Here is a 137,502-nt window from a genome sequence, read left to right as displayed (position 1 = left end):
TAAACTCATGTGCAAGCTTACCTTAGAAGAGACTCAGGCTCAATAGGATTGTTATTCATATCAAATTGATTGAACATTAATGTCAATATTAGCATCGTACCGGTTTGCTCTGATCACCCATACGTGGCACCTGGCATTGTGTATCGGCATCTATTGCCCTGTGTCTTTTTTTTTTTTTTGAATTTCTTAAATAAATATTTAAAATAGCTTCTCAACAAAGAACCTATATTGGCAAGGCGCAAAGGGCCTGAAGAGGTATCATATGGGAAGATATTAATAATACTAGTTTGTCGAGATTGTGACGTCGAATGCGGAATCTGACGTGCAAAATGCAAACTAATTTGACATTTGTGTATGTGATGAGGCATCCATCTCCTTCCTTAAGAAAATCCTTATCTAACAAAGTCGGGTTCCATTTTGTTGATTTGGTTCCACATTTTCTTATTGAATTCGAGAAATTGGATTTGAATTTGCACACACAAGCACCACACTTGATCTTAGTCCAAAGGCCGAGAAAGCTCAGATCTATGGTCTTGGAGCAATCTGATTTGGAATTGGATGTCGAACAACATTAGATCGATCGGCACCCCGATATCTTACACCAACTTTGCCCGTCTAATTTGCTTGAAAAAACAAAAAAAGAAGAGAGAGTTTCCTAATAATCGATTTCCAAGCACCGTATTAATTTATTCCGTGCGCTCTTGTGTCATGCGTCTTTGTTTTTGGTTACTGATGTCACAAGAATCGGCGCCCATCGTTTATGGGTGGATGGATCCACAAGGATTGCGTAGGCCTTAGTCGTGAGTTCCATCCTCCCCAAGAAAGGAATGAACAGCACTATGGGTTAATCTAGGTGCTAAAACTAAAAGCATGCGCCGGGGCAGAAACGAGTTCCTACTCTCTAGCTTCGGGACATCACGTATTTGATTGAAAAGCAAAAGGTTAGAAATTTCCTTTTTTTTTGGAGAAATTTTTCCTCATTTCCTCTAAATCTTGTTTAGAATGAGCTCTAAGTTAGGGATGTCGATAATGAGATCAGGACGACATATCCGACTGAACTATTCGGAAAAGCCATATGGGGAAATCAATTTGACATCTAATTAAGAAATCCCGATCAGATTAGTTTTGAGGAGGATGTTGAAAGGGCGAATGAAGTCAGGAACACAACGGGGACGATGCAAACACGAAGGGAGAGGATGATGTGCCCAAATAATAAAAGCCCTTTTTGCCTAAAGTGGGTGACGAGACGAGACGAGACGAGATGTGGTGTGAAAAGTGTTCCAACCTGCAGGTATACATCCCCACCTGCGGCCGATGGTTTTAGTTTGGTGTTTGACACTTGGCAGAGAGACCAAAGCCCAGCCACTAGTTCAATTCGTGGCAGTTCACTGTGCCACGTGTTTGGGTTGGAAATACTTAACAATGAATTGAATTTCGGATCTAATACCATTCAAAGAGATGCTTCACCACAAACTCTTTCTCCTCTCGGGAGATCCTCAACTTGTTCCAACTTTAAGCACAGCCTTCCATCATCCATTGCAAAAGTATGTGTGGCTATATATATATATATAGTAAAAGAGCTGGAATGAAGTCCTCCGGCCATCAGTCAGTCTCTCATACTCGCAATCCAATGCAATGATTAATTAACTCAAGTATTGTAATTATACACCAATTAATGAAAGCAAAGAAAACCATAAATTTGGCTTCCGAGACGAATCGGTGCTAAACAATACTTGCGAATCTAAATCGAAGATTCAGAGCTTTGCCAGTGCAACACTGGCTGGTGTCTCTGTCATTGAATAGCTGCACTCCAACATCCACTTCGAACACAAGGAACGAGCCTCTCAATGAAAGATAATGTATGAATCCAACGCGACGCTACGCTCTGAAACTCTGGTTATAAAAATTGGATCCCGACTTAATAAAATTGAACTCTATAGTATATCATCGAACCCATTAATTTGCAAACCTAGCTAGCTAGGATGATACCATACCACATAAGGTGTAAGGCCAAAATAGCTCGGCAGTCTCTCAAGAGAAAACGTATATAGTGCTCCGATCTAATACTAACAATTCATCCAACTTCATCGCTCACATCCTTTTCCTAAGCAATATTAAATAATAATGGTCTTCTGGTCTTCCTCTCACAAGTGTCGCATCTGTGGAAAAGAAACACGCTTCTGTTGCTTCACTCTTCACAATTATTAAGTACAAAACAAAAGGGATGAAGGTTATCAAACTGCGCCGACAGATATCCTGTGAAACGCCATATCTGAGGCAATCCATGCTGCAGCACCCTTCCATCATCAGAAGACAAGGCTCCTCCCAATGGAAAATGTCTCTCTCATACTAATCGGTGTGAGAAAGTTTGGTGGGAAGGATGAGTTGATTCTCGCGTCAGGCTTTTCATCAAAAGCTTCGATCGCGGAAAAGGTTTGGGGAAAGAGAAGAAGAAACGCGATTTGCATTCGGCGTACTTAATTTTGACAACGATGGTTGATCAGAGAAAGCTTGTGATTGCGAAAGAAACGTATAGCTGTAAAACAACAATCTTTAATTTCTGATAATACTCGGCAACTTCTGTCACGAAAGCATGGACACAACCATGATTTGGGGAGGGGACGATCATCTGGATATGGTTTCAATTATATGGACAAGCTGGCATAGGTACATGATTTCATTTATTATTTTCTCAACAACCATGTTTTAAAAGATTAACTAGTATAAAAGTCTTTAGCATAATATCAGTTAGTGAATGATTATTCTAACTACCTAGAGTACCCAAATCATTCATAAGGACCCTTTGATCCATCGTGATAGGTAGTTAAAAGAAAAATATAAAACTAGTAAAAAAACGAATGATCATTCTGTGATAAAAAAATCGAGTCTGCAAGCACAATTGCTTTTCGGATCATATTGCCATGTAAGGAAGGAAGGTCGTCGTGCTTCAAGTCGAAAACAAGTAAGGTTTGCTTTTTCATCCAAAGTTTACCAACTCAGACGGAAATGACAATTAAGGCCTAAGCGAAGAGAAAAATAAATCTACAACAGGAGACCATACTTTGACTATAATTTCAGATGTAAGCTTCTCACAAACTTTTCATTTGAATTGAGGTCTCTAAAAGTATCCCTCCTGTCAAAGTATCAATTGCAATAAAAGCAATCGCGAGCATGTCTTTCTCCTTTCTACAAAGGGCCACCGACTATTTTTAATTGAAAAATAGTAGCGACCCATCTGGATTTTTTTTTTTCTTTTGGTCCAGCCCCACAAATATTTCCTTATTTTCATATTAATTTGGCTGAACTATTTGCGATTTACATATGGAGTTGCATCTACGTATCCAGCCCCCCACCTTTTTTTTTTTTAAGTTGGTAAACATTTTCATTTCAAAGTCAGGTATCAGTTCAGACCCAGAACCGTTTTTTTTATGAGACATTAAATATACAAATAAAAAAATTTTCAATTGATCTTGGACAACGATCCCATCTTGTGGGGGTGCAAAGGCCGAGTGTCCACCTCGAAAGAGATGCAGCTCGATTCAATTTCAGAAGATAAAGTTGGCTTCCTCTAATTACTTAAGGAATGAGGGACTGTAGGCGAAAATTTCAATAAAAAACACGTGACAGAATAGGCGTCACCAGGGCATCCTTCACCTTCGACCAGCAGACTCCTCTACTTGTGTTGTGTGGGTCTTTCTTCCCGAACGTAATTACGGAACTGCCTTCGCTAAATATCTGAACTCTTCTTCTCACAGTTGGTATTTATCGTCATAAATTGAAAGTGAGTGATATTTTAGAGAATTGACGCTTCCGTCTTTGACCAGTAAGGCCGACGCAGACCTTTGGCTTCTACCGGACTTAGAAAGGTCGGAAGGACGCCGGACAATTTTTGTATCCTTCTCCATCTTCCCCAGCTTGTGTCTACAGGAGAGGCTCCGGGAGTTTTAGTCATCGCCGGCGGAAGCAAAGTTACTGCGACAATGGATGATAGTTCATCCTCCCTCTCACTTTCTAGTGGAGCTTCAGGCCAGGAGCAGCATCACCAACATCAGCTTGGGGTGAGCAAACTCTCGCATAAGATCGGGAAGACGACGACGCCATCATCAGCGAACTATCATCATCAGGGAAAGAGCCATGATGACCATCACCATCGTCCTCCCGTCTACACCATTGACAAGAGCGATTTCCGGAGCGTCGTGCAGAGGCTGACCGGCTCGCCTACTTCCGAGCGGTTTTCCGACCCTCCCCCAATCCGTCCACAGAAACCACCAAGCTCTCGTCTTCAGAGGATGAAACCTCCACCATTGACGCCCTTCCCAAGGGGCCAACCGGAGATCTCACAGAACCCACTGGCATTCACCACTGGCCCTCTTCCGGTAGCGCCGAACCCTCCCGAGCCGACAGGAGAGGATCTTCTTGTGAGGCCAGCTGCCAGCTCGGCCCCTCTGAACCCCGCCTCCCTCCCACCAGTGTCTCCGTCGCAGTTCCTGCTTCTGTCGCCCATCTGTTTGGCGCAGACGAGATCGCCGAAGCCGCCTCTGGCCTCGAAATTGCCGAGCCCGAGTTCGAACCCGAGTTTGGCTGATGCCGGGTTGCCCTTTTCTCCCTCTTCGCCGTGGGGGGGACTTCTACCTCCGTCTTCGCCAGGGTTCCTTCGGTTACCGATCCCGAGCTCAAAGTCATGACAACTCTGTTAATGGTTAGTTCTCATGCAGTTTGGTTGATGCCTATCTTTGTTTTTCTGTCCAAGCGTTTTTCTCTGTGCTTCAATTTCAAAGTTTGGGGAGCCTCCGTTTGCTGGTATGAAACAATTAAAACCGTAGAACTTTCAGATTGGATTATGTACCATTTCTTATACGTGATGGCAGTTAAAACCCATTAAGTGAATTTGCAAACTGGGGTTGGTGATTAAAAGTTAAAGCTCATATTGACAAGTCTCAAATTGGAGATTTCCCTTTTTTTATCATCCATCTTCAGAGAAACCGCTTCATCTCCTTGACCATTCTCCGAGTCGGAATCCATCATTGGCAGAATATTTATCTGATATCTTGAGTTTGCTTCATTTAAACGAGGCTGTATTTTTTTTGTTGCATGTTTGGGTGTCACGTGGAGTACAATAGCCAGTTCTGCTGCTTAACAACACTGTTTAAAGGTTAGGCAGGTGTTGCCAAGCACTTAGAAGGGCGTCCCAATGGCAATTAGGCATGTTAATTGTACACCTTTAAAGTTTTGAATCAGATGAACTAATATTGTTTTAGGTGTCATGCAGAAATGCCATACTCTTTTTGGTTAGTCTTAACAATGTATTCAGAAGTAACAACGACATGAATAACAGCGTTAGTTGTTCTCCTTTTGGGATGTAAAATTAGCAATAGTTGAAATCCCTGAGGGTTCCCTGAACTCTAAAGGGGAATCATGATCTATGAAGTTCGTGCCTGATGGTTGCCGTACTTTGCCCCCAGAAGAAAAAATCATCTGGAAGCTAATGTAAGAATTTCCCAGACCTTGGGCGCCTGATTGCTGGGCATCCAAATAAACTGTCAGGCGATTCAAAAACTTTATGTTAAGGAATAGTTGGCATGCTTAACCTTTTCCTTCATGATCATTGTATGATGACCTTAATCTCCTCCAGTTACTACCTTTATTATAGTGAGTTCGATTTAGCGATAAAGTAAGTTGCTTGCCAAGTACACAACTGGTACTTAATGGAGTTCTTTGTCTGCTTAAATGTTCTCAAGATTCAAAAATTAGCCTGGGCTGGTGATACAAAGAAAATGCTTCTTTGTACAGTTTATGGTAAAGGAACACGAAAGTTCCTACTTCCCCATCCACCCTGCCTCTTCTCTGCGATTCCTGCAACTCTTGCTTGTTCTGACACAATTTGGTTAGATTAATGTTCTTTTCAAAATTAAACTCATCAGCTGTCTGACCTCGTAAATAATAATCTGGTCACTGTATCAAGTCTTCAGATTAGTTAGCTTGTTAATTCTTGGACCAGTTGGTTCATTCCTGCCTCTTCACTATAGTAATTGTTGCTTCTCCTTTTTGTGCTTCCTTACAAGTGGAATCCAAATGTTTGAGATTCAGTGTATTCATCTGCAAGACTGCAACAAACATGAAATTTAAAGGATGCATTTTGATGGTTGGAGCATTAACTTTTATCGCAACATGCATCTGAAATCCTTGTTCCCTGATATATCTCCATTCACATCCGTGATTTGTGCTCTGCCTGTGGTGAATGTTCTGAAACTTGTAGTCTGCTAAATGTTATTAAGCTACAAATTAAGAATGGTGAAGAAGCATGTGGTCAGGGGTGTTGATCTTAGAAAGTCTTGTTGTGAACAACATATTTGTTCCTCTCTCTGTATATTAGAGGTGTGCCAACTTCTTCTATGTGTTTGGTCATTAGATTTCTGATAACCTTTATGAGCTTCAGGATGATGAAGAATCAATTCCTTATATGTTGACAACAGTTTCCTTTGGTCAGCAATGTCCATCTTTAGAACGTCTGGGACCTGTTTTTTTTACATACCTGCAAACTGTTCTCTTTTTGGGAGTGCCTATCCTGCTAAGCCAGATTCGTGGGTTATCTGTACTGTTTCGGCTTAATCTTGTATGATACTTCATTTTCAAAAATGTAACCTGCTTATAGGGTTGACTTTGTTTTTCTTGTAAAACTGCAAAAGTAATTTTTGAACATCTAAATACCAATTACCAAAAGAAAGAAACAAAAATAGTTTGTGTCCAGGTATAGCAGGTTGTTTGAGTCTGGACACAAGCTGCTTCGGCCACATAGCAGCATATGCGCACACATTGCTAGCAGACAGACACCAAATACCAGGTGGAATTTTTCGCAGAATTCAGCTACAGAGAATATCTAGTTGGACCACATATGTGCAACTTCTATCTGATCCGAACTTGATACCTTTCTGGGTCCTAGTTGTTTTTGATACTTATATAGTAATAGGATACAACTGGATTATGTGGTCCTTGCGCTGTGTTGCTCTCTGTGTGTCTTTTTGATGTATGTTTTTTAATGGTTTGAGTTTACTCGCAGCTTCTGTAGTGCTGATTCAACATCGGTGCCGAGGAAAAACAAGGTGAAAAGCAAAAAGGAAAAAGAGAAAGGAAATGAAAGACGATTGATTTCTTAAGAAGAATACACACTTGTAGGTTGTGATTTATTTGTAAAAATCCAGCTGTCATTATGAATTCTATAGTTAGATTAGCTCCTTTCACAAGGGTCTACAAGACACGGAAGTGGTTTTATTTTCGTTTCCTGGTTAGTACGAGGGATAAAATTGTTCAACACTTTTATATGTTATGTGTAGGTGATTTAACTGTATGTATGATTTTGCGTCATTATCCATGGTTCAGCAATGAAGAATTGCAATAAGATCTTTCTTCCTTCCCAATCAAATGGGGTTGTCTTAGTCTTTTTCGTTCTACCGTCTCACGTGGTATCTGCTAATCTGCCTAGTCGTGCATCCTGTTGAGGCAACATGCCTAAGTAATTGTTTTCAATATTATTATTAGTTTTACATCTCAATAGAACCAACATGGTGGACTAACCTAAGTTGGTGCACAGTTTCACTTTGAACAAACTTTTCAGTGTCAGAGAAAAGTTTTTATATGAAAAGTCAGGCTTGCATTTGCTAAGAACACGGGAAACCTTCCCTTGGAGCTCATCCAGTCAGCAACAATTTTCAATTTTTTCTTCCCTGGTTCTCTTGAAGTATTCTCATCTTTGTTGAAATGCGATTTCGAATTGAACCCTGTCCGGGGACTGATTTTTGTTTTATGAATTTTTGGAAAGTATTGATCGGCCATCCCATAATTTGCAGGCACTTTCAGAAGTTATGAGTCATGTTCTGTTTCATCCTTCCAGGCGCTTGTGCTTGCGATCTTCAGTATCTTTCGCGAGTGTTTCTGTTTAGAACAAATTATTTCTTTAACCGATTTCTTTTCCTATTTGAGGAAGCAAATCCTCTTCTTTTCGAATTTATTTCCTCGAACTATGAATATCAATTTATTACACTTGCAATCATGTGAGAAAATGATCCTTCATAGGAATATTTTAGAACACTAAAAAAAAAGTGAACCTCACAAAGCGTGCGTGCAACTTAAACACCAATGATACCTGCAACCTTCTTATGTTGCATTTCTCTGAGCAGTTGATTATATGCAGAAGCTGCAATTCTGCAACTCTTCATAGATGTAGATGGTAGACGCGCCGTGGTTGGGGGTTCTTGGAAGAATGTTTCTTTCTTCGCTAGATAACTAACTTGCACCTTTGATGAAACACCAAGAATTTTATCTGTTATATGTAACAGCTACAGGGGATGGCACTTCAGAACAAAAATTTTACAGATACCGCTGACATTTTGGTAGCACAAAAACATGCTCAGATTTGAATTTATTTCATTGAACATCGTTAAACAAGTTCAGGTTGGAAGTTGTTTCATTCAACCACCAATTCAATTAAGAGATTCCAACCTGAGCATGAATGTGCTACCCATTCAATAGTCAAGGCGGTTTCATAAATTTCTTATTTCAGAATGAAACTAATCTTTTCATGGTTCGAAATTGGTTATTCTTCAAGTCCAGCCTCCCTCCCTGTCTCTCTCAATTGAAAACATGAAAGAAAAAAAATTCCTTCAGTTACACATTGTTGAGTGATTATTTTACCACTGAAATCAAATGGCCAGTATAGACATCATCTCGGGCTTTCCGGTAGATCCTCAGATGGGATTTCCATGGGGGAAATAAAAAAACAAGGTAACGACCTTTGAGACACCAAACAAAGGGAAGAAAAGAAAACTGAAAATTGAGGGGGAGGAGGGTGGCATAAGAAAAATAAACTATGAGGTTAACTGGCAAGCAAGGAAAAGGAAGAATACAAAAGAAAGAAACGGCAATCACAGAGCAACTATTCTTCATCGGGCACCCTTCCATCTTCGTCGTCATCCTAACAGCACAATAAAATAATTTATTGCGATGAAAAAAGCTAGCAAATATGTGTGAAATATAAAATTAAAATCCCCACAAAGTCATATCGAATGTACATGGAGAAAACTATTCCAACTTTAAGAGGAATATTCGGAGCAGTTACTCTTGGCAGAACCGTAAAGAAAGAATGTCTTAGTTTTGATGCAACTCTCAGCTCTAATATCAGAAATGGACAGAAATTTCTGTAGTTTGTAGATTGTCTCAAATGATTTCCTAATTTCTTTGTGATGGAAAACATGTCTCATTTTATGTTTATGTTTTTGGTTTCACATCTTACATCTAGAAGCTGAAACGTTTTTCTTTTTTCAATCATTCAAGGGACAGAGAGAAGGGGATTATCATCAGTTCCTCTTTTCCCAAAATAACCCAGTACAAAGAAAAAGAAAATATGTCCTCTCTCTCTTTTAAACTGCATTTATCGCGTCTATTGAGAAATATCAATGAAATATCAGTTTTTCGCAAAAGCTCATCAACCAGGAGTTCATCATAAAATATTGGTAAAAATTCATGTCAATCAGTCAGTTCTGTAAATTGTAAATTGTCTAATTCTGCCGAGACACTGCTGAAAAAAAGAAGTATATTAATTCATTTTCATGAAGAACTTGCCATTGTAACAACTGAACGGATGTCATTGTGTTCCACATATTGTCTTTTAGTCGATACATAAAAAATGAAATACCCAGGTCGGTAACCGCAATTAGATTGATAAAAAGATATTACATTCAGACAAAAGCAGAGCACATTAATAACTTTCCGATTCCGACTATGATTTTTTTTTTTTTTCCGTGAACAGGGTATAGGGACAATTTTCTGGAGTTGATTAATGTCTCAGAAAGTAAAAACTTCCACAAGGAAAGTTAAATCACCTCATACTATTGGCGAATACCGAACAGAAATTTTTCGAGTTATACTGGCGTTTATCAAGAAGCACCTTAGAAAAGAATAACGCTCCCGCGAAAAAATTCATGAGAGAGTCCCGTTTCTGACATTCAGGGAAAAATACCGGGCAGGTTATGAAAGTTTCAGAGGAGAGGGAAAGCCAAATTCTGACCTGCAACTCAGTTGCCCAAACGGCCAAATTATGACGAAGTAGCTGCATGACGACCGAGCTCTCCTTTGGCTGTCCGTGGTCGGGCCTCTCTGTCCCGGTCATGTTCGCCTCACTCAACGCCTGAAAATTAAGGGACAAATTATCTAGAAAACCGCGGGGAAAGTTTTTCCTGTTCGGTGAACCGGAGCGAGAGCTACGTCTTCGTTGCTAAATAGGTCGGTTTCCGGCGGTGGAGCTCACCTGATTAGCTAAGGCGCAGGCCTGGTCTGGCGAGCCCATGATCTCGTAATAGAAGACGCAGAAGTTGAGCGCAAGACCCAGACGGATCGGATGGGTCGTAGGTAATTTGGCGACGGCAATCTCCTGAGGAAGACGAAGGACGTAAAAGAGATCAGGACGAAGACCGAGAGAGAGAGAATGGGAGGGAGGGAGAGGGAGACCTGGGCAGACTTGTAGGCGGAGAGAGTGTTCTCGACGACTTCCTTGCGATCGGTGCCGGTCTTGAACTCCGCGAGGTAGCGGAGATGGTCACCCTTCATCTTGAGGAAGCAGACCTTGGACTCGGGGGATGGGGCCGATGGGATGAGGTGAGAGTCGAGGAAGCGAAGGATGCGGCCGCAGACGGAGGAGAGATCGGACTCAATCCTAGTGCGGTAGTCCTGGATGGTTCCGGCGCGGTGGCTGTTGCAGCGTTTCTCCTCGCTCCGCTCGATCGACATGAGGATGCGCCAGGCCGCCCGACGGGAACCGACGACGTTCTTGTAGGCGACGGAGAGGAGGTGGCGTTCCTCCGCCGTCAGGTCCCTTCCATCAGAGCTCGCCGCCGTCGCCCCCTTCTCAACGAACTCCAACATCTCCTCGAACCGCTCCGCCCGTTCGGCCACCTTCGCCAAGTACATGTTCTCCGCACGAGCATCGGACGACGCCATCTTTCTCTCGCTCTCTCACTCGGCAGAAGAAGAAGAAGGAAACTCAGAAGACTCAAAAACTCGGAGAAGAAGAAGAAGAAGAAGCCCGTCGGGGTTGACCAAGGGGCCAAAGAATGGACCCGGTTATCGGACAACTGATGTCGATCTTGATCTATTTACGACACGGATCTCGTTTGGAAGTCTCAGATCCGGTTAAAGTAAGAAGCCAAATGTAAAACTCGTCATCTCCAACCAGGGAAACATACATTATCCTCTCAAAAGGGTAGAACTGATGGAAATCGGACCCCGGACATGGTCCTAGAACGAATTCGATTTGTTTATCCAATCATTATTGATTCTATTATAAATCTAATATGGAATAAATGTTTTCCCCATTCCCATCCTCAACATGTTATCTGGTGCGGAAGAATTGGTTTGGCCCGAAATTTGTTTTCGGAGATCATTTTGGATCCACTAAAACCAGTTGTCTAGATTGCACTGCAGCACTTGTTGCCGATAACATGGAAAATGGAATTGATTCCAGTTGCCATTTTCAATCATATCCAAGTTCACGGGTCGTTAATTATTGTTCACTTTTCAATCCCCGGAAGCAAATTCCAGTAAAGTTTTGATGATAGTTCTCATAAGATGGTAAAGAAAAATCTATCAAACAAAAAGCCATGCATTCGAATCCAAAGAAATCTTTTGATGGGGTAGATCGAGCTCAAAATAAAGTTCCACCAAAAGGGTATAGCTGTCTCAAAATATTCAAATCGTAATGTTCAACAAAGAGTATAAATTATTAACACTAGCGCCGCTGAGCCAACCTAACCTTATTTATGACTTAAAAAAGTTGCGGACTAAAGAATCAAAAGAGCTCGACTAAAAAAAGGATTTTGCATTTGCTTATCTTGAATTCAATAGCGTTTGGCACCAAATTGAATATAAATATCTTCAAAATTATTCCTCGTCTTTTAATGTAAGTGACCCACTTGCCTCTCCGCGATTGAAAAATTCGAACCCGGATCACAAAGAGTGGAGTGCAATGAAAAGGCATTGGTCACCACCCCCTTGATCTGCTACTGCCTCCCACAACTTCACAGTCTTGTGGCGCATACAGGTGAACACGATACCAGTATATAATAAAAGTATACAGAAAATTCAGAAAGTTATGTTGTTTATACGTAAAAGGGGGAAAAGCGAAGAGAATCAACGTAGAAGATAAAGAATGGGAACGAGGGTGCTGGGCTGGTTGCTTTTAACTTCATTTCGAACGAGCATCGTTGACTAAATCCAGTTACGTCACCTGGGCGGCTGGGCCCAGTTCTCTAGCGGCACCACCGACCCGAAAAAAGGAAAGAAAATCAGCAAACCAATCGCAGACACGAACAGGCTGGTCGGAACTCACGAACGGTGGTGACACATGGACCGGCCTGCTCCGGCCCACACCTTGTACCCAGCAGACAACTAGAGGAGGGAGTTTCACACCGTCATCGCCTACCCGCGTATGGGCGTCTGGCGAACATGGTCATTCATAGCCCGGCCATGGTGGGTCTTAAGGGCTCCGATGTCGCCGGCAACGACCGGCGGCGATCTGCAAGAGAAGGGCACGGGACGAGGCGCGGGAGAGCTTGTGTCATCGACCCCACACCCCAAGGCAACCCCAAGGCATTAGTCAGAGCCCACAACCCAGAACCCAACAACGAAGCACGTGGTGGACCCCTGGTCATAGGTAGACGGCCATGAATGGAGACCACGGCTGCAGAGCCACGGCCATCACCTCGACAATAGACAACGCCTGCCTGACCACCGAATCCATCACAGACAAAATTCGTAAAGCCTGAGAATATTTGCGGTTCTCGATCGCGCCAAGAGGGAGGGCAGCACAGATGGACGGAAAATGAAGACAATAAAAATCAAAATGGAGGATTATCTAGAAAAATCACATACATTAAGATAGGATCTCTGCCGTCCAGCTCTGCAGAAGCAGTTACAGATCATGTTTACCAATCATGGCTTCCCCATTCAGAAACCGAAAGCCCTCGTTCAAATTCAAATTTCAAAAGATGGCGAGAGAAACAAGGGAAAAAGGTAAACAGGCCACCCTTAGACAACAAGGTGAAAGAGAAAGGGAGGAAACTGAAAGGAGAAGAGGAAAAAGAAAGGAAGAAAAGCCCGACACGCCCACAGACTCCCCCCAGCAGAAGAAAGGAAAAATAGAGGAAAAGAAAAAGGATGAAAGAGAAAAGGAAGGGGGAGGGAGAAAGCCAGAAGATTATTATTCTTCGTCGAGTTTGTTGGCTTCCTTGATCTCATCAACTCCATCATCCTAATAGAACAAATTCACAAGAGAAAATTAGAATGAAGGCAAGAGGTAGCTGCTCAAACAGATTCGCCGAAAAATTAAAAGAATTTAAGAAAAAGGCGAAAAAGAATACCTGCATATCAGAAGTCCAGAGAGTGAGATTGTCGCGCAAGAGTTGCATAATGAGGGTGCTGTCTTTGTAAGATTCCTCCCCCAAAGTGTCCAACTCGGCGATGGCCTCATCGAACGCCTGACGAACACACACACACACACACAAGGAACTTAACAGAGAATGAAGAGGAGAAGCCAAAGAAGAGACACACATTGAAACTGATTTGGGGAAATGAGGATGTGAAAGGGGGATTAGGGTTACTCCGCGAGCGATCGGAAGATCGGACGGATCCGGGGACTCGACTCACCTGTTTCGCAAGGGAACAAGCGCGATCCGGCGAGTTCAGGATCTCGTAGTAGAAGACGGAGAAGTTGAGGGCGAGGCCGAGGCGGATCGGGTGCGTCGGAGCCAAATCAGCGGAAGCAATATCCTGAAAACGAAGAAAAGTCGCAGAGTAAAGACCTAATCACTAATCAGGTGGTCAAAGAGAAAGACAGAGTGTGTGTGTGTGTGTGAGAGAGAGAGAGAGAGAGAGAGAGAGAGAGAGAGAGACCTGCGCGGATTTGTAAGCGGTGAGGGTGCTCTCGGCGGCCTCCTTCCTCTCGGCGCCGGTCTTGAACTCGGCAAGGTACCGGTGGTAGTCGCCCTTCATCTTGAGGTAAAAGACCTTAGAGTCAGGAGAGGTAGCGGAGGGGACGAGGCGGGAGTCGAGGAGGCGGAGGATTCCGCCGCAGATGTTGGAGAGCTCCGACTCGACCCTGGCGCGGTAACCCTTGATAGCGGCAACGTGGTCTTCATTCCCGCGGCTCTCCTCCTTCTGCTCGATGGAAGAGATAATGCGCCAGGAAGCCCGGCGGGCGCCGATGATGTTCTTGTAAGCGACGGAGAGAAGGTTTCGCTCCTCCACCGTGAGCTCCTCCCCGTCGGCGCCCGCCGCCACCTTCTCCATGAACTCTACCATCTCATCGTAACGCTCCGCCTGCTCGGCCAGTTTCGCCATGTACACATACTCCTCACGGCCCATCTCTCTCTCTCTCTCTCTCTCTCTCTGCAAGAAGTGGTAAGGAGGAAGGAGAAGGACGATGAAGACGCAGGGAGGGAGGGTCGTCTTCTCCACAGTGGTCTTTTCTGTTGTTTTTATTTATTTTATTTGTTTGTTATCGTCATTTTGCTTAACCAGAGTCCTTTTCGGCGTAACCGTGGTTAGGTGCGGTTGGCGACAGAAGGGATTCGAGGGGGAAGGAGTTGTCGGATGGTTGAACAAGGTGGAAGAAAGACTGTAGCTTCTCAACGGATCGGATACGAAAAATTAGGCCCGAAACGAATTCCTTTCCACCAACTGGCTCTAAAAAGAATATTTATTCCATCACCAAACACATGTTCATCTTTTGCAGAGGATGCTCGTAAATAGTTCAAAACGGGAGAGATGAATACGAAGAATAGCTGATAAACCAAGAACCAGAATCTAAACAAGTCTAACGCGTTAGTATTAATTGACCACTTAGCAAAAGTAAATTGACAGTAGATTAGGTAATATCGGCCATTTACTCAACTTGTTTTTTTTCTCAAGTAGGTTGTAGTTGTTTGAATATATAAATAGCGCAAGCACATGATCTATAGTATACCTGTTATTGAAGGAGTAAATTATTTAAGGGGCCCTAACTTTAGGGACTATTTATCCAAACCAAATATTAAAACAATATAGGGGCAGAATAGGTATATTTAAAATATTAAAACAACCTAAAACTACATTATTATAAAGTGTTTCATGAATCTACATCAATTCTGAGAACAATAGTAACAATTTTTTATTATTGATAAATGACACCAATCTCTTATTATGTCACGAATTATTCTCAAAACGTATTCTCAAAATACCTTAAAGTAGTAGTTTACAAATTTGCTTTAATTCTTTTTGGTAGAACAAATTGTTTTTACTACTAAACAACCCCTTGATGATTATATATATATATATATATTATGTGTTGTGCTGGTTGTGCCTTGGGCCCCCAAAAGCTGAAATGTTTAAAAGCAAAACATACACACTTTATTGAAAAAGGTACCCTGTAGTTCGTATATTTATGCAAACTATGATCCCAACAGCACACGATGGGTGAAAATTGAACATTGGCATCCATAGTTTCCAATCTTGTACAAATTTAGCCAATCCAGGTCCTTCAACTTTTACATCACAATTGATCGCTGCAGACTAAACCGAAAACCGGTAACCATAGTTGGCAAACCCAATAATTCGATTCGGGGATTGCTTGAGTCAGATCGGGATCCTTTTTTTACCGCGTCGTGGGTTAGGACTCAAGCTAACTTGATTGCATGTCATAGTCCTTTTTAATATTTAATTTGATAGGGTCAAGAGTCAACTCGTGCCAACTATAATGGTAAGATCTTATGAGACAGCTTTGTACGATTCTATAATCCAACCCGAATGTTTTTATCTAATTTTATTTGAAGCTAGTAGATCGAGCCAAGGGATCCACATCCAAGTCAGTCCCATCAGTCTACATGTTGTTGGTTTGAATGAAAAGTCGGAGCAGGACTCCGTTCCTTGAGGTGAAGTCATGCGGAGAAAATAAGCAAGTCCACAAGACTTCACACAAGTTCTATAATGGCGGGCGCTTCCACTGTAGCAAAAGGTTGAATTTGAGTTGCAATTTTTCATATATTGCAACAAGACCGTCCAGCTCCGTTGAGTTGAGCCCTCTGTTTGGCCCGTTGAAGGCCCCAATTAACTAGAATCTCCTTAACTGAATAAAGATTGCTTTCGGCAGGGTACTAAAAAATTGCAGGAAGACACTTACAAGTATTGGTTCTTGAGATTATGATAGGTGTTTTCAAGTATACATCGAACAACTGGTCAAATTTCAACTAGGTTTGTACATTCTTACGACTATCCTAATCGAAGAAGGCATTTTTTCTTCTACTTCTTCTTTTTCTTCTTCTACTTCTTCTTCTTCTTCTTCTCTCTCTCTCTCTCTCTCTCTGTGTGTGTGTGTGTGTGTGTGTGTTATTGGTGGGGCAAGGATGCATTTCTTAAGCTTCTCCTTCTACTAGTCAAGCTGATAATTCGGCAGCTTTATCATGCCTTGTCGCCATTGATGAAAAAGCAAGCTAGCAATTTCTGGTTATTGGCTGTTGGACGGTCGATTTCCGGCATTCACCACGGACGTTGACGGCAAAGCATATAACGATATCTTCTGACAAGTTCTACACTCCATAGATATATATAGATACCCAAACTTAATATGGTCGAGGTTTATTTCGATTGCCTCTGGATCACATGCTAATGGATAGGATGTTATAATACCAGTCACGTCGTTTGGACAACTTCTCGGATTAGTACAAATTCTTTGTGTAGTCATCTGCTTTGTTCTTCTAAGTTGGCTCCTGGATATAAACTTTTTAAGGCGAAGATAGATTTGAAATTTCTGTTCTATCTAAACCAAAATTTTTGCCTGAGCATCTAACATGAACCACGTGTAATTTTGTCTCTTATGGCATTCAATGGTTCACAGATTTGCAGACATCTTAGTCAAGGTCGTATATCTGAACTACAAGTTCTGATATTGTAGTTCCAACTGTTAAAAGAGAAATTCAAATAGATACTGTCATCTTGAAACAGATGATAATTTTTAATGTAAACGCATTGTTCGCTCTTGCACGCGCACACGTATCTTTGCTTGACTGACATTAATCGGATATAGAAAATATGGCAAAGCTAAGTCCTGTTTAGGTATTGGCAACAAAAAGGACCAGAAGGCGAGAGGACCAATGACGTCAGGACACAAATTAAAGCTGGAGCTGCCAAAGAAAAGGGAGAACGGTTTCCCGGCAGCAGAGTGAGAACCACGGCATTTCTCTATATTTACAGCTTCGATCGCCCGGCAAATTTTGCGAAGCCCCAGTTATCCGAATCCCATCACATCTGCCTTCTTCTTTCCTCCTGCCACAAACAATGGCTACCAAAGGAAAGACCATCCGGTGCAAAGGTATGAACAATATAGCAGTAGCACCTCTCTGATCTCTCGCTCTATCTCACCGTCTCTCAATCAGGGGCCGTCTGCTGGAAGCAAGGGGAGCCGCTGGTGATAGAGGAGGTGGACGTAGCACCCCCTCAACCATCGGAGGTCAGAATCAAGATCATCTGTGCCTCCCTCTGCCACACCGACGTCACCTTCTGGACTCTCCCTGTAACAATCTTCACCTACCCCCCTCCCCATCTCTCTGATTTTTGACTATTTGATTCTCTTGTTATATATGGAACTGCTAGGAAAAACAGAGATGAGCAAAAAACAAAAAAAAATGAAAAACAGAGAGATGAACAAACAATGAAGAGATATCCTCTACCCTTCTTCTCTAATAAACTCAAACGTTCTCTTTCCTCTCAGGAACCACATGGAATCTTCCCCAGAATTCTCGGTCACGAGGCTGCTGGGTAAATCACGAAACCTTATTTATGGAACCGAAAAGGAAAATAAAGCATGAACAGTAAGAATCGGCTCTGTATCTTTGTTTATTTTTTAGGATTGTGGAGAGTGTGGGGAAAGGGGTGATGGAATTCAAAGAAGGAGACATGGTGGTGCCTTTCCACATGCCCGACTGCGAGGAGTGTGCGGATTGCAAGTCGGAGAAGAGCAACCTGTGTAGCACGCTCCCCTTCTCGCATTGGCAGACGGGGATGCCCAGAGACGGCATCAGCCGGCTGTCCACCGCCGCCGGCGAGCGGCTTCATCACTTCTTCCATATTTCAAGCTTCGTAGAATACACCGTCGTGGACGTCACTAATCTTGTGAAGGTCGACCCCGCGGACATCCCTCCCGAGAAGGCTTGCCTGCTCAGCTGCGGGGTTTCCTCTGGTACACGTCTCTCTCTCAATTGCGCTACCCTCAAACTCTTGCTCGTTACAAAGTCACCCCGCAGATGGCCGATCCGTTTCTCATGTCCTGAACTTCTTGTGATCAATTAATGACAGGATTAGGAGCGGCTTGGAGAGTTGCAGGGGTGGAGAAGGGATCCAAAGTTGCAGTTTTCGGCCTTGGATCCATTGGCTTGGCTGTAAGCAGTGCATTTTAATTTCTTCTCTGAGATCTTGCTGTGGTCCATTTGGAATCCAAACCAAGTTTTTTTTTTTCTTTTCTTTGTTTGGAACGATAGAGAGAAGAAACATAGTTTTGGATGCACTAAAACAAAACCGTGTATCGCAACCTGAGTAAGAAATAGTTACAGGAGTCAGGGCTTGGTGTTGTTGGCCATCCCTCTAACTCTAAACATGGACGCCTGAACGGTGGAGGAGAGCAAGCTCCAGGCTGAGTAAGAAGAAGACTCTCGGATGCTAATTTGTCTCTTAATTTATCACGTGATCTTGACCGTAGAGTGCAAAGACTCTGGAATATTGTTGGCGGGCGACTTCGTCTGCATTTTCTAAACTGACGCCTGCGTGGTCAGTTCAATTTCCATAAGACCACAAATGGTGTGATCTTGATACGTAGTGTACTCCACTAAAGTTCTTAACGCAACCCAAGATCCATCTTGAAAGCAAGGGAACAGAGGGAGCCGTTGGCCCTTTCTTTTTATGAGCTTCTGCTCAACTAAAACTAAGAGTCCAATCCAAACCGGTTTGCTTCAATCCCTAGTTAGTCTGATCCAATCACTATTGCTAATTAACGCCTCAATATTTTATTACTTGTTATCAGGGCTGAGTTAGTTGCTCTAGCTTGAGTCTCAAAAGGTGCAACTTGAGCTTGAGTTGATTAAGCTCTGCTCGAACTCGGCTCGGTTAAGCTCGAACCAAGCTTTGGTTTTGAGCTCGGCCAAAGAAAATCATTTTTAAACATCAATCAATGGAGAAGACCAGATTTGTAAGCTTGACCCTTGTTAAACAACCCGTTGAGAATATTCACTTTTTTTTGTAATTAATAGTATTGTGAAACGTCTTGTATTATTTATTCTTGCCCCGAGCTCGATCAAATTTTTGAACGAGTCGAACCTGCTTAGGTCGAACCCGATCCGTTTACCTTAAACTCGATCTCGACTCCGTTAATAAACGAGTCTGAACTTGAGACAATCTAATCTCGAGTTGCTTGACTCGTTAAACAGCAGTTGGGGCAATCTCATAATGATCTTAATTAATAAAATCCCTGATACTGCTGGCAGTTGGGCGAATTGGTACATGAATGAATAAAGATTAATCGAACCACCACTTAGGAAAATGAAAAATTACTGCGCGCCCAAGTTGTCGAAAATTATTTGAACAGGCTAGTCCGGGCAATTAAGCACCCATAATTATAAAATATTTCAGCAAGGTGGCTAACTTTGTTTAATGTGTAGGTTGCGGAAGGAGCTCGACTCAGAGGCGCAGCACAAATAATTGGTGTGGATGTCAACCCGGACAAGCTTGAGATCGGTGAGCTTCATCTTCCGCTTTGTCTCTCTTATTATGGTGTCACGAATTCAATGCCCAAACTAATAAAATTGTCGCTGACATCGTTATTGTGGATATGAAAATGCAGGAAAAAAATTTGGAGTTACGGATTTCATCAATCCAAAAGAGTGCGGCGAAAAGTCCGTGAGCCAGGTTTGGATCGACTTGCTTCTGCTTCTTTTCTTATGTTTTTTTTTTTTTTTTGGTTTTATTCCCTAGGGAGAGTCAGTATGGATCCTGATCGAACCAAGATTACCCCAAACTTAGGAAAAGTGATATTCTCTAAAAGGAGTCTAAAATTTCTGAACAGTTGTACCATGCATCCATCCAGACGAAGTTATCTCAGAGCCACAAGCTCGTTTGATTAATCCGGATTTGATTATATGAATCTGAGAAAAGATCCATTGTAAAGTCTATAGTTTACCAACAACTTTGGATCTTACATCAGACCTAAGGTCCACGCTTAGAATCCTCATTTTACCTCTTTGCTCTCAAAATAGGTAGGGTCGGATCTTAAATCAACAGTTCTCAAATCCGAGTTTATCAAACGCCCTTTAAAATCTTTGATTTAGACTGCAATTCCGAGTCTGCAACTCATGGTCCTCAGTTCGGATCACCAGATGCCCACCGAATTACCAATCTGAGTGCAATCTAACCGTTGATTTTTCACCACATCCTGGAATTGTTACTTGTTGGCATAGGAAAGATATAATTAAATATATGTTTTTTAATAAATAATCAGCCAATTTAGAGAGAAAAAAAAACTGTTGCCCCCTAACCAAATAGATCAATCCATGAGAACAATCTAATTAATGAACAACTAACCATACATACTCTAGTTTGAAGTCATCAAAAAACCGCTTGCTGCCTATATAAAACTCTCGAGAGACAGGTAAACTAAAAGAAATTGTTTAGATACCATAAACCCTCACTAACGCTAATATAGCAACTGTTCTGTAGAGATAAATTTTAAAATTTTTGCAATGAGACATGAGTGTGTGTGTGTGTGTGTGTATATATATAAACTGCTCGGGAGCATTTGAGTATGAAGGGAGAAATAAAATTCCTTCTCTAGTTTGGCAAGAGATGTAGTTCTTTTTATATATTTTGAAAATATGAGCATCGGGTGGATTATTGATATAGGCAAGGTGCAGGTGGTGACGGAGTTGACGGGAGGGGGTGCAGACTATTGCTTCGAGTGTGTGGGCGTTGCCTCCCTCATGTCCGATGCCTTCAAAAGTTGTCGTCCGGTACTCATACTCATACTCATCTCTCTCTCTGCCCACTGTAAATTCATTCATGCCATGTTTTGCTTTAAATTTCATTGGAGTGCAGGGTTGGGGGAAGACTGTGATTTTGGGGGTGGAGACGAGCGGTGCGCCATTCTGCCTTGGCTCGAATGAGGTGCTGCGGGGTCGGACGGTAGTCGGCGCCATGCTCGGCGGCGCCAAGCCCAAGATTGACATTCCAAATTTTGTAGGGCTGTATAAGCGCAAGGTTCTCTCTCTCTCTCTTTCTCTCTCACACACACACACACACACGAGCTACAGAATAATACGTTCTAAATGTGTAGATGGTGTCATAAGATCTTTAACATGGTCAATTGGCTCAATGTTTTTGAGTTTTAGTACTCGTCTTGCAGGCCAATTTAGCCAGAATTAGTTTGTAAGAGCATGATCTTCATGTTGATTCATGTCTTTTTAAACAGGCCGCTGAACATGTTGCATACTTGAAAAAAAAATACGTATAAAAATCGAAGGTGTGGTAATAACAAAATCGGACTAGTTTAATGCATTCCATTTAACTTTATGCATATATAGTAAATCAATCCAAGCTGTGCAAACGATTTGAAGGACAAAACTTGTCACCTCAAACATTACACATAAATATGCTCTGGATGTCATTAGTCAAAACAGCATTTAATTCGTTTTTTTTTGTTTAAACAAGCTTTTATTTTTTGTAAGTCATTGTTTGATATTCTAAGTCGTACTTAATTGTTATTGCAATTACAATCGCTAACAACTCAAGTTATGGGAGCTAATTGGTTGGGTTTGAGGCCATAAGATTAATGCTTCCGCTATGTACAAGCAGGAACTCAGATTGGACGAATTCATCACACATGAAGTGAGCCTCGACGAGATCAACCGAGCTTTTGAGCTGATGATGAAAGGCAAGAGTCTGAGATGCATAATTTGGATGGACAAACCAACGAACTGAATCAATTTGTTGGGTTTGCTCCCAAAACGAGCGACACGGTCGTTATACTAAAGAAGAAGACCAAAAGATGACTGAGATATTGTAAGAGACAACTAAGCTCCATTTGGTGTTGTATTAGATTTGCTATTTGATAGGAAGGGTGAGTCTGTTTGCATGGTGACCAACGTTTTCCTTTTTGCAATCCTAATTCACAAGCCTATGCGCCGCAATACTTGAAGTTGATTGTTCAAATTCAACGGGCATAGATTTGATCCACATTGTTAATTAAATCTTGTTTTCCTTGTTGTAATAAACAAATGCGCTCCTAAGCCAAACATTCAAGAAGAAGAACAAAAAGTGCTCAATGGTTATCTTGTATTAGCATTACTATGTGTAAGAGATTCACGCCAGAATTGTTTTTCACACTAATGGGTCGTCGTTTAGCAACGAAAACAGTAAGAAGCTCTACCAATAATCTACCTTAAAGATTGGGACACTGTATGAAAGGCGTAAAGATGAGTCTGTAGTTGAAACTTTCACTTCAAACATGGAGATATTAAGCTTTGAGTACTCCAAAAGTGAGGGCAAATGAAATGTTCGAAACTGCTATCCTGTTAAGATGAGGATTCAATCGATCAATATCTTCTCTTTTACCATTTTGGACAGTGAGACCTAAATTAACCTTTCTCAGTTTGTTATTTGAAGAATCATTTGACTCAGCTTATTGCTTGATAAGTAATAATTTAGAATATTTTACATTTGATTTTTGTTTTTTAAACTTTAAATGTCAAAATTAGGGAATAAGATTTTGCCATTTACAAAATATGTAGGCTTGTATCGACAATCGCCCACACTAGCCTACATAGACTACTTTTGTTTACATATTATTGCCCCATAACTATCTGCTTAGCAATTTGCTGATTTAGATATAGGTACCGCGAAGCGATTGATTCTTGAAGGGCTTGCCTTTTAGTCCGAAACTTTTAGGTTTACGAATAGTTTTTTAAGAAATAGTAGTCTACGGATGAATGACTTTTCAAGTGTCAATGAAGAGAAAGATATATTGCTAAAAGTTTCACGAATAGTTTTTTAAGAAATAGTAGTCTATGGATGAATGACTTTTCAAGTGTCAATGAAGAGAAAGATATATTGCTCAAGCAGGGGCCCACATTGGAGGTGCCGAATTGTTGTTTTAAAATTTCAATAGGGGCTGAAATATAATTTTTCAAAATTTTTATCCAGGCTAACTGAAAATTTTAAAAAATTAAACAGACATGGCCTAAAACTAGAGGTCTAAATGCTGCATTTACCAATTTCAACTTAATCTGATTGTGGGTAGTCTCAATTACAATTGGGCTTTCTTTTCTTTCAAATTAAATTCCACTCTGAGTCTCTGACTAACAAATGTTGGTAGATGATAAAATATTTAAAAGTTATTGCTAAAAACATAACGCTATGAAAGCAGCAGCAACAATTTATAATAGCATAGCTACTACTGAACTTTTATGACTATATCTGACCTGGCCATGGCATAGCAAAGTTTTGGCCGTCGGCGGTTCCGGAGTTGCGACGGTTGACCTGCCGTCGAGAAAATTATCGTTGACACTACATAGCGTTGGGAAATCATGGCGTCTTTCCCGACGCCGTACACCATCGAGATCGCTTTTGCATCCCAAAGGTTCGAACCGTTCGGACTTGCGATTACATCCGGACAGCCCAAAACGTTTGGATGCGAATGTCTTCTCAGTGGTAGGGGTTTCTTTTAATTTTAAACAGTTTAGAAATTTAGCTGCGGCTTTTGGACTTTTAATTATTGGGCAACATCGATATAATGCATATATATTAAAAAATTATAAAGTGTCAAATGAGTAATCGACGTCACCGTTTCTTCAGAGACAAGAGACAACAGACAGGCGCTCAACTTTTCCGGCCTGATCTCTTAAACGACCACTTTTCAAAGCCCCAGTTATTGGAATCCTCGCATCCGCCTTCTTCCTTCTCTCGAAAACAATGGCTACCAAAGGAAAAACCATCCGATGCAAAGGTGTGAACTACATGGATCTCTCTCTCCCTCTCTCTCTCAAGAATCAATCTCAACACAGTAGCTACTGAAACTGAATGCAGGGGCCGTGTGCTGGAAGCGAGGGGAGCCCCTGGTGATAGAAGAGGTGGACGTAGCGCCCCCTCAGCCATCGGAGGTCAGAATCAAGATCATCTGCACCTCCCTCTGCCACAGCGACGTCACCTTCTGGACTCTCCCTGTAACAATCTTCACCTACCCCTTCCCCATTTCTCTGATATATGTTTTTTTTTTTGTTATAGAACTGCTTACAAAACAATGGAAGAAGAAACAGTATCCTTCTGCCCTTCTTCTCTGACCCACTCAAACGTTCTGTTTGCTCTCAGGAACCATTTGGATTCTTCCCCACAATTTTCGGTCATGAGGCAGTTGGGTAAAGCACCAAACCTTATTTATGCAGCCAAAAATGATTCAAATCGTGAATTGGAAGAATTAATGGCGCCGTTGCATTGTTTGTTGTGAAGGATTGTGGAGAGTGTGGGAGAAGGGGTGAGGGAATTCAAAGAAGGAGACATGGTGGTGCCCTCCTTCCTGGCCGACTGCGAAGAGTGTGTGGATTGCAAGTCCGAGAAGAGCAACATGTGTGCCACCTTCCCCTTCTCGCCGTTGAGGACGGGGATGCCCAGAGACGGCAGCAGCCGGCTGTCGACCGCTAGTGGCCAACGGCTTCACCACTTCCTCAACGTTTCAAGCTTCGTAGAGTACACGGTCTTGGACGTCACCCATCTCGTGAAGGTCGATCCGGCGGACGTCCCCCCGGAGAAGGCTTGCCTGCTCGGCTGTGGCGTTTCCACTGGTACAAATCATATCCATCCGTCCGTTGCCCTGTTCGCCGTCGTCAGACTGGCTAATCTTATCTTTCTACTGTTTTATCTTTTTTTTTTTTTTAAAAAAAAAAAATCTAATAGTTTTGAAACCTTTCGGCTACTCAATGCCACTATTCTCTTTTCAAGATAAAAACCACGAATTTTGAATAAAATTGCTCGGCAAAGAACATTTCCGTTGCCGGAGAAGTATTCTACCGAGAAGTCCTGGACTTTCACTAAATATATTATGAAGTTCTGACCATCCGAGTAATCAGAGCAGCATGGAGCACTTTTCTAATATGTTGTGGGATTGGTGCAACTAGATTCATCGACTTGTCTCTTACTCTCTGTGGTACGTAAGGGAGAGGGACCATTAAGTGTCAGAAATGTTTCAAAAAGTTTCATGATATTCAATGCATGCCAGCTTAGAGCAGCTGTGATGCTTGAAATAACCTCGTTGACATCCCTCACCCATAAAGATCTATCAAACATGGGAGAAAGAAGGAGTGGGACGACTTGTCCCTTTGAATGATTGGTAGATTTGTATGCAGACCTGTAGGTCAATTGAAATTGTAGGGGTCGGTGAAAGTTTTCTTCAAGATTACACCACACCACGATGCTGGTCTTGTTTAATTTTATTTTTTATTTTTATTTTTTGTTAATTTAGTTTTAAAGAAATAGTTCGCTTGTCGATTCCTGAAGCAGGACCAGGAATGAATTTCATATAAATAAATAAATAAAACAAGATATGATAAACATTATCTACTGAACTGCAGGTCAACAAGTCTCAAATTTTAAAAAAAGGAAAAAAATTGAAGCTTGGTGGTGTCGCTTGTCCTTAATTAGAAATATCAACTTCTTAGCGATGGCCCAGCCTCTTCAATGTACACAAGTTGTACGTGAAAGCAACGAATTTTCTATAACACAAACTGACTGTGCAGATCCGGTCCACGGCGACCCGATCCATTTTTCTTCCCCTGAAGTTCTTGTGGTCAATAATGGCAGGTGTAGGCGCGGCTTGGAGAGCTGCCGGGGTGGAGAAGGGATCCAAAGTTGCGATTTTGGTCTTGGATCCATTGGCTTAGCGGTAAGCAGTGACTTTTTCTTCTCCAACATCTTGTTTGCTCCGTTGTGTCCAGCCTCATTTCACGAGAAGATCAATACTATAGTCTTTGAATGTATGTTTCAAAAATACAATGCTATTCATTCAACAGCAACAGAGAAAAAAAAATGTGATTATGCGAACCATTTTATTGTTAAATCCTTCTTAAACACACACACACACACACACACATAGATAGATAGATAGATAGAGAGAGAGAGAGAGAGAGAGAGAGAGAGAGAGAGAAAGAGATTTCCCCAATTGTATGTTCCCTTAAATTTTGCAAGGTAAAATGAAAAGCTCTAGTATAAAGCAACTGACTTTTATGAAGATAATTTAGCCGCATATTTCATGCAATTAAATAGCCTTAATTTTAAAATATTTCACTACAGGGGCCAACTCTTTTTTTTTTTTTTGGCTGTATAGGTTGCGGAAGGAGCTCGACTGAGAGGAGCATCCCAGATAATTGGTGTGGATTTGAACCCTGACAAGCATGAGATCGGTGAGGGGTTTACCTTTAATTTTTGCCTCTTTTATTACAGTTACATCTCTGAATTCAATGTCCAAATGTGTTGAGAAAATAAAATTTTGCTCATTAATTGTGCTGAACACTATTGGGTTCCTCTAGATCAGTGGGGCATTGGTTGGATTCAGATTTGATCATTACTAACCTCTAACTGAAGTACTCTCTGCAAAAGCAAAACAATCTCAATCGAGCCAGCCTGAAACTGGGTGCTCGAGCTCGGCTTGTGCATTCTGGATCTGACTCGAGTCGTCAATTTCATCTGGATTATGGATTTGAAATGGTGTGATCTGACTTGGATTATGGATATGAAATTGCAGGAAAGAAATTTGGAGTTACGGATTTCATCAATCCAAAAGAGTGTGGTGATAAATCCTTGAGCCAGGTTTGGATAAACTTGCTTTCATGACTCAAAAACTAATTTAGGAAGTTGCTACGGGTCCACATTATTTGGATATGTAATGTTCTTGTTTAAATTGTAAAAGTTAAAAGAAAGAGAATGGTGCAGGTGGTGATGGAGTTAACAGGAGGGGCGCAGACTATTGCTTCGAGTGCGTGGGCCTTGCCTCCCTCATGTCAGAAGCCTACAGCAGTAGTCGTCCGGTACTCCTTCTCCCTCCCCATCTTTGAATTCATGCGACTTTTGGTTCAAACGTTTTGCTGAATATATATATTGGATTCGTGTAGGGACGGGGAAAGACGGTCATATTGGGGGTGGAGATGAACGGTGCACCCTTCTGCATTGGCTCTGGAGAGTTGCTGCAAGGTCGGACCGTTGTTGGCTCATTGTTCGGAGGTGTCAAGCCCAAGACTGACATCCCAAATTTTGCACGCCTCTACAAGCGCAAGGTTCTCTCTCTCTCTCTCTCTCTCATACACGCACCTTTGCAAACCTTTTTTAAAAATATAGTTCTCTACTGATAGAACGCATAGTATTTAATGCTCATCCCGCATTCTCAATCAAAAACATGATCCTTACATTGATTCATATACTTGCAGAACAGATCTGCATACTTTTAACGCATTTCGCTTGTGTGTGTATAGTGTATCTTCCTTCAAACAACACTCATCCAACCTCTCATAGTACGCTTAAATATGTTATGGAGGGACACGTTTATCTTTTTATCACAAGAAAGTGCATTTAAACGAGAAGCTGTGTAGTTTAATGTAATTGCCTTGTTAAATCAATAGCATGATCGCATCTAAAACGTATCAAAATAAAAGAATACATCTGGTTTTGTTCTTGAACATGTAAAGTTGTCCGCTAAATCCTAGTTAATTGGTATTGCAATTACGATCATCACCAATGCTTCTGCGATGCTCGAGCAGGAACTTCAATTGGATGATTTCATCACACACGAAGTGAGCCTCCACGAGATCAACCAAGCTTTTGAGCTGCTGACGCAAGGCAAGAGTCTGAGATGCATAATTTGGATGGACAAACCGACGAACCGAATCAATTAGGTGGGTTCGCTCTGAAAAATGAGCGACATGCTCGTTGTATTGAAGAAGAATAATTAACAGACCGCTTGCATTTCCGTTGGATCAGATAATTTCCTTTTCGACGATAAGGCAAGTTTGATCGCTTGGATAAGAGACGCCTACAGTATATCTATCAATCAAAGTTATTGCAGTAATAAGGCCAAATTCTCAACACCAAATTCTCAACGCCGTGAACTCATGAAGGTGACATTTTCAATTAGCTTTCTTCCGAAAGTGAATCCAGAGGGTCATCGGTTTCACGTCATACGTCCTTCACGTCTGAGTGGGTGACCTGACATCCGCCATTGAACGACTTAAAAAGAATGAATCACATTGTCGACAACTATGACCACAGTACTTTCTCGGTAAGCCTAATATACAGCAAGCTGATAAGTTGATTTAGACTTTTAAATTAAATTTTTGTTATTCAAAACTCTTTTTTCACCCCCGATGGCTCGGCCCTCCTGTTGCAGGAGCCCTGTGGCTCCAACAAGAGACGGAGTAGCCACCGGGCCTTCTCTTCCATCTGGCGAAGTTCCGGCAGGCTGCTGGTGGTAGTGGAAAAGGAGCAAGACTTAAAAAAAAAAACCTAAATTAAATTAAATTATAAGGGTTGTTTGAATGGATGGCCCTGGTTTGTTGTATGGTGATTTTAAAGTCACCATTTAGAAAGTGTATATATATATATATATATATATATATACCGAATGTTGGTAGATGATAAAATATTTAAAAGTAATTGCTAAAAACATAATGCTATGAAAGCACCAGCAACAATTTATAATAGCATAACTACCACTGAATATTCATGACTATATCTGACTTGGCCATGGCACAGCAAAGTTTTGGCCGTCGGCGGTTCTGGAGTTGCGACGGTCGACCAGCCGTCGAGAAAATTCTCGTTGACATTAAATAGCGTTGGGAAATCATCGCGTCTTGCCCGACGCTGTACATCATCGATATTTCTTTCGTATCCCAACGGTTCGAACCGTTCGGACTTGCAATTACCTACGGACCGCCTAAACCGTTGGGACGCGAATGTCTTCTCTGAATGGTATAGATTGTAAGGATTTCTTTTAATTTTAAACAGTTTAGAAATTTAGCGGCGACTTTAGCAACATCGATATAATGCTCATACATATATATATAAACTGTCGAATGGGCAGTCAACGTCAGCGTTTCTTCCGAAACAACATGCAGGCGCTCAACTTTTCCGGCCTGATCTCCTCAACAACTACTTTTCATAAAAAATATTAAAATTATAATGAAATTGACAAAATTAACCCTTTAATCATATAGTAAAAATGGCCCTCATGTCACCGGCGGCAACTACTGACTATCATCGATCGCGACACCGCGAGTGTCGAGTCTGTGTCATCCCTATCCTTGTTTCGAAAGATAAGGCCTCTAAATAAAACTTTAAACCAAGTTCAACATTCATCAATAAATACCACTCTTCAATAATTGAATTGAGAACACGGCTATAATACACCCCTCAAAATCCAACGGGTTGTGCTACTCATCAATTGGTGAGAGAGAGAGAGAGAAACAAATTGGGTAAGGAAAGACTAAGTTGCATAAGTGATTTTCATAGTGTCTTGGTATATGGATCAAAGATCCATATTTGACCCTGCTCAAGTATCTTAACCAAGCAAGTTCATGTCCAGCCGACTTGTTGAACATCCCTAATTAAAATCTGCCACGTTATGATATCCTGATCCAATTAGTATACATTGAACAACTGTTGTTAACTTGCAACTAGGACTAAGCCAATCCAAGAAGGCACTGTATTTTTTGGTAAGGATGAGTTTGTTAATTAAGCAACAACTCATAGTCAAGCGATTCTTCCATATCGGATCTGGTTGAACTTGCTCAACATCCCTGATTAGAATCTGCTACATTGTGATTTCCCAATCCAATTTGTATATATTGGACAAGTGTGGCCTACTTACAACTAGGATTATGTCAATCCAATAAAGCACTGTATTTTTAGGTACGCATGACCATGTTAATTAACAAACAACCGACAGTCACTTTATTCTTCCACATGCATACACCCACTTCTGTTATTTAAGAAAGGAAAATTCAGTAAGAAACAGTCGCTAACTTGCATGGTCAATTAAATGATGGGAAAAACAACACGTTAGGACTCTAATTGTTTAAGCCACATACCCCTTTGGCTCGGACATGTCCAATCCTACCCATGCCCATCTGCCGCAATTAGCTGCACAGACAAGCGTCTCATTGAAGGGCCTGTCGCCATTGATGAAAAGGTCAGATGGCATTTTCTGGTTATTGGTTGCTTCCCTCTATTTATGGCAGCCAATTCAGTGGCTTTAATGTGGTAGTGGACAGAATCGAGGAGCTTGAAACGGCTCCTAACAAGTTGTAAGCTCCCCAGATCTATAGATGCCCAAATGTGGATCAGCTGAAGGCTTATTTGCATATCAATTTGGATCACGTACCATACTAATGGATACCATGTTATAAGACCTGGTGTGGTGTTCTCTTCTGCTCCTGCCACTCCGTGCACTTGTTGATTCTTTCTGCAGTTTATTTGCTTTACTCGTCTCAGCAGCTTCGTCTATTTCTCTTGATTTAAAGCTTCAGACGAAAGTTTAATTTTGCAAAGCCCCAGTTATCCGAATCCTCGCATCTGCCTTCTTCCTCCCTCGGAAACAATGGCTACCAAAGGAAAAACCATCCGATGCAAAGGTGTGAACCACATGGATCTCTGTCCCTCTCTCTCTCTCTCTCTCTCTCTCTCTCAAGAATCAATATCAACACAGTAGCTACTGAAACTGAATGCAGGGGCCGTGTGCTGGAAGCGAGGGGAGCCGCTGGTGATAGAGGAGGTGGACGTAGCGCCCCCGCAGCCATCGGAGGTCAGAATCAAGATCATCTGCACCTCCCTCTGCCACAGCGACGTCACCTTCTGGACTCTCCCTGTAACAATCTTCACCTACCCCCTCCCCATTTCTCTGATATATGTTTTTTTTTGTTATAGAACTGCTTACAAAACAAAGGAAGAAGAAACAGTATCCTTCTACCCGTCTTCTCTGACCCACTGAATCGTTTTGTTTGCTCTCAGGAACCAGCTGGAGTCTTCCCCAGAATTCTCGGCCATGAGGCCGTTGGGTAAAGCACCAAACCTTATTTATGCATTCGAAAATGATTGAACTCGTGAACTGAAAGACTTAATGGCACCGTTGCATTGTTTGTTGTGAAGGATTGTGGAGAGTGTGGGAGAAGGGGTGAGGGAATTCAAAGAAGGTGACATGGTGGTGCCCTCCTTACTGGCCGACTGCGAGGAGTGTGTGGGTTGCAAGTCCGAGAAGAGCAACATCTGTGCCACCTTCCCCTTCTCGCCGTTGAGGACGGGGATGCCCAGAGACGGCAGCAGCCGGCTGTCGACTGCTAGCGGCCAACGGCTTCACCACTTCCTCAACGTTTCAAGCTTCGTAGAGTACACGGTCTTGGACGTCACCCATCTCGTGAAGGTCGACCCGGCGGACGTCCCTCCGGAGAAGGCTTGCCTGCTCGGCTGTGGCGTTTCCACTGGTACAAATCATATCCATCCGTCCTTTGCCCTGTTTGCCCTCGTCATTCTCTATCTAGTCTTATCTTTCTACTCTTTTATTTTTTCTATTTAGAAAAAAAAATCTAGTAGTTTTCTCGGCCACTCAGTGCCTCTCTTTTCAAGATAAAAACCACGAATTTTGAACAAAATTGCTCGGCAAAGAACATTTCCATTGCCGGAGAAGTATTCTACCGAGAAGTCCTGGACTTTCACTAAATATAAAGTTCTGACCATCCGAGTAATCAGAGCAGCGGCATGGAGTATTTTTCTAATATGTTGTAGGATTGGTGACCATTAAGTGTAGAAATGTTTCAAAAAGTTTCACATGCCAGCTTAGAGCGGTTGTGATACTTGGAATAACCTCGTTGACATCGCTCACCCACAAAAATGTATCAAACATGGGAGAAAGGAGGTGTGGGACGACTTGTCCCTTTGAATGGTTGGTAGATTTGTAGGCAGACCTGTAGGTCAATTGGACCCGTAGAGGTCGGTGAAAGTTTTCTTCAAGATTACAAATGCGGTTGAAAAATAAAAAAGTTCAAGACAAGAAGCACGCCCTTAATCTTTACCCACGCTCAAATTCCTTCTTGCCGTGCGCCAGCTCTCAATCCCTAAACATGTGGACTTATAGCTGGTCTTGTTTAATTTTATTTTTGTTTAATTTCGTTTTAAAGAAATAGTTCGCTTGTCTATTCATGTTGCAGGACCGGGAATGAATTTTGTATAGACAAATAAATAAAACAAGATATGATAAACATTGTCTATTGAACTGCAGGTCAACAAGTCTCAAATTACAAAAAAAGGAAAAAATTAAAGCTTGGTGACAGCAACGAATTTTCTATAACACAAGTTGTCCCGCCTCTTCAATGTACACAAGCTGTACGTGAAAGCAACGAATTTTCTATAACACAAACTGACTGTGCAGATCCGGTCCACGGCGACCCGATCCATTTTTCATCCCCTGAAAGTTCTTGTGATCAATGGCAGGTGTAGGCGCCGCTTGGAGAGCTGCCGGGGTGGAGATGGGATCCAAAGTTGCGATTTTTGGACTTGGATCCGTTGGCTTAGCGGTAAGCAGTGACTTTTTCTTCTCCAACATCTTGTTTTCCCTGTCGTGTCCAGCCTCATTTCACGAGAAGATCAAGACTATATTCTTAGAATGTATGTTTCTAAAGCCTATGATTCAAAAATACAATGCTATTCTTTCGACAACAACAGGAAATAAAAATAATGTGATTATGCCTAGCATTTGATTGTTAAATCCTTCTTAAGTCAGTTGCTTTATACTAAGTTTTTCATTTTATCTTGCAAAATTTAAGGGAACATACAATTGGGGAAATCTCTCTTTTTCTCTCTCTCTCTCTCTCTCTCTATCTATCTATATATATATATATATATATATATATATATATATATATATATATATATATATATATATATAGAGAGAGAGAGAGAGAGAAAGAGAGTGAGAGAGTGAGAAAGAGAGAGAGCCGATAAAATGAGAAATATATAACAAAATTTGAGGACAAGAAATCCCCTACATACAAAAGCAATTTGCAAAAACAAAAGTAAAAAGACGAAATATACAATACAAAGCACAACGAAATAAGAAAGGTGTGAATAGAGAGGAAAGAATGAGCGGCACCGTCACCCAGTCGCAGATGGACCACAACGCCTTAGCCGAATGACAAACTGGACATCCCCCTGCACAAGCCGAATGAGCGGCATCGTCATCCCCTGTTGTTGCGCTCCTCCCAAATGCACCACCAAGATGAAATGAGCCACGACCTCTAAACACGACCCCAGGAAGCAGACAGGTGGGGGGAAGGACAAAAGAGGAACAGAAGATGAATGGATAGTGGGTTTGGAAGACTATTAATAAGGCCAACTAGAAGCTAGGACACAAAAGAAAAACAGGCAAGAGGTGAAAAGGTGGACCCGAGACTCAACCGCGACAAGACAGAGGGGACACTAGTTAGCCAAACTGATGCCCAGGCGCTGTAAGTGGGCAAAAGTTTTGATGTGGCCAGTAAGAAGAAGTCAAACGAAAGCAATGACACGAGTAGATGGGCTAGGAGACCAAAGGGATCGGGGTGGGCGCGACGCAACTGAAGGACCAAAGGAGGCCAGGTAGCAAGAAGAAAAAGTGAACTCACGGGCAGGTGAAAGAAGTCAGGATGGAGATGTGGACGATGAGAGGTCAGCAAGGCAGACGAAAAGAGAAAGGGCAGAAACCATATCTTTCAAAAAGTGAGAGGGAGAGAGGTGAGAGATGAAACAATTCCAAACACTAGGAGAAGGCAGGTCGAATTTGGAACAAATGAATTGGGTGATGGGAGAATACTCAGTTGCCAGACGCCACCACCAAGAACACAGAGAAGACTCGCATGCCCGACTAAGGTTGGTAACCCCAACATTCCCAAGAAGACGCGGAAAGACAACTACATCCCAATGCGCAAGGCGATCCGAAGGCCGATCCCCATTCCAAATAAACTTACGGATAATCTTATCAAACCTACTTAGGACAGGCCTAGAAGGGCCAATAGACAGCCAGAGCATGGAGAAGAACAGACGCGAGACGGTGTCTCGCAAGAGTAATACGGCCTGGGAAAGAAAGCAGTTTTTCCTACCAACATTGAAGGCGATCAATAAGTTTCTGCTCCACTCCATTCCAAAAGGAGGGTGCAGGAGGCGACAACGTAATCTGAAGCCCTAAGTAGTCCATGGGCAGGCCAGTAGCCTTACACCCAAAGCATGCTTCAGCGAGAAGTACCGTGGTCGTATCCGCGTGAATGACGGAAAGTTGAATTTTAAGGGAATTGATAGAAAGACCCGAGATAAGCTCAAAAACCCGAAGGATGAGCCAAGTTCTCACAATCTCTTGGCGGGAAGCATTGCCAAACAAGAGAAAGTCATCATCATACTGAAGTATGGAGAAGGTCTGTAGGTGGGGGAGCAAGTGCGGTGTGAGGATGCCAACGACCTTTGCGTGATGAAATAGAGCAGAAAAACGCTCAGCGATCAAGTTGAAAAGCAAGAGCGGTAACAGACAACCCTGACGGAGGCTACGCCCGAGACAGAAGAAATCGCCACACTTCCCATTGAAGGAGACCGCAAGCTAGGCCCCAGTGACAAGCGAAAGGATCCACTCTCTGAACGAATGACCAAAAGCAAGACGGGTGAGGAGGTCAGAAAGGAACTTCCAACTAACCATGTCAAAGGCCTTAGATAGATCCAATTTAAGGATGAAGGAAGGAAGCCGTAGATAGTAAAGGGAGTGAACAACCTCATTAGCCAGGACAACAGCGTCCTGCAAATGCTGATCCTTGATGAAAGCAACCTGGAAGGCGTTAAAAATAGAAGGCTTGACCGGTGCAAGCCGCAAAGAGAGCAACTTAGCAATAATCTTGTAAGGTGTGCCTAAAATGAAGATCGGGCGGAAGTGGGTGAGATCCGTAGGGTTAGGGCGCTTAGGCACTAAGACACAAGTAGCTTGATTAAACTCCTTAAGGAATATAGAACTGGAGGCAAACTCATCACAAAAAACAAACACATCAGTGCTACAAGCATCCCAAAAAGTACGAAAAAACACGATAGGAAAACCATCGATGCTGAGTGCCTTACCAGAGCCAAGGGCCCAAACAGTGTTTTTGGCCTCTTGGTGTAGGAAGGGCCGCTCCAGAGAGATCGCACACGAGACAGAGAGGGAGGAGAGGTGAAAATCCGGCAGCGGGGCACAGAAGCGAAGAGGCTTAGAGTAGAAATCTCGAAAATGAGTGGTCAAAGCCGGGAGAATGTCATTACCAAAAAAAACTCCGTGCCCAATAACCATGGACTGGAGCAACGTCTGACGGCGCCTTTAAGAGGCAGCCAAGTAAAAGAATCTAGAATTCTGGTATCCGTACGCAAGCCAACCCAGCTTAAAACACTGCAACCGGTGGATGGACTCCCTAATCCGCCACTCCTGGGCAAGACACTGAAGACAAAGGAGACGAGAAGATTGGCCTGCAGAAATATTGTCGGAAGACTGGAGGGACAGGATCTCCTCATCCCAAACGGACACCTCAGAAAATTTGCCGCTCCAGAAAATACGCTTCCCAGCGAAGACCTCCTTCCTGATGGAGTGCAACTTCCGCGAGAGCCTGAAAGCGGCCCACCTACCATTGACGATGCGAGCCCACCAATTAGAGACGGTAGCCACAAAAGATTCATCTCGGAGCCACCAAAGCTCAAAACGGAACTTGGCACTCCCGGTACCAGCCCTACCCCGAAGAAGGGAAAGGAGCAACGAAGCATGGTCAGACAAGTATCTCGGTCCAAGAACCAAGGAGGACGAAGGAAAAGCAGAGAACAACTCAGGCGAGAGAAAGATACGGTCCAACCTACGAAGAATAGGAGGGTTCATATTGTTGGACCAAGTAAACTTACCATTATTCAGAAGCACGTCAAAATGACTGAACTCATCAACAAACGATCGAAAAGGAGACATAGAGGGACCTGAAGTGATAGGGGAGGACGAGTCAGCAGGGCTAAGTAAACAATTGAAGTCTCCTGCCAACAACCAAGGCGAGGCAGCAAGCTGACGAACATGATGCAGTTCAGCCAACAACTGGCCATGCAAAGCCCCAACGCAAGGACCATAGATCGCCGTAATTAAGACCGGGCCCTTGGGCCAAAGGCCATTCAGAGAAGTCGAGATAGAGTATCTACCAACATGCACAACAACCCCCGTAAGAGGTGGAGACCAAGCCAGTAGGATGCCGCCAGCGACACCATTAGCCGGCAGGAACCTGAAGGACGGTTGACGCAACAAAGTATAAACACAAGCATGAGAGATGACAGACAACTTGGTCTCAACCACGATAAGCACTGAAGGTTCATGCTGATGGACCCAAGAAGAGAGATATCTACGTCGATAACGAGCACTCATGCCCCGCACATTCCAACAAGCTACCCTCATAGGGAAACCATGTGATGCGATGCACGCCTGGCCGTCCTAGCAGTATCGGGAGGAAGGAGAGAGGCTGCCGATGCTCCAATCCTACGCAAAATCCCGCCGCAACCTGGCAAGGCTGGGGTGAGAGACCTGTGCGACAACGGCAACAAAAGAAGAGCGCAACGACTCAAGTTGCTCCAGCGGAAGAGGGACCTGAAGAGCGGCAAGTGCATCCGGATGGGAGATGCCAAGCTCAGCGTCCAACAAGGGGGCAACAGGTGGCAACCTATCAGGCAGGGAGGGACAAACAACAGGTCTAGAGGTGGTACCAGGCAACTGAGCAGGAGAGAGAGGGGAGGTCAGGGGGGCAGTGGTGGATGCAGAATCAGACCGCAAGGCGGGAGAAAAAGTGTCAACAGAAGGGATGTGGGGGAGGGCAGGGCTAATAGGTGGGAGGGGTAGGTAGGCGGGGTTGCGAGGAGAGCCGCGACTGAGCCGAGGGAGCAATAACTGCAGGGAAGACAAGTCGGTGGTAATGCTACTGTCGAAAGAAACATAAGAAATACAGAGCAGATGGGCCAAGGTGGAGGTCCTGAGTGGTAGAGGGAGCAGAGGGGGGCCAGTAACAAATGTAAGAATCAAGGAACAGGCAACAGAGGGAGGTGGGCTGACTGGGGGTGACGAGACGACAGAGGTGGCCTCAGTCGAACAAGAGCAAGCAATAACAGCGACCTCAAGGGGGCGATCCCCTGCTAACGGGTGGGCTGCCGATAGTGACAATGCAGAGGACCAAATGTCGCCAAGGTCAGACTGAGCAGCAGACAACACCAAGTCGGGGCATCCCAAGGTGGACGCGCGTGAGACCCCAATTGGCGAAGCTGAAAAAGGAAGGGGCAAGCAAGGTACCTCAGGGGAGCGCAGCAAAGAACAGGCGGGACTCCATCTCGAAGGTGAGGCTGGCTTCCGCGGTGAGGGAAGCAAGGGTGGGAGCTGTGAAGGCAGGAGCATGGCCATCAAAGAGCATTGATGTGGCAGACCACCTGGGCTGAGGATCTGTGGGACCTTTACTGAGAAAGGCGGACCCCGTGTACTAGGACAAACAGGCCCAGGCCAATGAAGTCTGATAGAGCCAAAGAAAATAGCGCTAGCATCCGAAGAAGGCGACCGAGGTATAGCTGGCAGAGAAACCTGGACCCAGAAGGAAGAAGCAACTGCTGCAAAACCATGCCGCCGACCAAAAAGACGACGATCATTCTGACAAGCAGGAAAACGACAACGGGAACACGTGACGGCTCGACAACCGTTCAAGGAAGCACACCTCTGACACCACCACAAGCCCCATCTGACGTGTATAGAAGCGACAGACCGAAGAAGATGATGAAGCCTGGAAGCACGCCGAGAGGAGGGGACACACAAAGGCGAGGGGGCCGGCCTACCAACAGAGACCACCTTGGGGAGCCTCGATCGCAAGGAACAATCACCCATCTACAAAAGGAGAAAGCAGCACCGACCGACAGGATAGGAGAGGGAGTGCAGCCTGCCACAAGGGGCACCCCATGCCACACCACAGCAATCTAAGGGAGTGAGCGGATGGATGGGCGAGCGAGAGAGACAGAGACGGGGCAGGCAGGGAGTGATCGAACGGGCAGGCGAGGCAGACTGCAATAGACGGGCAGACAGAGAGGGGGGGGGGATGAGAAGGGAGAGGGAGACGGGCGGTGGGAGCAGACGGGTGGTGGGAGAGAGGGAGACGGGCGGTGGGAGAGAGGGAGACGGGCGGTGGGAGAGAGGGAGAACCAATAAAGTGGGAATATATAACAAAATTTGGGGACAAGAGGCCCCCAGGTATAAAAAAAAACAATCCGCAAAAAATAAATCGCAAAAACAGAAGCAGGAAGAAGAAATATACAATACAATGCACAAAAAAATAAGAGAGTCGGGGTGAGAGAGGAAAAACGGAGCGGCACAATCACCCAGCCGCAGACGGGCAGCGGCGCTTCAACCGAATGACAAAGTAGACATCCCGTTGCACAAGACGAGCCATAGAATCTGGCGAAGAGAAGGTGCCCCTGAAGACCCTGTTGTTGCGCTCCTCCCAAATGCGCCACCAAGCTGAAATGAGCCACGGCCTCCAGACATGACCCCAGAAAACAGACAGGTGGGGGGAAGGACAAAAGAGGAAAAGAAGACGAATGTATGGTAGGTTTGAAAGACTACTAACAAGGGAAGGCCACGTATAAGCAATGATACTAGAGAAGAAATGACAAGAAGTAAAAAGGTGGGCCCGAGACTCAGTCGCGACAAGACATAGGGGACACTGGTTAGCCAAACTGTTGCCAAGGCGCTGTAGATGGTCAAAAGTGTTGATATGGCCAAAAAGGAGAAACCAGACAAAGGCAATGGCACGAGAAGAGGGGCCAGGAGACCAAAGAGAACGGGGTGGGAGCGACGTGACAGACGGACCAAAGGAGGCCAGGTAGCAAGAAGAAAAAGTGAACTCACGCGTAGGCGAAAAATGTCAGGATGGGGACAGGGACGATGAGAGGTCAGCAAGGCGGAGGAAAAGAAGGAGGACAGAAAGCATGTCGCACCAAGTGAGAGGGGGAGGTGTGAGAGATAGAACTATTTCAGACGCTAGGGGAAGGCAGGTCAAATTTGGAACTAATGAATTGGGTGATGAGAAAATGCTCAGTTGCTAACCACCACCACCAACAACACAGAGAAGACTCGCAAGCCCGACTAAGGTTGGTAACCCCAGCACCCCCAAGAAGACGCGGAAAGGCAACCACATCCCAATGCGCTAGGCGATCCGAAGGTCGATCACCATTCCAAATAAACTTACAAATGAGCTTATAAAACCTACTCAAAACAGCGAAAGACAGCCAGAGCATGGAGGGGGACAGATGCAAGGCAGTGCTTAGCTAGAGTAATACGACCTGGTAGAGAAATTAGCTTTCCCTGCCAACACTAAAGGCAATTATTAAGCTTCTGCTCCATTCCATTCCAAAAGGAGGGTGCAGGAGGCGACAACGTAATCTGAAGCCCCAAGTATTCCCTGAGCAGGCTAGTAGCCTTACACCCAAAGCAAGCTTCCACGAGAAGTACCGTGGCTGGATCCGCGTGAATAAGGGAAAAATGACATTTGGCGGAATTGATAGAAAGACCCAAGATAAGCTCGAAAACCCGAAGGATGAGCCACGTTCTCACAATCTGTTGGCGGAAAGCATTGCCGAACAGGAGAAAGTCGTCAGCATACTGAAGGGTGGAGAAGGTGAGTATGTGGGAGAGCGAATGAGGTGTGAGGAAGCCAATGACCGTTGTGTGATAAAAAAGCGCAGAAAAACTCTCGGCAACCAAGTTGAAAAGCAAGGGCGATAACGGGCAACCTTGACGGAGGCCACGCCCGAGACAGAAGAAATCGCCATACTTCCCATTAAAGGAAACCGCAAGCTGGGCCCTAGTGACAAGTGACAGGATCCACTGTCTAAACGATGGACCAAAAGCATGACGAGTGAGGAGGTCAGAAAGGAACTCCCAACTAACCGAGTCAAAGGCTTTATAGATGTCCAACTTAAGGATGAATGAAGGAAGCCGTAGACAGTAAAAGGAGTGAACAACCTCATTGGCCAGGACAACTTGCGTCCTGCAGACGCCGACCCTTGACAAAAGTAACCTGGAAGGGGTTAATGATAGAAGCCATGATAGGCGCAAGCCGCAAAGAGAGCAACTTGGCAATAATCTTGTAAGGTGTGCCTAGGATGGAGATCGGACGAAAGTGGGTCACGTCCATAGGGTTAGGGCGCTTAAGCACCAAGACGCAGGTAGCTTGATTGAATTCCTTCAGGAAAATGGAATTGGAGGCGAACTCATCACAAAACGCAAACACATTAGCGCTACAAACCTCTCGAAAGGTACAAAAAAATTCGACAGGGAAACCATCAATGCCGAGCGCCTTGCCCAGACTGTGTTCTTGTTCTCTTGGTGCAGAAAGGGCCGCTCAAGAGAGATTGCACGAGAGACAGAGAGAGAGGAGAGGTGAAAATCTGGTTGCGGGGCATGGAAGCGAAGAGGTTTAGAGTAGAAATCCCGAAAATGAGTGCTCAGAGCCGGGAGGATGTCATCGCCAAGAAAAACCCTACCCCCGATAACCATGGACTGGAGCAACATCTGACGGTGCCTTTGAGAGGCGGCCAAGTGGAAGAATCTAGAGTTCTGGTCTCCATGCGCAAGCCAACCCATCCTAGAACGCTGCTGCCAGTGGATGGACTCCCTTATCCGCCATTCCTAGGCAAGACACTGTAGACAAAGGAGACGAGAAGATTGATCCGCAGAAATATTGTCAGAAGTTTGAAGAGATATGATCTCCTCATCCCAATCGGCCACCTCAGAGAAAACTATCTTCGCCAACTCGAGAGAGAGAGAGAGAGAGAGAGATTTCCCCAATTGTATGTTCCCTTAAATTTTGCAAGATAAAATGAAAAGCTCTAGTATAAAGCAACTGACTTTTAGGAAGATAATTTAGCCGCATATTTCATGCAACTAAATAGCCTTAGTTTTAAAATATTTCACTACAGGGGCCAACTCTTTTTTTTGCTGTATAGGTTGCGGAAGGAGCTCGACTGAGAGGTGCATCCCAGATAATTGGTGTGGATTTGAACCCTGACAAGCATGAGATCGGTGAGGGGTTTACCTTTAATTTTTGCCTCTTTTATTACAGTTACATCTCTGAATTCAATGTCCAAATGTGTTGAGAAAATAAAATTTTGCTCATTAATTATGCTGAACACTAGTGGGTTCCTCTAGATCAGTGGGGCATGGGTTGGATTCAGATTTGATCATTACTAACCTCTAACTGAAGTACTCTCTGCAAAAGCAAAACAATCTCAATCGAGCCAGCCTAAAACTGGGTGCTCGAGCTCGGCTTGTGCATTCTGGATCTAACTCGAGTCGTCAATTTGATCTGGATTATGGATTTGAAATGGTGTGATCTGACTTGGATTATGGATATGAAATTGCAGGAAAGAAATTTGGAGTTACGGATTTCATCAATCCAAAAGAGTGTGGTGATAAATCCTTGAGCCAGGTTTGGATAAACTTGCTTTCATGACTCAAAAACTAATTTAGGAAGTTGCTACGGGTCCACATTATTTGGATATGTAATGTTCTTGTTTAAATTGTAAAAGTTAAAAGAAAGAGAATGGTGCAGGTGGTGATGGAGTTAACAGGAGGGGGCGCAGACTATTGCTTCGAGTGCGTGGGCCTTGCCTCCCTCATGTCAGAAGCCTACAGCAGTAGTCGTCCGGTACTCCTTCTCCCTCCCCATCTTTGAATTCATGCGACTTTTGGTTCAAACGTTTTGCTGAATATATATATTGGATTCGTGTAGGGACGGGGAAAGACGGTCATATTGGGGGTGGAGATGAACGGTGCACCCTTCTGCATTGGCTCTGGAGAGTTGCTGCAAGGTCGGACCGTTGTTGGCTCATTGTTCGGAGGTGTCAAGCCCAAGACTGACATCCCAAATTTTGCACGCCTCTACAAGCGCAAGGTTCTCTCTCTCTCTCTCTCTCTCTCTCTCATACACGCACCTTTACAAACCTTTTTTAAAAATATAGTACTCTACTGATAGAACGCATAGTATTTAATGCTCATCCCGCATTCTCAATCAAAAACATGAACCTTACATCGATTCATTTGTTTCTGAACTTGCAGAACAGATCTGCATACTTTTAACGCATTTCGCTTGTGTGTGTATAGTGTATCTTCCTTCAAACAACACTCATCCAACCTCTCATAGTACGCTTAAATATGTTATGGAGGGACACGTTTATCTTTTTATCACAAGAAAGTGCATTTAAACGAGAAGCTGTGTAGTTTAATGTAATTTCCTTGTTAAATCAATAGCATGATCGCATCTAAAACGTATCAAAATAAAAGAATACATCTGGTTTTGTTCTTGAACATGTAAAGTTGTCCGCTAAATCCTAGTTAATTGGTATTGCAATTACGATCATCACCAATGCTTCTGCGATGCTCGAGCAGGAACTTCAATTGGATGATTTCATCACACACGAAGTGAGCCTCCACGAGATCAACCAAGCTTTTGAGCTGCTGACGCAAGGCAAGAGTCTGAGATGCATAATTTGGATGGACAAACCGACGAACCGAATCAATTAGGTGGGTTCGCTCTGAAAAATGAGCGACATGCTCGTTGTATTGAAGAAGAATAATTAACAGACCGCTTGCATTTCCGTTGGATCAGATAATTTCCTCTTCGACGATAAGGCAAGTTTGATCGCTTGGATAAGAGACGCCTACAGTATATCTATCAATCAAAGTATTGCTGTAATAAACCATTACGTATAACTAAATTAGAAATTTCAGATATTCTATGAAATTAAGTATGATCTGAATCCCTATTCTACGTTGCCCAAAGTTGAATAGCGTGAGACTCCAATTTATGCCCGTGGATCTCAAAACATGCCAAACTTTCCAAACCAAATGTATGGTAATCAACCAGCATTTTGCAAAAAATATTGGGCAATGACGTTCCATAGGATTCGTTTGGCAATAGGGACATTCTATGAATGTATCATGAATCTTCCGCAAAGATTAACGCAAATCCATATAACATTAGTTTTAAAGCTTCATGAATCTGCCTTAATTTCTGGGGTTTATTGATGAGGTAGCATTCCTTTCGCCAAATGACCCCATAAAAGGCCTAAAGATGAGTTTGTAGTTGAAACTTTCACTTCAAACATGGAGACATTAAGCTTTGAGTACTCCAAAAGTGGGGGCAAATGAAATGTTCGAAACAGCTATCCTATTAAGGTGAGGATTTAATCGATGATTATCATCTCTTTTACCATTTTGGACGGTGAGACCCAAATTAACTTTTCTCAGTTTGTTATTGAAGAATTATGTGACTCAGCTTATTTCTTGGTAAGTAATAATTTAGAATATTTTACATCTAATTTTTGTTTTTTAAACTTTAATTGTCAAAATTAGGGAATGAGATTTTGCCGTTTACAAAACATGTTGACTTGTATCGACAATCGGCCCACACTAGCCTACATAGATTACTTGTTTACATATTATTGCCCCATAACTATCCGCTTAGCAATTTGCTGATTTACATATTGGTACCCCCAAAGCCATTGATTCTTGAAGGGTTTGCCTTTTTACTGAGAAAGTTCTAGCTTCACGAAAAGTTATTTAAGAAATAGTTGTCTATGGATGGGTGACTTTTTCATGTGTGTCACTGAAGGGAAAGATATACCGCTCAAGCAGTGTCCAGCCTTTACTGGAGGGGCCCAATTATTGTTTTAAAATTTTAACAGAGGTTGAAATATAATTTTTTAAAATTTTTATCTAAGCTAATTTAAAAATTTATAAAATTACATATAAAAATTTGGTTTTTGAAATTTTGAGGGAGGGGCCAAGGCCACTGCCTGGCCGCCTCGACTCTACTCCTGCGCCCAACAGACATGGCCTAAAACTAGAGGTCTAAATGCTGCATTTACCAATTTCAAGGAAAAAAAAAACGGCATTTACATGTATACTGGCTAAATCTTTATCGGATTCTAGTCGGATATTGGATTGGGACCTGAATTTGGTCATAAAACTGCAAACTAAATCAAGACCTGATTAGCAATGGAGTCCAATTTTTTTTTTATTAAAACCGCCTAAATCGATTAAAATTGAGTTGTGTAATGGAATATTATATCCATTTACGACGGCCCCAAAGCTCAAACAATGACGCTCTACTCGTTCCCACGGGCCAACTTCTCAACATCAACATCTACGTGAGAAACGCATTCAAGAGCACGCTGCCATCTTATCATAAATGACGGGTTTTGAAATGGACGGATGCCGGCGGCGAGGCCAAATTCTCAACGCCGTGAACTCATGAAGGTCTCATTTTCTTCCGAAAGTGGAACCAGAGAGTCATCGTTTTCACGTCATACGTCCTTCGCGTCTGAGTGGGAGACCTGAGACCCGCCATTGAACGACTTAAAAAAGAATGAATCCCTTTGTCGACAACTATGACCCCAATACTTTCTCGGTGCGGACAACTTTCATTAATATCTAGATTAAAGTTAAACTTTTGTTTTTCAAAACTCATTTTTTCACCCCGATGATTCGGCCCTCCTGTTGCAGGAACTCTGTGGCTCCAACAACGAGACGGAGCAGCCACCGGCCCTCCTCTTCCATCTGGCGAGGTTCCGGCAGGCTGCTGGTGCCTGGTGGTAGTGGAAAAGGAGCAAGACTTAAAAACAAAAAACTAAATTAAATTAAATTAAACTAAATTATAAGGGTTGTTTGAGTCGATGGCCCTGGTTTGTATATTAAAGAATTATAAACTATCGAACGAGCAATGCAATCAACGTCACCGTTTCTTCAGAAACAATATGCGGGCGCTCAACTTTTCCGGCCTGATCTCTTCAACAACAACTTTTCATAAAAAAATATTAAAATAATAAAGAAAATGGCAAAATTAACCCTTCATTCATATAGTAAAAACGGCCCTCAAGTCACCGGCGGCAACAACTGACTATCATCCCTCGCTACACCGCGAGTGTAGAGACTGTGTCATCCCTATCCTTGTTTCAAAAGACAATCCTCTAAATAAAAATTTAACCGAAGTTCAACATTCATCAATAAATACCACTCTTCAATAATTGAACTGACAACATGGCTATAATACACCATTCAATCCAACGGGTGAGTGAGAGAAAAAAAGAAGAAGAAGAACAAACTGGGTAAAAAAAGACTAAGTTGCATGAGTGATTTTCATAGTGTCTTGGTATGTGGATCAAAGATCCATATTTGGCCCTGCTCAAGTATCTTAACCAAGCAAGTTCATGTCCGGCCGACTTGTTGAACATCCCTAATTAGAATCTGCTACATTATGATATCCTGATCCAATTAGTATACATTGAACAACTGTTGTTAACTTGCAACTAGGACTAAGCCAATCCAAGAAGGCACTGTATTTTTTGGTAAGGATGAGTTTGTTAATTAAGCAACAACTCATAGTCAAGCGATTCTTCCATATCGGATCTGGTTGAACTTGCTCAACATCCCTGATTAGAATCTGCTACATTGTGATTTCCCAATCCAATTTGTATATATTGGACAAGGGTGCCCTGCTTACCCCTCTAGGATTATGCCAATCCAAGAAAGCACTGTATTTTTAGGTACGCATGACCATGTTAATTAAGAAACAACCGACAATCAAGCTATTCTTCCACATGCATACACCTACTTCTGTTATTTAAGAAAGGAAAATTCAGTAAGAAACAGTTGCTAACTTAAATGTTCAATTAAATGATGGGAAACACAACTGGTTAAGATTCTAATTGTTTAAGCCACATACCCCTTGGGCTCACATTGGACGCCATGCCCATCTGCCGGAATTTTGCTGCACGGTCAAGCGCCTCATTAAAGGGCTTGTCGCCATTGATGAAAAGGTCAGATGGCATTTTCTAGTTATTGGTTGCTTTCCTGAATATTTATGGCAGCCAATTCAGCGGTTTTGATGTTGTACTGGACGGAATCAAGGAGCTTGAAACGGCTCCTAACATGTTGTAAGCTCCCCAGATTTATAGATGCCCAAATGTGGATCAGCTGAAGGCTTATTTGCATATCAATTTGGATCACGTACCATATTAATGGATTCCATGTTTAAAGGCCTGGTGCGGTGTTCTCTTCTGCTCCAGCCACTCCGTGCATTTGTTGATTCTCTCCGTAGTTCATTTGCTTTACTCGACAAAGCGGCTTCGTCTATTTCTCTATTTAAAGCCCCAGTCATTCGAATCCTCGCATCTGCCTTCTTCCTTCCTCCGAAACAATGGCAACCAAAGGAAAAACCATCCGATGCAAAGGTGTGAACTACATGGATCTCTCTTCCTCTCTCTCACTCTCTCTCTCTCTCACTCTCTCTCTCTCAAGAATCAATCTCAACACCCGTGTGCTGGAAGCGAGGGGCGCCGCTGGTGATAGAGGAGGGGAGCCGCTGGTGATAGAGGAGGTGGACGTAGCGGCCCCGCAGCCATCGGAGGTCAGAATCAAGATCGTCTGCACCTCCCTCTGCCACACCGACGTCGCCTTTGGACTTTCCCTGTAACAATCTTTACCTACCCCCTCCCCATTTCTCTGATTTTTTTTGTTATAGTACTGCTTACAAAACAATGGAAGAAGAAACAGTATCCTTCTACCCTTCTTCTCTCACCCACTCAAACGTTGTGTTTGCTCTCAGGAACCAGCCGTTGGGTAAAGCACCAAACCTTAATTATGCAGCCAAAAATGATTAAAATCGTGAATTGAAAGAATTAATGGCGCCTTGCATGTCGTGAATAAGGGTGGGCGTCCGCCGGCCGGCCGGGCTCGATAGGCTGGCTCGGGTCGGCCCGGTCTAATTCGGTTCCGTTCGCTTAGGTTTAAAAAATATATATTTTTTAAATTTTTTGTTTTAATAATATATATTTATTATTAATAAATACATTTTATATTTAAGAAATTATTTTATGATTAAACATTTATTTTTTATTTTTAAACGCGCTGGACCAGGTCGGGCTCGGGCCGAGACCCGGGCTATCGGGTCGGGTCTGGGCCGAGCTGCCCAGCCCGACAGGCCGGATTGGGACGACCTTTACCGGGTTGGGCCGATGCCCACCCTTAGTTGTGAAGGATTGTGGAGAATGTGGAAAAGGGGTGAGGTATCAAATATTAAAGAAAGACGATTCATAAACTCAAAGCTCATGATCTTGATGAACAACAAATACTCAATTCCTATGTTCAGGAGCAAACCCATGATTAAGATCGGCTATATTAGGATTTCAAGTAGATGGCTTCAATATCTTGTTTATGTTTGATATTGAAGTGAGGTAAAATAAAGTCAGCCAGGCCACTTAAGTCTAGAGTTTTGGATATCAGGTAGAAGGTTTTAACGCCGATCTCCTAGCCCTTACAAGACACAGAGTCAGTCACATATATAGGTTCGGATCGACCAAACTTCGATTTCATGTAGAGGGCTTCAATATCTGGTCTCACATAGATATTGAATGGAGGTTTTTAGATAGAGTTAGTCAAGAAACCTAAGTATAAAGTACTTGAAATCATATATAAGGTTCTAAGACCGGTCTAAGTTAGGCATCAGAAGACTAGTACAGGATCACGTATGTATAAACCTACGATTTTTGAAAACTTGTTTTAAAAATAGATTTTGTTTTAGTAAACATTTTTGAAATATAATTAGTAAACTCAAGGCTCATGATCAAAATGAACAACAAATACTCAGTCCATATGTTCATGAGCAAAGCCAGGATTAGGAATGGCCAAACTAGGATTTCAAGTAGTGAGGTAAAATAGAGACATTGAAGTGAGGTAAAATAGTCAGGCCACTTAAGTTTAGAGTTTTGGACATCAGGTAAAAAGTTATAACACCGGTCTGAGCTAACCCTTACAAGACATAGAGTCTCAGAAGACACAAACTTCGGTTGAAATGATACTAGTCCATGATCATATATGTATGGATCTACTATTTATGAAAACTTGTTTTAAAAATATATTTAGTTTGAGTAAATATTTTGAAATATAATTTATAAACTCAAGGCTCACGATCATAATGAACAACAAGTACTCAATCCCAATATTCAAGACCAAACCTAGGATTAAGATCGGCCAAACTAGGATTTGAAGCAGAGGGCTTCAATATCATGTCTCAATTTGATATTGAAGTGAGGTAGAGTCAGTCAGACGACTTAAGTCTAAAGTTTTGGATATCAGGTAAAAGGTTCTAACACTGATTTGAGCTAGCCCTTGCAAGACACAAAGTCACAGACATAGGTTCGAATCGACCAAACTTCGATTTCATGTAGATGGCTTCAATATTTGGTCTCACATAGATATTGAAGGGAGGTTCAGATAAAGTTAGTCAAGAGACCTAAGTATAGAGTATTGAAAATCATATAAAAGGTTATAAGACCGGTCTGAGTTAGGCCTCATAAGACACAGACTTCGGTTGAAATGAGACTAGTCCATGATCATGTATGTTGGACCTACGATTTTTGAAAACTTGTTTTAAAAAATTGATTTGGCTTTAGTAAATATTTTGAAATATAATTCATAAAACTCAAGGCTCAGGCTCAGGCTCATGATCATGATGAACAACAAATACTCAATCCCAATGTTCATTGCAAACCCAGGATAATTATCGGCCAAACTAGGATTTCATGTACAGGGCTTCAATATCTTGTCTCAATTTGATATTGAAGTGAGATAAACTAGAGTCGGTCAAATCACTTAAGTCTAGAGTTTCAGACATCATGTAGAAGGTTCTAACGCCGATCTAAGCTAGCCCTTACGAGACACAGACACACAAATAGGTTTGGATGAACCAAAATTTGATTTCATGTAGAGGGCTTCAATATCTGGTCTCACATAGATATTGAAGGGAGGTTTTTAGATAGAGTTAGTCAAGAGACCTAAGAATAGAGTACTAGAAATCATATAGAAGGTTCTAAGGCCGGTCTGAGTTAGGCCTCAGAAGACACAGGCTTCGGTTGAAATGAGACTAGTCCATGATCATGTATTTATGGTCCTACAATTTTTGAAAACTTGTTTTAAAATAAATTTAGTTTCAGTAAATATTTTGAAACATAAGTCATAAACACAAGGCTCATGATCATAATAAACAACAAATACTCAATCCATATGTTCAGGAGCAAACCTACGATTATGATCAGCCAAACTAAGATTTCAAGTAGAAGGCTTCAATATTTTGTCTCAGTTTGATATTGAGGTGAAGTAAAATATAGTCAGTCAGGACACTTAAGTCTAGAGTATTGAACATCAGGTAGAGGGTTCTAACGCCGGCCTGTGCTATCCCTTACAAGACATAGGGTCACACACATAGGTTCGGATCGAAAAAACTTTGAGCTTGATAAACGACAAATACTCAATCCCAATGTTCATTGCAAACCCAGGATTAGGATCGGCCAGACTATGATTTCAAGTAGAGTGCTTCAATATCTTCTTTTAGTTTGATATTGAAGTGAGGTAAAATAGAGTCAATCATGTCACTTAAGTCTAGAGTTTTGGACATCAAGTAGAAGGTCCGGTCTGAGCTTGCCCTTACAAGACACAGAGTCACACACATAGGTTCGGATCGACCAAACTTCGAATTCATGTAGAGGGCTTCAATTTATGGTCTCACATAGATATTGGAGGGAGACTTTTAGATAGAGTTAGTAAAGAGACGTAAGTACAGAGTATTGAAAATCATATAGAAGGTTCTAAGGCCGGTCTGAGTTAGGCCTCAAAAGACACAGACTTCAGTTGAAATGAGACTAGTCAATGATCATGTATGTATGGTCCTACGATTTTTGAAAACTTGTTTTAAAAATAGATTTAGTTTCAGTAAATATTTTGAAACATATTTCATAAAGTCAAGGCTCATGATCATAATGAACAATAAATACTCAATCTCGATGTTGAGAGTATAACTAGTATTAGGATCGGCCAGAATATGATTTCAAGTAGAGGGCTTTAATATCTTGTCTTAGTTTGATTTTGAAGTGAGGTAAAATAGAGTCAATCAGGACACTTAAGTCTAGAGTTTTGGGCATCAGGTAGAGGGTTCTAACACCAGTCTGTGCGAGCCCTTACAAGGCATAGAGTCACAAATAAGGGTTCGGATCGACCAACTTCAATTTCATGTAGAGGGCTTCAATATTTAGTCTCACATTGATATTGAAGGGTGGAGTTAGTCAAGAAACTTAAATATAAAGTACTGAAAATCATATAGAATGTTTTAAGGCCGATCTGAGTTAAGCCTTAGAAGACACAGACTTCAGTTGATCATGTATGTTGGAGTCTTGCAATCAGTGCTGCTGCACAAACGTCAGCCAGAAAAATCTTTGGCAAGCCTGAATGCAGTCTCATACTCCTTGCTCTTTCACAAAGGGTCTTGTTCATTCTTTCAGCAACCTCATCTTGTCGTGGCTTTTTAAGGATCTTCCTTTGTGTTCGAATCTCATGATCTGCACAAAAGTTTTTAAATTCTTTGTTGTCATACTCACCTCTATTGTCTGACCGCAGACATTTAATCTCCTTTTCGGTCTGATTTTTTATTTCTACTTTCTACTTTTTAAAAACATTAAATACGTCAGATTTATGCTTGAGAAAATAGACTCATACCTTTATGGTACAATCATCAGTAAATGTGACATAGTATATGGATCATCCAAGAGAACGAACTGGAGATGGTCCCCAAATATTAATGTGCACCAACTCTAACTTTTCTTTCTTTGGAGACCGTCCAACTTTGGAGAAGGTGACCATTTTCTGTTTCTTGAAGACACAATCTTCACATAGCCCAATGTTTACAGATTTCAAGTCATGCAACTTGTTATTTGTTGTCATGATCTTCATTTCCTTCTCACTCACAGCTCAAGCCTTCAATGTCACAACAATGATTTATTTTCACATTTCGCCACAGCCACTGTGTCTTTCACATCTGCGGTCATGTACAATGTGTCAAGTTTGTGACCACGTGCTATATCCATAGCACCTTTGGTTATCTTCCAAGATCCGCCAACAAAGGTAGTAACATAGCCTTCGTCATCTAACTGTCTGATCGAAATGAGATTCCTCTTCAACCCTGGGACATGTCTGACATCTTTTAACTTTCATACATGCCCATTCTGCATTTTAATGTGAACATCACATTTTCCGACAATATCCAAATGTTCATCATTTGCAAGGTATACTCTGCTAAATTTTCGCCATAATCCTTATGTTGAGAGGAGGGCCGCAGTTTTATTCTTCTTTTCTGAGAGTGTTTGTGTTTCATCTGTGAGTGAATAGTAAAAGATCTGTGCGACCATGGACGTAGGAGATTTTTTGCTCTAAACCACGTAAATATTTATCTTCTTCCTTGTTGTTTATAACCTCCGCTTGAGAGTATGAAAAAAGAGTTTTGTGTTGTTCCTAACAACTGATATTAGAGTCAGGTTCGTTCGCGATAGGAACAATAACACTGAAAGAAGGAAAAGTCAGAATCGAGAAGTTCAACGGTAAAGACTTCGGATTCTGGAAGATGCAGATCGATGACTACTTGTATCAAAAGAAATTGCATGAACTACTCATGGGAGAGAAGCCCGCAACAATGGCTGATGCAGATTGGCAGTTGTTGGATAGACAAGTCCTTGGAGTCATCCGGTTGACGCTGGCCAGAAATGTCGCATTCAACATTGTTAACGAGAAGACGACAGCAAGTTTGATGTATGTACGAAAAAACCTCTGCTTCGAATAAGGTATATATGATGCGTTGATTATTTAATTTGAAAATTGCTGAAGGTGCCTCTGTTACGGATCACATAAATAAGTTCAATGTTATTACTTCTCAATTATGTTCTGTGGATATTAAATTTGATGATGAGATTCAAACCCTATTTTTATTCTCATCTCTACCGGAGAGTTGGAATGTCACTGTGACCGCCGTGAGCAGTTCATGGGGGTCAAGTAAATTGAAGTTTAGTGGCGTTCGAGATTTAATACTTAGTAATGACATTCGCAGAAGGGAGGCAGGAGAACTTCTTGGTTCTATCCTAAATGTTCAAAACATGAGCAAAACTAATCAACGATACCAAGAGCGTGGATCCGCAGTATTGCATATGAGTGTCCAGTATGAATCAAGTTCCATACACCAACATGTCGTTTATGGGGCATTTTGATACATAAGAAAAGGGGGTCATGCCATTCAGCCCTCGTTGGCATCTTAACTTTTGTTAGTTAATTTAATTACCGACGGTATTTTGATGAACACGAAATTGATGCCAACAAAAAAATTACCGTGTAGATTCGGAACTAGCAACATTACAAGGGGAAGAGGCAACAGATCAAGAGAAAGCTTGCCAGAAGGAGAAGATCGAAAAATCGATGACCTCTCTCTCTCTCTCTCTCTCTGGTGTTGGACCAACGCCCGAAACAGGGGGGCGATGGGTGAATGGAGAGCACGGCAGCAGGTGGCGATTGCAGAAATAACAACGGGGCCTATTAGGTCCAGATGGAGTCCAATTGTCCAAAGCCCGCGCAGATTCTCATACTGGAATCGATCTTCAACAATGTTACATTGGAATGGTGAACCCACCAAAGGATGAGACAGTCAGGATCAAGCTTCTCGAGAGGTTTGTGTTTATTGGTGATGCAAACATGTTTTAGAACCGCCGCTTCCGCTGCCACCTTAGACAGATGCAGTCCAAAATCCAAGCCTTGATCAGGGACGAAAAGAGTGGTTTTCACGCCGACCTGGCACCTTTCTGCTCAACATCATCACCATCGCCGTCGAATAATTCCTTTTCTCCTCCACTTCATGATTCGGTCTCGTCTTATCTCCCTGAAGGTAACGCTGCTGCTCCAGCCCGACCGCTAAATGTTAAAACAAAAAAAAAAAGAAAAAAAAAAAGAAAGGATCAAAAGATTACTCAAATCGATGCAAGATTGAAGAAGAAGTATGCAAAAACAGAAAAAAAAAAGGTGAAACAAACCTCAATTTTCTTGTGAGAACAAACTCATAAACATAAACAAGAAAGAGCGGCACCCACCCGCGATCAAATCTTTCTGCGCATGGAGGACAAAGATATTAAAAAAAGAATCAAGAAAGAGCGACAACCACCGCGATCAAATTTTTCTTTGCACAGAGGACAAAGATAAACAAAAAAAAAAAAGTGACACTCACCGCGAGGACAAAGATAAACATCTGTGCATGGTCCATGGAGGACAAAGATAAACATCTGTGCATGGAAGACAAAGATAAATCGAAAGGAGCACACCCACCACGATCAAATCTTTTGTTTATGGAAGGACAAAGATAAACACTAACAACACCCCCAAAAGGAAAAGCATTCTCTCTCTCGCGCGTACGGAATAAGAAAGGAGATACAGGGACACTCCCTCCTCGAGTGGCGTGAAGAGGGGATTCCGGCCTTCATCTTTAAATACCCACGGCAAGCAAATTTTAATATTTAAAAGGTTTTACTTAATTTTAATTATTCAGTGCTTTTAGGCTCAATGATTTCCTTTTCATAAAAACTTGAGACCATTCAAAGGTACTTGCAGGTCAAAATGGCTTCCAAGTTTTCTTATACAGTGGTAAAAATGTCGTCCGGTGTTTGTTTAAACACACCCTTTTGGTGCTCATAAAATTTAGCTAGCATGATAAGTGGAAGATAAATTTGAACAAGTAACGTGAGTTTTTTCCATGTAATTATCCCTACTCTATATGCAGATGTGCTATTCACACATGTCTTGTATTATTGCGATAACAAGTCTGTTCCCATTCATTTGTTTTCCTAAGATAAAATGTTAAGTGAGCAGCTTATCATAGTCATGCCCTTGTCCAAAAGGCTTCATTTCATCTAAAAGGTACATATTTTGAAAAAGCGAGCTTCGCCTACAAAACAACAAAATAATAAAACTATTGGGAGGCGTGTTTAATTAGTTTACCGTATGAGTCAAATCATACTCCAGGCATGTAACTAAGGTTGTGTTTATTACTGCAGATTTGAGATTAGACCTTAGATCTGTGGTTTTCAGATCTGATATTTCTCTATTGGACCTCAAATTCACTTTTTTTACAACTTAGCATGGATTTGAGATCCATAATTGGGTTTCAGGTGAAAGCTACAGTTTGTCAATTAAAACTATAGGTTTCAACTGTCCCTGATTTAGGGTATCATCGGACTTGAGATCCATGTGAAATCAAACGCAAACCTAAATGCTTTATCGTACTGTAGATTTCAAAATCACTAATTTAAGTTCCTCAATATGCCTTAGGTTGTAAAACATTTCACTTGAGATCAACATTTTAAGGCTCGTCGATTAAACATTTCACTTGATGCAACGTCATGCTTCTTTCATATGAAGGATTCCTATTCTTATGAGAAATTTATAAAGATCATAAACCTTGTAATCTAAGATTGTAAATCATGTGAGGGTGATATACGCACTCTTAAGGCAGACACGCATTTGCTTTTGCAATAATGTTGATATAGATGAATTTGATGGTGACATTAAAATACGTGTACATTTGTCAATTGCTTTAACTCAAGACTGAATGTCAAGAGAAATACCAATGTCTACGCTTACTATAAACTTGAGGATAGGGAGAGAGTTTTTGGACATCCCACATCCGTAAGTCTCTCTCTCTCTCTCTCTCTCTCACTCTCTCTCTCTCTCTCTCTCTCTCAAATTCTCAATCTGAGTCTCTGAAATCTTAGAATCCTGAAACCATGGCGGTTCCCCACGAGCTTCCCAAGTGCTAGCGCCGTGGCTTTCCGACGCTGATCCGACCGTGACATTTTACCCCGAGCCACACCCTTTACCTCTCCCTGTAAGTTGCTCCCTTTGCAGAGCCTTGGAATACATTTCCAGAGGATGGCAACACCCCTGCCTTGCACGTACCTTTCCCAAAAGCATTTTGTCTCTGCAAGCAGTCTTGCAGTCTTGGGAGAAGGAAATAAAGGAGCCTCAGGGCCAGAAATGAAATAGCCAATGCTGGGTATGTCTCATTTTTCAGGAGATTTTGCATGAAAATGGACAATATTCTATCTCAGCATCCTTAACTGCCTTTGTCAAGTTCAATAAGTCCTTCACTTTCTCTGGCAGTAATTCTGGAGATGATGGTTCGATGCCTGTTGAATAGCAATTCCAGAAACAAATATTAGCAATGGCACCAATACTGTGCTGCACTAAAGCAGTGTTATTAGACGCACACTCTTCAAAGGCATGAAGCGTGTGTCTCACTGCGATTCACTCAGAACAACACGTCAAAGCATTCAGATGAAGTGCGCTGCTGAAGTGGGGAACTATAACATCTTGTGGATATGAAAGACATGTAGGAGAGTAATCAGCGGCTTGTGGAGCAGGATGATCAGCCAACTACCAGAAATTGGATGCTCCTTAGCCCTGTTGTTGTACAGGAGTTTACACAATTTCAGGAAATTGTTCTCCTTTCCAATATAATTGAAACAAAAGCCAATCAATGCAAGCTTACTCAATCTGTAAGAGCATTTACAAGAATAAAAACAAGAAGTTTATTTTCCAATTTCTCTCTTAATATACCATTTCATCATATATCAAGCAAAAAACATGTCTAAATCCTATCAAATAGTATGATTTTGGCCGTATAGTGCATGGAATTATTAGCCACGACCAGTTCTATAGTTAGATTTCATAATCGTGTGAACTATCTACACGACTGAGTCAACCATTAAGAAGTACACACTTTCCAAAGTTTAAAAGGCAATTGAACAACATATAACACCCTAATCCTCTCAGCTTATCATCCACATCCAACATTGGCTCCACTTCATAGATTGGAGAATGACAACAGTGATATGCCTTTGATTTGTTGTTCAAGAATGCAAAGATAAGTTTTATATATGCTCAGATTGCACAAAAATATCATTTCTTCAAGGATTTTAAGGGAGACTTCAAGTTAGAACATGGATGACACTGATTAATGCTTTAACAGAAAAATGTAACCAAAAATACATTCGTGAAACCATACGTTAAAGGAATATCCCCTCTATCTTGGAGATACTTTGTTGTTGTTCGTAACTCCATTTACTAAAGATTCTGACTTATTTGAATCTTTGATGAATCATTTGATTGAAAACTCACTCATAAACAAGAGGAGGGCGGAAAACACGGTATCTTTACCGGTGCTTGTCTTCGCCGCTGTACGTGACTTAGATTATACGCGCCGCTACATGGGGTGTTTTCACCGCTATAAACCTACACACCACAGTGCATTGGGCGTGCATCTCAACCTTGGCACACACCTCCTCAGCCGCTTGCCTATATCTCGTCTCACCCTCCCTCTCTTTGTTTTGTGGTTAAAGATCGAATCTTTTTCTAAATGGACAATTTTAATCTGTGTTAAACAACGGGGTGTGGTTATAAGGCTGATGTTTATTCGCCTTCTTATCGTTCAGATCTTAGTGAAATCCAACAACAATCAGCAGTAAATGGGGCACATGCACATGCTCCTGACCTTTATGCTGACCTCAAAGAGTCAGGTCCACCTTTATCTAGTAAGTTTGATTCCATATCTCCTATGAAATAAACAGGTCCAGTTAACCTTTCTTCAAATTAAGAAACTAGATCTAGAACAGGAAATTTCATATAAATCCAAGCACATACATGAATCCCAATGAAACCAAAATGTAGATCTACCACATACAAAAGGAATAGGAACATGGATTTTCTTGCTTTCCCTTCAAAGATTGATCAGAAGACTTGGATCTAGGTTCAGTGCTTCTTCATCATAGTGGGATCTGAGTCTGGATCACCCAATTTTGATAAGAGCCTGACCCGTGTACACAATTACTCTTATTTATCCGCTGAGAGCATCTCTCTCTCTCTCTCTCTCTCTCTCTCTCTCTCTCTCTCTCTCTCTCTCTCTCTCTCTCTCTCTCTCTCTCTCTTTAAATGATGTTTTGGCCGGTTGTGAATGATAGAGCTGGCTCTCCCCTCCCGACCATGTGATTGCACAATGCCTTCATGTTCGCTTGCTGCCCACCTTGATAAACACACAACACCAACCATTAAACAAACCCATTTCTCTGGTTTCTTCTTAATAAGAACAATAATTTTCTAACAATGATGAGAAGGGTACTACTTCACAGAAAGATGCCAATTCATTTTTAAATGCAGACAAAGGGAGAGCATCATTGAAATTTCTCCAGGGCACCGAATCTGTCTCCCTGTTCAATGTCGTCTTTCTGCATGTTTGTTGTCTCTTCTCTGCTTAATGAAAGGACTGCAAAAGAGGAAAGCTCACAAAGGCTTTCACTTAGCCTTTGAAAGGCTATGCTTGGGGAAATGTGAATTTTAGAGACCCAATCGGTACCTTTTATCATATGAAGATACTGTGCATTCGTTTTATGAAAGCCATCAGTTTGATAGATTTATTGGCTTTGGACATGGAAAATATATGTAAAATTTTGCTCTCAAAAGTAGTCTTAGTTGTAAAGCTGACATGATCATTTATATCATGTTAAAGCAAGAGGATGTAGGAAAGAGTGGGTGAATCTTTGGAAGGTAGTTGGTTGGAAGAAATGGGGAAGGCAAATTAAATCTCACTACAGCCTGGCTATAGCAAAAGCATTAAATCTATCTAGCTTTTCCTTTTGATGTCTTTCCCTGCAAATTGGTGTCATTCAATATATATATATGTATAGTTTGTTTAAACAATTAACTTCAGCCATCGTGGATCTGAGATCTCTTTCCGTTTGAGTTTCGTAAGCACTTTAAACATTTCCATGTCGGTGACAGGTCATTGTCAAGCATCCCCCACCCACACAAAAAAAAAAAAAAAAACTGCTTTTAAACATTTATCGTTTGTTTATTGGACTCCAAAAACGTTGGGTCATTATACTTTAAACAGCTTGCGTTCTCTTTAACAGATCCTAAAAGTTTATGTGGAATTTTGAAATTTCCTTGCCTGTCACCGTAACCGTTTAACAGAAAGCAAAAATAAGAAAACAAAAAACCAGTGAGAAAGGCAAATTTTAGCTGTTTATTTACCTAAATCAAGGTTGATTATGTGGAGCTAATGAAATGCTTCTGTAAGTGTTCTTGTGACTCACTGATGTCATTGCCATGAATAAGTGACTTATACATTCAACTTCACCAATTATCCAAATGCTATGCATACGTTTATAAATTCTATAGGTAACTTGCATGTAATATTAAATTCTATGGATTTAAAAAGATTTTCATGGTTCTAAAATCACGAACATCCTATACATAATTAGATTTTTTCTATGAGTTTGGGACATTTTGGATTCATCTTGGCGGTTAAGGTTTACTAGAAAAGTTCAAAAGTTAGATGTCATATTTGCAAATGGCATTATTGAATTTCCTGTCTCCCTCTTTCTCTCACCCAATAATTTAGGCAAAGGAAGCGTAAACAGCAGGGAAAATCTGGTTCCACATGCAAGATGGATGTAGACAAGAATTACAGTAACGGGGACCTAATTCGATCCGAGTATAAGTAGAGATATACACTCCAACTTTGTTTCTTGGTGATTAATGGGGTTGAACTTTTGAGTCAATTACATCACTTTGTAACATTGCATAAAGATGAACGATCATAAAAATGTCAAAAATCCATTTGATTTCAAAAATTAAATTAAATTAAAGAAAATCAACACTTTATTAAATTAATTATGTAAATCACTTTTCTGCAATTAAATTTAATTACAATCAGTTAAAACGTTGAGATACAATAGGCACATGTACCTAGTGTTCCGTGTGAGCTTCGGCTGGACCCCAGCAATCATTCTTACAAGACAGATTGATATTGGGCAGCCTAATTTTTGGATGCATTCAAAGTCTGGTGTACCTATATCAGTTTGTGAAATTCCCTTGAGTCGGCTGAATCCAATCCAATTGTAGCAAACCAGTCTGATTCAAGATTCACCATAAATGTACAACTCCATTTTTTTTATTTTTGGAAGATTTTCAATGTTTTCTTATTTTAAATTATTATATTTTTCATTTACTTTTATTGTCCAATTCATAACCGATTAGCTGAATCACTGAGTAAGTCGATCCACAAAAGAACACTGGTAAATTCATGTGTTTAAATACCCAAAATACTTAAAACTATGCAAATGGCACTATCTATAACGCAAAAGTGATACACATAGATGTGCTCTTTCGTTCTTTTAAAGGTCCAACAGGAAGGACCCTGTCTTAAACTTCGAATGATGGTTGACCATCTTTGGGTTTCTGCTGGCTTGACAAGATTTGCTTAAAGAGTCCCGACTTTCTTTTTATATGTCAAGGGAGGAGAGAACAAAGGTAGACCAGACAGTTGGCTTGCGCTGTTGAAAGTTGCGGGGTTTTGGTAAAGGGACGATACAAAGGCCACCATCATTTGGAAATCCTGCCTCAGGCCAGCTCCTCCCTCTCTCTCTCTCTCTCTCTCTCTCTCTCTCTGATGCTCTTCTTCTCAACCGTAGGCAAAATTTCCAAGCATCATGACTTCAAAATCCCGGTATGCATCCCCATGCCTGGAAAATTTGTCAATTTTGCTATCAGTTTCTGCTTGTGGCCGTTGGGTTTGACAGTAGGGAGATAACTGGACCCTGTCTGTTTGATCAATGTGCTGAGGTCTAATTTGGAACGTCTGTGTATGAAATTTGAAGGGCAGTCAGTTTTTTCTGTTGGTATTGGCTTTAATTGATTCCCAATGGTGATTTCCTTATGCGCAGACATTTTTCGTCGGAAATGGCATATAGGAGCACACCTACCACGCCTACGTCCTTGTCGAGAATTGGTGGCAGAATCTCGAAATTGTCTCTTGATGTTGAATCGGGTTCTTCTCATGGAAGATCGTCGATAGATCGATCACCCATAAGATTGTCCTTGGATCGGTCACCCAGACTTGGAGAACGCAAATCTTCAAAAATCAGCACCACCCACTCGGTTTCTGAGGTACTCAATATACTTTCTTCTATCATCTGCTCTTTAGTCTTGGAATTCTGATTATGGTGCTCTTTAGTTTTCCCGGAGACCTTCCATTTCTTCACCCCATCATCTCAAATTGGTTTTGACGGGTGACTCGATTTTGGTGGAAACTCCGACTCTGCAGAAAAGGGTCGTCACTAGGGGAACAACAGAATTGCAGCATCAACTGGGACAGGCTCAGGTGGATTTGAAGAAGGCCACTGATCAGCTGATGGTCGCGGAGGACGCGAAATCTCGAGCTCTGGATGAGCTTAAGGAGATGAAGAAAATGGCCGAGGAGGCGAACTCGAGGCTCACCGAGGCTCTCTTTGCTCAGAGGCGAGCAGAGGAGATATCTGAGGTCGAGAGATTTCGGGTCGACGAATTGGAGCAAGCGAACATCGAGGCTGCCCAGAAGAGGGACGAAGCATGGCAGTCCGAGATGGAGGCGGTTCAGAAGCAACGGTCTTTGGATGCCACAGCATTGCTTGCAGCTCGGGAGGAGCTGGAGAGGGTGAGCAGAGAGCTGTCTGCGGCATCAGAAGTCAAGAAATTGGCACTCGAGCAGGCTGATAATGCTCAGAAGACCGCCATTTCGAATGCGAAGAAAATTGAGGATCTATCGTCTGCGCTAGCCTCGCTAAAAGAATCTCTGACTTTTTCATCTGCTTTCGAGCGGGAGAATGAAATGGGAGGCTCCAAATGGGAGGCAGAGGCAAGAGAATCATCTGAATTGGCTGCTGAATCGAGATTAGTTATCGAGTCGCTGAGGAAGGGGATCGAGAGAGCGAAGGAAGTTGAGTCTATGTTAAGAGAAAGGGAAGAATTGCTGGAGAAACTGAATTTGGAGCTTAGTAGTACAAGAGATTCCGAATTCCAGGCATCAAGTTCGCTATTGGAGAGTAAGAAGATAATTGAGAAGCTGGAGAGGGAAATTCAGATAACGAAAGCATCCAAGGACGGAGCATTTGAATCGATGGAGTCAATAACAAAGCAGTTAGAGGAAGCAAAGATGTCTCTTGAAGAAACTAAGCTTGAAATATCTTCTCTAAGGGAGAAGATGCAAGCAATGGAGGCATCAGTCAGGCAGAGCAGTGATGATCTCGAAGATTCGCACAGAAGTGCCGAGAAAGGCAAGATTGGACTTCATGGCATGGGTGAAACCATTGAATCACTCAAGCTGGAGCTAGAAAACGCGCAGAAGGATCTTTCGCTCACACGAGAGAGAGAGGAGTTGGCCATTTCAAACATGGAGGATCTTGCAGAAGAAGCAAGCTCGCTGCGCAATGAGCTTCGGTCGGTGAGGAAAGCGGAAGAGAAGAGCAAGCAGGCTCTGGACGATCTAGCAATTGCACTCAAAGAAGTCACGACGGAAGCTAATCAAGTGAAGGACGAACTTCTGTCTGCTCAAGCAGAATTGGAGAACTTGAAGGCTGAAGCAGAGCGCTACAAAAGAAACGTCAGCAGCACAGAAGATGTTCTTCAGTTGGAATTAGAGAAAGCAACCAAGGAAATTGAACGATTGAAAGAGATCGCTGAAAGAGCCAAGTTAGATGCGGAGCATGCTGCTTCTATTTGGAAGGAGAAGGAAATCGGGTTTATTAACTGCATTAAGGTATCAAAAGAGGAGATTGCCATCAAGGAAGAGGCGAACGAGGAATTAAGGATTTCTCTCTGGAAAGCAGAGGAAGAAGCAAGAGAAGCACAAGAGGAGAAACGTAGACTCGTGGACTCTGTGAAACAAGCAGAGGCAGACGTGAGTTCTGTAAGGGAATCGTTGGAGCTTGTCAGCGTCGAGAATTTGCGGCTCAGGGATAGATTATCGAAGGTTGAGAGGGAGTTGGAGAAAAAAAATCATGAAAATGAATATCTGAGGAACAGTGAAGCAGCAGCCGCTGAGGAAGTCGACAGATTGACAAGGTTGCTGGAAGCAGCATCAGCAAAAGCCCTTTTTGAGAACAAGACAAGGTCGCCCGGTGAATCCGACTATGGGAGGGCATCGGTTGATGAATATAAAGCATCAGCTGAAGAAATTTATGATGCTCAACACATCCTTTCGCGGTCAGATGAGAAGACGAACTCTGCTCATCTCATTACTCTTGTGCTGGAGAATTCAAATGTCGGTTCTGCGACTAAGGAACCAATCTCCCATCCAGTAAATATGAATGGTTCTGTTAATATAGCCAAACAGCAAAATGTTCAACCTCAATATGAACCAATTGACAAGATGTCAGTGTTGAGAGCACCATCACCTACAAGGTTGGATGACGCTGAGACCCTGAATTCTGATGAATATGATCACGTCGATGGTCACCAGTTGGAAGAGGTGGAAGCCCACACAGTCTCTCCTGCCAGACAGAAAAAGAAAAAGCCACTGCTCCACAGGTTCGGAAATCTACTGAAGAAGAAAAACCATAAATAAATTTCCCAGATACGTGGGAATTGGATTGGTGAGGTTACTTTCTATTCAATCATATTGTCCCTTTACAAGTTTGTTCTGATTTCTGAGAGAAATACCGCAAGTGAATATCATACTTTGTTGTACATGACATGGAATAGTCATCGCTGTAGTATGTTGGCACGGTAAAATCTGAAAATAGAGGCCATTGATGACAGTCTCTTGTGCTCTTCTTCTAGGATTACACTTTTCGGGAGAAATTCTTTGGAGATGAAATATTGCTTGCCGAGCGATATTCTTTGATGTTGCCATTTCTGAACACGCGAACATATATGTTGCCGCAGTAAGATTCCGACTTTGCTGTCGGTGAGTGATCTTTGCATGGGGAAGAGTCCCTGGTGGCGTAAATCTGCAGTTTGAAAGTGAGGTTCTACAAAGGCAGATCTATTTGCAATTGGTGAATCTCTTCTGCCTGCTGACACCAGTACTGTCACAAAGATCATGCTGGATCATCAATCTATTTTAAGAGAGGGAGACTTTTGGTGTGGAAATTGGTATGTATAATTTGTTATTACATTATCAGAACGATATGCTGCTGGGAATATGGTCTTCCATCTCCTATTGTGAGTTGATCAAATGAAAAGTGATGTGTATGAACATTTTAGCTTCAAGGGAAAGACGACGGCGAGATGCAGTAAATTATAAACTGGTGGGCAATGAAGCATGTCAATGCCTGTCTCTTGCTTTCTCACAATGCTTTGATTAAGCCCATCTTTTCCTCAACTGTCAGATTTTCAGTCCCATTTTCATGGCCACTGTAAATTCTGGCACCCGAAATTTATTAATATGTGAAATTCGTAATTATGCTGGTCCATTTGAAAGCAGCTTCGCATGCTATCATTATCCATTGTTCGTCTGCTTCTGTTGGAAACAAACTTGTTGATGACTCACTATATGCATCTGATCTCGGCGCCTGTCGGCTTGTTTGTGTGTGCATGCAAATGCACGAGAAATGCTTGATGTCAGCTTGAATTCAGACTTCGAATTGATAGATATTCAAAATTGCAGGTGGAAGCATATAGCTTTGGCATCTCCCTTCACTTATCTTCCACTTACTCGTACTCGTTTTTTGTAAGGTACAAAGTCAATTTTATCACTACTGGAAAGAAGGTAGATGAGTAAAACTTGTCCAAAAAAATTATGATTCTAGTGATTTGATGTGAAGCTAGGTATTATGATTGTGTGCAAGGTGAACAAGACAGAAATGGAAGCTGCCTCTTAGATCAACTGCTACTGGAGCTCTTTCTTGTGAAGATTCCTTGAACGGCTATAAGACGAGAAGGAAAAAATGTTTCAACCTTGAGTTACACACTTCAAGGGAAATCAAGAAGCTTCATCTGAAGTGTGTTGATTCCCCATTTTCATCGTTGAATATGCGCGCCCTCTATCCTGCTTCCACAGTGGCATTTCGACTTTTCCTGTCATCTGAAACTGTTTTTTCGATCGGTGCTTATCAATTATGCAATCCACAAACAAGTAAACCATGATTGGCGTTCATCAGTTATGCAATTCACAAACAAGTAAATCTCACGGCATCGCTTGCGGCATATGCCGGCAAACTTCAAGCAGATGCAAAGTGCAAAACTTCAGTGCACATCTATCTGCAAGCAGAACAGAATGGGTAGAGGAGGCAATATGAGAAGTGGAAGCGAATGTTTGAAAATTTATTACTTTATTGAAGTTGATGGGATTCAAAGCAGTTATTAAACGAACAGCATAAGTTTAAATAGGGAAATGATTTTTAGAAATGGAAATCCTGTTTCGTAACTCATGCCACCAAATAATTTCTGTGAAACAATAGGCAAATAATGGGAAGCCATAAATTTCGATAGGAAGAGAACAAAAATGTTCGACTTTACTGTTAAAAGGAAGCACTAACATGTAAATAGACATAAAGCGGGACAACAACTGACCTACTTGGGTTTTAAAAACGATATGAACTTTGTTAAGAAAAGCATGGTGTGTCTCGAAAATTTATTCGATACGGGAAGTCATAATTTGTTATTATCCCGATCCTGCGGAGAAGCTGGAGATGGCACTGGAAGTGAGAGGACACTACCCAATAGTCTTTGTATTCTAACTATTTTCACAAGGCTTAAATAAATAAATGGCAAAGTAAGGAAAAGAAGGTGAGGCTCTAAAAGGAGTTTGGAGCACTTGCTTAGGCCAGCAATTGATAGGCGGTGGTTGGTCACTTGTTTGAATGCCATGAGTTATTCAAATTTTCAAAAAATTAAAGTTTTACTTGTAAATTTTAAAACTTTAGTTTAACATATGTATAAAATTTGAAAAAAAATAGTATTTTGGCTCTCATTAAAATTTTGAATTCCTGACGCAGGAGGGCGAAAAGAAAGTTTAGGAGAGGAGAGCTTCAACTTTCACTACTCACCTGAATTTTTTTTTTTAAAGAAGATAATTAATGTAAGTAAAAATGGAAAACGAAATGACAATGGATTGACGGGTAGCTCATTCAAGCGGCCTGTAGCTAGGATGTCTTTTGAGATCGAGTGGTGTACCTTATGGTGTCCAGCAATTTACATTTTTTAGTTTTTGTTGATTTTTAAAATATTTTCTAAATAAAGGTAAACTTGTACTTTATTTTATTATTTTAGTTTCTTTTTGACAAAAAAGAACTACGCGACGTTGTACCAAAACGTTGGGGGGCTTGTTCGATAATTGACTATTCGTTACTCGTTAGGCGTTAGTTTGTAATTTTTTAAAATTTTTATATTCCATAAAGTGGCCATATCCCTTCTCTCCCTCAAATTCTGGAGCCTTTTTGCTTTCCTCCGGCGGCCGCAAACTCGCAGGAGAGGAGGCGAGAGAGAGAGAGGGAGGGAGGGAGAGAGTCATGGCGGAAGGCGAGCAGGCGATTCCCGTTAACCAGGTACTCTCTCTCTATCTCTCTCTTCTTCGCTAGTGTTTGAGTCTAGTCTTTTGTATGGTGGCGATCAAATGACGCTTTGTTATTTGTTGCTTCACTTTGTTCATTTTCATTTGCTGTTGGAAATATGGTTTTTCGCTGATCTATCAATCTCTCGGGTGCCGTTGTTTTGGCGTTTTCTTCCTTGCCTTTGATGTGCGTTTTTCTCCGTTGAGAACGACGATGTATGCATCTTCTTGCCGTCGATTGCTTGAGCTTTTGGCGTTTGTGTGTACAAAGGGAAAAATGGAAATTCTTACCCCTATCTTGGCAAGGAAGGTTCCTATGGATTTTTGTTTGATTGCACCTTCCACCTTGTGGAAAATCTTCATGATTTTTCTCTTAGACGACATCACCAACGATTGAGATCAATTTCTGATGACCTACTGTTACAAGCTTATGCTTTATCTACCACATTGCTGATTTTTTTTTTTCCTGGATGCATATTTTAGTTGGCAAAGAATGCAAGGTACTTTGATTAATAGGGTTTGCTTCGTGAGAAGGTTAATTTGACAACGGGCAATTTCATTTTCCTTTTCGTGATATGTTATCACTGTAATTGTCTGTCTTTGCTTCTTGTTCAAAGCGGCCATTCTCGTCATGAATATTAAATAAGTAACTGCTGCTAGAGCCTTTGGTGTAGCCATCGATCGATTAAGTGGTGTATTGAAGAAGCTTCAGGCATTAATCATATGAATGTATATTTCTCATCTCCTTTCTAGCTTTAGTCTGCAGGACTTATCTGGATGGACTATTTCTTTTTCTAGACCATCGCTACCGTAACTTCTGTCTTGAACAAGCCTACGTCCATGTAACCTCACCCCTTCACGCCTTCGAATGCTACTATAACACGAGTGTCACACTCTTTTGAAGGAGACGCTTTCTCAACATCCAGAGTTGCTGACAAATTCCCCCCAGCAACTGGAGGCAGACGATGCTTGGACTTTCTTGGGCATATTCTCAACGGGGAACGGCGTTGGAATGGATGAAAGGGTTAAAGAGATTCCAGCAACTGCTGAAAAACGAGGTTTCTGAGTGAATGTCGTGATATGGGTATCCCAACATGGGATATTTCCTTCGTAATTCTGACTCTTGTCGATGTCTTGAACTGCTACTTTTTTAGTTTCCTTTTACTGTTCTTCGTATTGGTAGGTTATTGTCGTAAGTCATCAACGATACTAGAGCATGATTACGTCTGGTTCTTTCGGTGATTGAAATCATTTAGCATTTGGGGAATGAACTGCAGCAAGAACCAGTAGAAACTCTTACGGAATCAGCTGAACGAGAAAGCATGACTGGTGCTACTCCAGAGGTGGCTGCAGAGAATGCTGAACCTGCTGTTGCTCATGAAAGCATCGGAAGCTCCGAGCCTGACGAAGGCGAAGATCAAGAAACTGCTGCTCCAGCGGCAGTCATCAAGGTAATTTCATCGTTGGTATTTTGCTCAGGCTGACTGCTAGAATTAGCTAAATATTACTGCATCAAAATGTTCCCTTGAATTTCAGGTTGAGACGGCGCCAGCAGACTTCCGTTTCCCTACGACCAATCAAACAAGGCATTGCTTCACCCGGTACATCGAGTACCATAGGTAGGCCTGGACTTTCCAGCATCTTATTCCTGTTTCTTCTGCCTCCAATTTCTTTTTTGTGTTGGATGAGTTTTGTTCATGAGAGCCAACAAATCAAATTTTTTGTAGGTGCATAGATGCAAAAGGAGAAGGAGCTACTGAATGCGATAAGTTTGCAAAGTATTACCGTTCTCTTTGCCCTGGTGAATGGGTATGTTTTGTGATGGCGAAACTCGCTGAGATATGCTCTTTTCCTGAGTGCAAGTGTTTTTGTAACCTTCTGAAGCGAGCTTGATATCATTAACCTATACGTGCACAAAAGAAGCCAACCAGACCGGCCAGACCTCAAACATTTTATGCCTGGACATAGCCCTACCATTTAGCTCTCTGCTTGGTTTCTTGTCACTTGAAGCCCATATGGTATCCAAACCAGTGAGCATAACTTGGTTTGCTAGCAGTAGGGGAGTGTTTGTGGCAATTCTGTAGTGCCCGTTGAAATATTAAAACTCACATTTGATCTATAATTTTGAATGTCAATCCTTGGAAAATGAAGTTTTCAAGAGATGCTATTGCTGGTGTGCTTTCGAATCTTGTGGTACCAAGTGCTACCTGAAATTGCGTTCCAGCGGATATTTTTGGCCACTGAAATACAAGCTAACATGTATCATGGCACCTCTAAAGTAGTCTTGCCTTGTACGTCATTTATAAGTTTGCAGTTCATTAACCTCCTTACTGCCCTTACCTCTATCGATGATAAAGTTTCCGGATGAACTGCTTGTGATTTATGAATTGCTCTAGTGCTGCACTAATTGATATCTCCTTGTGCACAGATTGACAGGTGGAACGAGCAAAGAGAAAGTGGTACGTTTCCTGGCCCTCTTTAGGTAGAAGCTGCCACGTCATGTGGCATTTAACTTCCTCGCCGTTGCTAGAGAATGCTTTTCCAGGATTCCTGCAGAATCTCTTTGGAGATATTAAACTAATAATGGTTTGGCCGTCTTGCTGCTGCGCTACGACAGTCTTTTGGTTGCTAAGTATCGGGAACAATTAATATGAGGAAGAGACGGACGGGCTTACTTTGTGATTGCGTACTTATTCTTTTCATTTGAATTGAGACAGATCCTTACTTTGTTGAAATCTGAAGATGATTATGAATATCTGTGTTCCTTTTTGTCATCGGTATTATACATAAATCTTTGTAACCCGTTTTCGTCATAGTGATTCAACTTTTTCCTCATGGTTACTGTTGCATAGCCAACTGATTGGACAGATGCAAAATTTGACGTTTCATTTCTATTCACCCAAGACTCAAGAGATTATAAATGTCCACCTTTTCTGCTGCTCACTTGATAAACCCCATTTTATGGGGTTGGACTACTGAAAAATGAGCGACCTGGAAAGACACGACCCTCAGCACTTCCATTCAAGATCGAGTAAGAAAACCAAAGACCTTGGAGTAGTGCAGGCCGCGGCTCTCAAACGGGTGGTCAGCATTTGATTACTATAGGCATCAGCTATTAGACAAGCCAAAGCTAGGTATATCTCCTTGCATTAGAAAGAAAGAGTTCATACAGGTTTTTTGCCCTTGGCGTGACGTTTCAGCACAGGTTTTTCTCCTTGGGCTTAGGAAAAGCAAAAGAGACCTCATGTTACAGCTTAATTACATAGACAAACATGATTTTGAAGTAACCAATCAAGCGTTGATAAGCAGCGATGACCCATAGGCCTTTTCTTGCATCTATTACAGCCTTGTTCTCTCTCTCTCTCTCTCTCTCTCTCTCTCTCTCTCTCTCTCTCTGAGGTTACAGTCTTACAGACAAAGACTTAAAAAGAATGTTCAAACAAAAACAGAGCCCCTTAGCGGGAAAAGAATGCTTACAGCAGAAACGGAGTGGCACTGGAGAACATTGAGATAAACAGGATTTGGCCCCAAAGATTTACCTCTCCGATAGAGTTCGATGGGAGATTCGAAATTGCTGCCTCTTGCTGATGGTAGAGGGTTGACTGAGCCCAAACATGAAAATTTTCCAACCTCCTCCTATACATTTTTTTTTTTGTCGGGTAGAAGGTCCTATACATGATGCTACATATTTACAGGCATCTTCACAGTTAATTACAGGGCGTATTGAAATGTGATGTATCGCACGAGCCAGGGCGACTTCTTATTAAGGGATGGCCTTCAATGCTCAGCCAACTTCATTTCTAGGTCGATCCGTGCTAGTTCCTCGTGAATCTGGTCGATCCTTGGATGCGATACATCTCCTCCCATGAAAAAGTGGACTTCATGGTCAATTTCTGTCCAACTATAAGCTGGTTGCTTCTTCACCCCTTTCTCCCTCATCGACAGTCTAACCCTGGTTACATCTTTCCACATGCCAGCAGTTGCATATATGTTGGATATTGAAATATATGGCCCTGAATTATGGGGTTCCAGCTCTGCAAGTTTTCTTGCTGCCAGTGCTCCCAACTCCAGATTCTGATGGACACAACATGCTCCGAGCAGAGCTCCCCAAACTGCACCATCTGGTTCAAATGGCATTTCGCAGACCAATGCAAATGCTTGATCTAGTTGACCTGCTCGACTCAGTATGTCGACCATGCACGAATAGTGATCAGCAGTTGGGACAACACCGTGAACAGGAACCATGGAATAGAAATGATCTAAGCTTTCCTGTATCTTGCCTGAATGTGCACATACAGATAAAATGCTCTTAAATGTAATGGCGTCCGGTTTCAGGCCATCACTTTGCATTGAAGAGAACAAACTGAGCACCCTTTTATGGTGGCCATGCTGTGCGTGGGCTGCAATAACAGCATTCCAGGAGACCAAACCTGGACTCCGGATTTCTTCAAACACAGAGTCAGAATCACCAATACTACCACATCTGCTGTACATTGTTAGCAGTGAGTTACAGGTAGAGTTGTTCGATCTGAAACCATATTTTATTACATTTGCATGCGCCTGTTTTCCTGGCCACAGAGAAGCAAGATTTCCGCATGCTGTAAGGACCACAGTAAGAGTGGAGCTGTCAGGTTTCATCCCTGACCTGAGCATCTTATTCTGCAGCTTCAAGGCTTTCTCCTCCTGGCCGTTTTGTGCATAACCTAGCGGGATGACAAAAGTATGTACTTGATAAACATAAGAAGATCGTAACAGCGAAGAAGAATATGTAGGGAATTATAACTTTGTGCTGCAAATTTGTTTTTTACTGCTAGAGGTACCACAACCAGCATGGTGGTGTTGCGGACAATAACATCCTAGTAACAAGGGACAGACTAATGACGCCTTTGGTACTAAAAGAAACAAGGAGTTAGTATACCTGAAATCATAGCATTCCAAGATACAATGTCCTTCTGTTGGATTCGTTGGAAAATATCCTCTGCTAGTTCCATGTCACCCTCCTTGCAGTACCCAGAAAGCATGGTAGTCAGTACAACGACATTATCCTTGTCCGGAAATTCATGGAAGAGCTTCCGAGCATCTTCAAATCTTCCATTTTCCACGTACCCATTGATCATCACAGTCCACGATACTGCATTTTTGTTCGGGGTTCCATCGAACAAAGCTCGAGCGTCATCAAGCTCACCCCTCTCTGCGTAACCAGCCACCATGGCTGTATAAGAAATCACATTCCTCTGAGGCATTGCCTCAAACAACTTTCTGGCTTCCTCGATCTTGCGAAACTTAACAAATCCAGAAATCATGGCGTTCCAAGATGCAGAGCTTCTCTCCGGCATCTCCTGGAAATACTCACACGCCTCTTCCAGCATGCCGTTCTCAATGCAGCCAGCAACCATTGAGTTCCATGAAACCACATTCCTTTTCGGCATTGAGAGGAAAAGTGACTTGGCCTTCTCTGCAAGACCATTCTGCCAGTAGGCAGCAACGATCGCATTCCATGAGACTACATCTCGTTGAGGCATTTCGTTGAATAGTTGACGCGCAGCCCTGATATTTCCAGAACGACCAAGCTCACTAATTTTCACATTGCAGTCAAAAATTTGCCTGCTAGACGGTCTTCTCCATTTCCTCCTGGTAAAACTGAAGTTAGCAATACCAGCAGCTGCGGTGGTGGTGGTTGCAACACCGACTGTCATTACTAATGGCAAACAATAATTCACCTTTGTCCTTAAACAAAGGAAGGGTCCAAGTGTGGCAAATCTATTGAATCTTGAAGCGCCGAAAGGTCTATGGCAGTTGGTGAATGAAAGGGATATCACTTGATAGATCATATTTTCCACTGCACAATATTTGAACGGCTCCAGAAATTTTTGAAGACAGGCAACCCCTTGAGAGAATTCGGTCACTGAAACGGGTCCGCCTCCTTTAAGTAAGCTCACATTGGCTCTACCTATGTTAAGTCTCTTAACTCATTAACTAGCAGTGGATCCACACATGCACCAACGCTTGAAATTATAACTATGAGATGTGAGAGTATGATGCCAACAATCATGGCTCTAATAATTGAACGGCCATTGAGAACATTCGCAATCATGCAATAGTACACGCGTTTAGGAGAGGTGCCGTAAAAGTTCATGTAAAAGAATATGAAACAACTGTCACGTGAATTTCAACAATTTGAAACAATCTGAATCGGTTCTGAGAGTTTGGTTGATAAGAAACGAACTCTGAATCCTCGAAAATGGACGTGTATCAAGATTTCATTACAGTTCGCGAAGTTATAGTAATGAAAATGCCAAAAGATTTAGTGATTCAAAAGAAAATAAAATAAAATTACTACATTACCCAGAAAACAATATTAATAGTTGAATATACAAAAGCTGAAAGCAGCCAAGTAGATCACTTAAAACAACTTAAAATTTTGGAATTTGAAAGGAACTTAACATACCCTTGAGATAAAACTCTACCTGGATCCTAACTGTCACTGAAAGGGGCTTGAAGTTACCACTGATCGAGCAGCCTTAGATGGATTCCTTTTGCTTTTGTCACTCACGTGGATCCGTTTCCTTTGTTCGGGCAGAGGTCCCAGTGTTCCCCATGTGTCTCCCAGCCCATGTGCAAGACAGATCTCTCTCTCTCTCTCTCTGTGGCAATGCTTTTAGTTAATTTCATAATAACGAATCTTTTAACATAGTTTTCTTGATACAAAGCATGCTGTGGATTGATTTTTATGCCCTTGACAGTTTAACTTTACACCCTGAAATAATGTATTTCTAAGGTTATTGTTCTTGAATAAGTTGCCCAAATCACTTTCATCAAGTTATTTTGATAATTTGATCACTTGTTCGAATGGTTTTGACCTTTTTTTAAGTGAATAATTGAGAAAAACAACTCAGATAAGTCCAAAATCCTGGTGGTAAAAAATCAAGTCATCTTACACGATCAAAGTCACCCTGAAGCATGCATGGTTCATAAGAAGTAAACACAATGCACATTTTTCTGTCATCTTTTGGGTTGTGAACTAACTAGAACTTCAATTGTTTTGGAGCTCCCGTTTAGTTTTTTTATTTCCCATGTAACATAACATGACACAAGCAGACACGTTTTGGCACATGCGTCCTAGAATATTTTTAACTGCTTTAATAATTTTTATTTATTTGTTCTTGATTGTCCACTAGATATGTGGTTCTACCATGGTTATTTAATTAGGTCTTCATAGCAGTGATTTCAGTATTGAGTAAAGGTGCAACTAATAAATAAATATTTTAAAATATTTAATGAAAATGCTTCCTTTAATTTGTTAAACCCTTAAGAGAGATGTCAATGAATTGGATCAGATATTTAAAGAGACTAAAAAAAAAAGAATTTAACACTGAATAAGAATCGGATTTCAGATTTAAGAATTGACAACCCGATCGGATTTGGGTTCGGTTTACATGACTAAATTTGGATTTGAATCCAGATGTAATTTCAAATAAATATATGTCTTTGATCCAATACCCATATATTTTGAAAGACGGTTCTTATCATAATATAATGCAACTTGGATTCGGTTGTGCATTTAAAAGTTGGATTCCAATTCAGATGTAAAAATAAAAGACAGATTCGGATAAACTGGATATGGTAGAGGGTGTATTGAATTTAAATCCAATCCGTTAACATCTCCACATTTATGCCTCTTGAATCGCCGAGACCGGCTCTCCAAAAGAGCTCCACAGTAAAAACATCAGCGTCTTCACCTAATTGCAAGTGATTACCCAGCTCTTCCCTTTTACAAAGTTGAAAGTATCACCGACTTTGTGAGCAAAAGAGATTTAACTACACGAAATGCGTTCAGGTCCCATGACAAATCCTGGCCCCGCGCTTACGCTTTGGGAATGCAAACTCAGAACAATGTCTGCTTTTCTTAAGAACCATCAATCTTCTATCATGGAGTCTGTTATCAAATTTTCTTATACATGTTCTCAATTATCTTGTTATTAATTTATACACAGGTGCCCCATCAAATTTAAAATTTGAGCTTACTATCTATATAAATATAAAGAGAGAGATAGAGATAGAGAGAGGAAACGTGAGAAAGGGAGAGAGGGATATTAACGCACGTGATCAATCTTCAACTCTGTGCCAATTTTTTAAGGCCGTCTTACTATTACATGGAACATAATGAAGATTTTGATGTTCATGGAGAACCCAACACCACCAACTCTCAAAAACGATTAGGAGCCCTTTCCCTTTTAATGACCTAACCTACTCACTCTACTGATGGCTGGGCTGTTGTATCAACTTCCGCCCACCGCCTTGAATGCGCCTCATTTCATGTGTGGACCAACTTTTTCGCCCCAACTCAAGGAAGGGCTTCATTTTGCTAGATTTCTCGGATTAGTACGAGTAAGAGACCCGCCAAATAATAATTATAAATGCCTGCGAGGACCAATTAGTCCTTGATTGCCAGACGCCGACATATGACAATAAGAATTAAAGTGGGTGGTTTACCTTTCCTCTTAAAAGAGATTTTTTTTTAAAAAAAAACTTTTGAATGTCATATCTTGAGTGCTGATGATTCTTGACTTCTTTGAATTAGATGCATTTTAAAATATTCAACGGCTTGAAATGCAAAAGGTAAAAGATGAGGGAGGAAGTAGATATCAAAATTCTGGAGGCCTTACGCAAAATGCTGCCGTTGATTTCACTCAAAGCCACCTTAATGCTGTCGTCATCGCCACCCTCATGGCTGTCACTGTTTGATCCTAATAAATGATATCATGAGAAAAGAAGAGACTATGGATCAAGAGAAAATGCACACTTGATGAAAATCTTTAAGGTCTCTCCTTCTTACTATAATTCTAAAACAGCCCCGACTGCAAAACATCAACCGAATGAGCCGATAAAAAAAGAAAGACAACCAAGTAAGATTTTTAGGCCCCGACCAAGGAAGTATTTAAACAAGTCCAGAATTTGTTGTATTCCTCCGAAGCCGCCCCTTGAACCTATTTTAAGATATCTTTTTGACGACGAAGGAAAACTATTTTAGCACATACTTTTGAGCCTTGAAGCATGCATTCTATCTCACCTCTGCTTTTGTCGTCCTTTTACTTAATATTTTTCTATTCTCTAAGCTCCCTTTATTCTCGATGGTCAGATTGCTAACGTTATCAACGATTCTTTCTCGCCTTCTCTTCTCTCTCTCTCACGTTGCTCGCCACCGCAGCTGACCTCTTTGATACTTTGCTCATCAATACTCACCTCCTCCTTTTTGCCATTACCGCCGCTTCCACCACCATGCAGCTGATGCAAGTGAAGAATAGGGATTTCCGATCACCTTCGCACTACTTGCAATAACTACAGACTCCTTTAAGGCGACGTTTGATAGCATCAAACGCTTTTTATCAGTTAAGTCAGAGCTCATAGTTACAGCTTAGTCTTAAGTTATCCCCTGTTTGCAAGGTTTAAGTTGAGTGCACTTTTAAAAAAATTTAAAAAAAAAACATGCGTAAAAGAAGGAAAAGTAAGATCTTTTGTGTTTGTAACTATCTGAAGTAAGGTGTTTACCTCAAGTTTTACTCTAAGTGCCGACAAAAAGTCAGTACACGTTAGCTAGGTGACTCCCTTAGATCACCAATTTGATTTGCTCAAGAGTTCTTAGGGTTGTCTACACCCCAACTTTGCCAATTAAATATTACAATATAGCAAACCAAATAACTCCGTCCGGGTTCCGTAAGAGCTCATCCACATGGTTCTGTACGAGACCCCCAGTTATTTTGAATCTTCATGTCTTTCTTTATTCATGTCATGGTGACGATATGAATGTGGTAATCAATGATAGAAGAAGAAGCATCAAGTTTCAAAATGCTATAGTGATGCCACGTTTCAGGTTTCTGCGACCAATGAGGATAGATCTTGTTAAACCAACCATATAAATCACATTAACATGGACGAAATTGGTGTTAAACAACCTAAAATAGTGAGATTCTAGAAGTATTTAAACATAGTAATGTAGATAAGGCTTGTACCAGATCCCCTCGCCGGCGACTGCTACTGTCGAACAAGTATTTTGGTGCTTTTATTCGTAACTCTTTTTTTTCATGCCCACCGTCCAGGCGTATGGTAAAAAAAAAAAAAAAAAAAAGGAAAACAGAGCACCATCATCAAGTTTATTTTTTCTGCTTTTTGAGTCTTTTCCTTTCTTTTCTTTAGAATGTATGACTGAATCAACCTTTCATGGAAAACCAATCAAAATTCGGACGTCGGGCCCTCCTCCTTCTGTTGGTGTCGGCAGCCAGACCTCTTTTAGCCCTCTCCCTTCTTTCCTTCCTTTCTGCAGACTCCCTGTACTGAATTTCTAAGGCCAAATGAGATACCAAAACTGAGTCCCCTTCCCATTCAGATGCCTCCTCCTCGCTTCCCTTCCCACGCTCTCTTCTTGGCGCCTTCACCTTCTCCTTCCCCTCTCTCACAGGACGACACTCACAATTCACCTTCGCCTTCTCCTTCCCCTGCTTCTCTTGATTCCTCCCCAAAATCTTCACCTTCTCCTTCTCCCCACCTGCAACAGGCTCTTCCTTCTGTTTCCTCCCCTACCTCCACTGGATGGCCGAAATTGACACCAGTTCTGCCGTGGAAATCACCGCCAACGTCACAGCCACCGTTACCAGTGCCGTCAACATCACCACCACCAAGACCGTCGCTGCCTCTGCCGGTGCCACCGTTGAAATGGCACAATCCTGCTACGGCTGCGAAGGTCTTCCCCTCAGAGAGAAATTCGTCGAGTTCCTCCAGGTTCCCAGCGGCTGCGGTTACAGGAGCCACGGCGGCCTTTGTCGTAGTGCTCGCCGTCGGATTAGCCCTTCTCTGGTCCTTGAGAAACAGAGCTCGGCCGAACCAGCAGCGGCGGAACAGCGACGCTGACTTGTCGAAATCGAGTAAGGCCAATTTTCATCGAGTTGATGCTTTGATGACGGGCAGTTCAAACGCTTCTCCAGCCTTCTCGGGCAAAAAGGCGGTGGCGTCAACGGAGACACCGGTGCTGTCTCCGGCCGCGTCGTGGGTATGGAGCTACATGTTCGATTACGGGGAGCTGGCCGAAGCGACCAACGGGTTTGCGGCGCGGAACCTTATTGGGGAGGGCGGATTTGGTTTCGTATACAAGGGGCGGCTGCCGGATGGGAAGGAGGTTGCCGTGAAAAGGCTGAAGAAGACGGGATCTCCGCGGGCGGAGCGGCAGTTCCAGGCGGAGGTGGAGATCATCAGCAGGGTCCATCACCGGAACCTGGTGTCGCTTTTGGGCTACTGCATTTGCAAGGATCAGAGGCTTCTGATCTATGAGTTCGTCCTCAATGGCACACTCGAGCAGCACCTCCATGGCAGGCACTCCTCCCCTGAAACTTTCTTCTTGCATTTGATTATTATTATTACTATTTTTTAACCTATTACTTCTTACTGAGACACTTGGATGAGAGAGAAAATACCTGCTTGGAAAGAAATTTCTTGGCATAAATTTTCCTCAGGGAACTTGTTGTGGAAATTTCTTGCGCGCCATGGGATAGAAAATTTGAGGAAAGAAGGAAGAAAAATAAATCTCTCTTCCGGGACTTTTTTTCCCTAGCTAGGGGTTGTTTTGGGATAAAATGAGAAAGGTTTGACCTTTTTCTCCCAACCCCAATTCACCTTCATATGTGCGCTTTGAAGGGTTCCTAAGCTTTTAGCAATGTTTCAAGCCTTTAAAAACGATTTTTCCAATCACAATTATGTTTTTTTTTTTTTTGAATTTTTTTGCTTGAGGATAGAACCGATCAACTGCACATCTAAAAGGGAAAAAGGAAAAACTTAAATGCGTGTATTAAACTTGACTAGAATTAAGCTATATTTGAGTAAATGGTTTCTTAAAGTTGCAATCGCTGATGTTATGCAAGAAATCGGCGATACAGGAATGATCAGGGAGCAATCCTAAAGATGATCTATTTCCTCTCACCCAACAAAATATTGGTTCTATTAGCACTCCACTCATTTTTATGGAAAATACTTTCCCTTTAATGAGTTGGACAACAAGAACAACGGCCGAGCATGGAAAATACTCACATAATAACAAAGTTGGCACAACTCCAAAAGCCAATTTGAAAGTAGTTGACACAATCCAAAAGCTCATATATATTTCTGGGAAAATATATACGAAAAAAAATACTTACTAATATGCAGTATATGTGGCTTATACTGTTCATGTTTCAGTATTATATGACTGAATTATTGAGTTGCTTAAGAGATATATGAGCTTCTTTATGCATACACAGGGTCCCAAATGCCGGAGTTGCTTAACTGGGAGCGGAGAATGAACATCGCCGTCGGTGCAGCGCGCGGACTCGCATATCTCCATCAAGATTGTACAGTACATTCAACTTAATTAGCTTTTTTTCTTCTCTTTTCTTTTGGTTCTCTTCCCCATCATTCAACCACGTTAGTTGTCTGTCATTATTTATGCACTGATTAACAATCACTGTTTGTATCAGGTCATCCCCAAATAATTCACTGTGATGTCAAGTCCTCGAATATTCTACTAGACCAGAACTTCAATCCGAAGGTGTGTGTATATATATATATATATATAGGAATCTATTCCACCACGAGTATTCTTCCTTGAGTTCAACACTTTTTTCTTTCCAAGTCTGGGTGATCATAATTATGAGAGTAGATGCTTAATTTATAGGTCTCAGATTTTGGGTTGGCCATACTCATGTCGGACCCATACGGCCATGTAACAACTCACGTCGTTGGGACGCTCGGGTGAGTATCTTCTCCAGAGAATTTACTCTGAAAGATGGAGAAATTGTTCATTGGTCCAGTGGGTGTTAATGGCGGATCGAGCTCATTTCTGTAATATCCATCTGTCTCGCAGGTACCTTGCACCAGATTATCCTCTATCGGGGAAGATGACGGACAAGTCGGATGTGTATTCATTTGGGGTGCTGCTGCTGGAGATTGTGACGGGAAAGAAGCCGATAGACACAGCAATGGATTCGGATTATGGCAGCCTTGCCGAGTGGGTAAGTAGTATCTCTGCCTCCTCAAAGGCGTCATCTTGGTTGATTTAATTTCTCCCCTCTTCACATGAGGAACATACCCACTTTGTGATTTGATTTGGTTGAATCAATACCTAAGAATAGAACAACTCTGTTTGATTCCAAGGACCTTAGATCTGTTGTTGGTGCAGCCTTGTTCATCGAATATATATATATAGGGAGACGAGGTAGATTGGATCTGATGTAGCTACTATCGTGATCCATCAAACTTATGATTTGCCTTAAATTACATCTTTTATGTTTTTTTTTATAAAAAAAAGTCGAACCTTTGTTAATATGATTCATGAGCCAATTTTAATTTTTTCTAAAATCTATTGTTTCAAACATTGTTCTAGACGGATCCATAGAATATTGAGGTTGAGAAGATGACATACATGACCAGTTGATCGTCATCGCCCAACTTTGCAGGGCCAGCCACTGCTCGAGAAAGTGCTAGAGGAGAGGGATGTGACCATCATTCTGGACCCAAGACTGCAAAACGGCTCCCGCTGCAAGGAGGACGAAGTGCTCAGAGTGCTGGAGGTGGCCGCTTCCTGCCTGAACCCGTCCCCCAAGTGCAGGCCCAGGATGAGTCAGGTGGTGAGGATGCTGGAGAAGGAGGACCGGTCCAGCCTGCAGCACCCGCCCTCGGCGGACGGAGCAGCAGACAGCAAGCAGCAAGAGACGGACGCCACCAACCAGTTGGCGCTCGCCAAGGTCTTCCGTATGATGGCCTGCGCCGACCACCATCATCTGATAGACCATACAGGCGCCTGTAGCATCGACTTCGATACGACTTCTTTCTTCTCCAAATCTAGCTCTACCCAATAGCACCATCATCAACCCACCTTTTTGTCAAATCGGAATTTTGTTCATAAATAAAACTAAAGTCCCCTTACCTGCCATGCCGTTGTTACTTCTTGGTCTCAAGCACATCGAACCGTGCTTTTCAAAAAATCCAACCATATGATGGAAACAAAGCATTCAAATTCAGAGAATCCAAGAAAGAATATGAATATCAAATGTATATTATCAAATTTTGCAAGGTTCCAAAATTGTCAGTTTTTAATTTTTCGTCTCATAAAATTCATTCTAAAGATTAGGGTTTATTTTTCATTTTTATATTCTCATACACTTGACTCTTACATATATGGAAGACAACTTAAGATATTGGGATACGCACGTAAAAAGACATATTTAAAGAGGAAGTATATATATACTTCGAGTATATTTGTGGGTTCTCATTGCCTAGAATACCTTGTTCCAAAATAGGGATAAAGGTATTTCTGTTTTCCAGCTCGATCCTCATCCAAACTGAACAAATAAACAAACTTACAATTTCAGTTACTCCATGATAAAATCAAACTAAAAGCCTACACACCATATTTAGATTCGACTCGTACTCGAATTTTGATTAAAAATGGATCTAGAAAAACCTGACCAGATCCAATTCCGTTTAAGAAGTAGGATGGGAATGGGTTGGATCTTCTAGCGACCGATGTATTGTCATTTTAAGCTAACGCAATCCAAATTTCGACCCGACCTCCGATAACTTGCACCGTCCCAAGAACTTGTACATACACGTGGCGGCCGCAGATGACCGAAGCTTGACTGCCGTGTGTTATGGAAAAAAAAAACGAATGCTAGATTCCTCTTTAAATTTATCAAGAAAGTATCATTTTTCAGGGGTTTTAAATTTACGAGGAACTGAAGGCTTTCGTCTCATTTCGGGACCTCAATTTGTAAAAAGAACTGTGAAGAAAACTTTAATGAACATCAGAAACGAAGAAGCAAAGGCCTTTTCTTAAACTTTAAGTGCTTAAATTAAACTTTAAATAAACATTCACCTCCCATTTTTCACTATTTACCGTCAGTAAAAACTGAAAGGTTAAAGAGAGGGAGAGAGAAGGAAGCGCGGCTGTGAAACTGCCGACAGCGTCGGCCGTCCTTCGTATCCATCCCTTGCATGCCCTTTTATGAATGAATTCTCCGTTCTACGCCTACCCTACGGACGGAAAGCACTCATTTGAGAAAACGACCGGGACTCTCCCTCGTTTGCCAAAATAAGGAATCCGAGAGGGACGTAGGGAGCGAGCTCTACTCAGCATATCTCAGAGAGAGCGAGCAAGAGAGACAAAGAGCATTGTGGAATTGGCCTCCAGATCCACGATCAGGTACTCTCCTTTATTTTTTCTTCATCTTACGCGTTTGCTTACCCCTCGTTTTTGGTTTCTTGTTTCCCTGATGAACCTTTTTCATGGATAATTCAAATTGATCTATCAGGTGAACTTTTCGAGTTTAGGTTTACTTGCTCTGAGATTATCGATTCCGAAACCGTAGGTCCTCATCTCGTTTTTTGCGGCTTGGATGGTATTAGAGGTTGTTCGTGTGTTCGGGAAGCGTCTGGAGTTATCCTTTCGCTTTTGGCGAGCGATCCGTTGTGGATCTGGGAATTTAGGTGATATCTCTAGGTTTCGCGTCTCAATTCAGGATATTGTCGGCCTCATTTGTTTACGTTCGGTAACTTCCGCTGGATTTCGGACGTACGTAATGCGTTTGTCAGCAGATCCTTTTTGAGGATGAGAACGCTGCTTGTGCATATTTATCTGTTCACAGCTGTTGATTTTTTTAATGTTTGATTCGGTAGTCCTTTTGCCTGATACTTCATTCGTCCCTTGTCTTGTAGACTAAAGCTCCAGAAGGTGGAAGAGTTGTAGATCGAGAGTCATGTCGAGGAGGCAGGTGAATCCGAACGCTAGGCGCTTTGCTGAGAGCTCCACCGTGCCATTGACGAATGCTCTGCATCAGAAATCGCGGTCCTCTCCCTTGTTATCCGTTGGTTTGATTCTTCTGGTATGTAGTCTCTGCTGAAAGAAAGTGGCATCGGAGTGGTTGTTGCTTTATGCCTTCTAAAGCAAAAACTAGGTGCCAGTTATATCGATGTCTAACAACATTCTTGACCATTCTTGCAGGGCGCTTTCCTTTTCATTGGATATTCTTACAGCGGCTCAGGTTTGAACCAAAATTTCTTGTCCAGAATTCAGCACATTAAGCTTTATTAGAGCGTTTTGGTTTGTTCAGAAGCTCTTCATAAGTATTACTCGGGCCAATGCGTTAGAATCGTTGTCTTTATGGCCTTATAATATTGGAAGAGAACTTTTTATGCTTTGTAAAAAGATAGATCAATAGCACTTTGTTCGGTGTTTTCTAGGTTGGGTTCTGATGTGCACCCAGCCATAGGTGTAACTAGTGTTTCACATCTTTGGGGAATTCCGTATGGAGAATCTCAAGATATTGTTTGGGGGGTGTGTGTAGTATATGTTCATTTTTTGCATTCATAATTTATGTTGTGACTCTAAAGTTCCTCCATTTACTTGAAACAGGGAGTTTTAGGAGTGAAAAGGAAGCTTTGACTAGGGATGATGGTAAGCCTTTGTTGCTTTATTACTATTTAGCGTTGCTATTTGGGAGCTTAGTTTCTTTCAATGTGACAGTAGATAATGATTCACCTAGAATATCAAGAATTATATTCATGTCAAAAGCCTTGTAAATGTAATATTTTGTTAAGATCATTGGTGAGAAATATGAGCACTTGTGATTTGATCAGCTTATTGCAAGCTCCAATAAATGCAAGATCTGAACTTTAACCTGATGATAGCCACAATTTGCCTACATGTGTGGTATGCCTATCCCATTCTTGAGATGGTTAATTTGGTTTTAAGCATGAAGGTCCTAAACGAGGACGAGGAATGCATAATCTCATCTGTCTTTCAGTTGATATCATGCAGATATATGGCAATAACAAGAGAGGATCTTGGGCCTCTTCAAATTTAAAATCACCATATGTGTGGTCAAACGTATAAAAGTCTCAAGCGCTGGATATTAAAAAGGAGACTTACAGAAGATAGTAAAATATATTAGGAATTCGGAATATAGGTGTCAGCTATATGGTTGTTTCCTGGTCCCTAATGAGGAAAAGCAACTATATTTCCATCTTTCTATTTCTAGAGGAAACAAAGTTTCATAGGAAGATGCTTTCTTCAAACATTAAGTGAAGATAATAACACGGTTTTTTATGTTGTTTCTGTATTTGAAATTTTGATCAAATACTTGATCTAATGTCTAAGTATCTATTTGGACTACCATTTTCTGCAATCTTAAATGTCTGTCTTCCTCTAGCTTGTGGCAGGCTAATTTTTTTGTTCTCCATTCTTCTAATTATCATCTTCTTTATTTGTGATTTATTGTTAATGTCTTCAGGAGCTGCAGAAAATAGTCTAAGTTATGTTAAAATTTCAAAAATCATTTTTTTATCTGAAATTGTAGATCTGTCATGACATGGGACTTGGCTGTGCACAAATTAGTAGACATGCATACATATATTATGTACTTGTGTACATCCACTCTTTCATTTATACATTTGTACATGCATACATAAATATGTGCCATTATACATTTGCATGTGCTTTGTTTGTGTTTGTGTGCTTGTTTACAAAGAAATGCATTTGTTTTAGCAACCTTTCTGGAAATTTTTCTTGAAGACTGATGCCTGTTCCACAGGATTTGATATTCTGAAACAGATTATTCAGATTTATTGCTACGAGTAGAGAGCTGGTGTGAACCTCTCCATGAAAGACAAATCTCTAGCTTGTGTGCTGCGTGGTCGAGTATTTTGCTCTCGACTTTATGTTTGGAAATGATTCATGGTCTCTTATTAAACTTGTTTGAATTAGGACAAAAGTATATGTGTTTTTCTGTCCTTGGGGGCTTCTTTCTTAGCCCATTTGTGTAACGAATTGACATTTGGAATGAGAATATTCATGAATTAGGGGCTACTCAACAACCTGTGCAGGTTCTGTTACATACTCAATTCAGATAAATATATTGCAGATCTTTAAATGTATACTATAGGATATTCAGAGATGCCTTTAAGCCCTTTTTTGCAAAAATATTGAACTCCTGGCACTGTGTTCTATATGTATTTTTTCCTCTTGCATCTTTGAATGCAGGTGAAATTTTGCATATTTGACATGATTCACATGCATTTTTTTCACTTCCACGAACTCAAGAATTTGTATCTCAGAAAAGCAGGAAAGCATGCCTTTTGACTTATTTCAAAATTTGTTTCTTTGGGCAGGAGAAAATTCTTGCACATTGGAAGTGCTGAAGGCGATGCCTCTTCTGAAAAAGGTCTATGGTGATAGTATGCGCCATATTCTGCACATTGGCCCTGATACATGTGCAATTGTCTCAAAATTATTGAAAGAAGAGGACACTGAAGCTTGGGGTGTGGAGCCATATGACATGGAAGACACAGACAGCAGTTGCAAGGCCCTTGTGCGCAAGGGCATTGTACGTGTAGCTGATATTAAGTTTCCTCTGCCATACAAGGCAGATTCATTTTCTGTCGTGATTGTGTCAGATGCACTGGATTATCTGTCTCCAAGATATCTCAACAAGTCACTTCCAGATCTTGCTAGAGTGGCGAAGGATGGCCTGGTTCTGTTTGCTGGTCAGTTTCCTAAAAGTTTTTTCCAATTGGTAATACATGTAGTCTTAAAGGTGGCATTTCTGCATTAAAAATATCAAATACGTGGGATTAATTGCTTTACTTTGCCTGTTTGTTTGCATTAACAAATTTGAGCGCTGTTGATACAATTTGTTTCTAGCTAAAAGGTTTTGGGAGATATTAATTCTCTAATCGTGTTTTGAGGGTTAACCAAAGCTGGTGGTTCTTTTATGTGGCTTTGGGACCATTACATTTAGAAATCAATGTTTGGCATCAAATCGTTTTTTAACTTTAATATACTGATTAAGCAATGTTTTGAACATTGACTAATAGATTAATGACATTTTTATATATTATTTGGTGTTTCTTGCTTTTATTCTTAAGATCATTTATTTCTGTTCTCCACTAAAGCAGAACTGATAAGACTTGCTATTATAGATGGTGACTGTGGCTTTCTGTTTCAGCTATTACGAGTTCTTATATTATGTGAATCATAGGCATATTTCCTAGGGTATCATGACTTTTCTTCTCAAAAGGGCACAGGTGGGATACAACTCTAAGCATGTAATTTGACTAGGCTGCGACATGCCAATGTGAACTTGTGCTACCTAGAATATGGATTATGCATTATCTCTTGCAATTTGATAAATTTTGAGTTCCTGATTCTATGTAGGTCTTCACTTTTATAGATCCCGATTGTTGGGAATGCTTAGTTAAGCTATGAGGAGTTTGATAGACTAACTTTTATCAAAACCTGAAATGGACTTTTGCCATAATCTTATTTTTAATAGTTGTTTTTATTTAATCTTTTCTACTGCTTCATACATTATTTCTTGCTAGCGGGAGCAATGTTGTAAAAGGCATATGGTATCGCGTATCGGTCAGGCCAACCTATGTGTCGTATAATGTATTGTAAATGCATCGTAATTTTTTTTAATTCATAAAAAAGCAAAAAAAAAAGAAGGAAAATAGAGAATATTTCATAAAAAATCAGGAAAACCATGACGAATGTATTCTATATATATATATATATATATATATATATATGAACAAACTCATCACACATAATGAACATTTATGATTCATCATTCTTAAGCCATAATATGTTAACACATCGACTTAAACCTATAAAGTGTTTTAGATCACATCACAACTTATCATTCTTTTCTGCCAAATGATAATTTAAAATACGTTTGTGATTAATATCATGAATTCATGATTATAATCAATCATTACGTATTGGTCTCCCACATGCAAAGCTTCCTTCAAACCGGCTGTATTCTCTCTCAAAGTGACGATTTATCACTCAAATCGACGATTTCTCTCAAAAACCTGCCTCCGTCACAAAGTTCTAAAAGTGTTTGGAATGAGGAGGAACAGTGAGTTGTAATGCAAAAAATGAAACAAAATAAAAAAAAAAATGCCCTAGCCCCGTATTGTTTGATATGGGGTGTATAGGCCATATGGTACGATACGGTATGACTGATGCACCACCGACACACTTAGGAAAATTGTACTGATGTCTTTGACCTTAGGATATGTGTCGTGTGATACAGGTCTATGTTGTTTGATACAGATAACACTGAGCAGTGTTGCGACAATAGAAAGAATCTATAAAAGGAATGAGAAAAACTAGTTTGCCGGTGGGTACTTTTATGACCTTTCATATCAAGCTACTTGACATTATTTTTGGGGGCCCTGAGTTTACATATCCCACTGTACCATTTCTTCACATGTTTGTTAATAGGCATTCAATGCCACCGACAGATACTGATTTGTTTTTCCTTTTTCATCCTGAAGGTTATCCTGGCCATCATAGAGCTAAAGTACCTGAAGTGTCCAAATTCGGGAGACCTGTAAGTTTTCCTTTTTATTGGTTATGGTTTCTTGATGTATTTAGCTTGCCTCTTTTAATGAACATTGGGATCATTTTTGTTGCAAATTTGGGTGTACTTTTTGGTTTGATGACAAGCTGCTTTCTGTTTAGTATGTTCTGGCCTTATATAGCTCAAGCATTTATGTTGTTATTGTTACATTGCGTTATCCTGTGGCATATGCTGATTTGTAGGTTCACTACCTTCCACGTTATGATGTTCTCATCATCTGATTTCATTACTATCTAAATTCCGTACGTGACTTGTTAGATGTTACTCCTCTGTCTTCTAATTTCTTCAAGCAGTAGACGTTTGTTGGTTGTCTACTTTCCTCTTGGTCAATGATTTTTTAAACATTCTTCTGCTATAGTCAACTTTACTTTTTGATAAATTCTATGCTAAAGCACTCGAGACATGAGACAACTGGCGTTAAGTCATTTTCTAGGTTTCTGTTGATCTCTGACCATAAAATACTTGTGTCACACATGTCCATGAAGTAAGTTGGTGCCTGCACGTGCTTAGTTTACTAGCTTGTGGTTTTGATGAGGAAATGATGAGTACGGCTGATACTAACTCTATTTTTTATGCTCTTCTGGAAGGCTAAACTCCGAAGCCAATCCTGGTGGATTCGCTACTTCTTGCAAACTGGTTTACAAGACAATGAAGCGATTACCAAGAAATTTGAGCAGGCTGCGGCGAAGAGGTCGTACAAACCGAGTTGCCAGATTTTCCACATCAGACCGTAAGGGCTAATAGCGATAGGTGATCGGGGTTTCCACTTGCATGAAAGAATTTCGCAAGTTTTACATCAATTTTATTTATGCTTATTCATTACGTTGGATGAGGGATGCTGGTGGGTCGGTAATGGATTTTTTTTTCTTTTACTTTTTTATTTATAGTGCAGTAAATAGGCTTGCAGTTGACTGGTTACTTCAGTCCAGGTGGAAAACACTAGTATGAATTTCCTTTGTACTCTGCCTTTGGGACGAAGGGAAGGGCTAATTTGTGGTGTAGCCTGGTTGAGAATGTTTTTTTGTTGAAGAGATTGAAATTCATCTCCCATGGATAAGATGCCTTTAAAAGTTTTATTTACTCTATAATAGGCACCAGTCTTTATGTTCATTTGACCAGGTAGCCTGAGGTCACTCTATGCAACTTTTTTTTTTTCTGGAAGAGTTGGAGGAGATAAATTCAGTTGCATACCCTCGTGAGCGTAGTGGTAGAACTTTATGAAAATGTATGATTTCTCGTTTTTGGATGCCAAGAACCACGATCTTACCTGAGCAGCAGAACCTGACGATCCGTCCCTGGAGTACCACGGACAAGACAATTTGTTCTTAGCATCCCAAAAACGAGAACAACTCCTTTACGATCCGTTGCTGGAACACCAGGAACAGGCCGCTTCTTCTTGGCGTCCCAAAAAGAGAACAGACGCGGATCCGACAAAGGCAGCATTTGCATCAACAGAACGGGCGCACCCAATGTGGGTCTTCCTCTGGATTATTTTTCTGTGTCGTTTTGTGACATGTTCCATGGATGGTGATTCGGACGTCCTCTACATGTCATCCCTGATCTTTGGAGTTGCACCCGTCTTTAACTTGTGCAACTTAAAATCATCACTTTATGACTGACCGCTTGGCAGATATGGTCACCCCCACCGTGCCAGTCACTGTTTTATAGCTTGAAACTGAGACGCAACTTTGGCTTGATATTCAGTTTGCACTTTTTCCAGTAAACCCCAGTAATGTAATGCATATGACCTATGTTTTAATAACGCTTTACCAAACTTCATGATGCAGATGGCTGTCTTTGAAAAAGGTCTTCTTGCCTTTTTTTTCCTTTTTCTGTTGAGGACCTTCCAGCACGGGGGAAGTGACCTATGTCATCCCCAATCCTTGAAATTTTTACAAGAATTTGTTAGGCCTGTGTGCATAACTTTCTGGTTCGTCTTTACGGTATCCTACAACCATGAAATACAACTACCTCCAAGCCATTTCTGTTGTATTCATAAATTGAATAAGGAATCTAAGGAACCTTGGTAGCGACATTTTTACACTGGTTACGGAGTTATGGCTGGCTAATGCAACCAATCATGGCGGTTGTTGCCAGTGAGGTAACTAGGACGGTCGACGAAATTCGGTGAAGATGCAGAAACTTTTTTCGGATATGTCATGCAAGTAGAAAGCCGTTTTTATATGATATGCGAGATGGGGATTGCCATTTTCCCCATCGATCAACTATTTTCCCCATTGATTCACTATTACTAAGGTAAGCTAGAAACAATAATGGAACCTTCAAATATTGACTTGAATGGCTATTCTTGATTGATTCAATAATCATCTATTGCAATTACATTGAATCTCTCAATATCGACGATTGAATATGCATAGGTTAGTATCACTTTGAACAGGCCACCATGGAGAAATCGGTAGACACGTTGTTCTTAAGAAGCAGTGCATCTCGGTTCGAGTCCGAGTGGCTGTATTCTCTAAAACTAAAATGGGCACAACAGATCCTTTAATTCGATACCATATTTCCATTCGGTAAGTGTTCCCTTTTTTTATAACTATAAAAACAACCCTTTGGCAATTTTTTCCCCCCGCAGCAGAAACATTCCAAGGTATGATGGACGATAAAGTCAGACATCATAAGAAGGCTAGTTCATGAGAAAAAAAAAATAGAAACTCGTCGAGGCCCATACATCTAATAGCACCGTCGGCAAAACTTGCTTCGGAAAGGAAACTCGGACTGAATACTGTTCAGAGCAGCAATAAAACCCTTTGAGAGTACCCTTTTAACCGCAGGCTGTATACCCATAACTTCAGCTTGTTCAAGGAATGACATCCATGGCATTATAACTATCTAAATTACAGCCAAGTCGCCAAAATTTGGCTTCATAGATTAGTTTTATTCACATGACTGCTTTTATACAAATTAAAGAATCAAGATTTATTATTTCCAATTGACACCTGACGGCAGCAAGAGCTCCAAGAATGATATACAATTTTAAGGACAAAATGCATGCGGTTGTGGCTACAAGCAACCGCACTTTGGGCTGGCCGTTCTGGCTTAGAAAGATATCATTGCAAGTTCGTGATACCAATCCCTGCACATCTATTCTGAACCTGTAAAAATGCAGCATCCGTTCAAGTTTCATGCCTTCACCCTCAAAGATGCTATAGCACTTCGCATACAGAATTGAAAAACAAATCATGTAGTTATCTGTTATTCACATATTCTTAGCATCAGAACATCAAGACTGCTGGCTTTTCATTTGTAAATAATCAGCAGTCAGCTCCTTCTTCTACTCATTTTACAGCACTCTCTGAGTAAGGGTTGCTAATGGGCTGCAGTACATATGACAGTTTGTCATTTCTGAATGTATCAAAGTCAATTCTAGCCCGACCGAAATGTTGTTTCTCTTCCATATCCAGCCGGTTTTGCATGCCTAGTCAGAGTATTGTATTCTCAAGGAATTACAGTGTCCCAGCAGCAAGCAACCAAAAAGCAGACAAGGGTGCATACGCTCTTGTCAATGTGCGTTAACAACAAGCTAGCACCTTAACTGAGTAAGCGTTATCAACTCAGTAAAGGATAGCTCTGGGAAAAAAAATAAAGTTCCCTTGCAGGAATGAAAGCCTAGCTCCAGCTCACCAGTAATCCCCACACGAGCATTTGCCTTCTTTGAAGCAATGAAACCTATACGCGTCTCTCACTGTTATTTCTCTTCCAACAATTGCAGAGATGAATTTGATGGCATTATGGCAATCCCCACATATCCTGAGGTTTTTCATTACGAGAATAGGCACTCCAATGCCCGAGCTCATCAATCCAAATGCGACAGCCAATTTCTCACTGTGGTGCTCTAGTTTAAGTGTCCTCTCTTCTTCATCTGTATCTCTAACTAATGCCCATCTCATATCTGGCACATACCCTGCCAACTTCATCCTCCTTGAAATTTCCTTTAGAAATTTGTATATCTCTTGGCTTCTTGGGTGGGAACAATCTTCTGCCACAAAGACATGGACTTTTTTCTTCACCTCTATCCAACTACAGCCAGGTGTTTTCTTCACCCCTCTGGTTTTCATTAGTTTTCTAATTGCTGCCGCTTCATCCCATCTTCCAGAATCTGCATACATGTTTGAAAGCATTACATATGCTGATGCATTTGATGGTTCTAACCTAAGTAGTTCACTTGCAACCCTTGTTCCCAGATCTATGTTTCTGTGAGTTCTGCAGGCACCAAGTAAAGCACCCCAGGTAATTGCCCCTGGTTGGAATGGCATTGAACTAATGAGTCTTTCCGCTTCATCCAGCTGTCCAGCTCGGCCTAGAAGATCTACCATGCACGAGTAATGCTCTGCAGATGGCTCAATTCCGCATTCCTTTCTCATGTCTCTAAAGTAGGACTTTCCTTCTTCAACCTTTCCTGTATGCCCGCAGGCAGATAGAACTGAAATGAATGTCACACTGGTCGGTTTAATCCCAGATTTCCTCATATGCTCAAACAATTCAAGAGCTTTAATCCCATGTCCATGCTGTGCATAGCCGCCTATTATGGCATTACATGAAATAGAGTTATGTTGGGGCATTCTATCAAAAAGATTGCGTGCATCATTGAGATTACCACATTTAGAATACATAGTAATGAGAGCATTGTTAACAGATATGTGATCGACAAACTCAGTCCTGACCACCAACGAATGGATCTGTTTACCCTGCAAAGGAACAGTTAAATCCGCACAAGCACTGATGACACATACATAACTGCAATCATCAGGCCGCAAGCCTTCCCTCTGCAATTCACGAAAGCAGACTACTGAATCTTCTCCTCTCTCATTCATCGCAAATCCAGAAATCATGGTGTTCCAAAGAACCAAGTCTGGCTCAGGAATCTCTTTAAACACCTGAGCAGCATCAGGGATGGAGCCACATTTGGAATAGAGGTCAACCAATCCACTTCCAACATGAGAATTGCTTTCATAGCCAGCTTTGATCAATTGGGCATGGAACTGTTTTCCACCTGAAAGATCCGCTAAGCTTGTAAATGCAGTCAAAAGGCTAGCCAGAGAATACATATCAACAACTACATCTTGATGGACCATATCCTGAAACAACAGCAAAGCTTCCGCACCCCGCCTGTGCTGCCCATATGCCACAATCATGGCATTCATAGTAACTCTATCTCTTGTTTCCATCAACTCAAAAACCCGCTCAGAATCATCCAAGCATCCATAATTGCTGTAAGCCGTTAGCAGCGTGTTGTGAACCGTCACATGCGAATCGAACCCCCCACGTATCACTGACCCATGAACAGCTCGGACCTGCTGCATTGTGGAACAGCCGCTAATGGCTCCGGAGAAGGTGAAATTATCCATCGCGACTTTCCTCTCCAGCATCTCACGAAACAAAGCCATCACGTTCTCGGTGTCACCAACCGCAGCGTAGCCCGAAATCAACGTGTTCCACGAGACCGTATCTCGCTGGGGCATTTCGTCGAACAATTGTTGTGCAGGTCGCATATACTGCTCCTTGACGTAGCCCCCCATCATGATGTTCCAAGAGAAGACGTTTGGCTCCAAGATTGAGTTGAAAGTTCGTCGGGCGAGAGAAACGAGGTCGCATTTCGAGTATAGCTCAATGAGATGGTTAGAGAGAGACACAAAATGTGGTGGCTGTGGCGATGATTTAACGAGGTGAGAGTGAATGGCTCTGCCCGTGCGCAGGTCTCTGGAAGAGATGCAGTCTCTGAGAAGCTGGCAATAGAATTGGAGGGAGGAGAGCTGCTGAAGCAGAGGATGCAATGACTTGGGTGTGGGAAGACTCATGGAAAAGGCCCCTCCTCACCGCCGCTAAGGACAGAACGGCTTCTTATCAAATGGTCATATGTTTCTCTTTTTACCAAGAACCTCGCCAGTTTTAGATTTTTGTCCACAATTCATACCATTGTCGTACTTTGTTTTGCAAACAATAATCTTATAAACGATTCCTAATCGAGCTATCGGATATCTAACAAACGGTTTGACATAATTTTCATATTTCGCTGAATGTATGTCGGAGAACCCATGAACTCATTAATTAACTAATCAAATAGCCAAAAATAATTCAACAGATGGATTACATAATCTATCTATGAAAAGAAAAACTGTTTGGCAAATTGAAAGACTTTTTAAGTGCATTATTTGATCATAAAAAAATCAAAATATTAAATATATGTACAATTACATGCATCAAAATTGATGGGTGAAAAAAACAAGATTCCATTGTGAAAAAACATGACCAAAATAGGGTCTGTAAGTAAAAACATAGGTATGCTACACATCATTTGGCATCCGCAGTGAGAGCATCCCTGGCGAAAAGATAGACGAAGAGCGTACTCCCTGATGGGCCAAGAGCATGAAATACGTCGTAATCAGAGAAATGAACCATGGTAAGCTTTCTTTACGAGGGAAAGGTGATTTCCATGCTCTGGCTTAAACGGCCATCAGACCTTGGGGATTTTCTAAATGGTAGGACAGTATAATGGAAAACCTTGGGAAGAAATTTCAATGATGAGAGAAGAGAGAAGGACTACAGGCTACAGCGTGGTACCAACTTAATTGCTACAAATTCAAGAACGAAACAGAGAAACCCGTCAAAATGATGTCAAATTTTTGGAAGGCAGTTTCTAACATTCAGAGGATATGGTTTGTGTGGAAATTGACTCTTTGAAAATGCATATCAAACGGAACAACCATCTTACCGAGGCAGAAGACAAAATCAAACTAATGCCACGACGATTAAGCAATTCTAGCAAGATAAACAGCAAGCCTTCATATCATTTTCCAGTTTGTTCCACCAAAACCATCAATAGTATACATGATCTTACCATCAACAATCCAAACCGATCAGAATCTCAAGCAGGACTGAAAACATCAACACCGTAGACCACACCATCAAATCACAACCTCCATATCTAGGAGGACTTCCAAAAAATATACAACTTACCACTAACCTAGATAGTTCTTGCACTAAATTGTAATACTGAATTTTTTTTATTTAAAAAATAAAACAACAACCAACTGCAGTGCTAAGAACAAAGCAACGCAAAAGAAAGACTGCTCAAGCAAAATAAAATTCAGATTCGTGATTAAGACTGCTCAAGCAAAATAAAAAATTCAGATTCATGAATGAATCTGAATTCATTTATGAAACTCAATCCAATTTGAACTATCAACTCCTGATTTACATTACATTGCCTTGGATAATTGACTTGAACAAGGATTTAAATCGAAGACAAGACCCGCGTAGTCTGCTATGAAGCATAATGCCGTCCGGACCGTGCAGACGAAAAAGAAAGAAGTTCAGCCCATGCCCAAGACTCACATTGACCTTTACTTAAACAAGCAGCGATGCTCATGGCAAATGGAGGCTCAGACTGCTCGTATGGCAGTCAGGACAGGGAATGCGGACGAAATCTTGGGAAATGAACTCTAACGAATCGCGTGACAGCCAAATGCCGGAAACAGAGATGGGATTTAGACATCACGCTTTTAATTTCAATGCACAACATTTTACATTTATATATGTGATATTTTTAAAATATCCAAACTGATGGAATGCTTCTGAAAGACAAACTATTTTTGGCACTAATTAGCAAACCCATCCTAATTTGTGTAAAACTTCAGGATAAATGCCTCTCGGTGAGTGGCTCCGTTTCTTGAAAAGTAGAAAATAATTAGAAGAAGAAGAAGAAGCTCTTTCATTACCTAGCCCTACCTGCTACACATGGCGTAGGCACAACAGGTCAGATTGCCCAGAGCTGCTATTCCGCTTGAAATATAAAAGGGGGATCTAGTGCCGGCACTTCCAGATGGGAAAAAATTAGCCGGATTTGGAACAGCAAACGCATGGTAAGGACTAAAAAATTGGGGAACCGCCGTTTTGATCCAATGCATTTGTATCCTACCACGCTGCCAAATAGCACGACCGGCAACCACTTCCAAGTTATCGCCGTCCAATCTAACGCTACACCAGATCATGTCTTTCCTCAACCAAACGGCACCTACCAACACCACAAAGAGGCTACCAAATACTAAACAATACGCCATGACCATAAAATGCGGTCAGGAATAACTATAGAACAAGCCCTGCTGAAGAGCACCACTGTAAACGGGAAAGAATGGAACCAGCAACAAGACGGATATGAACCATGCGCGATCATTTTTGCCTGCTCATGAAAAGGGCAGCTTGCAGACTTTAGTGGCCCTCTGCCACTGTTGGAATACGAATGTAATCATGGATGACCATTTTTACCTGCTGAAAAAACGAAAAAGGCGGCTTGCAGACTTTATTTGCCCTCCGCGACTGTTGGAATACGTATGTAACTTTAATCCCGTCTCGGCACAGTAGGTGTATAAAAGGGACGATGTTTACATGGAAACACTCCCCTCACCCTTACTATCTTTCCTTGCTGTTGAACAGTGTAGCAGTACGAAGAGTCAACGATTATTTCATTCTACCCAGGAGAATAAATCAGAAAGGAAATTATTCCTTTATATCATTGTGTTACAACAGGAGAAGCTCGGTTGCTCAATTACAAACTTGACTCAAAACATAACGTAAAAACTCTCCAAGATCAGCGGTTGGCATGTCTACACCAAACTCTTTCCTAAAATCTACAGTGAATATGTTAGGCTGCTATGCCACTCAAGATATACAATCCCGGCATGCCTATATCAAACAAAGTCTCATAGAGTGAAATCAATGAATCAATGTAACTACTACCATTTACATGAGTTACCAACTAGGAGAAGCAAAAACCTTTCTTGCTCTGTGCTTCTAAATAGCAACAGCTCCATACCCAGTGGTAGCACTGTTTGTAGAATATGCACCCTTGCGGCAGATGCAATCAGGAAGTGGGTTCTCGTAAAATACTTCTTCTGACCGAAACCGTTCCATTCCCCTTGTGCCTCGAAGAGGCCCTTTTCTTTTCCTTGGTGATCCTTGTCTGTCAAACAAATATGAGGTTAGTTCAGCTTTAAGCGGAAAAAAAAAATGTGTTACATATTGAAATTTCAGCATACCGCTTCTTGTGCATTTCAATAATCAATCCGGATAACTTCTTGGGTGACTTGAGCAATCCTCGATCAACTTTGTCAAAGAGATGTACGAGCCCTTTTCTGGAAACAAAACCAAATAGCAGCATAAAATATTCCATTCAGCAAGAAAAAAATCCCATAAGGCTTTCGTGGTAAATGGTTGAAAAAGGAACAAAAGTTGCCTGTTCGGAGAAATTGTTTTTCTATGACCAAGGAAACGTCGATGTCCCTCAACAGCCCTTGCCATATTGCCAGAATATGATGGAACAAATACATCACTTTCTACAGAAACAATGTAATCCAGTGCAGCCATTTGAGATGCATGCTCTTTGAAAGGCTCGAGCTCTTCTGGTGAAGCTAATTTTTCCTAAACAACAATAAATAAACCAAAAGACATTAATGTATAGAAACTCCGACTTACATACCAAGAATAGAAATAAACGGTAACTAAACAGGTACAAGATGGGGAGATATATAACGCCTAAATCTAACAAGGCCATGGCTTATATAGCTTTCGAATCACAATCAGAATGAATTCTGAATGTCACTGAGGCAGACAATTAACAGTACTCAACAATGCAATGATAGATAAAATTTTGAAGTAAAACATAAATAAAAATGCAAGATAGCTAAAAAAATACATATCCAAATTGGAGGATAAGAAAATGAACCAAATAGCCTAGCTTATGTGGCATCAGAATAGATTTTCTTCTCCCCTTCAGGATAGTGTCTAACCAGCACCGACCAATTAGAAACCAGAAAAAGCAAATTACACAAACCCGTAAGTTAAAATGAAGGGCCAGGGTAAGGAAAAAATTGCAGTGACATCTTTTTCATCGATTTTGGGAAGACCTCCCAATAAAGTGCCAAGCAGGGTCCAATGAGGGGTCTGAGGTTGGGAAGTACACAAAACTGAACACCCCTTTTTCCCTCTTCCCGAAACAACATGAACATCCTCGAGTTGCTATTCCAGTTCAACACAGAATATATTTATCAACATTGCATGTAAAACTTAGTGGAGTTGAATTGTATTTCTGGGTATTACACTGATCTTCCAAGGTTTAGATTCTTTAGAAGATGATCCCCTTTTCGTTATACAAGGATTGTAGTTGCTGTAATAAGAATCTATTATTTTCATCATGAGTATTATGGCAGATATAAGCTACTTGACCTTTGCCATGCTCAACTTCCAAACTTCAACTTTGACCATTTTAACCATCCTATGCTCCAACAAATAGAGTAATCTGAATGCCATATCAAAATTCTCTACCATTACCATCGTGAACATTATTGATTATTCCGTGTTATTTAACTATTAGATACTTGGAACATATTTTGACATGAGAATGATATCACCATACACAACCTTTAAATCACCAAGTCAAATCACTCAAAAACATCTGAACACACCATGACTTTGGTGAAGTGAGGTTAAATGAAGACTACATAGGATGTAATTCGACCTCCCTGCAGCATCTACTGAGAGCATCTGAGCTGTTGAAATGGGTGTGGTTGGTTATCTAAAGACCACAAAGGAAAACTTAGGCACTAGCAACATCGAGTTTTGTAATAATAACAATAAAATGGGATGAATTGCATCCTATGATGTTCACTATCAGAATCTCTTCCCATTCATCTTTCTTTACAGGATTAAACCATATTGTATGCCTTGCAAGCTAAAAGAAGGACCAGGAAAAAAAAATAAAGGCACAAAATCAAAATGTCTCACCTTGCTCATTAGAAAGGGAAAATGAGATCTCAGATCAGTCATAAGGGAATCTCCACCATAAATCTCCCCAGATGCAATGTAGATTGGAGTATTTGAGGGATATCCAAGAGATGTAAGGAATATCCCAACTTCTTTTGGTGTCAGAGGACAATAACCCTTTGCTCTTTGTTCTTCAGGGTCAATATCTTTCACCTTCCAATGTGCAGTGTTTTCCCTAAGGAAGATTTCAAGATTAAAATCGAAACAGATTTCATCTGGTGTATAACCAACAACGGTGCGATGTTTTTTTCTCAAAACCACAACTTCCTACCTGATAGTGGTTAATTCATCTGCTTCGGCTGATGACAAACCATAGGTGCAACCACTAAAAGCAAGCATGTCTTTCTCATAACGCAGATGCAAAGCAATGTAAGGACCATATGATCTCATTCGCTCAACCAGTAACTGCAATTATTAGAAGCATTAGTCCAGGACAAAGAAAAATTGAGATAACCAAAAGGATGATAAACATTTACAGTCTACCTTTCCCAAGGCTTCTATGCCGGGGGAAAAGCGAAGTGCTTCGTAGAAAGCTCGACATCGCAATTTCTGTATGTCTGAGGGCAGATTATTATTTGCTAGCCGTGAGTCAGATTTTGCAGCTTGGATTACCTGTGCAAGAATTGCCAACATAAGGTTAGTTATGCATAACAAGATCTTGAGAGTTCGAAACAAAGGTATTGGAGAGGATACTCATAAAGTACCTCATAATCCTTCCACAAGGAAGAAATCTCATACAAATAGTACTCCAATCCTGACCAGCTTCTAAAATGCTTCAGTATTTTGGGTGCTGCCAACATCTCCTTTGGTAATTTCTTCACAATTTTAACATCACTGATCAATGAGCTTACAAAGTGCTCTTCATCAAACACATCAGAGAAATTGCTGGACAAACAGAATAAAACACGCTGCATGAGAAAACAGCACTACAAAATTAAATGCATAAAAAAACAAGAAGCAGCAAAATGTCTATGTACCTTGAATCCTGCCAGAATGATTGTTTATCTAGTTCTGGGATTACAAGAGTTGCATTTATGATACGGGCTACAGCTACCATGTCACTTATCTGCCATGTAATTTAAATATTTATCAACATGAAGCTCCTAACAAAATTGCAGACCAGAATTTAGACCCTAAAACAAATTCATACAATGAATTTGAAGATATTGTAACATTAGGCTTCATGACTAACAATCAGAGCCAGTGATTAAGCAGTATAATCAGTGTTGTGTGTGTGTGTGGGCATGCATGCACAGATCAGAGAGAGAGAGAGAGAGAGAGATTAATATGAACACAAGGTGATGATCTCGTTCAAATGCTTACACCTGTCACCAATGTCAAACATCATTTTTATTGCATGTTCTCCTATAAACAACAAACTCAACCATTGCAGCATTAAAACAACCACAACACATCTTACTTAAATTGGAAGTTCTGTGGTTGGAAGTTCTGTGGTTGGAAGTTCTGTGGGCAATTCCACAGGCATCAGTGCTGAAATAAAAGTGACGGCTAAGCCAGTTAAGAGTTACCACCTATGACATATGGGTGGAGTTGCAGGTGCAAAATGAGTGTGGATACAGATAGGGATGCAGATTGCAGAGCAATTTCAAAAGGCTTGGGTGGGCATATAGAAACAATAAGATTTTAAGCAAGCAAACAATATATTCATTATTCATAAAATAAAATAAAAGTTAATAAACAACAAATACCACAAAAGACAAAAAAAGGTTACCATCACTTTGCTGTGTCTCACGCTTGCACCTGGGTCTGACTGTGCCAACACAAGCACAGTGCCCTTCCAGGCAAGTCCATGTGACTTAGGTTATCACCTACAGTTGCTACTGTGAATTCATAAAGAAGACTCAAAAAATGCTCAAACATTATTGGTCCCAGTTCATTCAACGAATTAGCAGCCTATCTTTTCATCTCACTAAAACTGACAAAAGAATTCCAACTGCAACTCAGTGATTAGCAAGTACCAGTATCCACAAAAAACAAAAATGTTTACCCCAGCCCTCATCTGATTAAGTCCCCCATTGGTGTGAACCAGTAGATATCCTTCTGACCCATTAGGACCTGAAAGAAATGATAGGAAAATGTCATACTAAAACACGCCATAATATAAGATTAACATCAATCAAAGAGCAGATCACCCGGTTACCTTCATATGATTCACTTGGTTCCACACACTGCGTAAAACTACGGTTGGATGGACGTCTCCACAGTTTGCTAAGATCCGCCATGCCGTTGACCTTGTCCAGCTGCCAAGTGCCAGCGTTATTTTCAAGCATGTGGCAGAGACTCTAAAGATTAAATAGAGCACTAACAAAGCATAATATAGAACATGAATCCCAATTCCCAAGATACACATGACGTATCAAGTGGAAACAAATATTGCAATTGATAAAAAGAAAGAACCAATTAATTGCAATGATCATACAATACCACAAGTGATTTTTAGACATCTAGTCACCTTCTGTGAAGATTCTTTCAGCAGCTGAGGAGGAGAAGACTCAGTTGTCCAATGTAGCTCACCAATCCGCCTTTCAATGGCAATTTCATGCTGCAGATAAACAGCAAATTAGAAACCTATTATATTCCAAACATCAAGGGCTAAAGACAAACAAACACAACCATACAGCAGTTCCTAGAACGGTCTTAAACCACCGGAGATACATTCCGTTCTTGAGATAACATCCAGGCTGACAATCACAAAACGTTATACCATATAATATCATCATCTAACATATGTTTAGAATACCTTCCTCGATGTATTGGTAGCTACTCGGAATGTCTATCAAGGATGCACACACAAGAAACACAACAAAGTAAAATAGTAAGTTCAACAAATACAATAAGCTTCTATAGGATCACACCCAAAATAAAACGACTATGACGCTGCCCATCCCAAGCTGGATGTACTCAACAAAAGGTTCACTAAAACCACAGATCAAACGCTAGAGAAAAAATAATGTAGTAATAAACCAGGTGCAACCATCTGAAACTGGTAGTGTTTAACAAGCATCAGGTAAACAAAGTTGAACAATGGTAACCATGATCCGACCTGGTAGAAATATGAATAGGAAAAAGAGCCAGGCCTAACAGCCTGCTTTGTAATCAAGCTAATCACCGTAGATTGTTCTCTTATATCTCTACTCTTCAATCGATAAGACCCAAAAAGGAAGACTCGGATATTCATCAAGGTTGAAATCCTCTGTGAAGCTTTACCAGCCTGTGCCGTGAATGTTCAACCTTATTACCTTTCGGATCTACAAGGCCAGAGAAGGAAAGGGGAAAGGAGAAGAAGAGACTCCACGGCCTCTTGGAGTTGCGTATCAAATTCATAACCCGGAATGAGAGATTCGGGACCTCATTGTCACTTAAATAACCTTGTAACAGAGTGGCTTCTCTGGAAATCGAACAGCAAGAAACTCGTAACTCACAGAAAGCACTCCTGAGAAATTCGATGACGACATAAAGTATAAAACCACTCCAATGGACGGAACACTTATGTCGACTCAACACAGTACTTACCGTTTAGTGTTTAAAAACCAAATGGGCAATCAAAAAATAAGTGGATCCAATTACTCTAAGCTAGGAGAGAAAAACCCCGATCAGACACAAACACAGACTACTCACCACAAGAAGCAGAAGCCTACGACACCAAAAAGGCACCACTACCCAAGAAGCACCCAAATACAGGCCACACAAAGCTAGGAGCTAGGAAACAGAATCACAAGAAATCGTTCTTAATATAAACATAGAAAACTAACAATCGTTAAACCAAATGGAGACCCTACCGAAGAGCAAGAACAATGGTAATGCCCACCACCAAGAAAGTCGGGAGACCAGAACCACGGGCATGCAGCGAGCGAGAGAGCGAGAGTGACTCGGAGAGAGAGAGAGAGAGAGAGGTCACCTTGGCAAGGGGGACGTGAAGGAGAGGGACCTTGCCGGCGGGAAAGATGTGATAGGAGAGGAGGGCAGCGAGGGAGATGGTGGTGAGAGCAAAGACGAAGATGAACCTCAGTAAGGAGACACTGCGGAGCCTAATAAGCCGCCGCTGCTGCATCATCTTCTTCCTCCTCCCCTCAACTCATCCAAGCACACGCACATATACAGCACAACCCTCTCTCTCTCTCTCTCGATAACCTACTCTCGCTCACCAAATTCCAGGCATGATCTCTCACTCTCTTTGAGAAATGAGAGAGCCAAACGAACCAGCACGCATTAAATGGGGGAGAAGAGCTCGTCGGTGCTCTCTCTCTCTCTCTCTCTGTGTGCGTCAATTCATGGAGGGAGATGGAGGTCAGGCAAACGGCTTTTGGCGTGCTTTCAAAACAGGCCCCTCCCCAAAAAAGGGTACGCCCACGTTAGAAAAGGGGAAAAGAAAAACGCAGTCATGAACGATGCGTTTTGTTTGAATTCATATGCATACGCCTTTCTTTACATGATACGGCGTCCAGAGTGCAGGTCGACGACGGCCGGAAATGGAGCAACCACTCGGCATAGAAACAACTCAAATCGGTACCACCCTTTTCTAAAATACTAATTGAAAGAAAAAATTAACCACTAAATGCATTAAATTGGTGGGGAACAACAAGTGTTTTGTTTTGCGATACCGTTTCTGTTCAAAAAGTAAAACCCTGGGACTCTGAGGGGGAAGCTGAGGGAGAGGTAAAAACCGAAGAGTCCACAATCATGTGACGCTAAAGCGTTCAAAGGCAGGGTCGTTTCATTTGGTAAGGTAGTAAAAGTTGTTTCCTTTTTATAAGGGAAGATAAAAAGCTTCCGTTATTGGGTGCATACTGGAAGGGAGGTTTTCGGCTGGTAAAAACTTTTTTTTTGTTTTTGAACTATTCTCTATCTGTTGAAAAGTATGTCTAATCTTAGACTTCGTGACAAATTACTTCCTTCCCAATGTTGAATTGAACTCGTGACATCCAGCAAGTTCGTGGACCCTATTTAATTTAACCTGATTTAGTTTCTCTCTCTCTCTCTCTCTCTGATTTAACCTTGAATTGAAAAGGCTAGTAAAAATCTATAGGTTAAAGTTTCTTTCCATTTGAGCTGATTTTTACTAGCCTTTTCAAGTCAAGGTTTTAAGTCCAGCTCCTTCCAGATGGACGGAACTCTTGTTGGTAAAAGTAATATAAATTCTAACAGCATAGCAGTAAACGAAAGAAATATAATGGACGTTTGTTCTAAGCTATCCCATATGGTGCAAAAGATTGCATGAGTAGTAACTGATGACCACTCAAAAGGTAAGTATAGCCCAAAGGCATGAAGTGTGGAAAATTGATATCTGCGCTCCTTTGGCATATTAAAATACTCTCTATCTCTAAGCAGAAAAAGAAACTAAGCAACCTCCTTTTTCTTTTTTGGATATTCAACCTTGGGTTCGGCAATGACACCTATCAGTCAATTGCCATGAGGAACAACTTGTAAAACTGTATATTCAGCCGAAAAACTGGAGTACCTCAATGGGCATAGTTCTTAAAATGTATCGCATCTTTCTTTCCTGGGAAACAACGTCATTTTCGTTAGGCCCCATTTGATCGACGCCATAACTAGCGAACAGACAAAGCATCTCAATCCAGAACCGCGTAGTTTTTTGTTTTTGGAGTTCTGAAATTTAAAAGTAGTGGTTCACTGAATCGCTTTCACAGAGACAGCTGAATATCGCCAGGACGGGTATTTATCATTATGAAATTCAGAAGCACAATTCTTCTTGTTTTTGGGACTATGAACCAACGACGCCCCCGATCCCCTTATCTTTCTTCACTAAATGGTATAATATTTCGCTTCCTTGATCTATTTCAAAACCGAGCTTTGTGTTTTTCAAATTTGTTCCATATGAGCGGAGGGTTAAAGCAATGAAATTTCTTAATTGTCATGCCTTACGTAATGCAAATCTCGTAGACTTTGGCTTCCCATTAAATAAAAAGAGGAAATTATGACAAGAGATCTTCGCGTACGTTTCCTCTCACGATCACGGCTTGTCACGAATTTGCTTTTGTCCACTTCGCAAACGCCATTCTTCAACGCCCACCGGTCTCCTCCCAATTTTCGTACCAAGGAGATCCGTGCAATGAATTAGTAAAATTTGTGGCCGATATTAGAGGGCCGTAAACAGGTCGGGTCGGGCACAGTTACTTTAAATACAAAATCATGATATTATCACGTAACATCATGAAAAATGGAGGATCTTGATTTGTACCTTGTTCCCCATCCGTTGTTTGTTTTGGGTTACCGATGGGTGAAATTTTACCCGTTCAGCATGACGGTGAAACCTTTTTCCCTTCTTATCAAACAAACGCACCCCACTGAGAGCTTGGATGATAAACAGGGAGTGAGTTTGCTTTGGCTTAAAGCAACTAGCTTGGCTGGTATACCCTTTTAAAAGGGCAATAGTCACATGCAAGGATGCTTAGACATAGTGATAAAATTTATTGCGGCTTTTGAGCCAAAGTTTTACGGAAAGTTAATGCCAAGGACATCTGATCCCGACCAAGGTTTTCTCCCTTTTTCCATCAAGAAAAGAAGATAATGGAAAAGAAGATGACCCTAAACTTGATTGCATCGGCACATGGATGCACGTTCTTGCTACCACTCACTCAAGCGGCACATTTTAATGAACTAGTGATAGCTTTGCGTAACCCCGGCTTCTTTTTATAGTGTTTTTCACTTTGGTCTTTGCCACGTGTCGTCAAATGACTGAGCCCTTTCACCGTCACAGGAGGGGCAGCTTGTGTGACAAGTATATCATACAGAAATGTTCCCCGAGACGAGACGAGGGGGTGCCCTGTGTTAGGCGCCTAACACGGCCTCATATTTTACTTATTGAGATGAAGGGCGTTTTTTTATATTTTTCAAGAAATAAATATTTTCATCACACAGAAAAGTACTTTTTTTTTTTCCCGCTTGCAAACAGATCGGCCTTCTTTTTCACACTTGGAAGGATATTTTTTTTGTATTTTTAAGTTGTGAAGCAAGGGCATCTGGACCCCTAGAAAGCAATTGATCTATAGAACCCAAAAATTGACAGGGAAAATGAAAGGAACCCCGCCGACAGAATGAATCCAATTCTTAGTTGCCATTTTCCTACAAACAGGTGCAAGATAACGAGCGAGTCACGTCCCACGTGATTTTAGTCGCCTTCCCCATCTTTGGTAATCTCTGAATATTCCAAATTTCCCATTCAAAAGTAATTGCATCTTGCATGAAGACAAGGAAATGGCCACGATATTTAAAAGATAAATGGTCTTACATATAGAACAGTATGAAACCATTTGCGACCCTAGTTATTATACGATAACCTCCCATCAAAACACATTGATATGACTACTTATATCGGGCAATCGATGGGAATTCCAGATCCATGTCCAAAATAGATGAACCCAAAATAGTCGAAGTTCAATGTGCATCCAAATTTCAAACATTAACACGTTATCGGATAAGATGCTTCTTTCTTCTTACATTGAGGTTTACCAAATCATGGATCCAACACCTAACATGATGAAGGCTAGCACAGTAAAAGGGAAACGAAGACCACGATTGGTTGACGACTTGTCGAGTGAAAATGACCTTTGACCATCGCCTTGGTGCTCGCCTGTGGATTGAAAGGTATCGGAACCGAATCCGTTTGTCCCCATCACCTAATCTCGACGTACCTTTCTCACATGAGATGAGAAATGCTCATGAATCTAACAATGACATATAATACTTCAAAGGAGAGCTCACATGGAATGTCGTTTTAAAAATAATAATAAGAAAAACATCCCCTCTGCCTAATTTTTTACAACATCAATTCTTTATTATGGACCCATATGATCATCCACGTGTCATTTCTTGTCACAATTACACCAATCATTCTATGTGCATGCCCTCCTCCTGAAGTTTTTTTTTGTTAATTTTTTTGGTGAAATTAATTTAAATTATTTCACAATATGAGTCATTAATTTAAGAAAACATATACGTGCCTTTTTTTAAAAAAATAAAAAGTGCTCACCCAAAGGGGCTAGCTCACACATTTTGACTGTGTTCTCATCCTTTAGAAAAGTAAGTAGAAAAAGATATCATACTTTGGACAGATCCAACTGCAAGCAGAGTTTGTTGGAGTAAGACTGGAAGTTGAGATTACCTCACTTTATCCTGTATAATCTGGCAATTATTATCCAAAAGAACTAGTTTTATTCAGCTGATTCTAATCCAGCCTGCAATATTAGCAAATTGGCGATCATCTCAGGCCTGAGCACGTGATTCTGGGCTCCACATTCTTTTGGATGCATACTGCAACTCATCCGATAAGCTTCAACAATATGCATATCTTCTTTTCCTAATGATACATTAGGTTTGTAGAAGCCATCGGATATGGATGAACTAATCACTTTCAGATTATGTTTTAGGATCCCAATGGTGGCCCGCTTGAAACCAAAAGATGCTTTTTCCGAACACGGACTCCTCTTCACACATGGAGGAAATGGTTCAGGATTTTTTAAGCAACTCATCTATGTTTTGAGAAAAGTTAATTAAAGCGATCAAGTTTATGATTCTCTCATTTATAAGGCCATTTGGTAGTAGTAACACACCATTACTGTCTCGTACAGTTATGGAATCCTAATTGCAGCATTCCATGATTTTGCTCATCTTTTTTAGACAGATTCTCAGTTCATCAGTGTTGCCAACATCCCATTATTAGTTCATGCGGCGCTACAATAGTCCTTACTGCTACAAGAACCATTGAAAAGAGAAAGAAATATGAGAAACAGGAAGAGCAAGCCAAAGGAAGAATAAAATCTATGAGTTTGGGCTAATTTTATCTTGAGATGAGTAATTAGTGAGCTGGCTTTGGGTACGATTAGCATCGAATATCCAACCAGAACCGTCTGGCCTCGTGTTGTTGCCTGTATTTTTCCACATACTATCTCAATGCATTGGGATTATGTGCCTCGAGTTTGGATCGATCCTGTACACCAAACACAACGTATGTCTTAGACAGAGCTTGCTGCCTACTTTTTGCTAAAAGACATTGCAATGTGCTGCAAATCTGTTCTATACTGCAAATCGCCACGTATCTTTCAAAATACCATAAGAACTTTTACAGAAGAAAGCTCATTACCTAATAAAAAACTTTTTAATTAAAACTTATTTTTGTCGATATCTTACCAATAGAACTCCAGACAAACAAAAAAAAAGCTGAGACGAAATTGAAAGCACGAGAGACGTATTAACTTTTGTGGCGACGCCTGGTGACAGCTAAGAGATGACATCCAATGGCAGCCCAAATTGCAAGAACCCATTAACCACACCATTAATATCGACACCCTAACAACAGTTGTTGGTATTTTCATTTTAAGATTAATATTGTCACATCTTTTAACTATATGTAAATTGTTTGTTTTTCTATCGATATTTAAATCAGTTATTATTGTCAAAACTTTTGATTGAGAGCGTTTCTGGAAACACCTTTTCTAATATTTCATGTTCTTCACAAAAAATGGTCACGATAATTACAAAATTTTGATAAAAAGGTTATGAAAGATGGCTATATTTGAGATCAATCACGTCGCCGTGTTCATGTGACAGTTTTTTAGCGGTCTGTGGTCTGTTGTCCGGACTGAGGCACATGCGTCAATTTGCGCTGGAGCATGAAGGGGACCAGGCTGTCTTACGCTGGTAAAAGCAAGAACCTGCAAGAGTTGCCTCTCCAGAACTTTGTCCATGCCCAAACGCAGTCGGCTGTTTGTGGACCGTTTTCAGAGCTCTCTCTGGTTTTCCTTCAGCTGAGATTCTCCGGTTAGGGTAGTAAACTGTTCACCTTCCTGTTGGATTCAGTCTTTTACCCAATTAGACTTTATCAGATTTCGATGCAATGGGGTTCAGATTCATACACGAACTTAGAGATACCTTATTGATTGTAAAATCAAATCTGAATCCTGTTAGCATAACACGAGACACTTGTATGTTAACCTTAAAAAGGCAGAGGGAATGGAGGATCCTTCCAGTTCCAGCCTCATTTATCTGGTTGTTAACCTCCTACTCTTCCACATCAAACCTGCTGGAAGCACCCTCCCGACTTATATGTTACTACTAATAAATGGTCGATGGTCGGTCAGTGCGCAAAAACTTTATCCCTGTTAGATATGTTTTTTATTAACAAGCTCATTGCCGTTCAAAAGGTCTACCATTTGTCAAAGATTTTAATGAAAAAAAAAAAGTGCTCCATACGTTACAGATGAATCTATGAAGGCTTTACAGAGATACCCACGAATTTTGAATATACATTTCGCTTACCTGGTGCGTTAGATGGTATTTTCATAATCCATTTTAGCATTTAATGCAAGATGAATTCCTTCCAGTGTTCTATCATTATGAAAGTAATCTATTTTAATGGTCAAATTTTTAATTGATTTTTTTTCCTTATAGGACATCTCTTCAGTCTTCATAGACGACTGATTTTCTTTACACACGAGTGTACGTGTGCCTCTGATCAAGTCTCAACATCACTCCTATTTCTTTGAACTAAGGTGTCATCAACAGTTCTAAAAATAGCCTGAAAAGACCTGCTTATATAGAACCATAGTGAGATGAGAAGTTCATAGTTTGATACAACGTTTCTCAATCAACTAAAATTTATTATCACTACTATTTTCTTTGAACTAACCTGTCATCTCTTGGTATAATGACTCTTCTGATTATCTCAAAACCAGTATTATTAAAATCAGCCTGAAACGGTCGGGTCAAATACCAATTTCATGTGTGATCAGTCGACTGGAACACCAATTTCATTGTGGCCAATTTAAGCGTACGAGGTATCATTATTTTTCATTAGTTTTACTTACTCGCAGTGGCGAAGCCACATGCGGGCTGATAACTTGATATGGGTCATTGCTCGCACCAGACCTTAAGTATTGGTATCTTATCAATTTTTACTTGTTTATACACGCATACCCCTTTAAAATTAAAATTTAAGATACTAACACCTCTTAGTCAAAAATTCCCAGCTCGGCTACTGCTCACTTGATGAAGCCAATTCAAGCAAATCTATGAATCGGCTAATTCATCAAATCTGCAACCTCACCAATTCAGCCCGTAGAATTGTTTCTACCAGCACTGCATATATGGAATCAACATTTCCATGCATATATGCACCCAAACATACAGAAAGAGACCTCTTGTGAACCTGCAACTTCACAAAGCTTCCAGAATTGAATTCCAAAAGAACTTCACCACTCGACTTTTCTGAATCTCCATTTCTGTTCCAATTGCTGACTGATGAAAAGATAGCCCGGAAACAGGAACAGCATTTACTGTAATCGTTTGAAACAAGAGAGCAACTAACATCCAAAGGAAATTCAAAATCTTCGGTTTTTACTTCCTGCTTCAGATCATGAATGTCATCATGTCGATGACAAAAGGAGAAGTTGGGACAAGTATCTAGATTCATGTAATGCAAATCCAAACCAGAATTATCCACATCACCGTTCACTTTAAATGGCAAAGGTGTTCTTGCCACCTCAAAATTGCCATCTTTATTCAACCAGCGTTCATCCAGGTGACCATGTGGATGATTATACGTTAAATATTTATCCAAAATCTTCTCCACCCCATAGATTGGAAAACTCAATTTTCTCCAGGAAAAAACAAAATAAATGGAGTTAGAATGGCCTCAGCATACAGTCTAGAGGTATTTGGTAATTCTTTATCAACATGAACCAGCAAAGAACAAAGGAATAAAATGGGCAAGGCACAATAATCACCAAAAAATGAACACAACCAGAAAAATATGAGAATTATGCTATGGAACATACATTATAATTGGCAGGGAACTTATGTGTGACAAAAAGCAAGTGAAACCTGCCCCTACAAATGGCCATCAGATATATCAGGTTCATGGTTTGAAGTAGACAACTTCATACAAGAATCAATATAAGTGGCAACCTTCTCTGCATTGCTACGAGTTGGAAAATGTTCCTACATAAAGCTGAATTGCTCTTCTCCATCCCTAAGCCATCAAACGGTTGCCCTCCCATGACGAGCCTGAAATCATCAACCTGAAGCAGAAAAACCAAGCTCTTAAAACAGTCACACAAAGCAATATCCAACAAAAGAAATCCTACATGAGAAATGTCCCAATAATAAAGCCAGTTTGTCCACCACTAAGGTGCCCAAGTTTAGCAGTTGCCCAGTCAAAACAAGGGAAAAGGCAACTAGGAAAGAGTGGAACATATAATACTATTTCCTTCCGTTCATAAAGAAATAATTTTCATACAGCAGCCATATATGTTTTCAAATAAATGCAGCAACCAACTATCTATGTATATACCTTACCAGAAAACATGATAGACAACAAATTGCAGAAGACAACATAAAGAAATAGAAGGAAGAAGGTGCACGAAGAGAATATAATGGGATGGAACTACAGACTTCACGTGGTAATTCATGCCAGATGTGGACCTTTACAACGACTGTCCTAAGCACTGAAAGGCTAGATTAAATGAAGTTATACACATTTATCAGCTTATTAACTAACATAAAAGCATGATAAATCCAGAATTTCACACAAAATTGAGTCTGTAGCATGTACTCCTCCTTTTGCAATCATATTGCAAATAAACGCAAACCTTTATGTACTCCTATCTAATATGTCCACACAACAATATATTTCTTATTTGCTTCTCAACTTCTCAATCATTCAGCATTGACTTGTATGTATAATTATGAATAACCAAACTGCACAAACTAAAAAATATAAGTCAATATCAAAGTGATGCCCTTCCTGAATCCATCTCCATCTTTGTTTCAAAAGCTAAAAAAGAACAACAAAACCCCATCTCAGAAGCTTCTGAGTTCTCACCAACCATGTGAAAAATGAAGAAAAAAAAGAGCGTTACTTGATAATGAAAAGAGTTAAGGGAATATTTGATCTTTACACGGGCTTAAGGATGTCCAGACAGGCTGAGATGCAAAAACAAATAATAATAATAATAATAATAATAATATAATATATTCCTGTTTGCATCTGACGTAACTCCTTTCAAAATGATGGCAACATATAAGCACTTTGGATTTAAAAATGACCCTTCAAAGTGCACAAACATCCTGCACCTTAATCTTTCTTGAGGCTGTAGAGAACAAGACAAGAATCAAGCTTTACATACCCATGAGTGAAAAGAACAGAAAACTGATGCACACTCAGTCAAACGTCAGCCCGTGTTTTTTCTGATCTCATCACCTACTATGTTTGTTTGAACTCACAGTGTTCACAGTATAAAATGAAAGGAGACAGAGGCCTCATGGGAAGGGCAGTTTTTAGGCCTCACATAGAGATATTATACAACACATCTAAGAAAATCCAAGAAAATGATCTCAACTAGAAGAAGAGTAATTCGGGTAAAAACATCGCATTGACTTTTTGTTTGTATCTTCTTTGAACATGTCTTCAGTTGTGTTTCCTGGGAAAAGCTTCTACTTGTTCAGCTGACGGGATGTCAGCTCGGCCCATTCAAGTCTAACAGTTGCTAAAAAAAGAAAAAGTCAGTATGTATATATCAAACAAGTTGCTAAAAAAGAAAAAGTCAGAATGTATATATCAAACAAGTTGTTAAAAAAAGAAAAAGTCAGAATGTATATATCAAACAAGTTGCTAAAAAAAGAAAAAGTCAGAATGTACATATCAAACAAATTTGGTAGTAACAAAGGCTCAAACAAGAAGAACACAAACTGTCATGGTAGGGAAAAGAACCATGACCAGCATACTAAACACAACTGAATGAGCATTCACTTTAGAATCTCCACCCTGGGCAGCTAATTACATCCATCAAGACTGGTTTGACGTCACCATATACAAAAAAGGAAACTCCCTACTGCATCGCAGAAGCATTCTCATAATCAACAAGTATTTCATTCCAAGAAGTTTGAATTGCTTCTGCATGGAATCAGAAAAAGAGGAATTGTTGATCAACATACTTAAATATCTGCATCAAAAGCATTCAATTTGATGGAATTTTTGTTAAATTGACAAAAGTCATACCCAAATTATGTCAGCATAAAACAAAACTATGCAGCTTTAGGTGGCATCTTGTAGTCACTGCAGAGAGAAGAAATCCATCCCATCAAATGGCTGGAAACATTATGTTCTCTACCGTATCCAAGAGAAACCTGCAAAAACAACATTCTTAAACTGAAACCAAACAGACGTTCAGAAGTGAACACAACGAAAGTCCGAAAGTCCAATTCAAGCAAAAAAATTTTGCATGTCTACATCAATGAAAATCCTATAAATTCCATAAGACTATATATGAAGCATAAAACTATATGCATAAAACAAGAATGAAGCCAAGATAGTCAGTTACTTTCACGCTGACTCATATTCATGCAGCATTTATGTGGTCAGGCAGGAATATACATGCAGTAGAATAGAAGCATTCCAAACTAACTCCAAATAACAAAGTAAAAAAGACAAAAAAGCAGAGCTACTATACCGTGACACAGTCTATTGGGTGTGAAGAAAGGAACACAAAATAAACACCTCACCTCTTAGTCCAATTCAGTGCCCATGAAGCCTTTCCAGAAACGCATGGGATGTTAACAATGGTAGCTCACAGAGTTCCAAAATTCAAGTTGTAAAAGTCTTACAATAACCAGCTAGTGCTTGTATTATGAAACTTTGAATGTTTGGAATAAGCTTCAAGCTTCAAAGTTTGAATATAACCACATCACACTGCTCTGAAGATTTGTGCACAAAAATTGGGCAGTTAAACTCTCCAAATGATACCATCTGATGAAGCAAAAAATGCCAAGACCTGACTAATAAAGTGCTTCTCGTTGCTTGTCAAGGACTCCCATTTGATATACATCATGTGAAAGATCTACTTCCTCAGCTCAAACATAGCCACCATCAAACCAAGTCTAAGAATGCAAGCAGAAGAGAATCAAATTGGCAGAAAACCATTCTCGTATTTATGTTTTCTTTTTTTAAGCTTTTAAACTCCATCCAACATCTCTGCCATGTCACAGCCAGGAAACAAGTTGCTTGGATTTTTTTCCTTTTTCTGGTTTTTGCATCCCTACCAGTTCTTAAAGCCACCTACCATTGCCCTTCTCCACGCTGGGATTTACATTTCAGTGTAGTCCTAATTTAGTATAGACTTTCTGTAAGTATTTAATTCTACACGCAACCGCATGAAAAAATCTTAAATATTGTCATAGATGACGTGACCACTACACATATCAAATGAATACAACAAGCTTGCACCCATACAATTTCAAAACAAATAAAACAGACAAGGTATAGAAGTGACAAAATATATTAACATAATAATGTTATTCATATGCAGACGAATAAGAATCAGTCCTCATGTTGCTACCTGGGTCCATCCATTCAGTGCAAACCATATATAGTCATGTGATCACTGTGATACATTTGTAAGCTATGATTTGCAGAAGAAGCCAAAATTTTCTTATCTGCTAAGCATGGTAACTGCATATGGATTAGACTACATATGCCTAACTGTTCTCATGCCACATTCAAAATTAACACAAGAAATAATCAAGGACCTGCCCGTCAAATTTTAGTAATATATCAAACAGGGAGACCACTTCGGCATGGGTGATCAAATTAATACGCAAAATTTAACTTACAACTCTATGAAGAATAGGCTCCAAAGATGAGCAAAATTTCTGGAAGCTGCCCACCTTCAGAGCTTCCACTATCCAACTGCAAATAGCAAGTAATGAACAATAAGCACTTGCTGAAGGGAGTGGCCCTAAGAAAAGGATATTCTGACTATACTTAAATGGGCAAGAAATCCTTGTGATGCAAAGCGTCGCATAGCCAAACACGAAAAGAGTGATGTGACGCTCGATCTTGAAACAGGTTGACCTTTCTTATGAACTAAAACTAGAAAAAGTGGCAACTGGCCAACAGAGAGAGAAAGAGAGTAGTGTTACATGCGAGAAAGATGAAGATATTGTAGGCAAGTGCAATAGAGAGCAGGAGAGAGAGAGTGAGACACAAGCAATGAGGGAGGAGTAATCAAGGATGGAGAAGAAGAGACAAGCATGAAGGGGACGTTGGGTTCCATGGGTAAATAACACATTTTTGCATTGTCGGAATGTAGGAAAAAATTCGTCCTCTGTATTCTCCATGCTACAATTAGAATTGGAGAATTGCATTCTAAAGAACACATTGTTCCAGCTACCAAACTCTCTCTAAGAGAACATTGTGTTTTGGAACACACATTCCGAGAACATGTTCTGCATTACATGTAAAATTCCATGAGGTTTATATTTTCATCCTGTTCTGCATTACATCTCGTGTGTGTGTCTGGCATAGATAATATATATATATAGCTACCGAAGTTCTTTAAGTCATACTTCTGAGAATGTCAAAGTGGGATGATTCAAGCAATCCAAAGAATGTGCGTTTAAGCTTATTACTTTCTAGTTTTGGTTTTTATAGTTCCAACAAAGTAAACTCTTAAAAAGTTAAAAATGGCTAACAACATTTTTCTATTTTTGATGGGCAAGCTGAGGCTACCAGGCCTCTGAATTCTACGCTAGTGCATGTGCACTCAACCCAACTAGCGAACTCTTGACTTCAATTTGAAAGTCTTAAAAAGTTTTTAACCCCTTAATCAGATGGAGCTATTGTTGGCAACAACCTAGTTATGCAACTTCATTGATTATAGAATAAACTGTAACCTCATTCCGGCACAATCCTAGTCACCATCAACGACATTTTTATTTCCTCAGGTTAATAAGTTCATAATTAGTGCTCATTGATGTCCGTTCCAAAACAACCATGCAGGAGGAAGGCCCTCCAACTTTTTGTTGATTTAGAATATGTACGGCAACATCGACTACCTATACAGACAAAAGAGACAAAAGAAAGGAAGGAGCCGAATGGGGAGGTCATTACATTACGAAATGGGCATTAAGCCTTGCAGATTTCTAGCCAAAGAAGGAACGTGTCAAGAGCAGGGGTGTTACTAGAAAAACAAATTTTATGTAAATATGACAAACCTATTGTTTATTATGAGCTCTCAGACTACCCAAGATTGTCTAAAAGTACCTTCGTTTTGTTGATAAACGAAGGTTTAAGTCCTTTCGACAAAGCCATATGCAGGTCACTCGGCAAGAATGGCGACCGAGTGCAACATCTGCTTAGTTAAGCATGATGGCAGTAGTGGAGCCCGAAATTTCTGGCTGAGGGGCACTATAATATTTCAATTTGTAACTTTGTAAGGGGCAATCGATACGTTAACAAGCAAATAACTGTGACGTATTAACATACAAATTAGCGATTTATGTGGGACTTTATGGGCAATTGCCCCAATGAGCCCACAGGTGCCTCCGACACTGGATGCTGGCGAGTCTAACTTGGTTTCTAAGCAATTCCTTCACGGGTTAATGAATTCGTTTTACAAGGGAAATTATAAATCGACTGAATACATAATCAAAGAGCAAAAACTAAAAAGACCCACTCAAAGCAGATTTCATTACCAAGAACCGTCACAATCTGCAACCATAGTAAAGCTCCAGTAATTCCTGAGCATGCTTGTCGTGTGCGAATATATACTTCTTCAAGAACTCAGTTTCACTCATCCTGAAAACCCATAGACAATTTCTTTCCTTCCTTGTCAACATTTTCGACCTCAGCATCTCCACCACTCTGTATCTCGGAACCAGCCTGCCGTCCACGCTGTGCATCAAGCACCGCGGGTCCGCGACCAGCACAGAAACATCGCACCCGAGTTTCTTCATGAAGAACTCGATACCCTCCTTCAGTTTCTTCTCCGATGTCCTAAACACGCTCGGAACTCGCCGGAACATAGACAGAACGTCCTCCGCCGAAAAGCCAAGCCCCTTCAGCAACTCTATTTTTCGGTCAAGCGTCGCGGAGCTCATCGACCGTACTGTGTAGATCGCATAAACGAAAAGTCCAGAATCGCTAGAAACCCCCATCTTCTCTACCTTCTGGACGAACGTCCTGAAGTAGGCGTGCTTGCAGGCGAGAAGCAGAGGATCTCGGGTCAAAAGCATGGCAATCTGAGAATTGGGCACGCCAAATTCCTTCAAAACGGCAATGTTGGGACCCAAACCGTCTCCGATATCCTTCGTGAGAATGCATTTACAACGAAGCACGGCCTTGATAACGTCTTCATCTTTGTGAAGGACGCTTTTGAGGAAGCCGACGGCCGGAACGAGTCTCCTAAGAAGACTAGCAGTGAGGACCGTGGGGTTCTTGGAGATGAACTTCCCAAGCCTCAGTCCACAGATGCCCAAGCTCTCGAACAGCTCTAGTTTGGGCCGGAGAGTCTTCTCAACGTCGGCAACGAGGAGGCGAGGGTTGCCCCTGACGGCGTCGCGGATGTGGAGTCGGGAAAAGCCGAGGCGGAGGAGGAAGCGGATGACGGAGTCGGGCTTATGGGAGGTGCGGAGGTGGGAGAGGTACCTGAGGGAGGCGACCGCCTGTTCGTCGGAAAGGCCGCAGGTGCGAGTGAGGTAGTCGAGGACGAAGGGGCGGTCGCTTTGCTGATTTTCGACTGGTGCAGAGGAGGAGACGAAAGAAAAATGGAGGAGGCCAGGGAAATGAAGGGCGGGAAATTTCACCGGGCGATGGAGGATGGAGAGTGATGCACGCAATGCGTTCATGGAGACACCGCTCGGCGCGAGCGGACTGGAAGCCCCCTTTCCCCTTTAAACCATGGCTGCAAATGGATATATCGATGCGTTGAAGAAAAAGGACATGCTGACCGAGTTGCTCGATCAGCCGTGGGACCCCTTTGATGCTCCAGAGGCTCTAGCCCTTTGAGTGGGGACTAAGTCAAGGTGGTGTTTTACAGCGGCGTGGTAACAAACCGTGTGGGACCCGCGTTCCAGTTCTTGGCTTCATATAAATGCCTCCGTTGCTTCGTCTTCTACCCTTCCTCCGCGCAAGACAGAGACAGAGGAGAAGTCGAGAAGAGGAGGGTGAGGGGGAAGAGATGTGGCTCTTCTACCTCATCTCGTTGCCCCTAACCCTAGGAATGGTCTGCGTCACGCTCAGATACTTCGCCGGGCCGGACGTCCCTCGCTACGTTATCTTCACCGTCGGCTACGCTTGGTTCTGCTCCCTGTCCATTATCATCCTCGTCCCCGCCGATATCTGGACGGTACTATTTCTTTCTTGTTATTTCTTCTTCTTCTTGGCCTCGATCTGTCGGCACACTGTTTTTCTTTATTTCGTGTATTCACCGATTAATTGAGATATAGTCTAGTTTTGGTCGAGAGGAGCTTGATGCTGATACACGGACTTGGGATTATTCTCCATATGACCGTATCTCTAGGGAACAATTTTATATGTAAATATTGGAGTTCCGGTTTATTTTCTTTGCAAACATAACCACTCATGGAATTGCAGGATTTCGAAACTGTTTCTTGTTTTCTCTTTGATAGAATCATGTACTTTTGTTATCTTTGTGTTTGTCAGGGGGGCAAATGATAATCATTTGGCTATGCGCTGTAGTCTGTAGGAGTGCTTCTGTCCTTGTGTGTGGAATCATTAATCAAGCTACTGTGGTTAATGAAGATTTAGTTTGTGTGGCTAAGAGACCGTTTGCGTAATCGGAGAGTTTTTTTTTTTCAGAGTATAGTAGTCGGAGTAGTCGGTGGATGACGGTACTCGTTGGGATCAATGATTACGTTCTCTTACTTTCATTGAACAGTAATTGTATCACATTTATTCATGGTCTTCGTTGATGGTTCGTGACCAGAGTTACTGTGGGTATTCATACCTGGAGTGACCGCTCATGTGGACTTTGATGTTGGCAGAAGTTCCTATCTGGCGAATTCTGTTGATCCTTGTAGTTCTGCAGCATCTTTCTGAAGTGGTGGAAGCCAATTGTTATTGACAGATAGATCTAACCATTTTAAGTTATATAGTATAAGCATTTGAAGTTGTATGGCTTGAATTGAACCATGGTTCTTTGCAGTTCAATCCTTCTGCAGATGCTCAAAGTTCTATGGCTTTAACTGTTTGAAGTTTGAACAAATGTTTTAGTGCTTCTTGCGCATTTTTCAGACATCCATTTTTCTGCATATATATACGTATATATATTATATATATGTATGTGTGTGTGTGTGTGTGCGTGTGTGTGTGTTGCTTGTTTCGTATGTAAGCATGTTACAGGTTTGTAAAAAATGACTTTGATTTCACGTGCAGACAATTCTGGGCCATGACAAGGGTGGTATGGCATTTTTTTGGGGCTGGTCATATTGGAGCACATTTGCTCTTACTTGGTAGGCATCTGATTACTTGAATTTGATTAAATATTTTGCTGTTCTCGGATACGTACAATAAGTAGTAAGGTCTATTTTCTGTTGATCACTGGCATATTTCTTTTAGCTTTCAGACATTTTGTCCTTCTACACAGCATTTAATTTGATGATGGGAAATCTTGTTGCTTGATTTGTTCTGGAAGCCTTTATGGTCCTTGTAGGCTTTCTTAGGTCTATGCCATGAAAGAATTTAAATTTCAAAGGCTGTGGCGGAGATTTCCCTTTTGTCATCTAGATTATAAAATTTTTTCTGCAAAGATGTACATTTTTCTTTGGTTTTAGGTTATAAAAAACTATTGCAGTGTTACTTAATTTTTTAACTTTCCTTGCTTGGTACTTCGCTCAACATTTTTCATTCCTGGTACTTCCCCTCAGCTAATTTATTTGCTAACGATTAAGGATGCTTGATATTGCACATGCCATGAGATCAGATATGCATAATTTCTAATCTTCTACTAGTTGCCTCCCATCTGTACTCATTTGTCCATTAGATATTTCTGTGCATGAAGGAATTGATGATGTTTATAATTTTATATAAAATGATGCAAGTGGGTTGCTTCCAACATGCATGATGCTCCAGAGAGAAAAGGCACTCCTGGTCATTATCCAACATGCATAGATAATCCATAATTCCCTATGTTCTCTTAGATGGCAATCGTAACACATATGATGAGCACAAAATCTTTGGTTGAACAATTGGAATCTCTAGTCACACCTGTGGGAATTGATGAGAAACCACAGATGGATGATGAAGACGAACACATGACTGCAATTACATGCTACAACAAGCATTAGAATGGGATAAGCTGTTTGGACTTTGGTGGATTGTCTACAAGATTTTGTTGATACCAAGATGACGAACAATGTTTGCTTGACTTCCTAACTTTTTCTGTTGCTTTAAGATAATAGTGCTACAAGTATTAAGAGCTCATTAATTTTTTTTAATGGTTAATGAAATAACTGTAACTCCTTAATTCATTAACTGTGATGATTTTAAAGAACTAATGAATGAAATTGAAGGCAACGATTGCACAAAGAAATTTGATGAAGGGTTAAAAGAGTTAGAGACTAAAGTTGGGCTGGATGAGTTCCTCTCTGAGTTGCACAAGAGATAAAGTACTTATTTGGAGATGTGACATTATTGACTAGTTTTAGTGTATATATAGCCTTTATGTACGATTGACCACAGAAACGAGTTGTTTGACTCTAGGCTGACCCTCAAACTGAGACACACTCAACTGAAATTGCATACTAATTACCTTTTCTGAGTTGTATTCTCCTACATCAGTGAACAACCCAAAATGGAATATTTGAAGCATTTATTGACCTATTATAGAAAGTGAAAGTTAATTGTGGCATCAGCTTGATATACACCAATACTTGAACAACCAACTCCACAATTTTCTGCCTTGTCCTGCCTCATGTCACTCCTGCAGTGTCTGCTATTTTGCATGAAAGTACTTTAGATAAACTTACTCTAGAGGAGTGTGTGTCAAAATTTGCATCATCTTTGCCCTCTTTATCGGGTTTACCATTCATGATTTACTTACCGAAACTATTACTTCATTCCATTGAATACTTTTAAAGAAGAGAAATGTCCTGCTTTAGAGCTTCTGCATGGATCCATTATGAAGGGCATGGAGAGGGACCACTTGCTTGGCACTCATACAAAGCAAGATTAATCATAGACCATGAAGGCAAATCAACTTATAGATTGACCATGGCAAGTGGATAATGTCCTATTGTTGCATCAGTCACTAACTTCCTTTATTTGCTGGGCATTCAGGTGGTTCCATCTTTCTATCTATGTATCTATACTGAAATATATGGCTTTGTCCTATACTGATTACTGGAGTTCAATCTTGAACATTTCTATTGTCAAAATCTATCTCTAAGATTAAGAATAAAATGTAAATTGGGTCTCTTTCTTTAGGAGGACTTCTGGTAGCACAAGTTTGTTAATGCATGAGTCGAAGGCACAATGCATTATTAAGATTCATAGTTGAGATGGTTCTAGGTGAGGGGTGCTATCTGTTCATTCTGTTGCTTGCTTCTGAAGATCTAACTTGCTTGTTGTTAGTCCGTGATCATGATGTTCTTGTTGCATCCGCTAGTGCATAGAACTTGTTTCACCCTTTCAGTGTTGTGAAAGGTCAGTTTATTTTTCCGAGTTCCCCTGTACAACAAGGTTTCTTCATAGCATATAGTTGTTCTTGGTGCAGCAACTCCTCTCTTCAAAAGGTCTCTTTATAGCACTATAGTTGTTGTTGGTGCAGGGTGGCGTGGCTCCTTAACGTCTTTTCAATCTTTCTGAGTGAAGCATTTAAACATTGACAATGCAACAAACCTTGTATTTTTTGGTGGTCAAATTTGGTCATTTAATATGTGCTTTCTCCTGTTAGCTGCTATGCTATTTTCTTGGTCACATTCCCATGAATTTTGAGTTATCTAAGTTCTGCTGCTTTTTTTACTCCATATATTTCATATGCTGGAATTTGTCTAAGCAGGGCTGTGGTGCCTACGATCCAGGGTTATGAAGATGCAGGTGACTTCACTGTGAAAGAAAGACTTAAATCCAGTATACAGGCAAACCTTGTCTTTTATCTTAGTGTTGGCTCGATTGGTCTTTTTGGAGTAATCCTACTCATTGCCATGCACAAAATGTGGTAAGATATGTACCAAATTCTTAATTTTTAACCTCTTCTTTTTTTCCTTTGATGGCTAAGCAGTTTTTGTGGATTCCTTCCTCTTGTTTCTCTTTTTTAAGAATAGGTGCATGGCCTTGGTCATGCTATTTGAAGTTTATCACCTAGTGCTGCATCAATGATTGAAATGGTTTATTGGTTGTCTGTAACTTGATTAAGCATCTATTTATGATTTTAGCTTGTCTATTATTGAAATTTATAACTTGTCCCCATAGTGATCTAATTTTCTTTCAGTTCTTTGGTTGTTGCTATTGAAGCAGAATATTGTGACATAGTTTTTTTGATGACTATAAAGGACTATTGGAGGACCGAGTGAAATACAATAATTTCTATGTTTGGATTACGGAACACTAGGCAGATGAAAGTAGTCACTCTTATAGACTTATTAAGGCATCAAGCTAGAAATTTTATTATTGGAGTTATAGTATCTGGAAGCCTTTTCTCCAAAAAGCTAGTTAGCAAGTTTCACATATTGACCAGGACTATCTTAGTTCATCAGTCGTCTGTTAAAGGATCAATGCCTTTGTTGCTTGTGTTCATGGTATAGTGTGCAAGCAGTATTTCTATGTAAACTATCATATTGTAACAAGTTACATAGTGTGACTATGAAAGAAAATGATTTGACATGCTCCTTAAACTAGTTTCAGGGGCATAACTTTGCCATGTCAGGTCTTACTCACCATACATCACCTTAAGCATGTGTTACCATATGATATGGGTTGTATTTTGTAACTTACACTTTGAATTTTGAAAACATAAGAATGTGTCAAAGAAGTTCTTTTCTTTTTTTCAACTTACAGTTGCATAAATTTCTTAAGATTAAATTCAAGTTCAACATGTAAGGCTTTCTTACACATTCAAAGTAAAAATGTAAAATTTAGGGGTGATTCCATGCAACAAAAATAGAACTCTCAATTTTGTTATAAGAACCTATGTTTGTTCTGAAAATTAAAAACAAGATTAAATTTTTATGTACATTAAGTTGCTTGAAAACCTCAAATAGATAATGAGAACTTGTTTATGACCCATTTAAGTATTGGGAGTGCTTTAAGTGGTCAAGTCTGATTATTGCTAATGAAACTATGTATTTGTAGGTAACATATATTTGTATATTTTATATATAAGAAACTCATATTTTTTAATATCTTTTTCTTACTATTTTGTATTTTTCTATTTTTTTGAAATGTTTGTGAATTTTCAAGGTTAAAAATTAAATTTGCAATTTTTTGCATTATATTATGTTACTTGTCTAACTTTGGACACAATGAATGCGGTTACATTATGCATTTTACAACATTGGTTGCAACTTCATCTTCAAGTTGTTTAATGAAGTCCTTGTTGGGAGTACCTTCTTATAATTGTCCTTGTTACTGTGTGCGATTGGATTGAGTGCAGGAGTCAAGGGATTGTTGGGTTGGCTATGGGATGTTCCAATACCTTTGGGCTTGTTACTGGTGCTTTTCTATTGGGATTTGGTTTAAGTGAGATACCAAAGAGCATTTGGAGGAATGCGGATTGGGCAACTCGTCGAAAAGTTCTTTCCCATCGGGTAGCAAAAATGGCTCTCAATCTTGACAATGCCCATCAGGAGTTGTCTAATGCAATTGTGGTTAGTACAATATCAATCACTTTATATATATACGCACACAACATGCATACACTTTTCACTTGGTTCTAATTTTATTATGTGTGATATTACGTTGACTTTTTTAGCAGACTTCTTTATGCTTGAGTGTGAACATGAGTCCTTGCCCAGTACGTTGGCCGGTTGAGCACTCAAAGTCATAATTGTGGGTTGACTTGGGCTAGAGTGCTGTCTGGTCTACGATCCTAAACTTCTAGCAAGTCAGGTCTGGTCTATAATGCCAAACAGAATAACCCATATAAGCCTCACTAGGCCTGAACACAATTTTCCTTTGTCTCCGTTCGTACCTTGGCCTAATTGATTAAACATTAGTGTTAAATATACTCTTTAATCGCATGCAGCTTTGAATGTTACCAAATGAACAACTTCCATGAATTCTAGTACTTAATGTTTTAGGGAAGGTACCAAAGATTGTCTAGACTGGAAAAGGAAACTTGAAGGAACTAAATATATATATTTGCCTTATCTGAGTATCCTCATTAGATTAAGAAGCAATCTATTGAAGAGTTCAACTGTTTAGCTCTTCAGCTTTTTCATTTTCTAGATCACAGTCTTTGGTTACTTTCCTAAACCATAGATGGTGGATAATTTCCAAGTCGTAGAAAGTGGTCTTGTGGTAAAATACACAACTGCATAGGATTGAAGCGAATGTACTTAATCCATAATGTTCCATTAATTAGTGCAATGTCACAAACCAAGACAAAGGAAAAGCTGATTCAGGCTTAAATAGGTTATAGTCTATGTCACATAGGTACGGGTGCCGGTGCGGGTACGGGTATGGACTATTTTCAAAAACCTTGGGTGCAGGGGTACGCCTGTATATATATATATATATATATATATATATACATATATATATATAAACAAAAATAAATACTTAGAAAATATATATCAAAATAAAAAATATGTATCAACATAAACAAATAAACAACATAGAAAATATATATCAACGGCTCTTGGAACAGTGTATTTAAGATACTTATGAAAAACTTTAAAAATATGGACAACCGAGCAGCCCCCTAGACAGTCAAATATGAACATCAGTCGAATTTTCACATCCAAAACACGGCTCAACATTGTGGAACTAGAATCTAAGCGCTAAATGCTGAATTGGAATGACTCAGTTACATAAAATGCAGGATTTAGGCACCAAATACAGAAAATATTGGAACCGTTCAACATTGTGGAGCATGGTTGCATATAAATGTAAAAGAGAAAGGGCAGACAATATGATTTTCGAAAAAAAAAAAGAAGATTAAAAATGACGAACCAGTAAAAAAGAAAAACATAAATACTACTAAGAACAACAATAAAAAGAAAAATAGTTCATGCAGCAAGGTCGTTGGAGGTTGTCAGAAGTCGCTGGACGTTGCCGGAGATCCTTGGAGGTCGACAGAAGAAATATCGCTTAATCAGCCAACCTTGGACCAAATCGTTTTCGCCGTCACCGCAGGTTGCTGGAGGTTGCCGTAGGTTGCTGGAGTTCTTCCTCAGCAAACAGCGGTGGAGAAGAGCAAAACAGAGCCCTCGCTGGAGTTTTGTCGAGGCTCTTTGTTTAAAGGAAATACGAAAACAAAAAACAAAAAAAACCCTAAGTTTTGGATGAAAATAGACTCATTCAACATTGACCGAGTCTGTTTTTGGACGGATACGGACCGGTGTTGACTCGTACCGGGGCCGTGTCCGACAGCGTACCCGTACCGGTGTCGCACCCAACCGGTATGGGTACTCTACCAAAATTAACGTACCCATGTTACATAGGACCGGCCAGTCTTGTTAGTGGGTTCAAGTTTGAGTTATGAACACCCTTAATCATACTTCCTAGTTCCTGTAATCCTATTATGTTCATATCGCCCATTTTGGTTTTAGAAGTATACTGTTATGTCAATCAGTTGATAGTGCCTTGTGACCAGTTGCAAACGTGGGGACAAAAGGGGATTGCAAGAGAAAGAACTGTATATATGCTTTTTGACATTTATTCATTTTGCAAAATAGGTTTTAGTCTTTTAGAGATACACTTCTTCATCAATTGATAATGCCTGTGTACCAGTTACAAATGTAACAACAAAAGGGGATTGCAAGAAAAAGAAATGTATATGCTTTTTGATGTATACTCCTTTTGCAAAATAAGCAGTGTTTGGAACTCTTGTCAGTTGTTGAGCTCAAGAGAATGAACATGTACCATATTATGAGTTCAAGTTTTCTTCTTCCCTCTTAGTATATTAATTTACTTTCCATATCCTGTTATTGAGTTGATGGTCTTGAGTCTCTTGACAACATCATAGAAGAATGTGCTTTATACTTCTATGATCTGATTGCTTATATTGGCTTTTGTTGTATTGCTGATACATTGTCAAGAGGTTCTTTTCAAGCAGAAATTCCTGATTTTTGGTCCACAAGTCAATCTTTTAAATTATGGATTAAATATCTGAATCATGATCCCAATATTTTCAGAAAGTCACCGGTAAGAAATGCTCCTTTTTGCTATCTGAGCATTTGCATCTCTTGAAATTTATGCCTGAAATTATGTAAAATTTAGAATTCACTATCTGCTCCAAATGTTATTCCATCAGCCTTTTTGAACAATAATATTATCTACTATGTAAGTGGTAGCTAGGTTCTAGCAACAGAAGTACATTATATCTAGCTGATGATAACCCCTTTTTCTTTGGACTTTGGTTCCATCCGTTATGATGCTTAGCAGAATCAAATATCTGGATGCTTTTTCCGTTGAACTGTGATATACTGCAGGAATATTGCTAAGTGAACCCACAGGGTTTTTCTTCTTTTCTTATGCTTTTGAAATTGTTTCTTTACTGTTCTGCAGGTTGCCCAAGCGACATCAAAACAAATGTCCAAACGTGATCCTTTGAGACCCTATATGGATGTTATCGATGATATGTTGCACCAGGTGGTACTCCCATCACCTGTCTGTAGCATTTCTGCACAAACGAACTTTGATTTCTTCGAAGTAAAGTAACAAGGATTGCTTTTCTTAGTAATTGTTGATTGTCCTTGATTACTTTCAGTTTAAAGAAGACCCAGGTTTCAAACCAACAGGAGGTAGATTGGGAGAAAACGACATGGACTATGATGCAGATGAAAAGTCAATGGCTACACTTAGAAGGCAACTTAGGATAGCTCAGGAGGAATACTATAGATATAGAAGGTATTTTTTCAAATAAAGTGGTGGTGTTCCATGAAGTCTGACAAGTCAATTAGTATAATTTTTTGGAATGTGAATAGGATACTCATAATTATATGGACTGTATGTCATGAGTTGCACATGAAAGATCTTCTAATTTGGATGGTCAAGTTGGTGTCTATTAAGACTCTTTTGGTTTTGATGTTGTGATGACATTTTCATGACTTTGATTCTTGTGTCATTTGTATTTGTTAATCCTTTTGGTTATTTTTTCTCTTTATATTTTTTGCAGTGAATACATGAAATATGTCACTGAGGCCCTTGAATTGGAGGACGCCATAAAAAATTATGAGCATGGGAGTGAAACAAGATGGTGAGTTTCTGGCTTCTTTGTTTCTCTTTCATTTATTCCGCATGTCATTATACATCTACGATACCTTGATTCAGTGCTCCAACTGCAAGTACTGGTAAAATATTAACAAAGCCAGTTTTCTGATGATGCTTGTATTGGTTGTACAGTTCATTCTTCATGACAGCTTTTCTAGTACTTCACTTGAACCAGAATTATTTGCTTATTCTCTAAACTAATGAAATTGGTTTCCTAGGACCTTCTCTCAAATAGTTTGATTTTATGTTTCCCTTACTGGACTTTTCACAGGACAATTCCTGCCCTTGCTTGTCTATGTTATATTTAATTTATATTGTTGTTGCAGGAAATACGTTTCAAGTTTGAGACCTGCTCGCACTGGCACCCTTGCACCATTCCTGGATACTTTAGGTGAGTTTGTGCATAATTGTGTCACTAATTGAATGCTTGACGTGAAGAACTAATAGCTACTGACTGATTCAAGTCCCATTTTCAGAGGGTTGTGTTGACCTTGCTTGGGATTATAGCGTAGGTACTAGCATTTGCCTTCTCCATATGTAGGCGGATTAAAAAACATTTATGCGCACTTTCTTTACTTTTTTCGGATTGTGGGAGCTATTATGTGATAGAATTAGTTGTGAATGATCTGCATATCTGCCTATGTAGTCAAAGTGATGCAGTGGGGAAGAGGACTGCTCCTCTAATCCACGATCAATACCTAAATTGAACTAAGGAAATCAAAAGGAACATGAAAAGGAATAGAAATACCTGATACAAGGGAAACTCAAAGAAGATTAGGGTTTCACTGATTCCAAAAACAAATTATAAATGAGACTCTAAACGTCTTTATATAGCCTAAAATGGACCCCTGGATCTGGATCCCAAAAACTATAAATTAAAAATCCAAACACTCTTATTGCTCCGCTCCTGCATCACAAAGTGTGCCTGGGAACAGTTTTTTTTTGTTTGAGGTGCCTAGGGGCCTAAGTCTAAAGCGTTTGGGCTGCTGCCGACCTAGGCTCTTGGCAGCAGCCCAAACGCTTTAGGTTTAGGCCCTTAGGCACCTCAAACCAAAAAATGTCATTACACTAAAAGTCAAATTCTTTTGTTTGTGCTATGTTTTAGACTTTTAGTATACTCTGAGGTGGATTTTTTTTCAAAATTCCATTTTTCTCCTTTTCTTATTTTTCTTCTTCCTTTTTTCTCTTTGTCTGCATATTTTATGTCAAATAGGACTGACTAGGCCTCGGCTGCATTTTCCAATGGCCTTGCCACCTAGTCTCTCCTAGCGCTTTTAACTGCATATTATAACGTCACTTGGCCTTTTCTGTCTGTCTTTCTTGTGGTTTCTCCTCTTGTATTACAAATGTGATATGGCTAAAATCTCATCATTTTATCACAATAATATCATTATGTAGCATTGTGTTCAGGGGCAAGAAGTTTGATTTTTCTACTTCAATGTTAAATGACATTTCAACTTACTCTAACAACTCAATCTATTTACCTCACTATAAACTTGAAGTTGTGTTGTTTTGTAATTCTCGAAAATTCTAGGGATTCAAGCTTCAGAGTGAATGCTTTTGCATGAAAGAAATCCATAAAATGGGTTCTTTGCTTTGTCCCATTGTACTATTTTTTGTGTTATTCACGAAATGGACCTATTACGGTTGGCAGATGCCCAGAATTAGTTTCATGGAAAATTTTCCTTGCAAGTTAGCTGCTGAAAACTAATAACCCCTTTTATGCATTTGAATGTTAATCCACTAACTGTTTGCCCCACTATTGATATATTCTGCAGAGTGGTTTTGGCGCTGCATCCTACGGAAGCATCTTGAAAAATTGGTCGCTGTCTTGCTTGGGTGTTTATCTGCTGCCATTCTTCTAGCAGAGGCAACATTGCTTCCTGCTGTTGATCTGTCTCTTTTCTCCATTCTCATAAAAACAGTTGGAAAGCAAGAGATGCTTGTTCAGGTAATTTCAGGTTTCATGTTCTTCATTATCCTGATGTGTTCTATTGTGCTATTATTAGCCTTAATCTTCTCCGTTTCATTGTATCAAGAGGGCAGATCTGAGGTAGGCGGTCTCTTTGTGTGGGATTGTGGTTCTGGCAGTTAACTTAGGTCTTTTGGACTTAAATTTATCTAATATTCTAGCATCCCATATCTGTTCTCTTTGTCATGCCACATGTTTCTAAAATGGCACAAATAGTATCTGGCCATTTAGTCTCGTTCTTGTAGTGCAGCAATAGCCTTTTAAATGTATGGCTTTGTTAACTTGATGAAATCTGGTGCAGATTGTTTCATTTGTTCCCTTAATGTACATGTGTATTTGTACATATTATTCCTTATTCAAGATCGGGATGCTGACGTTTTACTTTCTGACTCCACGGCAAACAAGTGCAGTGAGCTTGCTTATGATATGTTCGTGAGTATCTCCTTGATGAAGATAGAGTTACAAATGGGTTTTTCTGTTTTCTGTTACACTTTGCAGTTATTCTAATGTCCATGTAATGCCTCTGGTAGTATGGTCGCTCGGTACGCCCCTCCAATATCTTACAACTTTCTAAATCTCATCCGGCTTGATGGAGATGCAAAAACCACCTTTGAAATGGTCAGTTTGTTTCTTGTTGCCTATTAAAACTATATGGTGTCTGATACTTTGGCTCTGCAAGCTTACAAAATCTTAGAATCTTATTCCTTGGCACTGACCTGTTTTGGTGTAAGATTTCGTTAAAAACTTAAAGCCTATCTTGTCAACTGCTGATATATTGTTTGTAACTTTGTAATTCAACCTTCCTGGTGTTTCTTTTACAGAAATAAAGTTAACTTTTTTCCTTTTCTTTGGATTAAGGATGTGTAAATTTAGAATCAGGAAAAGGTGACATATATACATGCAAGGGGCTATTATACATTTTTCTTTTAGCTGATTACTGGAGTTCTTCGTTAATAAGACCTGGAAGGGTGGTGCTGATGGGGGTGCAATTGTACTTTGGTTTAGGTGGGGAGCTTTTCTTTTTTCTTTTTTTCCTGGGTTCTTGTGGGAGGGACTAGAGCTTGGAACACTTGAACATGCAGTACCTGCATTCTACTTTTCACATATATTTGCAACCATTGGAAGGGGACGATCTGGTCTTCACTCTAGGACCTCTCTCTCTCTCTCTCTTTTTGTGGAAATTCATACTTGATGTAATATGGAATATCAACCAAAAACAGCTCACGCCTGGTGAAACAGTTTTCATCCTTTTGCTTATGCCTTTTACATCAAACATTTAAGGACCCTAATTTCATCTTTGGTTATGACTTATGAGAAACCGTATCTGCTTAATTTATTAAGTTGTTCCTATATATGTGAGCAGAAGACATAACTGAACCCTCTTTCTTTCATATATCAGATCGAACATAGTTTGAAATTCATGCATTCCTGACCTGTTGGCCCTGGTAGTACCGTAGTATAGTCAAAATTAACAACTCTCCCATTCTAGGTCCATGCATGATTTTGCACGCTGCCAACATTGTCAACACTGAACAGCTTTTCGCTTGCCAACTGAATATTGTCATCATCTTACTGTTACGCAGCAATGCCTGTGATACTAGGTCATTTGCTGCCACCATGTCATGATCATCGTCCTCTTTATAAATCTTGCCTTTGCCAGTCATCAATGCACCAAAACAGCACAGTATCATTTGGTATTATTGCTAATTATTATTGTTATGAGAATTCTGTGTTATCCTCAATGTTTTATGCCTGTCTTCATTACTAGTATTCTGTGTTTATGACCCTTGGTGTATCATCATGATGACCGCCATACGCTTGTATCGACAATGAAACATGTAAAATTCTCATAACTAAAAACCATTTTTTTCCAACGAGTCAAAAGGAAAACCCGGACGTGACCAGTGGTTACACCCTTACAGGGAACCTTCCTGACGCTAGGAAGTACACCTTGTTTCAGCTTGTGCAAGGAGATGATGCCCATGGGAGATGAACCATGACTTCCCACCTGATAGCCACGGTCATCTCCCACTGCACCAACCTCCTGAGCCAAGCGCCATATACGTTTCTTGTGATGGATGCTCCCTTTCCTGACAATACGTGCTGACAATTCTTTTTGTGATGGGTCCTCCCCTTTGTTGACCTTAGTTGCTGACAAATCTCTGCCAATACTCCAAATCTCTCTAGGGTGTCAACTTTTTACTTTCGTAGAGCCTGATTCTTTCCATTTGGGAAATCAAAGGATCATCTTGTTAACTCTTTATTTTTTGCAGAGGATGGGAAACATTGATGATGCAGTGCCATTTTTTGGGCGTGGGTTTAACAGGATTTACCCACTGATTATGGTTGTTTACACATTGCTGGTTGCCAGCAACTTTTTTCATAAAGTCGTGAATTTTTTTGGCAACTGGAAAAGGCTCAGTTTTCAAAATGAGGCTGAAGATATGGATGGGTTCGATCCATCAGGAGTTATCATCCTGCAGAAGGGTAAGCTCATCATGGTGTTGATAATTTTTTGTGTTCCTTGAATTTGGATTTAGCGGAGGAGCTATCAAAAATTTTTCTGGAGAGATTTGATAAATCTTGATGATTAGTATCAGTTCTGCAAAATGACGACGATTAGCACATATATGGCTTGTAAAACCCTGCTGCTCACTAATGGCTGCAGTGATTACCTGTTTGCATATTTAATTTTAAAAAATCGACAAGATATGCACTCCAGTGAACATGTTAATGAGTGTCTTTTGGTTGAAAGGTGTCGGATAAAAACCACGTGAATTTATATTACAATTTACAAATGTATGCAGACAAAAGAACATGACGTTGTATTGTTTTTCTTTCCCAAATGTTTTCAGAGAGATCCTGGCTCCAGCAAGGTTCGAGTATTGGGGAGAGTATTGTTCCATTGGTTAGAAACTTCAACGCTGTTAGTGCAGATATAGAATCTGGTACTGTGCCTGTGGTATGTTTCTTTCTACAACAGAGGATTCATGCCCTCTATTTTTTTTTCCACATTTCATGCAGAAATCCAAGTTTTCTTAGTCCTTTTTCGTTCACCATCTACTTGAATTCGATTAAACAAAGATTATGAAGCCTGTTTTCACTGTAGAGTGGAAACCATTTGACAGTTGATATTTCTGAGTTTTTGGAACTTGCTGTTAAATGACTCTAGGAGCAGGTTGGCCAATGAATATATATTTGCTGTTTCAGTAGTCGAATAATTTAATAATGTATCGGCAGTTTGGCTGTAGAGTAGCATTCTAACAAACTTTTTTTTTTCCCATGGTGGCGTCCAGGGATCTGCCAGAAATGAAATCAAGTCACTGACGGCAAGTTTATCAAGGCATGATGGTAGTGGTTCTCAGTCAAGGACTTTTGAGGATGAGAACCGAAGATATAACAGTCGCCGTGAAGGCATTGAAAGAAAATACGGCGCTTTGAAAGGTCAGCAACGAAGAGATTCCAAGCCTTCTTTCTCAGTCTCTCTGCTTGAATCTGGCAACTCCAGAGATGAACACAACTCAAAAGTGACGACGAGCAGTTCGTCTGGACTCTCAAATACATGGGCTTCAATGAAAACTAATTTCCAGAATTTCCGAGCAAACTTAGATGCCAAGGGATTCATGCAGCTGCGTCAAACTCGAGAATCGAAACCAAACTCTGACGTCCCAGAAAAATCCCTGGATGAGATATTTAAGAAAATAAAGAAACCTCCGGAGAACAGAGGTGATGAGTTTTGAGTACCGTTATGCCGTGGGCAACGCAATGTCCAGGGCCGCTAGATAATCGCCAAAAGCTCTACCGAGTAATGAGGTTAACTGATCGTTCCTTCCACCAATATGTGAAGATCCGGTTGATTGCCAAACTCATTAAATTAATTCATTGAGATCCATACATGGGGAGGGCAGTATTCTAAGGGAACCCGATCCCAAAATTGCATAAGCTTGGAGGATTATCCTGACGAACTCGGCAGAGATTGCAAGATACATGCCCGGGATCCAACTCGTCAGAGCATGTTTTCAAATTAATTTTCTGCTTAAAAAGTTCGTGTGAAAGGTGTTCATATCGATTGAATCGCTTCATTGTACAGCTTCTTCACAGCACAGTGGTGATGAATATTTCTAGGAGTTCTAGTGTACAAGCTCTGTTCATCTCTATTTATTTCATTTTCGTTAGTGTTGTGATGCGAGAGAAGATGTCGAAAGGGTCTGATACTAAATCCATGGGTCTGCATCCTCTGGTCTATGCGTTTCATGGGAAAGGTTGGTGGTGGGTTCGGATGACACAAATGTGGGTCTGCACGACAGCCACGTCCAATGCTGAAGGAGCTGTCTCTATTACACGAGTCAGGATGCTGGTATTTCTTTGGTTTGTCGATCTTTTGGAGGTGCGTTTTTTTTTTTGTCAGCTCAGCCTAATTGAAATCTTGTACATGTGGACATGGGCTTTTGCTTTTCTTGTCGACAACTTTTTGGATTTTCATGACGCGCTTATGGTCTTTACTCATTAAGTCTGGGGAGTGGTGCCCCCTCCACGTGAAAGTCTGTGGGGAATTGGTACCTGCTGGTTCCACCTGGATAATTGGGAGGGTGGCCTATTAAATGATCTTTGACCTCGGGAAACAAGATGGAGATAGATAGAGTCCTCGGCCCGTTCAAATGAACCAGTTTGTCGGATGGCCGAACGAAGAATTGAGGCTTATCTTAGTTTCACAGTTTTCTTGTGCGTTTCAAACTTTTACTCTTAAGAAAAATGACTGATAACCCGGTGGCCAGTGCCGAGACTGCAATAAAAGATACATACTTGATACTTTCCCTCACAGAAATTGCCGACCTTGTTCCCTTCTAAAATGAATCGCCTGATCTTGTTTTTGCTCGACTTCTTTTTTTCGAGGTAGGAAGCTTACAGTTCGGGTATTGACTTGCCTTTTTCTTGACTTTTGCTGACCACTTATTTTTTGTGATTTATTTGTTCCTAAATGGCATTGCTAAGCGGCAAAAAACGACTCACCAGGTATCTTCAGGCGTTTGAATGACAATTTAATGGCACTATAGCGAGCTTACTCTTAGTTCAGAATGAGAGAGAGAGAGAGGGTTTATGGCCGTAAGAGGTGCACTTGTGGTCTGTGAGAGGCAAAAATAAGGTTGAAACGGTTTGAATTTTGACTTCCTAGATGCATGGAAAATTGTATTTAAACAGATAAAAATGGAAAACTATCTCACAGCCACATCCCTGTCAATATTAAGCTACTGTACCAGATGGCCTGCAAAATTTACGACTTAGGTCGGGCGACGGACAACCCGCAAAATTCGCGACATATGAAAACTTCTCCTACCTGGGCAACAGATTTTTATTTAAGTCCTTTAAATTAAAGAGGTCAAGAGCTCGGTTGCGCTTCTTGTAATGTAGAGAAAACAAAAAAGTGAATAAGTGAAACCCAGCCTTCCCATCAAACAAAAGAAAACAGTGAAGAAGTTCCAAAACAAAACAATGTTGTCAAGCATATCTGGAAGTCAAGTTCATCAATGTTCAACCCTTTATATGCATGACAGTGTATTACCGATCGTGTCGTATTGTTGAACAATCACCACGCGTAAAACCTAATATTCAGTTGATAGAAAAGTAAAAAATTAAGTGCCTCTAAAAACCATCGATGAATTTCATTCGAGCACAAAAGGTAGAATTTAAGCAAATTGGAAGGAATACGTATTTAGAGTTTGTATGTCAAGCCTGCATGCTTTGACCGAAAGCATGGAGTGAAGACGAAGAAACAGGTAGCCACATATTCGAAGCAGATCCAGTCAGGTCAACACCTTTCCGAGAGACCGACTTCAACGGGCACCTCTGCTTTTGCACCACTACACTTTCCGTGGAATGGCTTCAACATTTTCGTCAAGAGCGATTGATTATTCATTTCTCTGCCATATCTTCATGATTTTCCCTTTGTAATGACAACTGAAAGAGATCTGTTATTCTTGTCAAAAACATCTGGACATATTTGTTTCCGCGATTAGTGCGATTCGCACTATAAGCACAAATCTTGCTACCAATTAATTGACTTCATAATGCCGAGGTGGCAGTGGGACTATCCATTTTTAGACCCCGTCAGATCTGGTGAGCATAGAAAATTAATCTTCTGGAAAATGAATCTTCCAAATCAATCTCCTAATTCCTATGTAAAAAATATGCCAGGCGAATTTGGTTTAATTATTTAAATGATTCATTTAATTTTTGGAGGGAGGCTAAGTTATGATTGGTGGCATACCGGGGGGAATGGATTATAAGTCAAGGCTGTTCGTTCAGTTTATATCGGTGCTAAAGTCTGTGGGCGTTTCATTAAGTTTTAGATATATTTTTTGCTAAAAAAATATTGTTTAGAGTTTCGCTTGTTAAAAAAAATGGTGTAAGATGAACTCAAGTTTACTGTTCAATCGACCCAAATTAGGACGACAACAGATGTTCAGATACAAACTTTAAGATATGAAAACAAAAGGCAAAAAGATAAGATAGCTCTGCGTCATGTTTTGAATCGAAGTAATATTTTACACGTACGGTTCCAAACGGCCGTCGGGATGGAGAGAGAGAGAGAGAGAGAGACGTGCAAACTGCAAAGAACTCCTTTGTCCAAATTCACAAGAAAAAGTTATTGAATCTTCGCATGATCGAACTTTTATAGACTTTCCGCACTTAAGACAGAATAATCTCTTAAAAGTTGTTCGTTCAAACCCCTAAAATATTGGCGACTACCTCCAGAGACAACAAAAAGAAAAAAATAGAGAGTTCAGGGAGACAAATAAAACATATGGTAAACACTGTGGATCCTACATATTGTATAGATACAAATTTCTTACAGTCGCCGAAGACGAATGAAAAATGAAATAAGAGAGCAAAAAGAGAAGGAGAAAGGAAAAATCAGGGAAAACCGCCCACTTGCCTTCATTCTCAACGAACACCAAGAAAGGCGATATCCTTCACCGTCTTGGACTGCCCAAATCGCCATGTCCGCCCTTTCCCTTTCCCCTTCCCCTTCCCCTTCTCCTCGGCCGCCTCCTTCCTCCCCTTCATCATCAGCATTGACCACAACCCACCGCCGCCTGCGCCACCACCGACGGTCTTCTTCGTCGGCTCTGCCGCGACCGGTCTCTTCACCTCATACGCTGCCGACCTGCTCCTCCTAAGCGGCCACAACCTCCCCGCCCTCTCGGACAACCGCGTCCCCTCCTTGCTCATCAGGGACGACGGCCCCGGCTCGTGCTCCTCCCCCTCCTCGTGTGGGGGGGCCCAGGAAGAAGCTGGCGGAAGAGGAGGAGTCGAGCGAGTAGAGGACTCGGAAGAAGAGGGGGAGTAGGAGTAGTGGGAGTAGGAGGTGGAAAGGGAGGCGGAGGAGTAGGAAGAGGGCTTACAGTGGGAAAGATGTACGAGCCGCTCCTTGAGGCAGACGGAGCAGACGCCCGGAGATGGACGCCGGTCCGGATGTTTCAGGCACCTTCCTTGCATATCCGACGGCCATGCCATCGCCATGTCTCTCTCTCTCTCTCTCCACTTCTCTTCTCTCAGTCTGCGGAGGCGTGGTGGCGTGAGGGAGGAACTTTATAGAGGGGGAAGCAGAGCAGCCCGGTTGCTTGAACGGCGGGGCGTGGAGGGCAATCGGGCAGATGATTGCGGGCCTTGACGGTTGCGTACGACGTACAAAAGGAGACGGTCTCTTCCCGGTTTCCACTTCAACTGGGCCCACCAGGGGCTTTGCTTTGGCTGCGGCTTTCGTGGCGGTGGCTTTCTCTTTGCTTCTTCCCGGTCAAATCGCACGCGCCCACGCTCCTCAATCAATTCTATTATTATATAAAGATGTATACATTTGTAGATTGAGATTAATGACGAGAAAAAAAATTGCAAAAATTTAAGTTTTTAGTGAGTTTTTTTTTTGTTGAGGGGCATTTTAGCTTACCAATTGAGATTACCTGTGAGCACTGTATGTAATTTTAAATCCTTTCAATAAACTTTTTGATGGGCTTTTATGAAAATTAAAAATCTGTTCACTAAAAGAGAACTACGGTTTCAACCAATTTAGCGTTCGAAAGATTTAAATAAATGTATATATTTGAGCGCGTGGAGGTGACGGTGGAGTTGCACGGAACGGAAGGGGTCGTCCTTGCCTTGCCGAGTCGCTCGTGCACGTGTGTGGAACCTTCCCTCCTTCTCTTAATTGGAAATAGTTTCTCTCGGGCCCCATCTGAGTCTCGTATAAAAGAAAACGCCTCAAATTTCCAATCGTTTTGCCGGAATCTCGCTTTTTCAGTTTTGCTGACCAAGACTTTCCACTGCTGTTTTATAATTGGAGGAAACATAAGAACCATGGACCCATGATACAGGTCAGCCTAAAGAGACAAGAAAGTCTGGTTAACTATTTATAATCAAACATATAGGATGGATCTGATTGCAAACCATACACCACTTTTCAGATGAATTCCCTTTTGAGTGTGTAGAGATCCAATTAAGGTCCGACGCGTTGGCACTGCAGGCCCCAGTAGTCATACAGATTTGCTTAAACAAACTTGGAGTCTTTCCATCTGCTCATCATTTTTCACGGCAAAAGGACAAAGCCGATTACAATCATTAGGCTAAATAATAATAAATATCGCCAAATTTTGTTGTTCTCTTAAATGATGCCTCCGAATACATTACATGCTTGAATTTTAAGTGATTCAAGAAAACCGTCGTTAATCTTCCTCCTGCAATGGCATTCTAATCGTTTAGAGTCTTGAACATGCAACTCATGTTCTCAAACCCGAACTCGTAACCTTCTCGGGGCATCTGTCAGTGGTTTCATCCCCGAAATTAATGGCTTTTTTCTTTGAACATTCTGTGACGATGATCAGGACAAAGTATGGACACTGGCGATGACTCACTGATCAAGATTTGGGTGACACGAAAATCATGCTAGAAGCTGAGAGCTCGTTTGTTTCGATGCTAAACCCAGTCACTAACATGGTTTAGTGTCGGAATTGGGATCCATGGTGTACTTTGGCTGATTGGTGTCTGTGTTCCTTTGTTAGTGTAATCTTTGCGTTTGATTTGCTTAGTGAAGGTTAGATAGTTGTTTGGTTCTGGTTTGTTTATATATTATGGACTTGAAATCTTCTTCCGCTTGACAGTTTTCTCTGGTAGCTCTTGATTGAATAAGCGAGACTGTAAAAGGTGGCAGGCACTACTACTTTTGACTTGATCGTAAGTTCCCTGAGGTTTTATAGCTCTCAGAGGAATGGGTTTGGTGTGGTTGGCTCCGGTTGCCTGGAATTGCCTAGCCTGTTGCCATCCCTAACATTATGTATCAAGTAGCTAATGATTATAATGTCATCGGATGAATATTTTTCTTTCGTGGCTTTCATTATACGTTTTCTCAAAAGAAAAGGCAACTCGTGGTTGACAAAAATTCATACTATTGAGTAGTACATTATATATTCGTTTTCAGTTTAACTAGCCGACTTAAATTTATATCGATCCGCATCGAGCAAGGTATGTCAGGAAGTTTCTCCACGCATTCAGCCCTTCTTTTACTCAAAACAAGTTTTCCAACTGTCATGTCCATTAAAAACGCAATGCAGAAAACAAAAAGGACTATCGTGTTTCTCTTACATGATCAAAGATTGAGATCTATGTCTAACAATTTTGTACCAGAGTTTGTGATTTTTTTGTCTTCACCAACAATTTAATAATTTTCATATTTTGCAAGTCTTCAACCTACCAAATCCGTGTCTAGATAGTCATTCTAAGATAATTAAACAGACAAATAGCGAAGCTGGAAATTCCTGTCCTCGCATCCGCAAGTTATGAGGGTGCTGCCGGGGAGTCGGTGGGCTATCGGTACGAAGAAAACATCGCAGCAGTCATTTTCCAATTAAGAACAAGCCTCCAAGATCTCATCTGTTGCTTTTTTAACAGGTTCGAACAAAGTATACGGCATGAGATGGATCCCATGAAACCGATATACCAAGTTGGCTTTAAAAATACTTTGATACAAAAGAAACAAAGTGCGGCAAGTAGCAAAAAGTCCACATAATCGCAGCTTTGCGCATCTCAGAAAGGGAACAACGATCCAATGAATAGAACATAAGATTAGTTGGTGGATTTTGGATCTGATGAATCGTCATCGATCATCAGATAGATTGGACCGACTCGTTGGAGATTGGGAATTTGACGGACGGGAGAACCTAGGAGCCTGCTTGCCTTGGAACACCCGCTTTGAGAATAAAATTAAATTCAAACTTGCAGCCTTCTTAATTTCCAATTTTCTTAAGCAAAAGTGAACTTTTCTTGCACGAACGGGAACAAGTTGAATCTCAAAAGAAGATATACAAGTCGATGATGCCATTTCACGAAATACGGCGCCTGAAACATCGTCTACTATTTCCTGTCAAACAACTTTGGCTCCTTTTGCTCGTTGCTGGCTGCCCATAGTTCGCCGAACTACTTATGAAACATCTGTCTATTTCTCACTCCTGTTGGTGATGGTTAGTGGTGACTTGGCCAGTTTTCAATCATGGGCTATACTTTCTACGACAGTTTTTAATAAGATAGAAAAAAAAAAAGATTATCAGGCCAAAAAGGTCGCCAGTTTATTTCCAATTATATATATATATATAT

The 137,502-nt window shown here is 40.8% G+C and overlaps 15 protein-coding genes, 1 long non-coding RNA gene and 1 pseudogene across 33 annotated transcripts; 9 read left to right on the top strand and 8 right to left on the bottom strand.

The window, feature by feature from the left end:
* The first annotated feature begins 3,864 nt into the window (after positions 1–3,864).
* LOC116258726 (VQ motif-containing protein 9-like) lies at positions 3,865–7,349 on the top strand. Of its 2 annotated transcripts, none has more exons than XM_031636069.2 (2): positions 3,865–4,699; positions 7,047–7,349. In XM_031636069.2, the coding sequence occupies exon 1, from the start codon at positions 3,981–3,983 to the stop codon at positions 4,683–4,685; it is 705 nt and encodes a 234-aa protein (XP_031491929.1). In that variant the 5' UTR covers positions 3,865–3,980; the 3' UTR covers positions 4,686–4,699; positions 7,047–7,349. The 2 variants fall into 2 exon arrangements, with proteins under 2 accessions (XP_031491929.1, XP_031491928.1); XM_031636068.2 differs by having other exon boundaries at positions 3,866–4,699; positions 7,058–7,349.
* A 1,294-nt stretch (positions 7,350–8,643) lies between these two features.
* Positions 8,644–11,085, bottom strand: LOC116258728 (14-3-3-like protein). Its single transcript, XM_031636070.2, has 4 exons — positions 10,501–11,085; positions 10,301–10,423; positions 10,061–10,180; positions 8,644–8,968 (listed from the first exon to the last, which is right to left on the bottom strand). Exons 1-4 carry the CDS (start codon positions 10,987–10,989, stop codon positions 8,930–8,932), a joined length of 771 nt encoding a protein of 256 aa, XP_031491930.1. The 5' UTR covers positions 10,990–11,085; the 3' UTR covers positions 8,644–8,929.
* A 2,028-nt stretch (positions 11,086–13,113) lies between these two features.
* LOC116258643 (14-3-3-like protein) lies at positions 13,114–14,520 on the bottom strand. The gene is made up of 4 exons (XM_031635912.2): positions 13,939–14,520; positions 13,693–13,815; positions 13,407–13,523; positions 13,114–13,297 (listed from the first exon to the last, which is right to left on the bottom strand). Exons 1-4 carry the CDS (start codon positions 14,407–14,409, stop codon positions 13,247–13,249), a joined length of 762 nt encoding a protein of 253 aa, XP_031491772.1. The 5' UTR covers positions 14,410–14,520; the 3' UTR covers positions 13,114–13,246.
* A 2,653-nt stretch (positions 14,521–17,173) lies between these two features.
* LOC116258642 (alcohol dehydrogenase-like 2) lies at positions 17,174–22,293 on the top strand. The gene is made up of 10 exons (XM_031635911.2): positions 17,174–17,389; positions 17,454–17,590; positions 17,789–17,835; positions 17,925–18,256; positions 18,373–18,455; positions 19,728–19,803; positions 19,910–19,974; positions 20,976–21,071; positions 21,157–21,318; positions 21,913–22,293. Exons 1-10 carry the CDS (start codon positions 17,356–17,358, stop codon positions 22,036–22,038), a joined length of 1,158 nt encoding a protein of 385 aa, XP_031491771.1. The 5' UTR covers positions 17,174–17,355; the 3' UTR covers positions 22,039–22,293.
* A 1,605-nt stretch (positions 22,294–23,898) lies between these two features.
* On the top strand, positions 23,899–28,093 carry LOC116258848 (alcohol dehydrogenase-like 2; annotated as a pseudogene).
* Positions 28,094–30,361: 2,268 nt separating this feature from the next.
* LOC116258847 (alcohol dehydrogenase-like 2) lies at positions 30,362–42,923 on the top strand. Its single transcript, XM_031636263.2, has 10 exons — positions 30,362–30,725; positions 30,822–30,958; positions 31,102–31,148; positions 31,240–31,571; positions 32,578–32,660; positions 41,128–41,203; positions 41,545–41,609; positions 41,733–41,828; positions 41,913–42,074; positions 42,569–42,923. The coding sequence occupies exons 1-10, from the start codon at positions 30,692–30,694 to the stop codon at positions 42,701–42,703; spliced, it is 1,167 nt and encodes a 388-aa protein (XP_031492123.1). The 5' UTR covers positions 30,362–30,691; the 3' UTR covers positions 42,704–42,923.
* Positions 42,924–52,379: 9,456 nt separating this feature from the next.
* LOC116259449 (uncharacterized) lies at positions 52,380–53,482 on the bottom strand. Its single transcript, XR_004173936.1, has 3 exons — positions 53,271–53,482; positions 53,080–53,152; positions 52,380–52,960 (listed from the first exon to the last, which is right to left on the bottom strand). It is a non-coding gene; the product is annotated as an uncharacterized LOC116259449 (long non-coding RNA).
* A 5,911-nt stretch (positions 53,483–59,393) lies between these two features.
* On the top strand, positions 59,394–63,355 carry LOC116259154 (putative WEB family protein At1g65010, chloroplastic). Of its 4 annotated transcripts, XM_031636820.2 has the most exons (4): positions 59,413–59,600; positions 59,818–60,040; positions 60,108–62,502; positions 62,690–63,355. In XM_031636820.2, exons 1-3 carry the CDS (start codon positions 59,584–59,586, stop codon positions 62,472–62,474), a joined length of 2,607 nt encoding a protein of 868 aa, XP_031492680.1. In that variant the 5' UTR covers positions 59,413–59,583; the 3' UTR covers positions 62,475–62,502; positions 62,690–63,355. The 4 variants fall into 4 exon arrangements, with proteins under 4 accessions (XP_031492681.1, XP_031492679.1, XP_031492680.1 ...); XM_031636821.2 differs by having other exon boundaries at positions 59,394–59,498; positions 60,108–63,355; XM_031636819.2 differs by having other exon boundaries at positions 59,402–59,600; positions 60,108–63,355.
* A 1,883-nt stretch (positions 63,356–65,238) lies between these two features.
* LOC116258369 (cytochrome c oxidase subunit 6b-3-like) lies at positions 65,239–68,237 on the top strand. Of its 2 annotated transcripts, none has more exons than XM_031635496.2 (5): positions 65,239–65,397; positions 66,680–66,853; positions 66,939–67,021; positions 67,130–67,211; positions 67,831–68,237. In XM_031635496.2, exons 1-5 carry the CDS (start codon positions 65,362–65,364, stop codon positions 67,882–67,884), a joined length of 429 nt encoding a protein of 142 aa, XP_031491356.1. In that variant the 5' UTR covers positions 65,239–65,361; the 3' UTR covers positions 67,885–68,237. The 2 variants fall into 2 exon arrangements, with proteins under 2 accessions (XP_031491356.1, XP_031491355.1); XM_031635495.2 differs by having other exon boundaries at positions 65,273–65,397; positions 66,659–66,853.
* Positions 68,238–68,576: 339 nt separating this feature from the next.
* LOC116259209 (pentatricopeptide repeat-containing protein At4g02750-like) lies at positions 68,577–71,388 on the bottom strand. Its single transcript, XM_031636906.2, has 2 exons — positions 70,321–71,388; positions 68,577–70,105 (listed from the first exon to the last, which is right to left on the bottom strand). Exons 1-2 carry the CDS (start codon positions 71,231–71,233, stop codon positions 69,180–69,182), a joined length of 1,839 nt encoding a protein of 612 aa, XP_031492766.2. The 5' UTR covers positions 71,234–71,388; the 3' UTR covers positions 68,577–69,179.
* A 4,262-nt stretch (positions 71,389–75,650) lies between these two features.
* LOC116259671 (proline-rich receptor-like protein kinase PERK3) lies at positions 75,651–79,356 on the top strand. Its single transcript, XM_031637544.2, has 6 exons — positions 75,651–76,762; positions 77,687–77,776; positions 77,903–77,973; positions 78,100–78,176; positions 78,289–78,436; positions 78,881–79,356. The coding sequence occupies exons 1-6, from the start codon at positions 75,787–75,789 to the stop codon at positions 79,280–79,282; spliced, it is 1,764 nt and encodes a 587-aa protein (XP_031493404.1). The 5' UTR covers positions 75,651–75,786; the 3' UTR covers positions 79,283–79,356.
* Positions 79,357–80,391: 1,035 nt separating this feature from the next.
* On the top strand, positions 80,392–86,956 carry LOC116259127 (probable pectin methylesterase CGR3). 3 transcript variants are annotated; one of them, XM_031636772.2, is made up of 7 exons: positions 80,392–80,625; positions 81,138–81,304; positions 81,424–81,463; positions 81,835–81,876; positions 83,589–83,963; positions 85,761–85,816; positions 86,434–86,956. In XM_031636772.2, exons 2-7 carry the CDS (start codon positions 81,179–81,181, stop codon positions 86,578–86,580), a joined length of 786 nt encoding a protein of 261 aa, XP_031492632.1. In that variant the 5' UTR covers positions 80,392–80,625; positions 81,138–81,178; the 3' UTR covers positions 86,581–86,956. The 3 variants fall into 3 exon arrangements, with proteins under 3 accessions (XP_031492632.1, XP_031492633.1, XP_031492635.1); XM_031636773.2 differs by having other exon boundaries at positions 80,617–80,734; XM_031636775.2 differs by lacking the exon at positions 80,392–80,625 and adding an exon at positions 80,815–80,994.
* Positions 86,957–88,768: 1,812 nt separating this feature from the next.
* LOC116258442 (pentatricopeptide repeat-containing protein At3g49710) lies at positions 88,769–91,773 on the bottom strand. Its single transcript, XM_031635605.2, has one exon. The coding sequence runs from the start codon at positions 91,660–91,662 to the stop codon at positions 89,485–89,487; it is 2,178 nt and encodes a 725-aa protein (XP_031491465.1). The 5' UTR covers positions 91,663–91,773; the 3' UTR covers positions 88,769–89,484.
* A 2,571-nt stretch (positions 91,774–94,344) lies between these two features.
* Positions 94,345–101,222, bottom strand: LOC116258913 (O-fucosyltransferase 7-like). The gene is made up of 12 exons (XM_031636378.2): positions 100,602–101,222; positions 99,156–99,245; positions 98,844–98,943; positions 98,691–98,758; positions 97,660–97,748; positions 97,387–97,567; positions 97,166–97,294; positions 96,954–97,087; positions 96,644–96,857; positions 95,097–95,281; positions 94,900–94,995; positions 94,345–94,823 (listed from the first exon to the last, which is right to left on the bottom strand). The coding sequence occupies exons 1-12, from the start codon at positions 100,755–100,757 to the stop codon at positions 94,655–94,657; spliced, it is 1,611 nt and encodes a 536-aa protein (XP_031492238.1). The 5' UTR covers positions 100,758–101,222; the 3' UTR covers positions 94,345–94,654.
* Positions 101,223–108,418: 7,196 nt separating this feature from the next.
* Positions 108,419–115,402, bottom strand: LOC116258927 (uncharacterized). 9 transcript variants are annotated; one of them, XR_007574028.1, is made up of 5 exons: positions 114,191–115,402; positions 112,328–112,403; positions 110,718–110,845; positions 110,436–110,612; positions 108,419–108,738 (listed from the first exon to the last, which is right to left on the bottom strand). XR_007574028.1 is itself a non-coding variant. In XM_050078967.1 (2 exons), exon 1 carries the CDS (start codon positions 115,340–115,342, stop codon positions 114,200–114,202), a length of 1,143 nt encoding a protein of 380 aa, XP_049934924.1. In that variant the 5' UTR covers positions 115,343–115,402; the 3' UTR covers positions 110,866–111,819; positions 114,191–114,199. The 9 variants fall into 9 exon arrangements, 2 of the variants coding, with proteins under 2 accessions (XP_049934924.1, XP_049934925.1); XR_004173827.2 differs by having other exon boundaries at positions 108,419–110,612; XR_007574029.1 differs by lacking the exon at positions 110,436–110,612.
* A 220-nt stretch (positions 115,403–115,622) lies between these two features.
* On the top strand, positions 115,623–131,240 carry LOC116258978 (uncharacterized). Of its 3 annotated transcripts, none has more exons than XM_031636539.2 (14): positions 115,623–115,842; positions 116,892–116,968; positions 119,515–119,673; positions 121,108–121,321; positions 124,185–124,268; positions 124,387–124,526; positions 124,795–124,875; positions 125,216–125,280; positions 126,668–126,840; positions 127,163–127,293; positions 127,392–127,479; positions 129,135–129,348; positions 129,717–129,823; positions 130,158–131,240. In XM_031636539.2, the coding sequence occupies exons 1-14, from the start codon at positions 115,675–115,677 to the stop codon at positions 130,599–130,601; spliced, it is 2,145 nt and encodes a 714-aa protein (XP_031492399.1). In that variant the 5' UTR covers positions 115,623–115,674; the 3' UTR covers positions 130,602–131,240. The 3 variants fall into 3 exon arrangements, with proteins under 3 accessions (XP_031492399.1, XP_031492396.1, XP_031492400.1); XM_031636536.2 differs by having other exon boundaries at positions 124,185–124,271; XM_031636540.2 differs by having other exon boundaries at positions 115,780–115,842; positions 119,537–119,673; positions 124,185–124,271.
* A 2,407-nt stretch (positions 131,241–133,647) lies between these two features.
* On the bottom strand, positions 133,648–134,465 carry LOC116259113 (uncharacterized). The gene has a single exon (XM_031636756.2). The coding sequence runs from the start codon at positions 134,380–134,382 to the stop codon at positions 133,804–133,806; it is 579 nt and encodes a 192-aa protein (XP_031492616.1). The 5' UTR covers positions 134,383–134,465; the 3' UTR covers positions 133,648–133,803.
* Positions 134,466–137,502: the final 3,037 nt, after the last annotated feature.

The sequence above is a fragment of the Nymphaea colorata genome, chromosome 8 (assembly GCF_008831285.2).
Source record: "Nymphaea colorata isolate Beijing-Zhang1983 chromosome 8, ASM883128v2, whole genome shotgun sequence".
In the NCBI taxonomy this organism is placed as follows: domain Eukaryota; kingdom Viridiplantae; phylum Streptophyta; class Magnoliopsida; order Nymphaeales; family Nymphaeaceae; genus Nymphaea; species Nymphaea colorata.
This window is presented reverse-complemented; position numbering and strand designations above follow the sequence as displayed.

Coding starts and splice junctions, on each gene's coding strand:
- LOC116258643 (XM_031635912.2), bottom strand. CDS start 14,409: ATGGGCCGTGAGGAGTATGTGTACATGGCGAAACTGGCCGAGCAGGCG. Junction 13,816..13,938: donor CCGCTTACAAATCCGCGCAG/GTCTCTCTCTCT, acceptor CTTCGTTTTCAG/GATATTGCTTCCGCTGATTT. Junction 13,298..13,406: donor TCTGGACTTCTGATATGCAG/GTATTCTTTTTC, acceptor TTGTTCTATTAG/GATGATGGAGTTGATGAGAT.
- LOC116259209 (XM_031636906.2), bottom strand. CDS start 71,233: ATGATCTATCAAGTGATATCCCTTTCATTCACCAACTGCCATAGACCT. Junction 70,106..70,320: donor TTGGAATGCTATGATTTCAG/GTATACTAACTC, acceptor TCATCCCGCTAG/GTTATGCACAAAACGGCCAG.
- LOC116258726 (XM_031636069.2), top strand. CDS start 3,981: ATGGATGATAGTTCATCCTCCCTCTCACTTTCTAGTGGAGCTTCAGGC.
- LOC116258978 (XM_031636536.2), top strand. CDS start 115,675: ATGTGGCTCTTCTACCTCATCTCGTTGCCCCTAACCCTAGGAATGGTC. Junction 127,294..127,391: donor AGCTTGCTTATGATATGTTC/GTGAGTATCTCC, acceptor TGCCTCTGGTAG/TATGGTCGCTCGGTACGCCC. Junction 129,349..129,716: donor AGTTATCATCCTGCAGAAGG/GTAAGCTCATCA, acceptor AAATGTTTTCAG/AGAGATCCTGGCTCCAGCAA.
- LOC116259127 (XM_031636772.2), top strand. CDS start 81,179: ATGTCGAGGAGGCAGGTGAATCCGAACGCTAGGCGCTTTGCTGAGAGC. Junction 83,964..85,760: donor TGGCCTGGTTCTGTTTGCTG/GTCAGTTTCCTA, acceptor TTCATCCTGAAG/GTTATCCTGGCCATCATAGA. Junction 85,817..86,433: donor TGTCCAAATTCGGGAGACCT/GTAAGTTTTCCT, acceptor CTCTTCTGGAAG/GCTAAACTCCGAAGCCAATC.
- LOC116258642 (XM_031635911.2), top strand. CDS start 17,356: ATGGCTACCAAAGGAAAGACCATCCGGTGCAAAG. Junction 17,390..17,453: donor AAAGACCATCCGGTGCAAAG/GTATGAACAATA, acceptor TCTCTCAATCAG/GGGCCGTCTGCTGGAAGCAA. Junction 19,975..20,975: donor GCGAAAAGTCCGTGAGCCAG/GTTTGGATCGAC, acceptor GGCAAGGTGCAG/GTGGTGACGGAGTTGACGGG.
- LOC116258369 (XM_031635495.2), top strand. CDS start 65,362: ATGGCGGAAGGCGAGCAGGCGATTCCCGTTAACCAG. Junction 66,854..66,938: donor CTCCAGCGGCAGTCATCAAG/GTAATTTCATCG, acceptor CTTGAATTTCAG/GTTGAGACGGCGCCAGCAGA. Junction 67,212..67,830: donor CTCTTTGCCCTGGTGAATGG/GTATGTTTTGTG, acceptor CCTTGTGCACAG/ATTGACAGGTGGAACGAGCA.
- LOC116259671 (XM_031637544.2), top strand. CDS start 75,787: ATGCCTCCTCCTCGCTTCCCTTCCCACGCTCTCTTCTTGGCGCCTTCA. Junction 77,777..77,902: donor CGCATATCTCCATCAAGATT/GTACAGTACATT, acceptor TGTTTGTATCAG/GTCATCCCCAAATAATTCAC. Junction 78,177..78,288: donor CACGTCGTTGGGACGCTCGG/GTGAGTATCTTC, acceptor TCTGTCTCGCAG/GTACCTTGCACCAGATTATC.
- LOC116258442 (XM_031635605.2), bottom strand. CDS start 91,662: ATGAGTCTTCCCACACCCAAGTCATTGCATCCTCTGCTTCAGCAGCTC.
- LOC116258913 (XM_031636378.2), bottom strand. CDS start 100,757: ATGATGCAGCAGCGGCGGCTTATTAGGCTCCGCAGTGTCTCCTTACTG. Junction 96,858..96,953: donor GATGAATTAACCACTATCAG/GTAGGAAGTTGT, acceptor AATCTTCCTTAG/GGAAAACACTGCACATTGGA. Junction 94,824..94,899: donor ATTGAAATGCACAAGAAGCG/GTATGCTGAAAT, acceptor TTTGTTTGACAG/ACAAGGATCACCAAGGAAAA.
- LOC116258728 (XM_031636070.2), bottom strand. CDS start 10,989: ATGGCGTCGTCCGATGCTCGTGCGGAGAACATGTACTTGGCGAAGGTG. Junction 10,181..10,300: donor CCTGCGCCTTAGCTAATCAG/GTGAGCTCCACC, acceptor CTTAATTTTCAG/GCGTTGAGTGAGGCGAACAT. Junction 8,969..10,060: donor TTTGGGCAACTGAGTTGCAG/GTCAGAATTTGG, acceptor TTGTGCTGTTAG/GATGACGACGAAGATGGAAG.
- LOC116259113 (XM_031636756.2), bottom strand. CDS start 134,382: ATGGCGATGGCATGGCCGTCGGATATGCAAGGAAGGTGCCTGAAACAT.
- LOC116258847 (XM_031636263.2), top strand. CDS start 30,692: ATGGCTACCAAAGGAAAAACCATCCGATGCAAAG. Junction 30,959..31,101: donor TCACCTTCTGGACTCTCCCT/GTAACAATCTTC, acceptor GTTTGCTCTCAG/GAACCAGCTGGAGTCTTCCC. Junction 42,075..42,568: donor CACGCCTCTACAAGCGCAAG/GTTCTCTCTCTC, acceptor ATGCTCGAGCAG/GAACTTCAATTGGATGATTT.
- LOC116258927 (XM_050078967.1), bottom strand. CDS start 115,342: ATGAACGCATTGCGTGCATCACTCTCCATCCTCCATCGCCCGGTGAAA.
- LOC116259154 (XM_031636819.2), top strand. Junction 60,041..60,107: donor CCACCCACTCGGTTTCTGAG/GTACTCAATATA, acceptor GGTGCTCTTTAG/TTTTCCCGGAGACCTTCCAT.